We start from the raw sequence: 141,516 nt of genomic DNA on the forward strand, positions 1-141,516 counted from the left end.
CACCAAGGAAGTCTCTGCAGAGGAAAGCAACAAACCACCTCTGCTTCTGGCTTGCCTTGAAAGTCCCTTGCTGGGGTCACCAGAAATCGGGAGTGACTTGACCACCCTCCACACGGGACAGGCGCAGAGACTGCGAGTCCTACCCTGCAAGGGTTTGATTCAGGATAAGACACCCCTCCACACTTAGCAGAATCCTACCATCCCATTCACCCTCCCCAGGGTTGAAATGGGGTGAAAACCCACCAGGGCGATGCTCCCCCTCCCCACACCTGCTCCTTGCCCTGTCCAATGGAAATCCTGCCATTTAGCCCCTGAACCTTTCTGCTTTGCTTCAAGCTAAAACTATTAAGGGGAGGGACGGTGGCTCTAGGCTCAGTGGTAGAGCATCTGCTTCATAAGCAGAAGGTCCCAGGTTCAATCTCCAGCTAAAAAGGGTCCAGGCAAGCAGGCGTGGAAAACCTCAGCTTGAGACCCTGAAGAGCCGCTGCCAGTCTGAGAAGACAATACCGGCTTTCATGGACCGAGGGTCTGATTTGGTAGAAGGCAACTTCATATGTTCATATATATGATTGGATATTCAAAGAGAAGGAATGCCCAATTACTTTCAGCAGGGCTTTTGGGAAGGCCGGTGGCTCAGTGGTAGAGCATCTGCTTGGTAAGCAGAAGGTCCCAGGTTCAATCCCCGGCATCTCCAACTCAAAAGGGTCCAGGCAAGTAGGCATGAAAAACCTCAGCTGGAGACCCTGGAGAGCCGCTGCCAGTCTGAGTAGACAATACCGGCTTTGATGGACCGAGGGTCTGATTCAGTAAAAGGCAGCTTCATAGGTTCATATGATCCCGACTCGCTCCTTTGCAAGACTGCGCTGTCTTCCACGGCTCACTATTCAGCGACTTAAATCCGGATCTACCAGCCGCCCCTAGATCCTAATTTACTGGAGGGGGGGGGGCGGTCTTTTTGCAGAGAGCTGATCCCCTCTCTCTTTCCCCCGGCTCGCCCCAGATCATTTCCCTTGAAAGCGATCTGGAAAAGAGAAACGAACCCGCAGCCTGAAAAAAAAGTTTCTGGGGACTCCGGAGCCGCTTGACTTTTGATCGCCTCTCTGCCACGTGACCCGACGCGCCCAGCCAATCAGGAGCCGAGGAGGTGCATATAAAGCCGGCAGAAAGTGGCCGCTGGAAGACCCAGCAGGGAAATTGACACGGGCGGCGAACGGATTGCCTTGCTGGACTTTGGCATCCCGGGAGAACTTGGCTGGACCCCAGCGGGCTTGCAGAAGAGCGCGCGCTGCAGGTAACACGGTTGCTGCGCGTTTTCCAACGCGGGGTTAGCTGGCTTGCACGTGTGCATGCATGAATGCGCGTCTGCTGGCGGGACTGGTATTTTAGGTTGAGGGGAAATACATTTCCACGCTCTGGGTGAGTTCTGCTAAGACGAACTGAATCGAGTTCCCTTGGTTTAAATCAGGGGTGGCCAAACTGTGGCTGGGAAGTCACACGTGGCTCTTTCGCACGTATTGTGTGACTCTCGAGGTATCCACTGCCCCATTGGCTGGCTTGGCTTAGAGAAGGCGTTCGTCTCTTTAAATCACTTTCCCAAGGCAAACCAGCTAGCAGCTTGGAGAGTGCGTTTAAAATTAAAGTTGCTTTCTTTCCACCTCCCCTCCCTCCCTTCCACTGTTTTCCCTTCCTTCTGCCCTTCCGTCCTGTCCTGTCCTGCAGCTCTCAAACATCTGATGTTCATGTCTTGTGCCTGTTCTCAGGCATCTGGTGTTTGTTCTGCGTGGCTCTTATGTTAAGCAAGTTTGGCCACCTCTGGTTTAAATGCTGCCTTATAGTCCCAAATAGAATTCTCTCTCTTTTTCTCTTCTCTCTTCTCTCTCTCTCTCTCTATCTGCAGCTAGTGTTAAGTGCCTCTGAGCGTGTGCAAAATCCCTTTCCTTCATCAGGCTGAGGTTTGGGTTCCTCTGCTGCAGAAAGCAAACTTCAGGTCCCTTTGTGGTGTGCTCGAGCCCCCACTCTGGTAAAAAAAATCGAGCTACATGCTGTTCCCAATTCCTCCAGGTTTTCCCCAGAGGCCTTTGCGCACAGGTGCTATTACACAGTTAAATGTCATCCAGATGTTGTGCCCACACTTTGCACATCTGGTTCTGGAGAAACGACATTTCGTGCTTCCATTTGAACTGTATGCGTTTCAAGGGAAATGCAGTTCTCCTGCACCCCAACAAGCAGTTAATGCCACGCTGAGTATCATACTTGTGCTTTTGCCATAAGCACCCACTGGCCAGTGGCTGTGACGTGGAAACCACACGTTTCACTCTGCTGCTTGAGGACTCAAGTGCAGTTTGCGGTTGCTGTCCCTTCTAAATTTCTGAAATGTACTAATAAAACAGCAAAAGAGACTGGATTTGAGTCCAGTGGCACCTCGCAGACTGACAAGATCCTTTGAATCCAGAATCCTTTATCTGCAGCACCCCTCTTACCTTCTGACTGAATATAAAGCCGAGGGCTCTCGATTCCCGCTTGTCTCTGGGGAAGGGAGCCTGGATTTTTGAATGCTCATTCCCTGAATCTCTTGTCACTCGGTAAGCTGCTGCAGGACTCAAATCCAGCATATCTAGTGCTGCCCTGCACAGCTGCCCTCTGAAACGATCTTTGTTGAGAGACTGAAAGACCGCACCGAGATTCTGTTCGTGTAGCAGCTTTGAGACGCCGCGTACATATCGCTGGCCATTCACTTTAAAAACCTCCCAGAAAAGACGGATCGTTTCTACTGTTCCGTCTCTTCCGTGGGAATGCGTATGAACTGGTACTGTAGCTGGGGGGGGGGGGGGGGAAGCCCGCTTAAGTCAACGGGTTTAGAAGGGCGAAGCAGCATGGTGGAGCCAGGTTTTCCCAGAAGCTAAGCAGGGTTGGTTCTTGGAAGGGAGACTGCCAAGGGAGGCTCTGTAGAGGAAGGCAATGGGCAACCACCTCTGCTTCTCACTTGCCTTGAAAGCCCCTTGCTGGGAGAACCTAAGCAGGGTTAATACTTGGAAGGGAGACCACCAGGAAGGCTCTGCAGAGGAGGTCAATGGCCATCCACCTCTGCTTCTCCTTTGCCTTGAACTCCCCTTCCTGGGAGAAGCTAAGCAGAGTTAGTACTTGGAAGGGAGACCACCAAGGAAGGCTCCGCAGAGGAGGGCAATGGCCAACCACCTCTGCTTCTCACTTGCCTTGAAAGCCTCTTGCTGGGGGAAGCTAAGCAGAGTTAGTACTTGGATGGGAGACCACCAAGGAAGGCTCTGTAGAGGAAGACAATGGCCAACCACCTCTGCTTCTCACCTACCTTGAAAGACCCATGCTGGAGTCGCTGTAAGTTGGAAGCTAAGCAGAGTCAGTACTTGGAAGGGAGACCACCAAGGAAGGCTCTGCAGAGGCAGGCAATGACCAAGCGCCTCTGCTTCTCACTTGCCTTGAAAGACCCTTGCTGGGGGGAAGCTAAGCAGGGTTAGTATTTGGATGGGGGGACCACCAAGGAAGACTCTGTGGAGGAAAGCAATGGCCAACGACCTCTGCTTCTCATTTGCCTTAAAAGCCTCTTTCTAGGAGCAGCTAAGCAGGATTGATACTTGGATGGGAGACCACCAAGGAAGGCTCTGCAGCAGAAGGCAACCACCTCTGCTTCTCCCTTGCCATGAAAGCCCCTTGCTGGGGTCACCATAAGTCAATTGCAACTCAACGGCACTTTACACACTCATTTATTGTGTTTAGAATCGCGCTGTCGTTTCAATTTTTTGCTTGAGAGTTTCTGTACACGGGCATGCACAAATTGTGGAAACTTGATATTCCTAATGCACTGCTTGTACTTTGGAATTACTTTTTTTTTTTTAAGTGGAGAAGAGCTCAGGTGGGTCATGAAGCACTCAGGGCATTGGGAAGCTCCAAAATCCAAGGGGGAAATGTTTGGAGAATGAAAAAGCAGTCTCTCAGCTTAGCCTGCCCCACAGGGTGGTTGTGAGGCTAAAATGAGAAATGATGTAGACCAGGGGTGTCAAACATGCAGTTGGGGGGCTGAATCAGGCCTTTGGAGGGCTCCTATCCGGCCCTCAAGCAACTGGCTGTCATCTGCTTCCTTCTTTCCACATCTTGCTTCCTTCTGCATCACAGCTTGCTTTGCCAGGCTTGCTCAATCGCACAGGAGCTACAGAACAAAACCTCTATTTTCTCCATTGGCTGAGGAGGAGGAATAGCTTGCTTTGCCAGGCACAGCAGAGCTACTGAGCCAAGCCTCTTTTCCTTCTATTGGCTGAGGCTCCCCCCCAAGTCCTTGGGGAAGGAAGGAAAGAGCCAGCGCTTCCTTTGCCCAGTTCCCTGGATCACATGGAAGAAATACAAAGAAAGCACCTTTAAGACCAATGAGTGCTAACGTTTTAAGCATGTTTTAAGTTTTTTAAAAAAAATACGTATTTGTGTTTGTCTGTGTCCTTTATAAAATTTATGTATCTGCTACCTAATCTTAAATAGGTACACACATGGCCTGGCCCAACATGGCTCAGCCCAACCAGACATAGCCTGGCCCAACAAGGTCTCTTTTATGTCAGATCCGGCCCTCAAAACAAATGAGTTTGACACCCCAGTACTACTTTGAGTTCCCATTGGGCAAAGTGCAGTATAAATGTAGTAAATGAACTCAGACTGAGCTCCAAGTTCTTGTTCATCATCTTTCCCGTTTTGTTTTTCTTGCCTTAAGATTCCCTCAAATTTTGCAAGATGGAGGCTGCCATAATAGAAATCCCAGGGATCCTACCGGTCACAGAACTCCTCATTGCTTGCTGTGTTTTCTGCCTGGTTCTGACGATCGCAAAATCTTTCTGGAAACCGGTCACAAAGGGGCTGAAGAGGGTCCCAGGCCCGAGAGGCTACCCTTTGATCGGCAACATCCTGGATCTGGGAAAGAACCCCCATCTGTCCCTGAGCGAGATGAGTCAGAAATACGGGGACGTGATGCAGATCCACCTGGGCACACGGCCGGTCTTAGTGCTGAGTGGGCTGGACACAATCCGGCAAGCGCTGGTGAAGCAGGGCGAGGACTTCATGGGACGCCCCGATCTCTACAGCTTCCAGTTCATCAGCGAGGGCCAGAGCTTAACCTTTGGTCACGATTCCGGGGAAGTCTGGCGAGCCAATCGGAAGCTGGCTCAAAATGCCTTGAAGACCTTCTCTGCTTCCCCCAGCCTGACCTCGTCCTCCTGTCTGCTGGAGGAGCACGTCTCCAATGAAGCCGACTATCTAATCCAGAAATTCCAGGAGCTGATGAAGGAGCAGAAGAGCTTTGACCCGTACCGGTATCTGGTGGTCTCGGTGGCCAACGTCATCTGCGCCATGTGTTTTGGGAAGCGCTATAGCCACGATGACCAAGAGCTTCTCAGCTTCGTCAACATAAATAACGAGTTTGGGGAGGCGGCTGCTTCGGGAAACCCAGCCGACTTCCTCCCGATCCTCCGGTATCTTCCCAACCAGACTATGAAGGCCTTCAAGGATCTCAATAGTCGGTTCTCGACATTTGTGCAGAAAATCGTCAGCGAGCATTATACCAGCTTTGACAAGGTAAACGTGGGAGCCCATTCCATGCAGAAGCACCTGAGAGACCACCTAGATTTGGGGGCGGGGTACACGCTTTCAGGAGTCCAGATCCTCTTTGTCACTCGGAAAAACGTGTTGGTCTCTACGGTGCTACGAGCCTTGAACTGGGCAGTTCTACTGCAGACCAAGATGGCGACTCTTTGAAACCATTCCACTCAGTACTTCAGTTCTGGCATCCCTATCTGGCTCTTCTCTCTGTCAGATTTTAGTTCAGAGATCCCACAATTTGAAGCCACCCCGTGTAGACTGTTAGTCCTCAAGGCTTTTTTTTGTAGCAGAAACTCCTTTGTATATTAGGCCACACACCCCTGATGTTGCCAGTCTTTCAAGAGCTTACAGTAGGCCCTGGAATAAGAGCCCTGTAACTCTTGGAAGACTGGCTACCTCAGGAATGTGTGGCCTAATATGCAAAGGAGTTCCTGCCACAAAAAAGCCCTATTAATCCTTAAAAGAAAAAAAAGGGGTGTTTACCTATTTTTCTCCCTCTTTAAAGAGTTATATTATAGTCTGTCTCCCTTCCCTCTCCAGTCTGACTGGGAAAAGGCATATGGGCATCATTGAACGGAAGGAGATTCTGGAAGATCTGATCATGGCTTCTTCCAGCATCTTGTCTGTTTTTCCACAGAAGGAGTTGGATGGTTTCTTAGAGGCCATAAGAGAACATAAGAGAAGCCATGTTGGATCAGGCCAGTGGCTCATCCAGTCCAGCATTCTGTGTCACAGTGGCCAAAAAAACCCCAGGTGCCATCAGGAGGTCCACCAGTGGGGCCAGGACACTAGAAGACCTCCCACTGTTGCCCTCCCCCCCAAGCACCAAGAATACAGAGCATCTAGACCACCCCCTGTTCTATGTAGAAAATCCAAAGCTTACAGGAGCATCCTTCACAAGTGGCAACCTGGCTTGCAAACGCTGATGAATGTGAGCGCCAGTGTGGTGTAGTGGTTCAGTGTGTTTGATTAGTATCTGGGAGACTCAAGTTCGAATCCCCACTTCTGCCTCGGAAGCTCATTGGATGGCTTTGGTCCAGTCAGATTCTCTCAGCCTCACCCACTTCACAGGATGGTTGTGAAGATAAAACAGAGGGGAGGAGAATAATGTAAGCTGCTTTGGGCTTCCCAATGAGTAGAAAGGCAGAATATAAATCAACCAATCGGGGACAATTTCCCACCCTGGTTCCTTTGTCAAACTGCTCTTAACAAGAAGAAGAGGAAGAAGGAAGATTTATACCCCGCCCTTCTCTCTGAATCAGAGACGCAGAGCAGCTTACAATTTCCTATGTCTTCTCCCCCCACAACAGACACCCTGTGAGGTAGGTGGGGCTGAGAGGGCTCTCACAACGGCTGCCCTTTCAAGGACAACTCCTGCGATAGCTAGGGCTAACCCAAGACCATACCAGCAGATGTAAGTGGAGGAGTGGGGAATCACACCCGGTTCTTCCAGATAAGAGTCTGCACACTTAACCACTACACCAAACTGGCTCTCAAACTGCTAGTGAGTTTAGTCTCTTGTGACACGCATTCACCAAAGCATCCAGGTCAAACGATCCAACCCAGCGTCTTGAACCACTGTTCCTGTCCGGTCTCATGTATTTTAGGAGCACATCCGAGACATCACCGACTCCTTGATCGACCACTGCGAAGATAAGGTGGATGAGAATGCCAACGTCGAGATTTCAGATAAAAAGATTGTCAGTATCGTCGGGGATCTCTTTGGAGCAGGTGAGAGCCCAATAACCAAAAGGCCTCCTCCCCCCCCCCCCGTTGTGATAACTCCTGCAATCAGCAGATTCTAAAGATAAGGATAAAACCAGTTGCAGCTTCTGCTTATATGGGGGTATATTGCGTTGTTTGCCCCAATAAGCTTAGCATTGTCTCTTTGCCTTGACCTGAGCAGCCTCAGCTGGCCGAATCTTGTCAGGTCTGGGAAGCGAAGCAGGGTCAATCCTGTTTAGTATTTGGATGGGAGACCATCAAGGAAGTCCACAGTCGCAGGCCACCACCAGCCACTCCTGAATGTCTTTTGCCTTGAAAACCCTACAGCTAGGGTTGCCGAGTCCAGTTCAAGAAATATCTGGGGACTTTGGGGGTGGAGCCAGGAGACATTGGGGCAGAGCCAGGAACAAGGGTGTGACGAGCATAATTGAACTCCAAAGGGAGTTCTGGCCATCACATTCAAAGGGACAGCACGCCTTTTTAAATGCCTTCCTTCCATAGGAAATAATGAAGGATAGGGACACCTTCTTTTGGGGCTCATAGAATTGGACCCCCTGATCCAATCGTTTTGAAACTTGGGGGGTACTTTGGGGAGAGGCACTAGATACTATACAGAAACTTTGGTGCCTCTACCTCTAAAAACAACCCCCCCAGAGCCCCCGAAACCTACAGATCAATTCCCCATTATACCCTATGAGAATCGATCTCCATAATGAAGTGCTCAGCAGACGTTTCCCTTCCCCCCCCCCTGCACCCCCCCCTCTGAAGGGGGATTGGCCTCTCTACTCTGAAGGGGGATTGGCCTCTCTACTTACAAGTTGCTGCCAACTTCTTCAAAGTAACACAGACACACCATCCCAAGAGGAAGCCTTTCAATTGGAGACTGAAGCCTCCAGAGGTGGAAAGGCACATGGACCTGTGGGGGCCGGGCTTTCACCCCACTCCCTGCCAGCCAGCTGACTGGGGGCGGGAAGGAGCCTGGGAAAGCGGAAGAACCCCCGCTGGGACCTGGGGATTGGCAAGCCTTCCTACAGCAGGAGTGGGGAACCTCCGTCCTGAGGGTTGTATAGGGAAATGCCCTGTTTTTCTGCTTTCCTAAAACGTATCTCTGTGTTGGCTGTTCAGACATATGTAAAACCATCCCACTTTTGAATTCACTTTCCCAAGGACCCCTTTGCTCAAAACTAGGCAGAGCTCCGGAACCTCTAAATTTTATTGTGGTCTTCCTTTTTTAGCCCCCCTCCCCAATACTTGCTTCTGGGCTCCATTGTTCAAACCCCCCTGTGAAAATTTTGCTGATCTCTAGGATTGGACAAACTTTGTAATATTTTCCCCCACAAAAAAAAAATGGGGAAATAACCAAAACGTATCAAGCAGACAGATGGAAATCTTCCTCATGCCACTGTGGCCACATAGGAGAAAGTCATTTTAAAAGTATGAGGGAAGCATGGTTTCCTCTACGCTGAGTTAGCGTGAGCTTGCTCATAGATTTTTTTTTAGTCTCCAGCTCACGTATTTTTGTCTTAGCTCAGCAAGGATGACCCCAGAACACAATAATTTAAGCAGGAGCTCACAACTTGAATGCCAGTAGAATTTCTGCTCGCAAGACTGCAGTTTAGGGGGAACACTGGATGGAAGTAAGGTTTTATTATGACAATTCTAATTCAAGAAGCACTTTAAGGTAGCTGATAGAATTTAGTCCACCTTCCGGTGATGTCAGGGGGTGTGTGGCATACGCAAATTAGAGGTGCTAATGGGTTCTGGCAGCTCTTTTTCTACAAAATGACCCCTGCTCAAAACACTGAATACTTTCTGGAGAGCCAGTTTGGTGTAGTGGTTAAGTGTGCGGACTCTTATCAGGGAGAACTGGGTTTGATTCCCCACTCCTCCACTTGCACCTGCTGGAATGGGTCAGCCAGAGCTCTGGCAGAGGTTGTCCTTGAAAGGGCAGCTGCTGGGAGAGCCCTCTCCAGCCCCACCCACCTCATAGGGTGTCTGTTGTGGGGGAGGAAGGGAAAGGAGATTGTGAGCCACTCTGAGACTCTTCGGAGTGGAGGGCGGGATATAAATCCAATATCTTCATCTACCTCACAGGGTGTCTGTTGTGGGGGAGGAAGGGAAAGGAGATTGTGAGCCGCTCTGAGACTCTTCGGAGTGGAGGGCGGGATATAAATCCAATATCTTCATCTACCTCACAGGGTGTCTGTTGTGGGGGGGGCGAAGGTAAAGGAGATTGTGAGCCACTCTGAGACCCTTCGGAGTGGAGGGCGGGATATAAATCCAATATCTTCTTCTTCATCTTCTTCTTTGACTTTCAGTGCTTCTTAACGGTCTTGGATTGCTGGCTTTTGAACATTTTTATTTTTTCCGGATTAGGGTAGTAAACGAAGCTTAGTGCAAATTTTCAGAGAGGGAATGCGTTAACGTTTCACCCTTCTTGGCATCTTGTTGTTAATTGATCTGTTTGTTCTTTCCTCCTAGGTTTTGATACAGTCACCACTGCTTTGTCATGGTCCCTCTTGTATCTGGTGACCTACCCGGAAATCCAGAAGAAGATCCAGGAGGAGATAGGTAATTCAAGACCCTCAACTCAGAATCTGAAACCCACTTAATTTAAATAACATGCAGAAGAGTTGGTGTGCTGTAGAGGTTACAGCAGGGGGTCCCCAATCTTTTGCAGCCTAAGGGCTCCTTTGGAATTTTATGGGGAGGGTGGGAATCAGCACCTCAAAATGGCTGCTGCAGGAGACGGTGTAACCTAAAATGGCTGCCACAGGAGGCAGAAACACGATATCTCCCTCCTCCCTTTGCAAAAGAATTGCAAGAGGAGAAAGAAGAGAGAATAAAAAGAACGAAAGTTTGACTGCACAATGAAGAAGATATTGGATTTATATCCCGCCCTCCACTCCGAAGAGTCTCAGAGTGGCTCACAATCTCCTTTATCTTCCTCCCCCACAACAGACACCCTCTGTGAGGTCGGTGGGGCCGAGAGAGCTCTTACAGCAGCTGCTCTTTCAAGGACAACTCTTGCGAGAGCTATTGCTAACCCAAGCCATCCCAGCAGCTGCAAGTGGAGGAGTGGGGAATCAAACCCCGTTCTCCCAGATACTACACCATCCAACTGGCATCCCAGCAATGACGGCCACTTCATTTGGGGCCAATACTGTTGGCATCTTAGGGCAACTTAGGCTGCCCACGATAATTACGCCCCAAGTGCTTATACCATCCACGCCGTCTTAAATGATTGACTTAATGTATTGGTTTAATTGTTTTAACTATTTAGATGTTTTATTGTTGGTTTCAACGTTTTGGCTTGTCGGAATCCACCCTGAGCCCTTCATGGGAAAGGGCGGGCTATAAATGTACAAAATAAATAAATAAAATAAGAGTCCTCACACTTAACCACTACACCAAACTGGTGCTCATGGACCCACATGAGCCTTGGTCAGTTCCGCATGGCCTGCAAGACCACCCTCTTTAAATTGGCATTTAGCTGAACTATAAGTGCACAACAAAGAAACATCAAAATGGTCCAGTTTAGAGATTCGCCATCAATACCAACTAACAGACATAGCGTCAAATGATAATATTATTGTTAGATTTAATTTAATTTAATTTAATGCGATTAGATTAGTAACGACTTTTAATTAATGTATTAACTGGTTTTAAGGCTAATTTAATCTTTCATTAATGTACTGTTATTTCCTGTTGTTAGCCGCCCTGAGCCTGCTTTGGCGGGGGAGGGCGGGATACAAATAAAATTTTACTTTACTTACTTACTTTACATACTGACTAAGGAAAGTCTGTGTAACTACTAGTTCTCTTGATTCTGGAGTGGCTACTGCTGCTATTGCAGCAATAGAGATGCCTTTCGTTTGAATGAGCGTAGCCAAGGGTGGAATTCTTGCACCCCTGAGTGTAGCCAATAACAATCTTTCCTTTACACTAGCCCCACCCACTTTCTGAAAACCTTGATATTGGAGAGCCCTAGCTTAGAATATCAGACTAGGATCTGGGAGATCCTGGGTTCGAATCTCCCACTCTGCAATGGAAGCTCATTGGATGTCCTTGGGTCAGTAACAAGTCTAACCTTCACAAAAACTCTCAACTTAAAATGGAGGTGAGGGAAACGATGGGTCCCTATTAAAGGAGAAAGGTAGGGTATAAATGCTTTAAAAACAAAACAAAACTGAAGGCATATTTCCTCAATCTCTTTCCTCTCTCCTGTCCTGCAGACCAGACGATCGGCAGAGAAAGGAAGCCCCGGTTGTCTGACCGTTCCGTGCTGCCTTACACGGATGCCTTTCTTCTGGAAACGTTCAGACATTCCTCTTTCTTGCCTTTCACAATCCCTCATTGGTAAGATTTGTACACGACTGGACTTCCTGTATGACAGAGAGGTCTGCCAAAAACCGGGGCGGGAGGTTCTATCCCTTTAACGGAGGCTAACTGGAAAGGTACAACTTCCATTCCGTCCCGAGGAACAGGTTTCCTCAGGAGGTGGTGGCCAGTGTTCCCTCTGAGCTGAGTTAGCGTGAGCTAGCTCGCAGTTTTTTAGCCTCCAGCTCACCCATTTTTGTCTCAACTCAGGAAGGGTGGCCCCCAGAGCAAACGAATTGATGGAGTAGCCAAATCGCTCACTCACAACTTTAATGCCAGTTGCTCACAGAATAGAATTTTGGCTCACAAGACTCCACAGCTTAGAGCAGGAGTGGCCAGCAGTGTTCCCTCTAGGCTGAGTGAGTGTGAGCTAGCTCACAGATTTTAAGCCTCCAGCTCACACATTTTTTGTCTTAGCTCAGGAAGGATGACCCCGGAGCACAATATTTTATTCAGCAGCTCACAACTTTAATGCCAGTAGCTCACAGAGTAGAATTTTTGCTCACAAGACTCTGCAGCTTAGAGGGAACATTGGTGGCAGGACTTGCTTAACGTAAGAGCCACCTAGAATAAATGTCAGATGGTTGAGAGCCACAAGACATGAACCTCAGACGTTTGAGAGCCGCAAGGAAGGAAGGAAAACAGATGGGGGAGGGAGAGGGGAAAGAAAGGAATTTTAACTTTAAAAGCGTTCTCCAAGCTGTTGGCTGGCTTGGCTTGGAGAAGGGATTTAAAAGAGAGAGATGCCTCCTTCTCCAAGCCTGCCAACGACATGGTGGGAACTCCAAGAGCCACACAATATGTGTGAAAGAGCCACGCATGGCTCCCAAGCCTCAATTTGACCACCCCTGGCTTAGAGGGTGCATTGGTGGTGGTGCTCCTTTGGAGGTTTTTTTAAAACAGAGGCTTGATGGTCATCTGATGGCCATCTTGATCACGTGAACTTAGGGAAAGGTATTTGTGAATTTCCTGCACTGGGCAGGGGGTTGGACTAGATGACCCTGGAAATCCCTTCCAGTTCTATGATTCCATTATTCTGTTCTGTGCCATCAAATGCTTTCCCTACTCATTTCCACACAATGTGTCTGTGTTAAAGGAACTGGACATCTCCCCACCCCCGCTCTAGGTTATGGTTGCCAAGTCCAATTCAAGAAATATCTGGGGACTTTGGGGGCGGAGCCAGGAGATAGTGGGGTGGATCCAGAAGCAAGGTTGCGACAAGCACAATTAAACTCCAAAGGGAGTTCTGGTCATCACATTTAAAGGGACCGCACACCTTTTAAATGCCTTCCCTCCACTGGAAATAATGAAGGATAGGGACACCATTTTGGGGGGCTCATAGAATCGGACCCCCTGGTCCAATCCTTTTGAAACTTGGACAGTCTTTTGAGGAGAGGCAGTGGATGCTATGCTGCAAATTTGGTGACTCTACCTCAAAAAACAGCCCCCCCCCGAGCTCCAGATACCTGCAGATCAATTCTTCATTATTCACTATGAGAATCGGCCTCCATAGGGAATAATGGAGTGCCCAGCAGTCATTTCCCCTGCCCCCCCCCAGCGTTCTGATGACCCTGAAGTAGGGGAGGCCCCTCCAAACTGGGGGATCCCCTGACCCCACCTGGAGATTGGCAACCCTGTACTCTAGGTTGTTGGCAATCCTAAATTGATATTTTAGGCTTCAGTGTTCTAACACCCGAGTCCCCCTGCCCCCAAGTCTGATAGCTCATACTATTCCATAAAACAGCTTGACACTTACTAGTGGTTTATCCTTGCGTAAATCACATTGCTTGTTTTTCCTTGTAGCACCACTCGGGAAACGGCTCTGGGTGGCTTCTACATCCCCAAAGACACCTGCGTGTTTGTCAACCAATGGCAGGTCAACCACGACGCGTAAGTACTTCGGAACCCTCTTTGAAATTCTGCTGAAAGAACACTTCCTGGACTTTGGGGCTATAGCCATTAGCGTTGCCAGTCTCTAGGTAGTGGCTGGCGATCTCCTGGAATTACAACTGGTCTCCAGGTAAAAGATCAGTCCCCCTGGAGAAAATGGCTGCTATGGAAAGTGCACTCCATGTCATTATACGCCACTGAGGTCTCTCCTTAAAGCAGGGGTGGCCAAACTTGCTTCATGTAAGAGCCACGTAGAAAAAAAAAAGTCAGATGTTTGGGAGCCACAAGACATGAACAAATATTACATACATGTCTTTATTAAAACTCTTAACGCTTTCTTTGCACAGAAAGATAAAATACTTATGTGTGCACTTTACTACCTGACCGTGCTAGAAGGAGACTTTTTAAGAAGCTGGGAATAACAGTCCCCATAAGACCAGGATAGGGAATAGTTAGGGAATTATTTTTTGGCACCTGTGCGAGAAGGAAAAATACGGTACCATATAATTCACTGACCACCGTTTGCATCATTATTCATCTCTCTTTGCCTCGATACCAAGGTTAGTACATACAGCTCCTACAAAAGCTGTAAAACTAAGGGGGAACCCTGCGCCACCCTCTTTAATTCCATCTCTCCTTCCAGTGGCTCTCTTGCGCTCTCTTTCCCTGCTCTAGGTCTCCAAGTGACCTCTGTGGTGGAGGAAATAGGCAGGCTTCCCCTCCTTCCCCACTTCACACACAGAAGAAATAGTTGCCTATCTACGGGTCAACGCTCCGAGGCTGACTGAGGTCCCAATGCTAAGCATGTTTACTTGAGAGTAAGCCTGCATTATGTTCCTCCTCAACCTCCAGGAGCCAAGCAGTATGTGTGAAAGAGCCACATGTGGCTCCCAAGCCATAGTTTGGCCACCCCCGCCCTAAACTTATGTCATTATGCCACACTCCCCTCCCCTCTCTGGGCTCTGCCCCCCAAACCTCCAAGAATCTTGCAATCCAGAGGTGGCAGCCTTAGTAGTTCCCCCCACAGGAGGCCTGACACATGCAGCTGCTGGGTGACCCTGGATCCGTCACTGTTCTCTCAGAGCTCTCTCAGCCCCACCTACCACACAGGCAGTGTTCCCTCTAAGCTGAGTTAGTGTGAGCCAGCTCACAGCTTTTTAGCCTTCACTTTTTTAGCCCAGGAAAAACAGCCCCAGAGCGAACCAATTTATGCAGGGGCTCCCAATTTTAACGCCAGTAACTCATGGAGTAGAATTTTTACTCACAAGACTCCACAGCTTGGAGGGAGCATTGCTCACAGGGTGTCCGTTGCGGGGAGAGGAAGGGAAGGAGATTGTAAGCTGCTTTGAGTGAAGGGCGGGATATAAATCGAAACCTCCTCCTCCTCCTTGCAAGTTCTGCCAAGTTTGCTAGTTTTGCCAAAACTCTATCCTTTTTGGCATCCAAGATCTGATGCCAACTTAATCTTACATAACGTTAGTCCAGATAGTTTTGCAGAACCCTATACTTCTTGGATTCAAGATCTGAGATCAACCTAATCTTACATAAGGTGAGTTTTGTTCAGCTTACCGGCCAGCCTAAAGCATAACACCCTTATGCAATCTAAAACAATAAAATAATAGGAACCTAATACAAATCCTCTCCTCGGCCAGGTGGATTGCAGAAGTCTTCATAAAGGCCATCCTCAGTTTCTGGGTTTGAATAGCAATTTTGGCCACCTGGGATGTATTAAATGCAGTCCTCAAAGCGAAAAGTGAATCTTATCTGTATTAGAACAAAATAGGAGTCCAGTTGCACCTTTAAGACCAACTTAATTTTATTCAGAACGTAAGCTTTTGTGTGCTCTCTAAGCACGCTTCATCAGGCGAGGCATCCGGTACAGTGAGCAAAGCCACACGTAACTGGTAGTCAGTGGCTCAGAGTGCAAACTGGTACAAATTTAAGATCCAATGACAGTACAGTAAAATTATCTAGGGGAGGGATGGTGGCTCAGTGGTAGAGCATCTGCTTGGGAAGCAGAAGGTCCCAGGTTCAATCCCCGGCATCTCCAACTAAAAAGCGTCCAGGCAAGTAGGAGTGAAAAACCTCAGCTTGAGAACCTGCAGAGCCGCTGCCAGTCTGAGTAGACAATACTGACTTTGATGGACCAAGAGTCTGATTCAGTATAAGGCAGCTTCATATGTTCATATCTGGTAGGGAGGGGTTTAGAATGCAAAATGGTACAAATGAAAGAGTCAATGACAGAATAGTTGAATTTTTAATTTGAATCTCTCATTTGTACCATTTTGCATTCTAAACCACTCCCTACCAGATCATTTTACTGTACTGTCATTGGATCTTAAATTTGTACCAGTTTGCATTCTGAGCCACTGACTACCAGCTACGTGTGGCTTTGCTCACTGTGCCGGATTCCTCGCCTGATGAAGCGTGCTTAGGGAGCACACGAAAACTTACGTTCTGAATAAAACTAAGTTGGGTCTTAAAGGTGCACCTTGACTCCTATTTTGTTCTACTACTTCAGACCAACACGGCTGAGTACTTAGACTTATCTGTATTAGTAACTGCCCCGATCAGTATGAATCTGCCAAGGAGTTTCTTCCTTTTGCGGGCTGGAAACAGGGCAACATCAGCAGCAAGCCATCTGGTGATCTCTAAGGCTGGTGGGGGTGGAAAAATAGGGTTGCCGCACCCAGGTCCCTGCAGGCTCCTTGGTGCAGCTGTGCACCAGCTGGCCGGGAGGGGAGACCTCTCCCCTAAACAGGGACATTGCCACATTATGTCCCCAATGTGATGACATCACCTGGAAGTGACATCACGTCAGGGATGTTGCACAGAGGACACTCTGGCTTTGGGGCAAACTCCATGGTTTAAGCTTAGTTTAACCATAGAGTTGCCCCAAAAGATAAGAACATAAGAGAAGCCATGTTAGATCAGGCCAATAGCCCATCCAGTCCAACACTCTGTGTCACACAGTGGCAAAATGTGTGTGTGTGTGTGTGTGTGTATATATATATATATATATATATATATATATATATATATATATATACACACACACACACACACACACACACTGTGGCTAATAGCCACTGATGGACCTCTGCTCCATATTTTTATCTAAACCCCTCTTGAAGGTGGCTATGCTTGTGGCCGCCACCACCTCCTGTGGCAGTGAATTCCACATGTTAATCACCCTTTGGGTGAAGAAGGACTTCCTTTTATCCATTTTAACCTGTCTGCTCAGCAATTTCATCGAATGCCCACGATTTCTTGTATTGTGAGAAAGGGAGAAAAGTACCTCTTTCTCTACTTTCTCCATCCCATGCATTATCTTGTAAACCTCTATCATGTCACCCCTCAGTCGACGTTTCTCCAAGCTAAAGAGCCCCAAGCGTTTCAACCTTTCTTCATAGGGAAAGTGTTCCAGCCCTTTAATCATTCTAGTTGCCCTTTTCTGGACTTTCTCCAATGCTATAATATCCTTTTGAGGTGCGGCGACCAGAACTGCACACAGTACTCCAAATGAGACCGCACCATCGATTTATACAGGGGCACGATGAGTGTTCCCCTGCACAACCCCCAGGTGGGGGCAGGGGATCCCCCGATTTGGAGGCCCTCCCCCTGCTTCAGGGTCATCAGAAAGTGGGAGCGGGGGAGGGAAATGTCTGCTGGGCACTCCATTATTCCCTATGAAGATCAATTCCCACAGGGTATAATGGAGAATTGATCAGCGGGTATCTGGGGCTCTAGGGAGGCTGTTTCTTGAGGTAGAGGCACTAAATTTTCAGCATAGCATCCGGTGCCTCTCCCCAAAATACCCTCCACGTTTCAAAAGGATTGGACCAGGGGGTCCGATTCTGTGAACTTCCAAAAAAGGTGCCACTGTCCTTCATTATTTCCAATGGAGGGAAGGAATTTAAAAGGGGTGTGGTCCCTTTCAATGTGATGGCCAGACACGATGACTTATCTTCTGGGTGATGCCATTGTGTTGGGGGTGTTGCCCACAACATTCCTGCCCACCCCCTGGAAGGCCCTCATCGGGCTTTTTTTTTTAGCACGAGCTCCTTTGCATATTAGGCCACACACCCCTGGTGTAGCCAATCCTCCTGGAGCTTACAGTGGGCCCTGTACTGAGAGCCTTGTAAGCTCTTAGAGGATTGGCCACATCAGGGGTGTGTGGCCTAATATGCGAAGGAGCCCCTGCTAGAATTCTATCTCTGGACCCTGTACTAAGAGCCCTGTAAGCTCTTGGAGGATTGGCTGCATCAGGGAGGGGGTGGCCTAATATGCGAAGGAGCCCCTGCTAGAATTCTATCCCTGGACCCTGTACTAAGAGCCCTGTAAGCTCTTGGAGGATCGGCTCCATCAGGGGTGTGTGGCCTAATATGCAAAGGAGCGCCTGCTAGAATTCTATCTCTGGACCCTGTACTAAGAGCCCTGTAAGCTCTAGGAGGATTGGCTCCATCAGGGGTGCGTGGCCTAATATGCAAAGGAGCCCCTGCTAGAATTCTATCCCTGGACCCTGTACTAAGAGCCCTGTAAGCTCTTGGAGGGTTGGCTCCATCAGGGGTGCGTGGCCTAATATGCAAAGGAGCCCCTGCTAGAATTCTATCTCTGGACCCTGTACTAAGAGCCCTGTAAGCTCTAGGAGGATTGGCTCCATCAGGGGTGCGTGGCCTAATATGCAAAGGAGCCCCTGCTAGAATTCTATCCCTGGACCCTGTACTAAGAGCCCTGTAAGCTCTTGGAGGGTTGGCTCCATCAGGGGTGCGTGGCCTAATATGCAAAGGAGCCCCTGCTAGAATTCTATCTCTGGGCCCTGTAAGCTCTAGGAGGATTGGCTCCATCAGGGGTGCGTGGCCTAATATGCAAAGGAGCCCCTGATAGAATTCTATCTCTGGACCCTGTACTAAGAGCCCTGTAAGCTCTTGGAGGGTTGGCTCCATCAGGGGTGTGTGACCTAATATGCAAAGGAGCTCCTGCTAGAATTCTATCCCTGGACCCTGTACTAAGAGCCCTGTAAGCTCTTGGACGATTGGCTCCATCAGGGGTGTGTGGCCTAATATGCAAAGGAGTTCCTGCTACAAAAATAAGCCCTGCACCTGTCAAAGTAGCCATTTTCTCCAGAAGAACTGAACACTGTTGCCTGGAGACTAGTTCTAATCCCAGGAGATCTTCAGTATCCAAGTGGAGGTTGGCCACCTTTGGTCAGGAGGACATCTTGGCCTAGTCTTGCAGGTCTGGAGCATCTGTTTTTTTCTTTGTTTTCTTAGGAAACTTTGGAAGGATCCTTCTTCTTTCCAGCCCGAACGTTTCCTGTCGGCCAACGGGGCTGGAATAAATCGAGTGGAGAGCGAGAAGGTCCTGTCTTTCGGTTTGGGGAAGAGAAGATGCATCGGGGAGTCCATCGGCAAAGGGGAGGTCTTCCTTTTCTTGACCACCCTGCTCCAGAAACTAGAATTCAGTTTGTGCCAGGGACAGACAGCGGACACCACCCCACTGTATGGACTCACGATGAAAAACAAGAAGTGTGACCATTTCCAGGTCAGGCAGAGGTTCTAAAGAGCGAGAGATTGAAGTGAACAAGAGATTGAAGTTTAGGAATATTTCTTCCCGTCCGTCTCTCCCTGATTTAAAGTTTGCCCAGGAGTGGGCCTATCTTCCAGGCTGAAACTATGGACTGACATTAAGCTAAATGCAGATAGGACATTGTTCCTCAGTAGAGGAAAATAGGTGGTCATCCGTGCCATGTCTAACCAGCAGAAGGTCTACGCTTCTGGCCACGCTGTTGGGCATTGTCTTGCGTTTCTGATATGTTCAGATGGTATCATTGTGAGGGCGAAACTGAAAGGGCTGAAAAGAGCGTTCCAAGGAGACGAGAACCGCCACAGTCACTGCAGAAGCAGAACACTTCAGAACCGTTGATATGTGCAAATGTGGCCAATCAAACAGGATCGGGGGCGGGTCTTGTGAAAGGCTATCAATGTGAATTTTTAAAACAACACTGCGGGGATTGTAATGCTGGTGTAATGGAACAAAAATGGAGTCCTGTGGAGCTTTTAAGACCAACAAAGTTTCCTTCACGGTATAAGCATTCATGGGCAAGCACACTTCCTCAGACACCATCTAATGGTTAGAGCAGTGGAAGAGGGCCAAGGAGATTCGAATTCAGCTCCCTGCTCAGCCGCTACGGTTGCCAAACCCCAGGAAGGGGCAAGGGATCCCCCGGTTTGGAGGCCCTCCCCCCCGCTTTAGGCTCATCAGAAAGGGAGGGGGAGGGAAATGTCTGCTGGGCACTCCATTATTCCCTATGGACACTGATTCCCATAGGGGACTGATTCCCATATAGGGAATAATGGAGAATTGATCTGGGAGTATCTGGGGCTCTGGGAGGGCTATTTTTTGGGTTAGAGGACTAAATTTTCAGCATAGCATCCGGTTCCTCTCCTCAAAAGACCCTCCAAGTTTCAAAAAGATTGGACCAGGGGGTCCAATTCTATAAACCCCCAAAGAAGGTGCCCCTATCCTTCATTATTTCCAATGGAGGGAAAGAGCATGTAAAAGGTGTGCAGTCCCTTTAAATATGATGGCCAGAACTCCCTTTGGAGTTCAATTACGCTTGCCACAACCTTGCTCCTGGCTCCACCCCCCAAAGTCTCCTGGCTCCACCCCCAAAGTCCCCAGGTATTTCTTGGACTTGGCAACCCTATCAGCCACCAACCTCACTGTGTGGGCTGGGAGAGAATGTGCTCTATCCAAACCTATGTACCTCCTGAGCGCGAGAGCAACGAAAGGCAAGTGGGAAATCGCTCTTTGTTTCTTGCCTGCACATGCTACTCAGATAAGCCGTGTTGCATTATGAGCCTTGTGCACTCTGCCAGCCCACCGAATAATCCTTCAGTATCTAGCCAATTGTTCTTTTTGTCTGTACTAAGCTGATGGAGCTCTTAACAGTAGCAACTTCCTGCCAGATCTGGGAATAGATGGAAGCTCTCGCGTGTAGATTTTAGGGAGCTGGACATGGAACTTTTGGGGATGGGGGAAGATATTGCTTCACTTCCTTTTCTGTTGGGATGGGGAACACCTGGGATTCTTCCTTTCCTTTTTGTGTACCAAGTACTGCATCTAATAGAGCCACTGCCAGAACAATGTTGGATGAACTTATGTAGTGTCATGTGCAAGATAATGTTAACGATGTATGTTGGGCAAGAGGATGAGAGGCTATGGAGGAGCCGTGCTTCCTTCAGGATGCAGAAGGTTCTAGAGCAGTGTTTTCCTCTAGCTAGCTCACAGTTTTTTCTAGCTAGCTCACGGCTGGAAAATCATCTGGAAGTAGCTGTAGATAGCTGCAGTCACCAGGAATCCACAAGTGGATAAAGAGTGGCAGGAAGGGGAGGGACGGTGGCTCTGTGGTAGAGCATCTGCTTGGGAAGCAGAAGGTCCCAGGTTCAATCCCTGGCATCTCCAAAAACGGGTCCAGGCAAATAGGTGTGAAAAACCTCAGCTTGAGACCCTGGAGAGCCGCTGCCAGTCTGAGAAGACAATACTGACTTGATGGACCAAGGGTCTGATTCAGTATAAGGCAGCTTCATATGTTCATATGAAGCAGCTTTTAAAAAATAACACCTGCAGACTTCCAAGGGAAGGATGTGGTAAAATGGTAAGAAAGATCGTATCAACCTTAGTCGCTCCAGGTTCACGGCTGCTTGCCACAAGGTCGAAGGGGACCACACAGAACGTTTTTATCGTTCGTTAGTTCAGCTTTTCTGAGCTGGCATCTGAATGGCTGGAAGAAAGACTACAGAAGGAAGGTCCCCTCTTGGTTTGTGCATATGCTACTTTACACATGTATCGTGCTTCTGTATATCACTGCCATCTGATATCGTGGGAGACATATTAAAACGTTTATATGAGAAGTTTACAACGCTGCCGTCTGAGTTTCTACCAGAGGATACAGAATGGGACAGGTGCTTTCTCCCTTATTTTTACAGGATTTAAAGGATTCTTAGATTTGGCACAGGTACAGAGGGGGCCTGTCTCTTAAAGAATATAGCTGATGCAAAATTTTGATGTGACGTCCCATTATTTAATCAGACAGACTAACATGGCTACCCATCTGGATCTATCTGTAGCAGTAGAAAAGAGCAACGGTAGCACCGTGAAGACTAACAAAATTTGTGGCCACGTATGAGCTTTTGTGGAGGAGTCCCGTAGCGTAGCGTGGTAAAGCTGCAGTACTTCAATCCAAGCTCTGCTCACAACCTGAGTTCAATCCCGGCAGAAGCTGGTTCAGGTAGCCGGCTCAAGGTTGACTCAGCCTTCCATCCTTTCAAGGTCGGTAAAATGAGTACCCAGCTTGCTGGGGGTAAAGGGTAGATGACTGGGGAAGGCAGTGGCAAACCACCTCATAAAAAAGTCTGCCATGATGTGACATCACCTCATGGGTCAGTAACCACTCGGTGCTTGCACAGGGGACTACCTTTACTTTTTACGAGCTTCTGTGAGTCACTGCTCACGGCTTCAGATACAAGCACCTGTATCAAAGTCTGAAAAAAGTGAGTAATGACTCACAAAAACAGTGCCACAAATTTTGTTAAGTCTTTAAGGTGCTTCTGAACTCTTGTTTTGTTTTGTGAGAGCCAATTTGGTGTAGTGGTTAAATGCGCAGACTCTTATCTGGGAGAACCGGGTTTGATTCCTCGCTCCTCCACTTGCAGCCGCTGGAATGGCCTTGGGTCAGCCATAGCTCTGGCAGAGGTTGTCCTTGAAAGGGCAGCTGCTGTGAGAGCCCTCTCAGCCCCACCCACCTCACAGGGTGTCTGTTGTGGGGGGAGAAGATATTGGAGATTGTAAGCCGCTCTGATTCAGAGAGAAGGGTGGGGTAGAAATCTGCAGTTGTCAGTTTGGTGTAGAGCCAGTTTGGTGTAGTGGTTAAGTGTGCGGACTCTTATCTGGGAGAACCGGGTTTGATTCCCCACTCCTCCACTTGCACCTGCTGGAATGGCCTTGGGTCAGCCATAGCTCTGGCAGAGGTTGTCCTTGAAAGGGCAGCTGCTGTGAGAGCCCTCTCAGACACCCTGTGAGATGGGTGGGGCTGGGTGTCTGTTGTGGGGGAGGATGGGAAAGGAGACTGTAAGCCGCTCTGAGACTCTTCAGAGTGGAGGGCGGGATATAAATCCAATATCTTCATCTACCTCACAGGGTGTCTGTTGTGGGGGAGGAAGGGAAAGGAGATTGTGAGCCGCTCTGAGACTCTTCGGAGTGGAGGGCGGGATATAAATCCAATATCTTCATCTACCTCACAGGGTGTCTGTTGTGGGGGAGGAAGGGAAAGGAGATTGTGAGCCGCTCTGAGACTCTTCGGAGTGGAGGGCGGGATATAAATCCAATATCTTCATCTACCTCACAGGGTGTCTGTTGTGGGGGAGGAAGGGAAAGGAGATTGTGAGCCGCTCTGAGACTCTTCGGAGTGGAGGGCGGGATATAAATCCAATATCTTCATCTACCTCACAGGGTGTCTGTTGTGGGGGAGGAAGGGAAAGGAGATTGTGAGCCGCTCTGAGACTCTTCGGAGTGGAAGGCGGGATATAAATCCAATATCTTCTTCTACCTCACAGGGTGTCTGTTGTGGGGGAGGAAGATAAAGGAGATTGTGAGCCGCTGTGAGACTCTTCGGAGTGGAGGGCGGGATATAAATCCAATATCTTCATCTACCTCACAGGGTGTCTGTTGTGGAGGGGGGAAGGGAAAGGAGATTGTGAGCCGCTCTGAGACTCTTCGGACTGGAAGGCGGGATATAAATCCAATATCTTCATCTACCTCACAGGATGTCTGTTGTGGAGGGGGGAAGGTAAAGGAGATTGTGAGCCGCTCTGAGACTCTTCGGAGTGGGGGGCGGGATATAAATCCCATATCTTCATCTACCTCACAGGGTGTCTGTTGTGGGGGAGGAAGGGAAAGGAGATTGTGAGCCGCTCTGAGACTCTTCGGAGTGGGGGGCGGGATATAAATCCAATATCTTCATCTACCTCACAGGGTGTCTGTTGTGGAGGGGGGAAGGTAAAGGAGATTGTGAGCCGCTCTGAGACTCTTCGGAGTGGAGGGCGGGATATAAATCCAATATCTTCATCTTCTTCTTCTTGTCGTCTTCTTTGTGTTTTGTAATATATTTCATCACTTCATCCAGGGCTTTTTTTGAGCAGGAATGCACAGGAACCCAGTTCCAGCTGACGGCATCAGGACATGTGGCCTAATATGCAAATGCGTCCCTACTGGGTTTTTTCTACAAAAAGCCCTGTGCAAAATACTGGTGATGTCAGGGGATATGGCCTAGTATACAAATGAGTTCCTGCTGGGCTTTTTCTATCAAAAACATCCTGACGTCATCTAACCAAATATGGGTGATGAAAGTTTGACTTTGCACATTTTGAGAAAAAAGGTTCCCTTGAAGGTAGGCAAGAACATGACATTACACTTAGGTCAGCCACAGGTTACTTGGTGGCTTCTTTTCCAGTCCCCATTTCTGAGTTGGTTCTTTTAGTTGCCAAAATGGAGGTAACCAGGGGTCATTTTGTAGAAAAATAGATGGTGGAGCTCATCCAGGGATTGTTATGCAGCTGCACATACTATTCAATGGACAAGGAGGTGGAACTCTCAGAAGGAGGAGGAGGAACTCTCAGAAAGGTTCAAGAGCTGCACTCCTGTGAGCTCCCACTGAATCCGAGGCCTGGAGGTAATAACCAGGGATGGAATTCTAGCAGGAGCTCCTTTGCATATTAGGCCACACACCCCTGATGGAGCCAACCCGCCAAGATAGGCCACACACCCCTGATGTAGCCAATCCTCCAAGAGCTTTCAAGGCTCTTTTTTGTAAGCTTTTGGAGGATTGGCTTCATCACAGGGGTTTGGCCATATATGCAAAGGAGCTCCTGCTAGAATTCCACCCCTGATTACAACTGATCTCCAGGGAACAGAGAGTAGCTCACCTGGAGAAAATAGCCACTTTGGAAAGTAGGAAAGGAAAGGTCCCCTGTGCAAGCACCAGTCGTTTCCGACTCTGGGGTGACGCTGCTTTCACAACGTTTTCACAACAGACTTTTTACGGGGTGGTTTGCCATTGCCTTCCCCAGTCATCTCCACTTTCCCCCCAGCAAGCTGGGTACTCATTTTACCGACCTCAGAAGGATGGAAGGCTGAGTCAACCTTGAGCCGGCTACCTGAAAACCCAGCTTCCACCAGGGATCGAACTCAGGTCGTGAGCAGAGCTTAGGAAAGTAGACTCTGTGGCATTATCCCCACTGAAGTCTGTCCCCTCCTCAAACCATGCCCTCTTCAGGCTCCATCCCCCCCCCCCAAAAAAAATCTCCAGGTATTTGTATTTCCCAACTTGGGTCTGGCAACCCTATATTCCGGGAGTGGCCAATGGTAGCTCTCCAGATGTTTTTGCCTACAACTCCCATCAGCCCCAGCCATTGGCCATGCTGGCCCGGGGCTGATGGGAGTTGTAGGCAAAAACATCTGGAGAGCTACCATTGGCCACCCCTGCTATATTCCCATCCCAGTAGCAACCCTCTCATTACAGGATAATAAAGACATCATTGCTATAGACAATGAAGGATGTTGAACGTTTATTGTATTTACTTCATTGCAAGACTAGTCCCCCTCCCCCCAGGGGTTGTCTTGGGGTTGCCAATCTCCAGATGATGCCTGGAGATCTCCTGTTATAACGACTGATCTCCACACAATCCAGATAAGTTGCCCCGGAGAAAATGGCTGTTTTGGAAGGGTGATTTCTATGGCATTACACCCTGCTGAAGCCCCTCCCCAACCTCAAGGCTTCACTCCTCCAAACTTCCAAGAATTTCCCAACCCCGAATTGGCAATCCTAATTTGCATACAAGTTACGGTTTGGTCCCTCCAAGGCTAATTTTTTAGTTTTCAGCAGGGTAAGCATATGTGAAACCTGTCACTGCAAAACTCAGCAGGAGCCTTGAGTCATTCCAGAAGACTAGCAACATTTTTTTTGAAACCTAATTTACATGAATCTGTTCCTTTGTATGTAATAAGCATAACCTTATGTAGGATAATATTATCATTACTTAAAGTGCTGATTTTAAAAGGATACCCCCAGGATTTGTGCTATTCATTTAACGGCAAAAAGTTAACAAATGGCTGCGATCACACACACTAAAGCAGGGGTGTCAAACATGCAATTTGGGGGCAGAATCAGGCTGGCTGTCATCTGCTTCCTTCTCCCTCTCTCTTGCTTCCTTCGCATCTCAGCTTGCTTTGAAAGACTTGCTCAATTGCACAGCAAAGCTACTGAGCCAAGCCTTTCTTCCTTCTATTGGCTGAGGCTCCCCCCCGCCAGGAGTGCTAATGTTTTAAGCATGTTTTAAGTTTTTTAAAAAATATATATATTTAATTGTGTTTGTCTGTGTTCTCTATAAAATTTATATCTCTGCTACCTAATCTTAAATAAGTACACACACGGCCCAGCCCGCAATGGCTTGGCCCAACCCAACATGGCCCAGCCCCTCAAGGTCTCATTTATGTCAGATCTGGCTCTCATAACAAATGAGTTCATAAAAACATAAGAGAAGCCATGTTAGATCAGGCCAATGGCCCATCCAGTCCAACACTCTGTGTCACACAGCGGCAATTTTTTTTTATATATATATACATACACACTGTGGCTAATAGCCACTGATGGACCTCTGCTCCATATTTTTATCTAAACCCCTCTTGAAGGTGGCTATGCTTGTGGCCACCACCACCTCCTGCGGCAGTGAATTCCACATGTTAATCACCCTTGCACTAAAGAATGCACTTTCAATCCACTTTAAATGCACTTTCCAACTGGATTTTACTGTGTGAACTGGCAAAATCGTTGGAAAGCGGATTGAAAGTGCATTATTTAGTAGTATTTATTTAGTAGCATTATTTAGTCACCACCAATGGTTACCTTTCCAGAGTCTGGGGAACGGTAACTTTATGGGAAGTTAACAAAGTTTGTTTCCAATGGCATCTGTTAAGACTGACCAGCAAAGTTTCATTCAAGGTATGAGCACGCACACTTCCTCAGATGCAATGAAGTGGAATTTACCAGTCTATACATATATGCAGAGGGCGACCGTAAATTAGCATGCAACCTGTATGGACTGGTAGATTCCACTTCACGGTATCTGAGGAAGTGTGCATGCACACAAAAGCTCATAACCTTGAATGAAACTTTGTCAAAACTTGGTTCCGCTGCTTCAGACCAACACGGCTGTGTCCCCTTGGACCTATCTTTTATGGGAGCGTGACGTGAACAAAGTCGTGCAATTGGATTTTGGGGTTGTTGCTTTTTTTTAAACCTGCGCTCCTAAATTAATTGTATTTAAACCGACCATTAAAAGAAATCCGCCTTCCTTGCCCCGCCCGAGCGCTACACTCGGCACAAACCCCTCACATTCTGTCTGCGCATGCGTCGGAAAGGGAGCTGCAAGCTCGAGGAAGAACCGGTCGGCAGATCGCGCCGTGCGCATGCGCAGCTCTTCCTTTTTTTCCCCCTCTCTCCCCCTCCCTTCCCTCTTCCTGAGGAATGTTGAAAGGAAGCGAGAGCAGGAGGAGGAAGACGGGAGCGGAAGTGACGCCCGCTTTGAGGCCACTTCCGGTGGGAAGAGGACTTGAGGGAGGCGGAGAGCCAAGCGAGTGAGTGGCTGCCCCTCCGACCCAGGTCTGGAAGGGGGCGCGGTGGGGGGCCCGAGGAAGACGGGAGGGAGGGTGTCTCCGTAGGGGTGGGGGGCCCGGCTGCTGCTTCGCGCCCCCTTCTCTGGAGGCCGCCGGGCTGAGGGGGGCGTGAGGGGAGCCGCCCCCTCCCCCACTCTGCGATACGCCCCTCCCCCTCCAAGTCGGGAGATTGTGAAAAGTTGCTTTTGTGGCTTTGGTATTGGTGCTATAATAGTATTTGTCCTGGTGGTTCTCTGTGAACTGTAGTAGGATTAGAAGTAATAATAATATTTTAAATATATATATGTTGTTGTGCCCTGGCCTCAGACTGTGCCTAAGAGCCCCGTGGCGCAGAGTGGGAAAGCTGCAGTACTGCAGTCCTAAGCTCTGCTCATGACCTGAGTTCGATCCCCGACGGAAGCTGGGTTTTCAGGTAGCCGGCTCGAGGTTGACTCAGCCTTCCATCCTTCCGAGGTCGGTAAAGTGAGTACCCAGCTTGCTGGGGGGAAAGTGGAGATGACTGGGGAAGGCAATGGCAAACCACCCTGTCAAAAGTCTGCCGTGAAAACGTGAAAGCAACGTCACCCCAGAGTCGGAAACGACTGGTGCTTGCACAGGGGACCTTTCCTTTCCCAGACTGTGCCAGTGTTGGCTTGATTTGGACAAAACTTTTGCTGCTGTTGGTAGGAGTTCCTAATTATTACTTGATCCAGAGGAGTTTGCCGTGTTCGTCTGTTGCTGCGAAATAGTAAAGAGTCCAGTAGCATCTTTTAAGACTTAGCAAGTTTTGTTGTAGCGTATTGTAGTTTTTCAGAAGCTTATGCTGTGATATTGATGATGTTGATGAAATAACCGGGCAGTTCTTGAACACAAGCAAATGACGGAAAAAAAAAATTAGGAGAAAGGAGCTCAAGAATTATGAGGTAAAATGTAATTATGTAAAATGACTGAGAAGAGCTGGGTTCAGATCCCTGCTCTGCCATGAAGCACACTGGGGGGGACCTTATGCTAGTTGTTCTCACCCTAACCCACCCCATAGGGTTGTTGTGGGCAGAATGAGAGTTACCTGCCATTCTCTTAGGTGTACCTGGGTGGTAGGGAAAGGTAAAGTCCCTCACTTGTTCCCCTTCAAAACTGTACAACATCACACTCAAGGAATGCCTTGTGCCTGGGATGTATTAGGGTTACCAACCACCAGGTGAGGCCTGGAGATCTCCTGATGTTGCATTTGGTCTCTAGGTGACCTAAATCAGTTCTTTTGGAGAAAATGACTGCTTTGACTCTATGGCATTATACTCTGCTGAAGTCCTGTCGCTCTCCAAATGCCATTTTCCCCAGGCTCCACCCTCAAAAATTCCCAAATATTTTGCAACCCAGAGCTGGCAGCTCTAGTTGCTATTGGTTTTTAGGTCAAACAATAGGGACTTCAAGCATATGAGAAAGAGCAAGGGTAGACCATCAAAAAATTCACAAAATTTCACAAATCACCAGTGGACGTAACTATTGGAACATAATCCTAGTAAATAGAATCTCTGGTCACAAATCAGAGTAAATACAGATAATAAGAGAATTGGTGGTCGCAATTCAGAAACAAGTAATAATGAAATAGGTATTACAATTCAAAGCACATTCTTCAGTAGTAATTATAAATCCAACAGGCGATTCCTCTGTACTCCTTCATGTAACAGTGTCCAAAAGACATCCAAAAGTCCAAAGAGAAGGCAGAGGATGTCCCAGAGAAATTTCTACAGCTGCTATGTCCTTCCCAGGTAGACAAGACATTTCAAAACAATTCTTCATCAGGTACACAGCTGAAAAATGGAACCTGGCTTCCACGTTACTCGTGTCTCAAATGGCTAAAGATAGCTTTGCCTCTTGAAAGTGCATACTCTGAAGCTCTTGTTGATCTCTGAGGTGCTACTGGACTCGAAGAACTATTTTACTATATCACAACAAGGCTACCCATTGAAACTTTCATGGAAGTCTTGTGGGTTTTTAAAATGCAACTGGACTTATAAATCCAGTCTCCTCCTCCTCTTCCCTTCTTTCTTCTTCACCACCGCTGTGCCTTACGTCTTTTTTTCATACCTGAGAGAACCTGGAACGTTTTAATCCTGCAAACTTAAAAAAAACAAAAAACGACGTCCTACTTCTGATTCTGATTGGCTTTTTTCACGTTCTTAATCATGGTAATGCGCTGCAGGCGCGGAGGTGGCAGGAAAACGTGAAAACTCATTGTTTAAGCATGCCCTCGAAGAAATGGCGTTTTGTCAGCTTTTGCTACTGGAATCATTCAGACGCTTCAGGGCTGTTCGTGTGGGAGAACTGGGTGGCAGAAATATAGAGGTCTAAAGCCAAGCTTGTGGCGTAATGTGAGATTATTACTTTTCATCACCTCTTTGTGTTGCAGTGATCAGGGAAAACATGGCTACCAATTGGCTTGGAAGCATCGTCTCTATCAACTGCGGGGACAGCCTGGGAGTCTACCAGGGAAGAGTATCGGCTGTGGACCAAGTCAGGCAGACAATCTCATTGACACGGCCTTTTCACAATGGGGTCAAGTGTTTGGTGCCAGAGGTCACCTTCAGGTAAGCTTCTGCCAGCTATGACAAACGACTAAAACAGTATGAACCATCTCAGAAAATATACAGAGACATACAAGTTACTATCAGTAAATTCATGCAATTCACAGTTTTCCATTTCCAGGAAGTGGACAGGTGCCAAGTATAGGCAAATACATCATTTTCCTTCTTATTTTTTCCTTCTGGAGCATTTTAGTCCAAAATGTGCACCTTCCAAATTGGAATAAAGAAAGACTTGAGCTATCTTTTGAATGAGCTTGGTCCACAGCTTGGAAAACCTTGAAAAGTAAACAAAAAACCTCCCCATTTTGGCGGTCACATACTTCGTGGTCTTTACAATTCTGCTATTGGAATTTGACCCATGAAAGTTGGAAGTGCTTGAGAGAAATAACAAACTGAATATCCCCCCGTCTTTAACAATAACCTGCGAACTGTGTGCATGTGTGTGGGGTTGGCTGGGAAGAAATAACCCTTATTTCCATCTCCTCTAGTTATTTATTTTAAAAGGCCTTCCCTGTTTATCTGTCTGTCCTTTTGTGCCGTTCACTAACAAGGGAAGCAATGTCTCTTGGTTTCTGCCGGTCTGTAAGAAAGAGGAAAGGAGTCGTCTTCCAGTTGCGTGGGTAGTCCAGGGCTTCACGGTTGGAACAGGATTATGGGAGCTGTCTGTTAGATTGCTGTTTGTGGCAGCAGCGTGGAAGCGGGGGGGAGGGAAAACCAGCTTCCTGATAAGAAGTCGACAACTATTTTCTTGCCTTGCTGAAAAGTAGAAGAGAGTCAATCAACAAGTGCGTACCGTCTAGGGACAACTGCATTTTATGAATTTACCTTTTTGCTGTATTGTTTGCATATGATTTAACAGATAGAAAAAGACAACGCGTTAACAGCTCTGGTCGGAAACAAGGATGAAATAACTCTGAGTTTTTTCTCAAAGGGCTTGATTTCCTGTTGAGAGACCAGCGTTAGAAAGGAGCAGGGCTTTTTTTTGTAGCAGGAACTCCTTTGCATATTAGGCCACACACCCCTGATGTAGCCAATCTTCCAAGAGCTTACTGTAAGCTCCAAGAGGATTGGCTACACCAGGGGGTGTGGCCTAATATGCAAAGGAGTTCCTGCTACAAAAAAAAGCCCTGGAAAGGAGCATGTCTTTGAAGTTAGAGAGGTTCACAAAAGCCTGTGTCATTGTCCGGGGCAAAGATCCCCTGACCATTTTGGGCACCTTTGGGCATGCCAGTCTTTGAACATGATTATGGTGGTTACAACCATGGAACAGATGACACAGGAGGTGGGGCCAAATCACTCAGAGTCACGGAGTGAGGTCGTGCATAATTCTGATAGTAACTATTCAAGTGTGTCATGTGGAAGCTCTCTTTAACAGGATGCCAATCAACATATTGTTTAAAAGAATTCCCACGTATACACAAAGCTGGCGTTCAGTCATACGGTGAAGATCCTTGTGTGCTGAAGTGGCAGCCGCTGCTGAAGCCAGTTTTTAAAAATCTGCTCGTGCAACCAGATCGCCAGTGGCCAATCCTAAGCCCACCTGGGCACAAGCTCCACCTGGCCCCGCCCACTTCCTAAAAAACACTTGGCGGGTGCAAGGAAAGGTGCTGGCGGGCACCACCTCGGGGGCCCCCCTGGTCCAGGGGTCGCACATGTGGTTTCTTAGTGGAAACTCAGCTCCAGGAAGCCAAATCCTATGATGTGAAATCAAGCTGTTTGTAGCATTTCTGTTTCTGCAGGGTTCAGATTCATACTGTGCAGGTATGAGGAAGAGCCGCGTAGGCAGCGATGAAATCACATCACGCCTGCCTCGTTGCCTGAAGGGGATTAGGGGTTTTTTTGTTTGTTTAAAGAAGGTGAATGAAAGCTAGTTTTTTTGAGCGTGGGGGATTCTTACCTTGTGAGGGGAAATTAGGAATGCACCGAGAACTGAATCATCCCCAGGCAAGTCCGGCTGTATCACCCTTCTTCAGATCGGGTGTTCTGAAACGCATCAGGATCCGTGTCCCAAAGCCGAACCCTTGTACCGATTGAGAAGCCGTAATCCTCTCAGCTCCTCCGTTGACTCTCCGTTAGCAGTTTCGTTGGCTGAGATATGCCCGGTCAACACATTGAAAACTGGATTTATGCCCCGCTCTATCCCGCAAGTGAGTTCAGGGCAGCTTACAATGGTGAAATCAAACAGTTAAAATAATATCACAAAAACAAGCGTTACAAAACCAGGAACAGCACAATAATCTTACAGACACAGGTGGCAAAACTGCTCAACAGCATAAGAACATAAGAGAAGCCCTGTTGGATCAGGCCAGTGGCTCATCCAGTCCAACACTCTGTGTCACATAAGGACATAACTGAAGCATGTTAGATCAGGCCAATAGTCCCTCCAGTCCAACACTCTTGAGTCACATAAGAACATAAGAGAAGCCATGTTGGATCAGGTCCATGGCCTATCCAGTCCAACACTCTGTATCACATAAGAACATAAGAGAAACCATGCTGGGTCAGGCCAATGGCCCCTCCAGTCCAACACTCTGTGTCACATAAGAACATAAGAGAAGCCATGTTGGATCAGGCCAATGGCCCATCCAGTCCAACACTCTGTGTTACATAAGAACATAAGAGAAGCCATGTTGGATCAGGCCCATGGCCTATCCAGTCCAACACGCTGTGTCACATAGGAACATAAGAGAAGCCATGTTGGATCAGGCCAATGGCCCATCCAGTGCAACACTCTGTATCACATAAGAACATAAGAGAAGCCATGTTGGATCAGGCCAGTGGCCCCTCCCGTCCAACACTCTGTGTCACATAAGAACATAAAAGAAGCCGTGTGGGATCAGGCCAATGGCTCCTCCAGTCCAACACTCTGTGTCACATAAGAACATAAGAGAAGCCATGTTGGATCAGGCCAATGGCCCATCCAGTCCAACACTCTGTGTCACACAGTGGCCTATATATAGCCTGTACACACACACACACAGTGGCTAATACCCACTGATGGACCTCTGTTCCATATTTTTATCCAATCCCCTCTTGAAGCTGGCTATGCTTGTAGCTGCTACCACCTCTTGTTGCAGTGAATTCCACATGTTAATCACCCTTTGGGTTGAAGAAGGACTTCCTTTTATCCATTTTAACCCGACTGCTTAGCAATTTCTTTGAATGCCCACAAGTTCTTGTATTGTGAGAAAGGGAGAAAAGTACTTCTCTCTCTACCCTCTCCATCCCATGTATAATCTTGTAAATCTCTATCATGTCACCCCGCAGTCGACGTTTCTCCAAGCTAAAGAGCCCCAAGCGTTTTAACCTTTCTTCATAGGGAAAGTGTTCCAAAACTTTAATCATTCCAGTTGCCCTTTTCTGGACTTTTTCCAATGTTATAATATCCTTTTTGAGGTGCGGTGACCAGAATTGCACACAGTATTCCAAATGAGACCGCACCATCGAGGCTGATGAATAACTGTGGACGCAGTCAGAGCTTGGAACTGCTGCTGGATTTTTATAGAGCTCTAGCTTGTCAACTCTGGGAATAAATTTTCATTTTTCCGTGTCTTACTTTTTTAACACAGTAGTTTAATATTCATCGTCGGTGGTCAACAGCTTTTCTCACACATCTCAGTCATTCTGACAATAGCACTATAAGATGAAATAGTCTCATTAAAGCGCTGTAACATAGGGCAGTATTATTGGCATGCTTTAGGAGGGGGCGGAGAAAGTGGTTTTCCTAACATCTCCTAATGAGCTTATGACAGATGAGAGATTTGAACTGGTGACCTCCTGGGCAGAAGCTTATTTTCTTAGCCACTGTATGGCAGTAATCTTAGAGAAGGGAGTCACTTACATACCGAAAAAACTTCATTCCCGATCTGAAGAACACCTCTATCCCTGCTTTCTCTCCCCACCTCCCCCTTTAAATATTTGAGAAATTTTACTAAGGCAGGGTATGTTTTGATAATTTGTTGTTATTGCTGTCAGGTCACAGCTTAACATCAGATGAGCCCTGCTGGATCAGACCAGTGGTCCTTCTAGTCCAGCATCCTGTCTCACACAGTGACCCCACCCAGTTCCTCTGGAGAGCCAACAACAGGGCAGAGAGGCTGAGGCCTCCCTAAGAACATCAGAAGAGCCCTGCTGGATTAGACCAGATAGTCCATCTAGTCCAGCATCCTGTCTCACACAGTGACCCACCCAGTTCCTCTGGAGGGCCAACAGCAGGGCAGAGAGACTGAGGCCTTCATAAGATTATAAGAAGAGCCCTGCTGGATCAGACCAGTGGTCCTTCTAGTCCAGCATCCTGTCTCACACCGTGGCCAAACAGTTCCTCTGGAGAGCCAACAGGTCATAGAATCTGATACCTTCCTCTGATGGCGCTGGGGTTCAGAAGCTTAGTGTCTCTAAGTGTGGAGGTTCACCTCAGTCACCAAAGCTAGTAGGCATTGATAGACCTTGAATCTGTTTAGTCCCCCTTTAAAACTTTTTATTCCTGTGGCTATTGCTACATTTGTTTATTCCTGTGGCTGTCCCTACATTGTCTGGCAGTGAATTTTACATTTTAGTCACTCTTTGTGTAAAGTAGTATCTCCTTTTGGCTGTCCTGGACCTCCTGCTCATCAGCTTCATTGGAAGCCTTTGAGTTCTAGTATTTTGGGAGAGGGAGGAATGTTTATCTTTGTCAACATAGGGTTTGAGAGCCAGTTTGGTGTCGTGGTTAAGTGTGCGGACTCTTATCTGGTAGAACCGGGGTTGATTCCCCACTCCTCCACTTGCAGCTGCTGGAATGGCTCTGGGTCAGCCATAGCTCTGGCAGAGGTTGTCCTTGAAAGGGCAGCTTCTGGGAGAGCTCTCTCCAGCCCCACCCACCTCACAGGATGTCAGTTGTGGGGAGAGAAGATATAGGAGATTGTAAGCTGCTCTGATTCAGAGAGAATGGCGGGGTATAAATCTGCAGTCTTCTTACCTGGGAGAACCGAGTTTGGTTCCCCACTCCTCCACTTGCAGCTGCTGGAATGGCCTTGGGTCAGCCATAGCTATCACAGGAGTTGTCCTTGAAAGGGCAGCTGCTATGAGAGCCCTCTCAGCCCCACCCCTCGCAGGCTGTCTGTTGTGGGGGGAGAAGATATAGGAGACCGTAAGCCGCTGTGAGTCTCTGATTTAGAGAGAAGTTGTTGTTCAGTCGCACAGTTGTCTCTTCTTCTTCTTCTTCAAGGCAAGAGACATTCAGAGGTGGCTTGCCATTGGCTTCCTTCGTGTCTTGACCCTGGTGTTCCTGAAAGCTCTGCCATCCAAACACTAGCCTGGGCTGACCCTAGCCTTCTGAAATCTGATGAGATTAGGCTATCCAGAGCAGAGCACATTTTGATAACAATACACCAAAATGAGTCCACCCTAGAGAACTAAAGAGCTCCACCCTAAAGAGCCCCGTGGCGCAGAGTGGTCAGCTGCAGTACCGCAGAACAGTCTCTGCTCGCGACCTGAGTTCGAACCCGGCAGAAGCTGGGTTCAGGGAGCCGGTTCGAGGTTGACTCAGCCTTCCATCCTTCCCAGGTCGGTCAAATGAGTCCCCAGCTTGCTGGGGGTAAAGCGTAGATGACTGGGGAAGGCGATGGCAAACCGCCCCGTAAAATGTCTGCCCTGAAAACGCTGTGATGCGATGTCATGCCATGGGTCGGTAGCGACTGGTGCTTTCACAGGGGACTCCTTTTAACTTTTTAAAAGAACTGATCCCTGGTTTCCCTATCTGCACAGCATTTTCATTATGGGTAAGGAAAATATATAGGTTGAACTGGCTGCTCCGTGGAGTCTGCTCGTCTTGTGAAACTTGAAAAACTGGTTCTCGGTTCCCAGCTGTGAATGCGCATTGATTCCTGAAGCCTGGTGTTTCTCTTTTTGTTTTCCTCCCGCTGAGCTTCCCTCTAGGGACCTGCACTGTCAACAGAATGATCCCCAACACAAGTCCTTACCAGTTTTTTCCCTCCCAGGTGTAATTGTTCACTCAATGGCCTTGCGTTCCTATAAACACAGGTAACTTGCCCTGCAGTTCACACCTTGTTTGGCCCTTTTCCTTCGTTCAGGGCAGGTGACATCACTGAGCTGAAGATCCTGGAGATCCCAGGCCCGGGTGATAACGGGCCATGTGGAGACTTTCAGCAGAATGACCTTGGCATGTCCGGGATTGGATTCCATGGAAACGCCAGCCAGAACGGCACTGGGAAACTGCTGAAGAAACCCGGCTCTAACAGCAGCGCCCCCCAGAACATCCCCAGGAGGACAGACGCGAGAAGCCAAGACGTGGCCGTATCCCCCCTGCAGCATCAGTGTTCCAAGAGCTACATGGACCGGCACATGGAGTCCTTGAGTCAGTCGAAAGTCTTCCGCCGGAGGCACAACTCCTGTGAGTACAGTAGCCACACGGGGCTGTCCTTCCTCTTTAGACTGGGCTGTGCTGGCTAACAGGCAGAGTTCTCATAAGCGTGTTGTTACAAAGTCGCCGGAAAGAATTTAACATTTTTACGTCCACGCTGCTGCCTGTTTCTCTCTCTTGGAAGTCTGTAGCTGGGCTTTGGGCACGACCCAGAGCCATTGTGGTGTAGTGGTTCAGTGTGCGGACTCTTACGAAGGCTTACACTCTGAATAAAACTTTGTCGGTCTTAAAAGGTGCTAACTGGACTCCCAACTCTGTTCTGCTGCTTCAGACCAACACAGAGAACCAGTTTGGTGTGGTGGTTAAGTACGCAGACTCTTATCTGGGAGAGCCAGGTTTGATTTCCCCACTCTTCCACTTCCAGCTGCTGGAATGGCCATGGGTCAGCCATAGCTCTCACAGGAGTTGTCCTTGAAAGGGCAGCTGCTGTAAGAGCCCTCTCAGTCCCACCCACCTCACAGGGTGTCTGTTGTGGGGGAGGGAGATAAAGGAGATTGTGAGCCACTCTGAGTTTTGGAGTGGAGGGCAGGATATAAATCCAGTATCATCATTACCTGCTGAAAGTCTTCAGTTCTGTTCCCACCCTCTCCAGTTAAAAGGGCCAGGTAGTAGAGATGGGGAAGTCTTTGACCTGAGACCCTGGGTCAGTGGTGGAGCATCTGCTTGGCATGCAGAAGGTCTCCGGTTCAATCCCCAGCATCTCCAGTTAAAAGGACCTGGCAGTAGGGGATTGTAAATTTAATTTAATTTAATTTGCGATTCATACCTCACCGTATCCCGCAAGTGGGCTCAGGGGGGCTTACAACATTAAAATGTTACAATAACAATAAATGAGGCATATCAAAATTAAGCAATGTCATAAATATAATAAAGGTAAAGGAGGTTCCCTGTGCAAGCACCAGTCATTTTTGACTCTGGGGTGACGTTGCTTTCACAATGTTTTCACGGCAGACTTTTTACGGGGTGGTTTGCCATTGCCTTCCCCAGTCATCTACGCTTTCATTTTACTGACCTCAGAAGGATGGAAGGCTGAGTCAACCTCGAGCCAGTTACCTGAATCCAGCTTCCGCTGGAATCAAACTCAGGTCGTGAGCAGAGGGCTCTGACTTCAGTACTGCAGCTTTACTATTCTGCGCCATGGGGTTCTTCCATAAATATAATACATATAAATTAAATCAAAAAGACCTTGACTTGAGACCCTGGCTCAGTGGTATAAAGCATCTGGTTGTCATGCAGAAAGTTCCAGGTTCAGTCCCTGGCTTCTCTAGTTAAAAGGACCAGGCAGCTGGGCATGCAAAAGACCTCCACTGAGTGGTAGAATGTCTCCTTTGCATGCGGAAGGCCTTAAGTTCAACCCCCAACATCTCCAGCTGAAACCATCAGACAGTAGGTGGTGAAAGATCTCTTCGCTGAGACTCTCTGCCAATCAGACGGTTGCTGATGCGCTCATGGTCTGACTTGATCTAAGGCAGCTTCATGTGTTCCTTCTGGGTAAAGGGGGATCTGGCATATGAAGCTGGTCCTGTTGGTTTTGCAGATGTCCAGAGGTCACCCAGGCAGGTTTGAGGGCGGCTTTTGCCACGTCATCAGCTGGTCCATAAAGGCCCGTTGGCGCTTAACTTTACTGGCAAGAATCCATTCCCAAACATTCTTACCCAGGAATAGTCAAGTCTGCAGTGGCTCAGGTGAGAAATACCAGATAGCAATACTCCTTCTAAGCCAGGGGTGGCCAAACTTGCTTAATGCAAGAGCCACACGGAATAAACATCAGATGTTTGAGAGCCGCAAGACGCGAACGTCAGATGTTGGAAAGCCACAAGACAGGAAGGAAAACAGGCAGGCAGGCAAATAGATAGGTGGGAGGAGATGTGGGCAGAAAGCAGCTTTAAATGCATTCTCCAAGCCACTGGTTGGCTTGGCTTGGAGGAGTGATTTGAAGAGGCAGATACCTTCTCCAAGCTGGCTGATGGGGCAGTGGGAGCTTTGAGAGCCGCACAATATGTGTGAAAGAGCCACATGTGACAGTTTGGCCATCCCTGTTCTAAGCTGCGGAGTCTTGTGAGCAAAATTTTTACTATTTGAGCTACTGGCACGAAAGTTGTAAGCTACTGCATAAATTAGTTTGCTTTGGGGTCATTTTATTCCGAGTGAAGACAAAAACGGGCAAGCCAAAGCCTAAAAAAAGCTCACGCTATCTCAGCTTAGAGGGAACGCTGCCAGATATGTAGCGAAGAGCATAGAGACTAGGAGAAGGGGGCCTAGAGTGTAATCTGCAAGTGACATCACATCCTGCCAAGGCAGGGTTGGGAACACTTAAGCAGACTGAACAGGAAGGGGAAACTAAAATGCACAATTTCTGCTCTTCAAACTGACTGTGTGTTTTTGGAGAGAGTCTGACTAGCCCAGGTCAGCAACAGAGAGGGGATACTTCTTGGTGAGGAATATGCCATCCTTTTGCTAATCTAGTCTGAGGACTTGGGGTTGATTCAGATGGTCCCAGCCCTTGCACGAGCCCTCCCCCCCCCCTTTTTTTTGCATGTATGGAGGATATCGTTGAAATGACCTTAGGGTTGCCAGCTCTGGGTAGGGAAATACTTGAAGGATTGGGGGAATGGAGCTTGAGAAGGGCAGGGTTTGGGGAGGAGAGGAACTTCGTGCCGTAGATGGATCCAAGCGGGCAGAAGACGACGACGACCGCAGATTTATACGCCTCCCTTCTCTCTGAATCAGAGCGGCTTATAATCTCTTTTATCTCCTTCCCCCACAACAGACGCTCTGTGAGGTGGGTGGGGCTGAGAGGACTCTCCTAGCAGCTGCCCTTTCAGGGACAACCTCTGCCAGAGCTATGGCTGTAAGTGGAGGAGTGGGGAATCCAACCCGGCTCTCCCAGATAAGAGTCTGCGTACTTCACCACCGCACCAAACTGGCTCTCTGTGTTGGCCTGAAGCAATAGAACAGAGTTGGGGTCCAGTTAGCACCTTTTAAGACCGACAAAGTTTTTATTCAGAGTGGAAGGCTTCGTATGCATGCACACAGCAATGAAATGGGGTACTGCGAGCGGAGTTACATATAGCTGGTGGGCAGCGGTTAAGAATGCAAAATAGTACCAATTCAGAATCCATGTCAAAATAGTATAATTAACTGAAGGAACAACCAGTTCGGTTTAGATACCGTTCATTGTGTTGGACAACACCAAAGTCAACAGACATGTCAAAATTGAAGAGTGATGGTGCGAGTGGAAAGTTTCAGTTCTGAGAAAATGTTCTCAGCCTTGAGGATCCATATAGCAGTTAACAGAAGATGATGATGATGATGATGATATTGAATTTATATCCTGCCCTGTACTCTGAATCTCAGAGCGGTCACAATCTACTTTACCTCCCCACCACGTCCTGTGAGGTGGGCGGGGCTGAGAGAGCTCTTGCAGCAGCTGCCCTTTCAAGGACAGCTCTGAGAGAGCTATAGCTGACCCAAGGCCATTCTGGCAGCTGCAAGTGGAGGAGTGGGGGAATCAAAACCGGTTCTTCCAGATAAGAGTCTGCGCACTTAACCACAACAGACTGGCCATACCAAACAGACTCTGCATTTACTGCCTGTTTTATTGTCTGATGCAGTGTGCTACCGGACTCCCAACTTTCTTCATGCTATACAACCCACCTTTTCAAAGCAGCCATTTCCCCCAAGTGAACCGATCGCTGTCGCCTGGAGATCAGCGTGAGGTCTCCAGCCACCCCCTGGAGGTTGTCAACCCAAAGTGATCCTGAGATGACAGTTAACTTTTGGAATGTCGAGGAGCCCAAGGAGAAGGCGGGGACGAAATGTCCTTGCGTGTTCTTCAGAGCATCGCCCTGCATTGAGCGAGCCGGAGCTGACCTTCCGGTGCCCCTGCGGTGTGCGTGCGAAGGCAGGGGCAGAGATAACCACTTATCTTTTCTTTCTTTCTTTCACGCTGGGGCGAAAGGAATCCATAAACAAACAGCGGCGGCCGAGGCCGCACAACAATGGCTTGCGTGCAGGGCTGGCGCTGGGCACTTCCACGCAAGGGCTGGCAGCGCGGGCTTTGAAAGGAGGTTTTTTTCAGGAAGGCCCGCCAGGGTGGTTTCACGCGCCGGCGGCTGAATAAGCCTGGAAGCCCTTGTTTACCTTCTTCCAAGGGAGGATCCCCTGGCAGGCTGCCCAGAGAGGGAGGGAGGGAGAGCAGCCGCTCAGAGACCTCTGACTTTGGGATGAAGCATATTCTTTATTTTCTTTATTTATACCCTGCGTTATTTTCCCCCCCACGGGGAACCGAAGCTGGCTTGAAACGTTTGCCTCTCCTCCGTTTCGTCCTCACGACGACCCTGCAGGGTAGGGTAGGTTGAGGGTGTACGAGTGGCCCAATGCGATCCCTGCAGAATTCCGTAGCAGAGTGGGGATTTGAACCTGCGTCTCTCAAATCCTCGTCTTGGCACTTTTCACCCTCTACACAGGGGTGTCAAACATGCAACCCAGTGGCCAAATCAGGCTCTTGGAGGGCTCCTATCAGGCCCCCGAGCGACTGGCTGTCATCTGCTTCCTTCTCCTTCTCTCTTGCTTCCTTCTGCATGCTTTGCCAGGCTTGCTCAATTGCACTGCAGCTACAGAAAAAAAAATCCTCTATTTTCTCCATTGGTTAGGGCTCCTCTCTTGGGGAGGAAGGGGGTGAAGGAGAGCTGGCTTTGCCAGGCTTTCTCAGTCCCACAGCAGAGCCACTGAGCCAAGCCTCTCTCCTTTCTATTGGCTGAGACTCCTCCCCCTCCTGGTCCCCTGGGGAAGGAAGGAAAGAGCCAGAGCTTCCTTTGCTCAGTTCTCTGGATCGCATGGGAAATTTAAGACCAACAAGTGCTAATCTTTTCAGCATATTTTATTTTAAGTTTTTTAAAAACCTTTAATTGTGTTTGTTTGTGTCTTTTATAAAGCTTATATCTCTGCTACCTGGCATTACATTTTATGACACACACAGCCTGGTCTGACAAGGTTTCATTTAGATCAGATCTGGCCCTCATAACAATTGAGTTCGACACCCCTGCTCTACACTTTACTAGCTTTAAAGCATGAATTCTTAACCTGGGGTGCATGGATTACAGGGGATCCATGAATTTGGGGTCTGTGAACTCAAATTGGGGGGTGGGATTACATATTTTTTTTCACTAACCTCTAACTGAAATTTAGCATATATTTCAATGACGATCAGAGGCAAGAATCATAGTGTTGGCAGGGACCTCCAGGGTCATTTAGTCCAACCCCCTGCGCAATGCAGGAACTTCACAAATACCTCTCCTTAAGTTCACAGGATCTTCCTCGCTGTCAGATGGCCATCTAGCCTCTGTTTAAAAACCTCCAAGGAAGGAGAGCCCACCACCTCCCGAGGAAGCCTGTTCCACTGAGGAACCACTCTAACAGTCAGGAAGTTCTTCCTGATGTTGAGCCGGAAACTCTTCTGATTTAATTTCAAACCATTGGTTGTGGTCTGACCTGGGGCCACAGAGAACAATCTTGCACCATCCTCTGTACGACAGCCCTTCATGTACTTGAAGATGATGATATATTGCCTCTTCGCTGCCTCCTCTCCCAGGCTAAACATACCAGTAGCATTAGCAGTATCTGCGTCTTTGTCGCCACTGGAAATCACAGCTATTTTCAAATCACGTTATGGATGTTGAAAAGGTTTAGAAATATCACTTGTCTCTACTTTGAAATTACGGTAGTTAATTAGATCCACCACTAGATCACATGTGGCTGTGGAGCCAGTAGGCTTCACCAGATGGCCAAAGGGGTCCATGGCACAGGAAGGGTTAAAGAACCCTTGCTTTAGAGACAGCCGATTGACAGACCCTCAATGGCGAGGAAAAAGAAAGGTCCCCTGTGCAAGCACCAGTCGTTTCCGACTCCGGGGTGACGTTGCTTTCACAACGTTTTCACGGCAGACTTTTTACGGGGTGGTTTGCCATTGCCTTCCCCGGTCATCTGCGCTTTCCCCCCAGCATGCTGGGGGCTCCTTTTACCGACCTCGGAAGGATGGAAGGCTGAGTCAACCTCGAGCCGGCTACCTGAAAACCCAGCTTCTGCTGGGGATCGTACTCAGGTCGTGAGCAGAGGTTAGGACGACAGTATTGCAGCTTTAACGCTCTGTGCCACCCCGTAAAAAAAAGGCTGCTGTGAAAATGTCCTGATGCTACATCACCCCAGAGTCGGAAATGACTGGTGCTTGCGCAGGGGGCTACCTTTACATTTTTTTTTTAAAGGGGTTTCTGGGGTCCTGCCCTTTTGTGCTCCGGAGAAACTAACACAGCTGTTCATCTTGCTCTATTTCCACAGGAAATCTGTGTTTACATTCTATGAACCCTGGGTGGATCCTGCCCTAGTTTCCTCGGTATCTTGTTTGGCTCCATAGCCGTCGCCAATTTATGGTCGAGAAGGTTCTGATCTTGAGAATAAAACATCTTGTCTCTGTTCTTAAACCTGAGAAGCTTTCTCTCTTCCTCCCCCCCTCCCCCTTGTATTAAGTTTTGACGCTTCATTTTAGAAAGCGCCTCTGGCCCCTCTTAATGTGTTTTTCGTATCAAACCCTTTCTGAGGCCTGGCGGTGCTTTTGAGGACACCCCCCTCTCCCCCCCCCTCCCCGATGGGTTTTGGTGTCTGATCTTGACAAGCGATGTCACTTTTGGTTTGCCGCCGCCTTTATAGCTGAGCCAGCAGCCGAATCAGCAGGATTTGGAAGCTGGCAAGCCGTCGGGGTGGATTAAAACAGCCGACCTCCACAGTGTGTTCGCTTTGGAGGGGCCCGATGCTGGCGTGGGCTCAGGTTGTCTGTTGGGAGCTTGGGGAGGGAGCATTCAAGCTATTTTCCTCCTGCTCCTATGACAGTTTTTTCTGTTCTGTCAGCAATTAGGTGCCAAGCATGTTTGGCCGCAGCTGCCCTTTACAGTGGATGCTAAGTAGATGCTTTTATTACATCCCCCATATATATATTTAGGTAGACCTGTGGTCTTCTACTCTGCATGTTTGTAGAAAAGTCTGGAAGTGTCCAAAGAGTTCAGCCAGAGCTGAAGAATAGGGCAGGTTATATATTTCAGGGGTGGCCAAGGGTAGCTCTCCAGATGTTTTTTTTTTGCCTACAACTCCCATCAGCCCCAGCCATTGGCCATGCTGGCTGGGGCTGATGGGAGTTGTAGGCAAAAAAAACATCTGGAGAGCTACCCTTGGCCGCCCCTGATATATTAGTTAGGATCCTTGACTCGGAAGAGCTACAACTGGGAGAGCTGGGGAAAGAAGTGGCGACGGGGTTGTAAATGACCTGTCTGGTCAATTGGGGAAAGGGGCCGGGTCTCAGTGGCGGAGCATGCAGAAGGTCCCAGGTTCAAACCCCGACATAACTCACTGAAAATGTCAAGACAGTGTGTGATTGCAATAAAAAAGGCCAGCGCCGTGCTGGGAATTATTAGGAAGGGAATTGAAAACAAATCAGCCAGTATCATAATGCCTCTGTATAAATCGATGGTATGGCCGCGTTGGGAGTACTGTGTACAATTCTGGTCACCGCACCTCAAAAAAGATATTATAGCATTGGAAAAAGTGCAGAAAAGGGCAACTAGAATGATTGAAGGGTTGGAACACTTTCCCGATGAAGAAATGTTAAAACGCTTGGGGCTCTTTAGCGTGGAGAAACGTCGACTGAGGGCTGGCATGATAGAGGTTTACAAGGTTATGCATGGTTAGAGAAGGTAGAGAAAGAAGTACTTTTCTCCCTTTCTCACAATATGAGAACTCGTGGGCATTCAATGAAATTGCTGAGCAGTCGGGTTAAACAGATAAAAGGAAGTCCTTCTTCACCCAAAGGGTGATTAACACACGGAATTCACTGCCACAGGAGGTGGCAGCGGCTACAGGCATAGCCAGCTTCAAGAGGATATTGGATAAGCAAATGGAGCAGAGGTCCATCAGTGGCTAATTAGCCACAGCGTATTGTTGGAACACTCTGGGGCAGTGATGCTCTGTATTCTGGGTGTTTTCTGGGGGGGGGGGGCACAATGGGAGGACTTCTAGTGTCCCAGCCCCACCGGTGGATCTCCTGATGGCACTTGGAGGTTTTTTTGGCCACGGTGTGACACAGAGTGTTGGACTGGATGGTTCATTGGCCTGATCCAACGTGGCTTCTCTTATGTTCTTATGTGACACAGAGTGTTGGACTGGAGGGGCCACTGGCCTGATCCAACATGGCTTCTCTTATGTTCTTATGTGACACAGAGTGTTGGACTGGAGGGGCCATTGGCCTGATCCAACATGGCTTCTCTTATGTTCTTCTGTGACACAGAGTGTTGGACTGGAGGGGCCATTGGCCTGATCCAACATGGCTTCTCTTATGTTCTTATGTGACACAGAGTGTTGGACTGGAGGGGCCATTGGCCTGATCCAACATGGCTTCTTCTCTTATGTTCTTAAAAATACCAGGCAGCGGGTGATGTGAAAGACCTCAGCCTGAGACCCTGAAGAACCACTGCCAATCCGGATAGATGGTACTGACTTTGATATACCAGTGGTCTGATTCAGTATAAGGCAGCTTCATGTGTCGACATGTCACCAGTTGCATTTCAGATGAACGCACCACGGCACATGTGCCTTTTGTTTAGTATCGTTTTCTCCTGTTGACATAAGGATGGGGGGTGTCCCTCAGTTACTCTATAATCTGCGTTTGCTCTTAAAATAAGAACGGGAGCTTCCTGGATAAGATCTGCACTGTGAACGGGGCAGAACCTCACCCAAGGAATAGATGTCCTCTCGGCAGAAATGGTTTATGTTGAAATTTCTTTGGCTCCACGTGCTTCTTATTTTGGCTTGTTAGGACTTGTGTGCCCGAGCTGTGAAATAACCTATCCACCGCCCTGCTAGGTTGCTGTCCCAGTAGAAGCTTAAGTTGGTTGAAAGGGGAGGGGCCGTGGCTCAGCAGTAGAGCAGCTGCTTTGCGTGCAGAAGGTCCCAGGTTCAATCCCCGGCATCTCCAGTTAAAAGGTCCGGACAGCAGGAGATGTGAAAGACCCTGGAGAGCCGCTTCCAGTCTGCGTAGACATTACTGACCTCGATCGACCAATAGTCTGCTTCAGTTTAAAAGCCGGTTTGGTGTAGTATTTAAGTGTGCAGACTCTCTTCCTTGGAAGAACCGAGTTTGATTCCCCGCTCCTCCACATGCGCCTACTGATGTGAACTTGAGTGAGTCACGAGTTCTCACAGAGCTGTTCCACTCAAGAGCAGTTTCTGTCAGAGCTCTCTCAGCTCCACCTCTGTCACAAGGGAAGGGGAAGGGGATTGTAAGCTGCTCTGAGACTCCTTGGGTGATAAGAAGAAGATATTGGATTTATATCCCGCCCTCCACTCCGAAGAGTCTCAGAGCGGCTCACAATCTCCTTTATCTTCCTCCCCCACAACAGACACCCTGTGAGGTGGGTGGGGCTGGAGAGGGCTCTCGCAGCAGCTGCCCTTTCAAGGACAACCTCTGCCAGAGCTATGGCTGACCCAAGGCCATGCTAGCAGGTGCAAGTGGAGGAGTGGGGAATCAAAGCCGGTTCTCCCAGATAAGAGTCCGCACACTTAACCACCACACCAAAAGGGTGGGGTATAAATCCAGTCTCCTCCTCTTCTTTTTCTCTCTTTTTTCTTCATGTGTGTTTAGGGGCAGGGCCGTTGCTCAGCGGCAGAGCCTCTGCTTGCCACGCAGAAGGTCCCAGCTTCAGTCTCCAGCACCTCCAGTTAAAAGGGGCAGCAGTAATAAGGGATGTGAAAGACCTTTATCTGCCTGAAACTCTGGAGAGCTGCTTCCAGTAGACATTCCTGACCTCAGTGGATCAGTGGTTTGATTCAGTATAAGGCAGCTTTTGTGGATTCATGAAATGAGACTTGAGTTGGGTCAGGGGTCTGCGTTGCAACCTTAAGTGGTATCAGTGGCCTGAAGCTGGGCTAGGTGGTGTTAATTAGTTGGAAGTTGTACCATTGGCTGATCTGTGGCCTCAGGCTGTACTATTGTTGGAGTTCTGGCCGTCTATTTTACGTATTATGTTTGTGAGACATTTTAAATTTGTTGTGTTTAATTGGATATGTTTTGTTGTCATTGCAATGTTTTAATTGTAGGACAGGGCGGGGTTATAAACGGCAAATGAAATTAAATCGCGAAAGAGCATTGCACTAACCTTCGAGTTCTCCTTTCTGCATCTCACTCTCCCCCTTCGCCTTGTCCTTCGATTCAGGGTCCTCCAGCAGCCGTCACCCGAACCAGGCGACCCCGAAGAAGAGCGGGGTGAAGAACGGGCCCATGAAGAACAAGGACGACGAGTGTTTTGGGGACGACATCGAGGAAATCCCGGACACGGATTTTGATTTCGAGGGGAACCTGGCGCTCTTCGATAAGGCAGCCGTGTTCGAGGAGATAGAAACGTACGAGAGGAAAAGCGGGACCCGCTCGAGAGGCACGCCGAATGAGAAGTCCACCCGCTATCGGCACGACGAGAACATCTTGGAATCTGAGCCCATCGTGTACCGAAGGATCACCGTGCCCCAGGCCAGTAAAGAGTTCTGCACTGGTAGGTCCAACTTTTTAATAAATAGAATTAAACGCAACAGCTTTGGGGTACAGTGAGAAGGATGAACGTAAAAACTTAAAGAAGAGCCCTGCTGGATCAGACCACTAGTTCAGCTAGCCCAGCATCCTGCCTCATACAGTAATAATAAATAATTATCATATGCAGAGGTGGAATTCTTGCAGGAGCTCCTTTGCATATTAGGCCACACACCCCTGATGGAGCCAACCTGCCAAGAGCTTACAGGGCTCTTAGTACAGGGTCCTGAGATAGAATTCTAGCAGGGGCTCCTTTGCATATTAGGCCACACACCCCTGATGGAGCCAACCCTCCAAGAGCTTACAGGGCTCTTAGTACAGGGTCCAGGGATAGAATTCTAGCAGGAGCTCCTTTGCATATTAGGCCACACACCCCTGATGGAGCCAATCCTCCAAGAGCTTACAAGGCTCTTTTTTTCGTAAGCTCTTGAAGGATTGTCTACATCAGGGGTGTGTGGCCTAATATTCAAAGGAGCTCCTGCTACACTTCCACCCCTGATCGTATGGCATTGTGTGTGGAATAGCCCAGAGATCCCAAAGAACTATTTGTCTGGCTGCCTCTCTCCCTCCCTGTCTTGTGGCTCTCAGACATCCGATGTTCGTGTCTTGCAGCTCTCAAACGTTCGACGTTTTTTTCTGCGTGTCTCTTGTGTTCAGCAAATTTGGCCTCCCCTGCTGGTAGGGTTTTCAAGGCGAGAGATGTTCAGAGGTGGTTTGCCATTGCCTGCCTCTGTGCAGCAACCCTGGATTCCCTTGGCCTCCCCTCCAAGCACTAAGCAGGGCCAACCCTGCTTCTGAGATCTGATGAGACAGCGCAGCTTACAGCAGAAGGGGGGGGGGGGAGGTGAAAACACTCCCTCCAGCGTTCCTCCCAAGGCCATTCCGGGCTCCTCAGCAGCTGTGAAAGAAATCAAGGCTTGAACTGATCTGTTTTTATTGCCTTTTAATTAGGGAACAATACAACCCGCCCATCCCCTCCGTCTCCCAGCGTCAGCACAACTCAGCCTTCTTCCCCTTTGTGGCTGCCTTGTTGTCATTCTTCAGGTTTGCGCTCTGCCTCCTCCCAATCACTCCCCTCCGCCCCCCCCCCCAGTTTGTTTAGAGCAGTCTGGCTTCGGTAAGCCAGTTAATTGTCTCCGGACGAGACGCTTGGATCCGCTGAGCGGTTGAGGAGTTCAGGAAAGGGAATAGTCGATCAAGATCCGATCGGGTTGACTACTAACCAGCCAGCCAGAGTCATGTGAAAATGTAGTGCCTTGAATCTAAGAGCAGTTGTCCCTCACAGTAAGACTGAATCTAAGAGTAAGTCTGAGTCTTAAGAAGAAGACTGCAGATTTATATCCCACCCTTCTGTCTGAATCAGAGACTGAGAGCGGTTTATCTCCTTTATCTTCTCCCCACACAACAGACACCCTGTGAGGTGGGAGGGGCTGAGTGGGCTCTCACAGTAGCTGCCCTTTCAAGGATAACTCCTGCGAGAGCTACGGCTGACCCAAGGCCATTCCAGCAAGTGCAAGTGAAGGAGTGGGGAATCATACTCAGATCTTCTTCGTGGTCTCTGTGCATTCACACATATGGGTAATCCGCAGGATTGGCCCCGACCTCGGAGAGTTCAAAGCAATCTTGATCGTAGATCTGGCGCGCCTCCCACTTGTCCTGGGAGGAGACAGCTACTGCGCATGCCTGGACAAGGGGGAGGTGCTTAGCCACTCAGTTTCTTCCTTACCGCCGACCGGATCGCACCTTCCTCGTTGATCTCCAACTTCTTCATTGCAATCTCCAACAACTACCTTCTCTTCGCTTCAATTCTTCATCTTCTACTTCTCCTGGTATCGTATAAAAAAAAAAAAAAAAGCCTCCTCTTACTATCTTTCTGGACTTTCCCCCTCCCTCCCCCCCCCCCCTCCCGGGCGGATGGAAGGAAGGGACAAGATAATCTTTAAACGCTGTACCAGCTGCTCCTCAAAAATCCCCTCGTCCGACGGCCACTCTCTTTGCTTGTTCTGCCTTGGAGAGGCACACCGTCCAGACTCCTGCGTGCACTGCAGCCAATTTGGCAAACAGGCCCGCAAGAACCGCGCCGCGAGACTCAAGAGCCACCTCATGGAAACCTCACTCCGACCGGCCATGCCGCGTGGCGGACAACAACAACCCGCGCCATCTTCCCCACACCTCGTGGGAGAGGCGCAGTCGGCAGCTTCCGTGGCACAGACTCCCTGTAAGCCTAAGACCGGCAAGCACTCTAAGAAGTCGGACGACCCCAAAAAGCGTCGCCGCTCCGATTCCGCCCACTCGGACCCGACGGGCAGCACTAGCTCAAAAAAGCATAAGACCCGCCCTCTCGACTCGGCCTCGAACCCGACCACCAAACCGAAGGCCTCGAACCCGACCGCCACTGCCTCCGGATCGATGCCGAAGACTCCGACGTCGAAGTCGACGGCAACACCGTCAATCACTCCGTTGGAAATCATCCGCATCTCATCAAAGTCGCCGTCCATTCCGAATTCCCCACCAGACCAGCTGCTGGATACGCACTCTACCGCATCCGTTAGGACCCACACTCTCGACCCCACTAAATTCGTAGATCTCTCACAGCCGATAGACGCCCACGCGCTCACCAGAGAACCCTCGACCCCGAGAGATCCCCTGACTAGACCTCGATCTCACAGTCGCAAACGCACCAGGTCCCGCAGTCGCCGACACACCAGGTCCCGCAGTCGCCGCCGTACCAGGTCCCGCAGCCGCCGCCGCACCAGGTCCCGCAGTCGCCGCCGCACCAGGTCCCGCAGCCGCCGGCGCTCTCGCAGCCACCGCAGGGGGAGACACTACTATTACTCTCCATCGAGATCTAGGTCTCCATCCCCACGGCACCGAAGACGGCACCGACGATCACCATCCCATGATCGCCATTACCACAGTTACCAAGAGTCTCCGCGCTACCGAGATCGCACACACAGACTCCAAACTGCTTCGATCGAATCGCTTCACCATGACGACCCTACGGACCTCGGCGCCGAACCGAAGCTCCCGTCACCACTAGAATCCCTACACACGGCTCCCAAGACAACACAGCCCGACCTACCTCAAGGAACCGACGACGGATCCGAGGAGGAACTCTCCGACTCCGACCACTCTTCGGGTTCGGACCTACAATCCCCAGACTCCGACATAGCCAAGCCAGCAGACTTATCACCGTCTGAAGGCCCAAGATCCTACCTCGACCTGGTAGCAAACATGGCAAGCTCGCTAAATCTAAAGCTCAATACGGACGCCCCCAGAGTCTCGGACGTCGTTTTTGATCTAGTCCACGCGGATCTTCCATCCAGCTCTTCTCTCCCAATGCTCCCCGTTCTACTAGAAACACTCAAAGAAGCATGGGACAAACCGGCATCGGTACCGCCAACATCCAAGAGGGTTGAAGCGCTGTACAAGATACACGCACCTGATTCCAAGTTCCTGTTCACCCACCCGGCTCCGAACTCGATCATTGTACATTCGTCCTCGAAGTCGAAGCAGACTAGACACCCGGTACCACCAGAACGGGAGGGCAAAAAACTCGACACCATCGGAAGAAAGATTTACGCCCTCACTACAGCCACAACCAAAATCCTCAACTACATGGCATGCTTCTCCGCATACACCCACAACCTGACCACCTCCCTCGCCGCATTGGTACCATCCCTGCCCGAGGCATCCCAAAAGTCAGCCACCACGACCCTGCAGGAGATGGCCAGAGTAACCAAACAGCAAATCAACACTGCCCGTCACGCTGCACAGTGTTCCTCCAGAACCTTGGCCTCAGCCATAGCACTCCGCAGACACGCGTGGCTCAGGTCCTCCTCCCTCCAACCAGACATCAAATACAAAGTTGAAGATTTGCCCTTTGATGGCCTTGGCCTGTTTAGCTCCTCTACAGATGACATCCTCACATCTGTAGACGATGGCAGGAAGAGGGCAAGACGACTGGGAGTCTCCCAACCTCTGACCCAAACCAATCGACAAAGGAACTGGAGGTCCAACCAATACAAAGGGAACAGATCCCCACGACAACAGGAACCATGGAAGCGCAAACCACCGCAGTCCAAGCCTTCCTTTCAACACAGACGCCAAACAACCAAGAAACCTTCAACCACACCCAAACCGTCTCTCTGACCTCCCTGCCCCGAGCCGTCCAGTCTCCCTCCATCAGCCAAACCCATCAACACGACTACAACCATTCTACACTGCCTGGAGGACCATAACATCCGACGCCTGGGTCCTCGCCATCATTCAAAGAGGCTACCTAATAGAGTTTACGTCCACTCCAAAGCACCACCGGTTCCTCACCACACCCCCGTCCGCACCCCTGCAGACGGAAATCGCGTCTCTGCTGGACAAGGGCGCGATAGAACCAGTCCCACCCCAATACCATCGCACCGGCTTCTACTCCCGGTACTTCCTGGTGCCAAAAAAGGACGGAGGACTCCGACCCATTCTCGACCTCCGCAAACTCAACCTACACATAACCTACAAGAAATTCCGTATGGTCACGCTTCAGGCAATCCTCCCGCTCATCCCAGAACGAGCATGGATGGCGTCCATAGACCTCCAGGACGCCTACTTCCACATTACAATCAACCATCATCACAGAAGATTCCTCAGGTTTGCCATAGGGAAGCAGCACTTCCAGTTCTGCTCCCTTCCCTTCGGTCTCTCCACAGCACCAAGGGTCTTCACCAAGTGCATGGCAGTAGTAGCAGCCACATTACGCCAGCAACAGATATCAATCTTCCCGTACATAGACGACTGGCTGATCGTCGCCCATTCCAGGGAGCAACTACAACTGGACGTCTCGACCACCCTCTCCACCCTGGCCACCTTAGGCCTCCTAGTCAACCTCTCAAAATCCAAACTAGTCCCTACCCAAAGGATCCAATTCATAGGAGCAGACATCTCCACGCTCTCACAAACGGCTTTCCTACCTCAGGACAGGGCACTCGCCATAATGTCACTGGCCAACACTATCATCGCCCAGCGTTCCCAAACAGCGCTCACCTTCCAGAGAATGTTAGGCCTCATGGCAGCAACCACAGCAGTTCTGCGGTTTGCGAAGCTGCACATGCGTCCCCTCCAAATGTGGTTCGTAAGAACTTTCCGCCCTCACACACAACATCAATCCACACTGCTCACCCTTCCACTACACATTGTACCATCCCTCAAATGGTGGACCAAGGAACATCACCTCTACAAGGGCATGCCATTCAAGCAGACACCGCCCTCGGTGATTGTAACCACAGATGCCTCCAACTGGGGATGGGGAGCCCACTTGGAAGACCTCACGGTGCAGGGCCAGTGGACAGACTACGAACGCTCTCTCCACATAAACTGCCTGGAGCTCATCGCAGTGCACAAGGCTTTGCGGTCCTTCCTCCCATCGCTAAGGAACCAGCACGTCCAGGTCACCTCCGACAACATCGCCACAGTCTTTTACATCAACAGGCAGGGCGGCACCGCCTCCGTCAGACTCTGCAAGAGAGCCCTAGCCCTGTGGCACTGGAGCATAAGCCAGGGCATCTTCCTCACGGCCGTACACCTACCAGGGGCCGAGAACACCCAGGCAGACGCCCTGAGCCGCCACTCCACCAACAACCACGAGTGGTCTATCAACAGCCGATACATCAGACAGATATTCAGCATCTTCGGACAACCGAAGATAGATGTATTTGCTTCACCGTCAAATGCCCAATGCACCCGCTTCTACATGAGAGGTCCTCCATCCCACCTCTCCAGGGGGGATGCCTTCATACAAACTTGGAAAGGAACACTCCACTACCTCTTTCCGCCCATTCCACTTATCACCAGAGTTCTACAGAAGATTCAGGTAGACCACACAAACTGCATCCTCATAACTCCATGGTGGCCGCGCCAACCCTGGTTTACGACCTTGCTGCTCCTGTCCAACAATACCTTCATCCAGCTCCCTCAAACACGGGATCTCCTCTCTCAACAGGGCGGCAGGGTCCTTCACCACAACCCGGCATCGCTCAAATTAACAGCCTGGAGAATCAGTTTCTAGACTTCCCTCCGGAGGTCCGTCAGGTCCTAGTGAACTCCAGAAAACCATCTACTAGGAAATCCTATCTATTTAAGTGGAAACGCTTCTCACACTATGCCTCACAGCACAACTTCGACCCCAACCTCGCCACTATACCTCAGGTACTAACTTACACCTTAACGCTATCCAGAGCGGGTCTGTCGTATTCTTCCCTGAAGGTACACCTGGCAGCCATCTCTGCCTTCCACCCCCGCATCGATGGCACAACGGTATTCTCTCACCACGCGACCAGAGCTTTCCTCAAGGGCATCATTCGCCTACACCCACCAATCAAACAAGTTCTACCCACCTGGAGCCTGTCCCTAGTCCTGAGCCAACTCATGAAACCACCCTTCGAGCCCATGGCCTCCATCCCACTACACCTGCTGTCATGGAAGACGGCACTACTTACGGCCCTCACCACAGGCAAGAGGGCCAGTGACATCTGCGCATTCAGAGCAGACCCACCGTATACGATATTTCATAACAGTACGGTGGTCCTCCGACCTGACCCGACCTTCCTACCCAAGGTCGTCTCTACCTTTCACCTAGGAAGACAGTCCACTATACCAGCCTTCTTCCAGCACCCCGCGGACGCGGGACAAAGGGCACTCCACAACTTGGATGCACGGAGAGCCCTAGCCTTCTACATAGACAGAACCCGCCAAATCCGTAAAGACCCTAGACTCTTTGTCACCTACGCTACCCATAATAAGGGCAGCAGAATATCTACCCAGAGACTCTCCAAATGGATTGTTGCTGCCATCGAACTCTGTTACCAGCTGGCAAAGCAACCAATCCCTCAACATATACGAGCCCACTCAACCAGAGCCGTGGCTACCTCGTCTGCCTTCATGAAAGGCATCCCTATAGAGGACATATGCGCTGCAGCCGTCTGGTCCTCCACATCTACCTTCGCCTCGCACTACGCTCTCGACGTCCGTGCCCGGCGAGATGCCTCCTTCGGACAAGCAGTGCTACGATCGATCTTCGACTAACCACTGTGAGTACCACTATCATTACGTTACGCTCTAACCCTTCATGTTCTTACAGGTCCAGCACCCACCTCCGAAGAAATGGCTCGCTAATCACCCATATGTGTGAATGCACAGAGACCACGAAGAAGATGGACAGGTTTCTTACCTGTAACTGGTGATCTTCGAGTGGTCATCTGTGCAATCACACAGACCCACCCAGCCTTCCCCGCTGCTGGAAGCTAGTAAGCACAGTTATTTCCACCTATCCGGCGGCGGGAAGAAACTGAGTGGCTAAGCACCTCCCCCTTGTCCAGGCATGCGCAGTAGCTGTCTCCTCCCAGGACAAGTGGGAGGCGCGCCAGATCTACGATCAAGATTGCTTTGAACTCTCCGAGGTCGGGGCCAATCCTGCGGATTACCCATATGTGTGATTGCACAGATGACCACTCGAAGATCACCAGTTACAGGTAAGAAACCTGTCCTTCTCCCAGATAAGAGAGCTCTGGCTGACCCAAGACCATTCCAGCAGCTGCAAGTGGGGGAGTGGGGAATCATACCCAGTTCTCCCAGATAAGAGAACTTTGGCTGACCCAAGGCCATTCCAGCAAGTGCAAGTGGAGGAGTGGGGAATCATACCCAGTTCTCCCAGATAAGAGAGCTCCGGCTGACCCAAGGCCATTCCAGCAAGTGCAAGTGAAGGAGTGGGGAATCATACCCAGTTCTCCCAGATAAGAGAGCTCTGGCTGACCCAAGGCCATTCCAGCAAGTGCAAGTGAAGGAGTGGGGAATCATACCCAGTTCTCCCAGATAAGAGAGCTCTGGCTGACCCAAGGCTATTCCAGCAGCTGCAAGTGGGGGAGTGGGGAATCATACCCAGTTCTCCCAGATAAGAGAACTTTGGCTGACCCAAGGCCATTCCAGCAAGTGCAAGTGGAAGAGTGGGGAATCATACCCAGTTCTCCCAGATAAGAGAGCTCTGGCTGACCCAAGGCCATTCCAGCAGCTGCAAGTGGGGTAGTGGGGAATCATACCCAGTTCTCCCAGATAAGAGAGCTCTGGCTGACCCAAGGCCATTCTAGCAAGTGCAAGTGGGGTAGTGGGGAATCATACCCAGTTCTCCCAGATAAGAGATCTCTGGCTGACCCAAGGTCATTCCAGCAAGTGCAAGTGGAGGAGTGGGGAATCGAACCCGGTTCTCCCACATAAGAATCCGCACACTTAACCACCAGTGTTCCCTCTAAGCTGATTTAGTTTGAGTTAGCACACAGATTTTTAGTCTCCAGCTCACGTTTTTGTCTTTGCTCAGGAAGGATGACCGCAGAGCACACTAATTTATGCAGTAGCTCGCAAGTATAATGCCAGTAGCTCTCAAAGTAGAATTTTTGCTCACAAGACCCTGCAGCTCAGAGGGAACATTGTTACCCACGACACCAAACTGGCTCTCATTAAGTAATCTGTCCCTCGCGGAAGGTATAAATCAGCTGGAGGAAGCATACAAACACGGGACCATTTGAAAAGGATTTAAACCGAATGCCGATCAGGTGGCTTTGAATGTAGATAAAGGTGAGATCGCTTGTCACTTCTGTGTGGAAGCCAGGTCGCATTAAGAGTAATTGCATTGCCTTTAAACAAAGAGATTACTTTCCCAGGGAAAGAAAAAGGGGGGGGAACTCCGAACAGCTGCCGTTAAAGAAGTTAAGGAGCCACAAAAGGTCACATTTGGTATGACGTCCTCGCATGCAAGGGAGCTGAGTGATCGCCTAGCTTTTATTTTAAGCTTCAAGCAACTCTCCCTTGAACTGTGCTGCAGTTGGAGAGCTCCCAGAGGCATGAAGTGTGGGGGGGTATCCTCTGGTGGTGGCGGCGAGGCTATAATCCAATGCTCAGCCGTTGGAGCTGAAACGCATGTCAATCTGGGCACGATCCCGCTCTCCTGGAAGTTCTCTTTCCGCTCACACAGCTCCCATTTACTTTAGTTGGGCTTGCTGTAGAGCAGGGGTGTCAAAATTCATTTGTTACGAGGGCCGAATCTGACATAAATGAGATCTTGTCAGGCCGGGCCATTCACGTCATAAAATGTAATGCCAGCTAGCTAAGGTAAAAACTTTATAAAGGGCACAGACAAAGTTTTTTTTTAAATAAAACATGATTAGAACATCAGCAGTCATTGGTCTTAAAAGTGCTTTGTTTGTGTCTTTCCCTTGCGATCCAGGGAACTGGGCAAAGGAAGCTCTGGCTCTTTCCTTCCTTCTCCAGGGGACCAGGAGGGGGAGGAGCCTCAGCCAATAGTCAGGAGAGTGGCTTGGCTCAGTAGCTCTGCTGTGGGACTGAGAAAGCCTGGCAAAGCCAGCTCTCCTTCACCCCCTTCCTCCTCAAGAGAGGAGCCTCAGCCAATGGAGGAAAAAGAGAGGTTTTGCTCTGTAGGAGGGGGAGGAGCCTCAGCCAATAGAAAGAAGAGAGGCTTGGCTCAGTAGCTCTGCTGTGCGATTGAGAGAGCCTGGCAAAGCAAGCTATCCGCGCCCCCTTTCTCCCCAAGGGAGGAGCCTCAGGAAATGTGGAAAACTGAGGCTTTGCTCTGTAGGTCCTGTGCAATTGAGCAAGCCTGGCGCAAAGCAAGCTATGATGCAGAAGGAAGCAAGAGAGAGGAAGAAAGAAGCAGATGACAGCCACTTGCTCGGGAGCCTGTTGGATGCCCTCCGAGGGCCTGATTTGGCCCCTGGACGGCATGCTTAACACCCCTGCTCTAGAGAGCTTCTCGCTCTTGAGGTCCTTTTCTTTTTTTTGTTCTAAGCCTGTGAGCGGAACGTAGCGGGGGGTGGGGGGGGTTGCAGGACCACATGGGTCCAGCAGCAGGGCTTCTTGGTTGCTGAACCGGTGGGAGGCAGGAGAAGAATACCAGGGAAAGCATCTGAGCCAGAGGTCAGGAGCGGCTTGATTAGGAGCCCTGGTGCACAGAGATTACAGCAGATCTTGGCCGGCTTGATGTTTTTCTTGGCTCTTCTAGCCTGCCTTTGGTCTGTTTTCTTTCTGGCCTTTGTGTGCAGGACGAGGCACGTCTCGCTCTTAATACTCTTCCAAGTGTAACAGAAGGAGCCCCGTGGCGCAGAGCGGTAAAGCTGCAGTCCTAAGCTCCGCTCACAACCTGAGTTCGATCCCGGCGGAAGCTGGGTTTTCAGGTAGCCGGCTCAAGGTCGACTCAGCCTTCCATCCTTCTGAGGTCGGTAAAACGAGTCCCCAGCTTGCTGGGGGTAAAAAGGTAAAGGCACCGAATCGTCACCGGCCCATGGGGTGATGTCACATGGGGACGTTTTCTTTGCAGAGTTAGATCAGCGGCTCCCAACCTTTTTGGCATCAGGGACCAGTTTTGTGGAAGACAATTTTTCCACGGACCGGGGGGTGGTATGCTGGGCTTTTGGCCACCCCAGGCTGCCCTTCCTCCCTATCCCTGCCCCCCCCCCCCAATGAGGGTCTTTACATGAAAGGTAGAGAAAAGTCACTGCCAGAGTGCCCCTTCTGCCCGCCCAGGACCCAGGCGGATGAAAGAGGTGGTGCTTTGGAGCAAGGTCGCATTGCCTCTTCCCTCAGCCCGAATCCCAGGCAGGCGAAAGGGGGCAGTGAGGCTGTTCTGCCTCGTTCCAGCGAAAGGGGCGGGCGGGGCTGCTCTCCCTCACTCCGCGGCCAGGTTGCTGAGTGGCCATAGACCGGTACCAGTCCGCGGCCCCGGGGTTGGGGACTCCTGACGTAGATGACTGGGGAAGGCAACGGCAAGCCGCCCCGTAAAAAGCCTGCCAAGAAAACGTCACGATGTGACGTCACCCCCATGGGCCGGTGACGATTCGGTGCCTTTACCTTTTTAAGTGCACCGGCCTGAATCCGGGTGATTTTATTGGCAACGCAAGTCAGTTTGTTGTGATAATGTTTTTGACCAAAGCACCCTTGGGCTAGAATGGCATTCGCCCAGGGTGAGGGGAAAGTCTCTTGGGATTCTCCGTTGTGCTTCCTGCCCCCTCCCCCAAGCAGATTCTGCCCTGACTGGGAGAGGCCAGGCTGGCCCAGTCTTGTCAGATTGCAGAAACTGAGCAGGGCCAGCCCTGGATGAGAGGACCAGTAAGGAAAGTCAGCGTAGCTACGCAGAGGCAGGCAATCGCAAACTACTTCTGACGTGTCTCTTGGGTGGTCTTTGGATGGAAATCGTGGGTGGCTGTGTAGGGGAAAGTGATGGCAAATCGCTTTTGGTTGTCTCTTGCCCTGACCTGGCTGGCCCCGGCCTGTCAGATCTCAGAAGCTGAGCAGGGTTGGCCTTGATCTGTGCTTGGATGGGAGACCTGCAAGGAAGTCCTAGGTTGCTACGCAGAGGCAAGCACCAGCCAACGACCTCTGTTCCCCTCTTGCCCTGACCTGGCTGGCCGATCTTGTCAGATCTCAGAAGCTGATCAGGGTTGGCCGTGATCTGTGCTTGGATGGGAGACCAGCAAGGAAGTCCTAGGTTGCTATGCAGAGGCAAGCACCAGCCAACGACCTCTGTTCCCCTCTTGCCCTGACCTGGCTGGCCGATCTTGTCAGATCTCAGAAGCTGATCAGGGTTGGCCTTGATCTGTGCTTGGATGGGAGACCAGCAAGGAAGTCCTGGGTTGCTACGCAGAGGCAAACAATGGCAAATCACTTCTGTTCCCCTCTTGCCCTGACCTGGCTGGCCCAGGCTGGCCTGATCTTGCCGTATCTTGGAAACTGCGCAGGGTTGGCCCTCATTAGTAATTGGAACAGCAAGGAAGTCCTGGGTTTCTATGCAGAGGCAGGCAATGGGCGGATCACCTCTGTTAGTCTCTCATCTTGAAAACCCTGCAGATTCACTCTAAAGTCTTCTGGGATTTGAACGTGCACATATGTATGGGTACTTCTCAGCCAGTATTGGTGTAGTGGTTAAGTATGCGGCCTCTTATCTGGGAGAACCAGGTTCAGCTCCCCACTCCTCCCCTTGCAGCTGCTGGAATGGCCTAGGGTCAGCCAGAGCTCTGGCAGAGGTTGTCCTTGAAAGGGCAGCTGCCGTAAGAGGCTTCTCAGCCCCACCCACCTCACAGGGTGTCTGTTGTGGGGGAGGAAGGGAAAGGAGGTAGCCGCTCCGAGTCTTGTGATTCAGAGAGAAGGGCGGGGTATAGATCTGCAGTCGTCTTCTTCTTGCAGTGTTTTCCAGAGCTGAGCCCTGTTCTCCTACCTCGATAGGTGCCAACTCGGTTAGAGGCTTCCGCAAAGCTCACTCTGAGGCTTGGATTATTTCCTGTCGATACTTCCCAGGAACCTGCAGGCCGTCCCGAGTTCCCCAGACAAAAGAAAGGCGAGACCCGCCAACGAGATAAATTTTCCAGAGCATAAAAAGCGGTAGAAAACAGGCTGCGTCTGGCAAAAATCCCGACTGGGGCAGGGTGTCGCTCCTTTAAGTCGCGGTTGCAAGACAGCAAAATGCATTTGGGTCGGCAGGGAACGAGGCTGCGCACTTCTCCAGCCCGGCATCTGAATTCCCTTCCAGCTTTTCAATCCCGGGAGCTTGGCTCCGAGGGAAGCTCAGAGCGGGAGTGCGGCAACGGCTGACCCTTGCGTGACTCTGGAAGGGAAGGCGTGCCATGAATGCTGCGTGACAGGTTCATCAGAAGGCGGGCTCCTTGCGACTTTGAACGTTCAGGGTCCCCCCCCCTCCCCTCCCCCTCCCCCTCGAGCTTCTGCTATCAAGTGTCTTTGAAGCCAGTTTCGAGAACAACTTAAGCATTAACCTGGGCGATGCGTGCAATAAAACTGATTAAGGGAAGGCGATTATCGTAATTGGCTGTTAACATGCAAGGTCAAGTGTATAAGCGATTCACCTCTCCCACGCTCGTCGTGGGTCCTTTTTACAGCCGGGGAGGGGTGTCTTCAGCCAGCTCTTCACGCTCTGCGACCCTTCCTAGTGGCTCTCTGTTCCCTTTTCGATTCGACTAGCCACTTTCCCCTTAGGCTCAATCCTCACTCGCGCTCTTAGCGCAGTCACGCTGACCTGACCGCGCTCACTCTGAAAGCCGTGTGATCTTCTGCAAGGGTAGCTTACACCAGGGGCGGCCAAACTTGCTTAACTGAAGAGCCACGTAGAATAAACATCAGATGTCTGAGAGCCGCGAGATACGACTATCAAATGTTTGAGAGCCGCAAGACAAAGAGGGAGGAAAATAAATAGGAAGGAGGAGGGCTGGAGAGGTGGAAAGCAAGCAGCTTTAACTTTAAATGCGTTCTCCATGCTGCCAGCTAGCTTGGCGCTTGGAAAAGTGATTTAAAGAGACTTCTCCAAACTGGCCAGCAGAGCAGCGGGGGCTTCAAGATCCACACAATATGTGCTGAAGAGCCACAGTTTGGCCACCCCTTACTTACCCCTAACAGTGGGCAGCTACATCCCTGACCCGTGTTCCCTCTAAGCTGAGTTGGCGTGAGCCAGTTCACAGTCCTTTAGCCTCCGGCTCATGGGTTTTTGTCTCCGCTCAGGAAGAAACGATCCCAGAGCAAGCTAATCCATGCAGTGGCTCACAGCTTGAATGCTAGTAGCTCACAAAGCAGAATGTTTGCTCACAAGACTCCACAGCTTAGAGGGAACGTGGGCCCTGACACGGAAAACACAAGTGCTTTACGGACACGGGTGTTTGCAGCTGTGTGAAAGACAAACACCCACGCGTCTAGGGCAGGGGTGGCCGAACTTGCTTCCTGTGAGAGCCACACAGATGTTCAAGAGCTGCAAGACATGAATGTCAGATGTTTGAGAGCCGCAAGGCAGGAAGGAAGGCAGACAGGCAGTAGGCAAATAGATGGGGGAGGGAAAGGTGGAAAGCAAGCAACTTTAACTTTAAATGCATTCTCCAAGCCAGCTGACGGGGGTGGGGGGCTTTGAGAGCCACGCAAGATGTGTGAAAGAGCCACAGTTTGCGGCCACCCCTGATATGAAACAAAATAAAACTTTCTATAAGCATCCTGAAACCAATATGCTTATTGTAGAAATAAAGCTTTTCGATCTGTTTTCTTATTTTCATCTCCTTTGCTGGCCCCGACTCCTCCTTGGCCTGATGGGGTTACTAATAATATAACTCACCAAACATGGTGAATGATCCGTTCTATACATGCACAGTGTAGCGTAGAACTAATAATTCACCGTGTTTGATTCTCTGTGTGAAACATTAAGCCGGTCGACAGTATTTGTGTGCCTTTAAGAGCCTTCAGGGCCATTTGGGTGGCCAAGGAGAAAATGATCCAGTCTGAAAGCGGAATTCTTGTGTGTATGTGTGTGTGTGTGTGTGTGTGTGTGTGTGTATGTGTGTAAAGAGGTGGGGGGGGGGGTTGAAAAAGAAGAAGAATCGGATAGCCTTATTATCTCCTCCCGTTCTGCGTTTCAGATTCCGGGCTGGTTGTTCCCAGCGTCTCCTACGAGCTGCACAAAAAGCTGCTCTCTGTGGCTGAGAAACACGGGCTGACTCTGGAGCGGCGACTGGAAATGACCGGGGTGTGTGCCAGTCAGATGGCTTTGAGTCTGCTTGGGGGACCCAACAGGTAAAAAACAAAACCCTTCTCCGGAAGTGAGCACGCAGCTCCCGTTTACCTGCCCATGGACCTACGAAGGGTGGAGTTGGGAGTCTGCAGCAGGAGATGGTGGAATTGGTGAATATCACCTCCTTTTTGGGTCTGTAGGAGTCCTTCCGTGGATCTAAGCCAGTATGGCAGGGGTCCCCAACATGGCGCTCATGGTCACCGTTGCCACTCAATCCTCAGAGTGCTGGTTTAGTGTAGTGGTTAAGTGCGCAGACTCTTATCTGGGAGAACCGGGTTTGACTCTCCACTCCTCCACTTGCAGCTGCTGGAATGGCCCTGGGTCAGTTTGGTGTAGTGGTGAAGTGCGCAGACTCTTATCCGGGAGAACCGGGTTTGACTCTCCACTCCTCCACTTGCAGCTGCTGGAATGGCCCTGGGTCAGTTTGGTGTAGTGGTGAAGTGCGCAGACTCTTATCTGGGAGAACCGGGTTTGATTCCCCACTCCTCCACTGGCAGCTGCTGGAATGGCCTTGGGTCAGCCAGAGCTCTCGCAGAGTTGTCCTTGAAAGGGCAGCTGCTGTGAGAGCCCTCTCAGCCCCACCTACCTCACAGGGTGTCTGTTGTGGGAGCGGGGAGGTAAAGGAGATTGTGAGCCTCTCTGAGATTCAGAGTGAAGGGCGGGATATAAATCTGTGGTCTTCTGGTGGCCCACCAAGTGCTTCTAGAAAGTGGGCTGGAACAGATAAGGCTTTTGTCCATTGACGTTCTTGATGGGAGATCCGAGAGGCTGTGCAGATTTTTTTTTAAATTGCGTAGGCAGCAGCTACCCCCACAGCACAGGGATCTTTGCTGTGTGGTTGTTGGTCAGCTGTGGCAGCCCTTTTGTGGCTCTGTCTCTCCGCATTGTGAATAAGAGATTGGATTTCTACCCCACCCTTCGTTCAGAGTCTCGAAAGGGCTTACAGTTTCCTTTCCCTTCCTCTCCCCGCAACAGACACCCTGTGAGGTCGGTGGGGCTGAGAGAGCTTGGAGAGAACTGCTCTTGGGAGAACAGCTCTGAGAGAACTGACCCAAGGTCACCCAGCTGGCTGCATGTGGAGAAAGAATGAGGAATCAAAGCCTGTTCTCCAAATTAGGGGGAGGCATTTGGCCCAGGTTCAGTCCCCAGCATCTCCAGTTAAAAGGGCCAGGTAGGAAGCGATGGGAAAGACCTTGGAGAGCCGCTGTTAGTCTGAATAGACAGCATTGACTTTGATGGTCTGATTCGGTATAAGGCGGCTTCGTGCGTTCACATGAACAGCCTTGATCAAGTCTTCCAAACCGCAGTCCATAGCTTCCTTGATGGAGTCCCTCCATCTCAACAAGAAGGGTCTTCCAGGGCATTTTTTTGTAGCAGAAACTCCTTTGCATATTAAGCCACGCCCCCCTGATGTAGTCAGTCCTCCAAGAGCTCACAGGGCTCTTAACACAGAGCCTACTGTAAACTCCAGGAGGATTAGCTACCTCAGGGGTATGTGTCCTAATATGCAAAGGAGTTCCTGCTATGAAAAATCTTTCCTCTTTTCGCGCCGCCTTTCACTTTCCCTAGCGTCCCTGTCTTTTCCAACGAGTTTTGTCTTCTTGCAGTATGACCAGTTGAACTACCAGAACCAATGGGTTGAAATTAAATCAAAAGAGTTTCCGACTCAGCATCAGGAAGAACTTCCTGACCGTTAGAGCGGTTCCTCAGTGGAACAGGCTTCCTCGGGAGGTGGTGGACTCTCCTTGCTTGGAGGTTTTTCAACAGAGGCTAGATGGCCATCTGACAGCAATGAAGATCCTGTGAATTTAGGGGGAGGTATTTGTGAGTTTCCTGCATTGTGCAGGGGGTTGGACTAGATGGCTCTGGAGGTCCCTTCCAATTCTATGATTCTACTTTTGGTTATATGGAGACAATTTTGGAGAGTTGGATTTATTTAAAATATACCTCCCACTGTCTCACAATGGCTCAAGGTGTCTATTAGCATGGCTTTAAAAAAAAACCCCACCTTTTTGCTAAATGGAAGGTAAAGCAGGCTTCAGAGGGTTTTCCCAGAGAACTCACCTTACCACTCTGAACCCGTTGCCCTCGGGATACTTACGGCCCTCTTGTTTTACGCGGGGGCCCTTGCCGTGAGCTGCGAACCGCAGACTTTGGCATCTCTGCCTCAAGTGCCTTTATCATCAGCTTCATTGCCCCGAGAAGGGCCTGTTTACATTCCTGCACGCCAGAGGAATGCATCGGCACGGTCTGACCGAGGAATTTCACCTGGCAGCGACGCTGCCGGGTGAAATCAAACGCAGGAGGAGGAACCGAATGTTCCGTAGATGCAAAGATCGAGGCGCCCTGAGCGCTAGATTCTCTGGTTCATTTCAGATGGCGTGGCTGACTGTAATTAACCAGCGTTGACGGGAAATGTCCTGTCTCCGTGCCAAGCAGCAGCCAACATACGGCCCCCCGTAGGGTTTTCGAAGCGAGAGACGAGCCGGGGTGGTTTGTCGTCGGTGGCCGAAGCATTGCAATCCTGGCCCCAATGGTGACCCCCGTCTCTGGGCCAGTGAGTCAACCAAACTGCCCCGGTCATTTTGGCAAGCGACTTTTGAGACACTAGATCTCCATGCCCCTCTAAGCCATGGGTGTCTTGAAGAGTGACAGCAGGGTCCACACAACATGGTGCCCGTCAACGCCTGCCACGGAGTCTTCTTAGGAAATAGGTGGGGCCAGCAGAGCTTCTGATCAGCCATTAGCGATCCTCCAGAAAATGCGTATAATACTGTGTACAATTCTGGTCCCCGCACCTCAGAAAAGGATATTCTAGCATTGGGAAAAGCACAGAAAACGGCGACTAGAATGATTAGAGGGTTGGAACACTTTCCCTATGAATGAAGAAAGGTTAAAACGCTTGGGGCTCTTTAGCCTGGAGAAACGTCAATTGCAGGGTGGCATGATGGAGGTTTACAAGATTATGCACGGGATGGAGAAAGTAGAGAAAGAAGTCATTTTTTTCCCTTTCTCACAATACAAGAACTCGTGGGCATTCAATGAAATTGCTGAGCAGTCGGGTTAAAACGGATAAAAGGAAGTCCTTCTTCACCCAAAGGGTGATTAACGTGTGGAATTCACTGCCACAGGAGGTGGGGGCGGCTACAAGCATAGCCAGCTTTAAGAGGGGATTGGATAAAAATATGAAACAGAGGTCCATCAGTGGCTATTAGCCACAGTGTGTGTGTATATATATGTGTGTGTGTGTGTGTACGTACACACACACATATATTTGCCACTGTGTGACACAGAGTGTTGGACTGGATGGGCCGTTGGCCTGATCCAACATGGCTTCTCTTATGTTCTTATGTTTTTAAACAATATATGTGTGTTAAAAAGGATTGCATTAAACAGAGCCTTTGTCTGATGTGCTGAAGGGCTATGAATAGAGTGAAACGTAGCTTCACTCCCTGACGTGTTGTGGTTGGTTTCACCTCTTGCAGCAGCCATTTTGCGGTCACACCTCCGCCCGCCCCCCCATCATATTTCTAAAGGTGCCTTCAGGCTCAAAAAGGTTGGGGTCTCTGAGTTACAGCAATGTATGCTGTGAGCCGCCCTGAGCCTGCCCTGGCGGGGAGGGCGGGATACAAATAAAAAGTATTATTATTATTATTATTAATTGCAGAAGTTGTCTTTGAACCAGGTTTGCATGCCAGCCTTTTGGCTTTTTTTTTTTTTTTTTAAGTTCCCCGTTCGAGTAGGGTAAGTTCTTATTCAGGTCGTAAGCATAGACAACCGAAATGGCGCTCTGGGAAGCAGCTGATGACAGCTACTGGAGACCTCTCGTACCTCTCCGTTTTCAGGCTGAACCCGAAGAACATTCACCAGCGCCCCACCGTTGCCTTGCTGTGCGGCCCCCATGTGAAGGGGGCCCAGGGGATCAGCTGCGGCCGGCACCTGTCCAACCACGACGTGCACGTCATCCTCTTCCTCCCCAACTTCGTCAAGATGCTGGAATCGATCACCAACGAACTGACGCTCTTCGGCAAGACTCCAGGGCAGCAGGTGTCCAGCGTCAAAGGTAAAGCTCTGCACTGCGCCAGCCCGTCTCAGAGCATGGCAGTGAAGAACGCCCCTCCCCCCCACCCCCTGGTCTTTTGCGGGGCAGCTTCATGCATGCCTTTAATCAATGAAACGCCAGTGTGGGATTGCCTGCCAATCAAGAAGTTGGTCTAGGCTGGGCTGAAAGGGCTTTTGGGGGAGCGGCTCCATCTAGTGGCGAAAGCCTGGGTGCTTTTTTAACATCCCTGCTTGTCTACTGTAGGACATGCGATCTAAAAGGGGCAGTTTGGGGTCGCCAAAGGATTGAGCCTTGCAGTTCGTATCCTGCCACTCCAAACAGCCCAGTTCAAAACCTTCCTCTTTGAGTCACTTCCATTAAAGGGAAGGCTTCAGATTTAGCCACTCCAAGGCAGGGAACACCTAACTCGCCATAAGTCCCCCAAGAACAGGAGTTCTAAAATACAGACCTTTTTGGGTCCCTGGCTGTAAGTGTGCCGAGGAGACCATGGGGGAGGGGGCTGCGGCTCAGTGGAAGAGCAACTGCTTTGCATGCAGAAGGTCCCAGGTTCGATACTGGGCATCTCCCAGTTAAAAGTGGAAGATGATATTGGATTAATATCCCGCCCTACACTCAGAGTCTCAGAGTGGTCACAATCTCCTTACCTCCCCCCCTCCCCACTACAGACCTTGTGAGGTAGGTGGGGCTGAGAGAGCTCTGACAGCAGCTGCCCTTTCAAGGACAACCTCTGCCAGAGCTATGGCTGACCCAAGGCCATTCCAGCAGGTGCAAGTGGAGGAGTGGGGAATCAAACCCGGTTCTCCCAAATAAGAGTCCTCACACTTAACCGCTACACCAGACTGGCTCTTGGCTAGAAGGTAGTAGATGACGCAAGAGCTGCCGCCGAGCTGGGTAGACGGTGATGGTGGAAAGCGCGTTTAAATCACAGCCGACTGATGACGACCTTGTGGGGTTTTCAAGGCAAGAGACATTAAGAGGTGGCTTGCCCTTGCCTACCTCTGCATAGCGACCTTAGACTTCCTTGACCTCGTTTGGTGTAGTGGTTAAGTGTGTGGACTCTTATCCGGGTTTGATTCCCCACTCCTCCACTTGCAGCTGCTGGAATGGCCTTGAGTCAGCCCTAGCTCTGGCAGAGGTTGTCCTTGAAAGGGCAGCTGCTGTGAGAGCCCTCTCAGCCCCACCCACCTCACAGGGTGTCTGTTGTGGGGGAAGAAGATATAGAAGATGATGATGATACTGGATTTATATCCCGCCCTCCACTCCGAAGAGTCTCAGAGCGGCTCACAATCTCCTTTACCTTCCTCCCCCACAACAGACACCCTGTGAGGTGGGTGGGGCTGGAGAGGGCTCTCACAGCAGCTGCCCTTTCAAGGACAGAGTCTCAGAGCAGCTCACAATCTCCTTTATCTTCCTCCCCCACAACAGACACCCTGTGAGGTGGGTGGGGCTGAGAGGAGTCTCACAGCAGCTGCCTTTTCAAGGACAACCTCTGCCAGAGCTATGGCTGACCCAAGGCCATGCTAGCGGGTGCAAGTGGAGGAGTGGGGAATCAAACCCTGTTCTCCCAGATAAGAGTCTGCACACTTAACCGCTACACCAAACTGGCTCTCCAGGGGTGGCCAACGGCAGCTCTTCAGATGTTTTTTGCCTATAACTCCCATCAGCCCGAGCCAGCATGGCCAATGGCTGGGGCTGATGGGAGTTGTAGGCAAAAAAAATCTGGAGAGCTACCGTTGGCCACCCCTAAGCCGCTCTGAGTCTCTGATTCAGAGCGAAGGGCATGGTATAACTCTGCAGTCATCTTCTTTCCAATATCTGATGAGATCCAGCTTGTCTGGGCCATCCAGTCCAGAGCAGATGAACAGAGGTGGCTTCCCATTGCCTGCCTCTGCTAACCAGGGCTGACCTTGCGTCGCTTCTAATATCTGATGAGATCAGACTAGCCAGGGCCGTCCAGACTAGAAAAGGTGAAAAGAGGTGGTCTGCCATTGCCTGCCTCCACATAGCGACCCCGGACTTCCCTGGTGGTCTCCCATCCGATTACCAACCGGGGCTGACCCTACTTAGCTTCTGAGATCTGATGAGATCGGGCTAGCCTGGGCCATCCAGTTACCTTGACAGTCCAGGTGCCGCGACAGAGCGATGATCGATTGATTATAAGGCAGCTTCGCGCGCCGTTCTTTTCAGGACTTGACGAAGAGCCCGGTCAATCAGCCCTCTCTTTTTTTCCTCCCCCCCCCCCATCTACCAGATCTTCCAGCCACGCCCGTCGACTTGGTGATCAACTGCTTGGATTGCCACGAAAATGCCTTCCTGAGGGACCAGCCCTGGTACAAGGCAGTGGTGGACTGGGCCAACCAGAACCGAGCTCCGGTCCTCAGCCTAGACCCCCCGGTGAGCGAGGCGGAGCAGGGCATCGATGCCAAATGGTCACTGGCCTTGGGCCTCCCCCTGCCGCTGGGCGAGAGGGCCGGGCGGGTGTACCTGTGCGACATCGGCATCCCCCAGAAGGTCTTCCAGGAGGTGGGCATCAACTACCACTCGCCCTTCGGCTGCAAGTTCGTCATCCCCCTCCACTCGACCTAGAGCGGGGCTCGACCTTCTCTTGAAGGATGGGAGGGGGCCCCCCCGATTGCCTCGACCTCCCCCTCGCGAAAGGAATCCATATTGGAACTCTTGACGCCTTAAGGAAGCAAAGAAACCACTCCCCCCCCCCCCCCCCGGGTTTGTTGTTTCCTTCTGGAAGAAACCTGAAGTGTTAAAGAGAACCGGGGAAGGACTGCTGTGTACCGCGGAGTCTTGGACGCACTCGTGCCATTGCCTGAAGGAGCCGCCCCACAGAGCCAATGGGCTAAGGGAGTCGGCAGGGGCGAGGGGGTGCGGAGTGGATTGTTTCCATTCGTACACAAAAGCGCCCTTGCCCGGTTGGGTACCAGAGGGTGGGATTCCTGTTTCGTTTCCCCCTTTGTAGTGAGAGCGGTTTCTCGGGTGCCGTCCCCCTCTCATCCGACCACGTGGGAACTCCGGCACTCCTCCTGCTGTGTCCCCCCACCCCACCCCCCTTCTCGTGCAGCTAAAGCCCAACTCTCAGTTCACACCTGAAGCTATATTGGGAACCCTTGAGTATACTCTGTCTTGAGAGGCAGGGCCCGGTGCCCCTAGTGGCGATTTTGAGGTTGCCAGATCAGCACTTGAGTCATTTGACCCAAAGGCAAGCTATCTAAGCGGCGGCTTCCCTTTTTATGAGGCTTTGTTTCTTTTTTGTGGTTCTTTTTTTTTTTTGCTGGGTGAGCGAGTGGCTCAAAGGACAGAAGGGAGCCGGCGAAACGGTGCTTGTGCTTGTGTCGGCCACACACAAGCGGCCGTCCTCCCGCCTTGCTGCAGAAATCCACAATTGCTGGTGGTTTTTCTTTCCCCCCACCCCTCCCCCTTCGTCGAGGTTCCGGGAACAAATCTGTAGCAACAGAGGAGGGCTCTTTTTCAGCCTCCCCAGGGCTCAGGAGTCACCAGAAGATCCGTGCACGCGGCAGCGGCGTCTCGTTCCCGCGTCGACGCCGTCTCGATCGGGCACGCGAGGGCACAGTGTTGTGGAAGAGGGCGCTCTCTGCCCTCCGACGGGCTCTTTATTTCTTGTCGAGAAGCCTAGCCCACGGAGCCACTTCTGTCCCCCCGCATGTGCCGTTGTACCGATCTAACCCGGCTCCCTCGCACTTGGAGCATGAGTTCTGTATAAGCACTGCAGGCGAATCGTGCATCACTGCCGTCTCCTCTCTCCACTCGGGGAATGAACCCCACCCCCCTCGGTGGTGGCGACTTCCTGTCCCCTCAAAGCACTGCCGGCACGCTGCTTTGTGACGTGGCCCCGCCCTCTCTAGACTTCGGGGATACAAAAGCCTTGTGAAGTGACCGAGCTTGAACGCCTCCTGCCGGCTTTTGAGCAGTCAACCGCGCTTCAACCCCCTCCTGTCTGTGTGTCTCAAGGTGCCATACTGAAGCTCGTTCGCCCAGCCACGACTGTGATTAAAACATACAGTAAAAGCAGTGGACTTTTTGGTTACGTGTTTTCCTTAGGCTTGTGGGGAAGGTTTTTCACCTGCTGGCCTTGCCTTAAGGGGGAGGCGAAAAACAGGTTTAGAACGAAACGCCTTTAAAATGCGGTTTCTTGATTTCCTTTCCTTCCCTGAGCACTGTATTAGTTTCTATAGCAAAATATTGTCGACAGGAATCAAGCAACTAGAGAAAGAAGACGACTGCAGATTTATACCCCGCCCTTCTGTCTGAATCAGAGAGGCTCACAATCTCCTATATCTGATCCCCCCACAACAGACACCCCGTGAGGTGGGTGGGGCTGAGAGGGCTCTCACAGCAGCTGCCCCTTCAAGGACAGAGACTCAGAGCAGCTCACAATCTCCTATATCTGCTCCCCCCACAACAGACACACCGTGAGGTGGGTGGGGCTGAGAGGGCTCTCACAGCAGCTGCCCTTTCAAGGACAGCTCTGTGAGAGCTCTGGCTGACCCAAGGCCATGTCAGCAGCTGCAAGTGGAGGAGTGGGGAATCGAACCCGGTTCTCCCAGACGAGAGTCCGCACACTTAACCACCACACCAAACTGGCAGTTATTGGCAGTATTCTAAAGAAAATATATATTGACCAGCAGCTATATTTGGATGGGGGGGCCACAGGGCAGGGAGCTAGTTGCATTGGGCCACAGTCAGGGGTGCCTGTGTAAATTTAGAATGCATAACCGTTTTAAGGGAAACCCCGTTTTTTGAAACTGACGCTCTCCCTGCATCTTGGACCTTTAAGCTGCCTTTCTCTGCAGCCTTTCTATAGCAGCCCAGGGATAATATTAGACAATCACTAACCTTCAGAGACCCAAGTTTTACGAAAGTGTTGGAAGACAAATCTGCCCGCGCCAACCGGTGCCCCTGGAGCAGCGGCCTTCTTTGTTGTGCCCGTATATATCTGAAAGCCTAGCTGGTTCAACTGAGCGTGAGGGATTCAGCTAGAGGTCTAAACTGCACACTGGGGAGAATCATGGCAGTCTATTGAAGTCTTCATGAAATGAGAAGTTTTAAGCACAGCAGCTGCTGTCAGTCTGTACAGGGTGATGCCCCGTAGGCTAATAAAGCGAGGTCTTCTGCACGTGGGATTCTTTACAGTAAGGATGGCCCAGCAATGGAGTCGGCTGCCCCCTCACTGGCAGTCTTCCGGCAATAAAGCCCTGCCCATGTCGGACTTGTGCCGGATTCTATGAGATGGTGTAGGACCAAAGAACAGGAGAGCCGCCTCTTGGTTAACACAGTAAGGGAAAAAATAACAGAAGGATGGATCTCTTCTGAGTACCACTGAGACCTTGTGAGTATACACAATTTCTTCCTGCCCAGTAACGCCTCGAATTCAGAAATCCTTGCAGAAGTCGTTCAGAGGATTAGTGCCTCTGAAATGGGACCTTCCTCACATTTACATGATTCTGAGCCAGTTTGGTGTAGTGGTTAAGTGCATGGACTCTCATCTGGGAGAACCAGGTTTGATTCCCCACTCCTCCACTTGCAGCTGCTGGGATGGCCTTGGGTCAGCCAGAGCTCTGGCAGAGGTTGTCCTTGAAAGGGCAGCTGCTGTGAGAGCCCTCTCAGCCCCACCCACCTCGCAGGGTGTCTGTAGTGGGGAGGGGGGGAGGTAAAGGAGATTGTGACCGCTCTGAGTGTCTGTTGTGGGGGGAGAAGATACAGGAGATTGTAAGCTGCTCCGAGTCTCTGATTCAGAGAGAAGGGCGGGGTACAAATCTGCAATTCTTCTATAATCCCTTCCATTTTCTATATATCCAATAGTGATATATGTGGACCCCACCTGTAGATACTTAAAGCTGCCCACTGGAGCTGTGTCAACACTGGACAGACTTCTCTGCAAACTCAAGAGAACTTTCCAGGTTTGCAGACAAATCTGAATATTTTTTTTTTAACCCCAACAGTTTAAATTCCTATCCAAATTTTAGAAGCGTCTGCGTACAGACGATGCGCTTTACACTAGTTTGCAGCTTTCGCCACAGGGACTTGCTGGGGGTGGGGGCGAGTCTCAGTACACCACTCTAAGAGCTATGCTCTTGCTCCGTTTACAAGGGAAATGCACACACACTGAAAGCAAATACGTCCTCCATTGTATGCTCCGATTAAAAGGCGGTCAGCAGCTTCTCAGAAATCATTTCTTCCAACAAAGAGAAGCCGATCGCCTTTCAAACCTCACCAGACTTCATTTTCCAAAACGCCGGATTCAACGCTAGAAATGACGTTACATTTCCCACACTCCGCTGCTTTTCGTTTTAAAGTAGAGCGAGCTGATTTGAACACGGTTCTGTCCGCTGGAGTCAGACAGAAAGGTTTTGAGAATCTTTTTTTCGAGTCAGGATTACGACGGTTTCCTCAAAAACGTGAGCTGGTCAACTGCCGTTCCGAACAGAGGCAAAGCGGGCCAGACCATACTCTTTGAGAATGGCATTAGGAAGACGGCGGCTTCCCTGTGCCAGCAACGGCTTCACGCTTTCCCTTTGTGGGACCTGCCCATCCCAGCAACTGCTCCGGAAAGGTTACGAAGGTCCCCCACGTTTTTAAAAAGCCTTCGCCGAGTGGTTTAGTGCTCATCCCTCACCCCTCAAATTCTGGAACACAGCAGGAAGATACTTTGGGTGGGGGTGGGGGGGAGGTTCATCTCCCTATGAAGCCTTGAGCTGCTTCCAGCATAACTGCATTCCCAAGAGTAACCACAGGTGGCATGCAAAGGGATTAGAGATTGGTTTTGTTTGGGGAGGAACGGTGGCTCAGTGGTAGAGCATCTGCTTGGTAAGCAGAAGGTCCCAGGTTCAATCCCTGGCATCTCCCAACTCAAAAGGGACCAGGCAAGTAGGCATAAAAAACCTCAGCTGGAGACCCTGGAGAGCTGCTGCCAGTCTGAGTAGACAATACCGTCTTTGATGGACCCAAGAGGGTCTGATTCAGTAGAAGGCAGCTTATGTTCATACATACCCTGCCCTTCACTTGGACTGAGTGGCTTACAATCCCCTTCCTCTCCCCACAACAGGCACCCTGTGAGGTAGATCTGATTCCCCACTCCTCCTCATGCACCCACTGATGTGACCTTGGGTCAGCCACAGTTCTCTCAAGGCAGTTCTGCTCAAGAGCAGTTTCTGTCAGAGCTCTCTCAGCCCCACCTACCTCACAGGGTGTCTGTTGCAGGAAGGGGAAGGAGGTTGTAAACTGTTCAGAAACTCCTTTGGCTAGAGAAGGGCGGGGCAAAAATCCAATCTCCTCCTCTTCTAGATGGGGTAAGAGAGCTCCAACAGAAACTGCTCATGAGGGAACAGCTCTGAGTTATGACTGACCCAAGGTCACTCCAGCAGTAGAATGGGGAATCAAACCTGGTTCTCCCAGATAAAGATTCAGTGCACTTAACCATTACACCCAACTGCCCCCCCATATATATTTTAATCCCTAAATATTTTTGTGCAAACTTGGGGGGGGGGGGGCGATCTCCCAAATCTGAAGAAAAGCCGCCTTTCTCTCAGTGCACACCCTATGCACAGATTTAGGTATCCACAGGTCTGCCCGCTCTTCAGACCTGACTTCCCACTTTCTATATCCGAATGCTGACTTCCTTGCACAAAAAATGGAAAGGGACTGACCGGCACGCGGCCAAGGCAAGAAACTACTTTGTAAACTCCCAATGCAGGTTTGTGGCAAGATACAAAACCACTGTTTTTATTGTTAAACCAAAAAAAAATAAAATCAGTAGAGCTGGGAGCAAAAATAGCTAAACACAATCATACAAGTAAATTATCAAACAATATGAAACACTTTATTTTTTAACTTTACAACATATAAATATGAGACAAATCTGTGCTTTTCAGGAGCTGTCTCTCCCCCCTCCCGCGACCAGGGTCCGTCCGACGCTGCGGCGACATCTCCAACCGTTGCACTGCACAAGGGTCTCTGACGCAACGGGCGGGCCAATCTCGCGCTATGTACATCTGCCCGCTGGAAGCTCCGCCTTGGCCCGTCTGTCATCTGCTCAGGTCCCGGCTTGAATCCCGGCAGCTCAGGCGCCTCTCCTCGGGGGACAGGCCGGCAAAGAACGGGTGGAGCAGAGCTTCGGCAAACGTGACCCGCTGGGCGGGGTCGAACGCTAACATCTGCCTCATCAGGTTGAAGAGCTGCATGTGCTCTTGGGAGTCGTGCAGCATGTACGTCTGGGAAGGGGGAAGAGAAGTCAGGTGAGAGCCGGAATGAGGAAAGAGAAAAGCGAACAGGAGGATCCTAGAGTCGGATTAAGAAGATACTGGATTTATATCGCAGCCCTTCACTCTGGATCTCAAGAGCGGCTCACAATCTCCTTTCCCTTCCTCCCCCACAACAGACACCCCGTGAGGTGGGTGGGGCTGAGAGAGCTCTCCCAGAAGCTGCCCTTTCAAGGACAACTCTCGTGAGAGCTATGGCTGACCCAAGGCCATGCCAGCAGGTACAAGTGGAGGCGTGGGGAATCAAACCCAGTTCTCCCAGGTAAGAGTCCACGCACTCAACCACTACACCAAACTGGCTCTCACATTCCAAGAGTGGCTGCTAGCCCAAGGGGTCTCCAACGCGGTGCACGTGGGCACTCAAAGACCCCTTTCCTGACCCCCACAAAGTGTTTTGAGAAAATGGGTGTGGCTGTGCCCTTTTGACTGGCCTCTGGAGACCTGACACATCATGCAGACCGAAATAACATTTCTGCAGCAATTAGCATCACAGTGTCGGTTTTACTGTCTCTCTCTCCCTTCCTAGTGCATTTTCAATTACTCCTCTAACTACCCTGCATCTGGGCTTGCTCTTTGAGTGTTCCTGCCTCCTGCAGTGGCTATTCTGTGGCTGTGCCCATCCCAGTCTCTCTCAGGATTCCAGAGGTGCTCCCAGGATCAAAAGGCTGGGGACCCTGTGCTGAGCAGGAGGGTCGCCTGTGCAGGCACACAGCAGGCTCACCTGCCCAGAATCCATCACAAGGTGGAGCATCATGAGGTCGGAACACCCTTATTTTGAACCCGCTTGTTATTCTTGAACCTTCGGCAACGCCACTGTTTCGACTCACCTGCAGTGGTTTACAGTTCTCCTGGACGTATCGCCCGTCGGAAGTGTTCTCATCCCACACCAAACTTCCCTTGTGAAAGTACTTTTGCTTCCTGGGTGGGAAGAGACAGGAGAGGTTCAAGAACACTGCTGCAACCAGTCTCTGAGGCTTAAAAGAACTAGGAGCTTTTCCCACCTTCCCTCTTGAGGACTTCTCTAGAGGTCTGTAACACAGCCAGCCTCAAAAAACATACGGAATCTGCATACTGGGAATACAAGTTTGCTCTCAGTGCAGAGGGCCTGGTAGAAGTCAGCTAGATTTGGCCACCTCAAAGACCTCTCTGAATCTGTCTTCCTGGAGAAAATCGTTTCGCTCATGCTTATGGAGCAGGGGTGTCAAACTTATTTGTTACGAGGGCCAAATCTGCCATAAATGAGAACTTGTAGGGTCAGTCCATGTGTTTCATAAAATATGCCAAGTAGCAGAGAGATTAACTTTATAAAGGACACAGACAAACACAATAGAAACTTTTTTTAAAAAACCCTTAAAACATTATTCAAACATCAGCAGTCACTGGTCTTAAAGATGCTTTCTTTGCATCTCTCCCATATATCTCTCAAGGCAGAGATGCAGGGAACTGGGCAAAGGAAGCTCTGGCTCTTTCCTTCCTTTCCCAGGAAACCAGGAGGAGCCTCAGCCAAAAGAAGGAAGAGAGGCTTGGCTCAGTAGCTCTGCTGTGCAATTGAGAGAGCCTGGCAAAACAAGCTCTTCCTCTCCCCTTCCTTCCCAAGAGAGGAGCCTCAGCCAATGGAGGCTTTGCTCTGTGGCTCCTGTGCGATTGAGCAAGCCTGGCAAAGTAAGCTGTGATGCAGAAGGAAGTGAGAGTGAGGGAGAAGGAAGCAGATGACAGCCAGCTGCCCGGGGGCCACATGTTTGACACCCATGTTAGAGAAAACAAGAGCTAGCATTCTCCCCAAGTCTCTCGTATTCCACCAGGCCTGCTTCAAGGGCTTAACCCTATTTTGGGGGAGGTTCTATCTAAGTCAGTCTCTTCTCTTGCAGGAGGTCTTTGTTCAACAAAACCAACAGGTTCACCTTGTTTTGCGGATCATGTGCTGTGGGATCGGACCCAGGATCTTCTCCATCATCACCAGATGCTCTCTGTTCTCATGGGTCTGCAAATTGAAACAAAATATAACACACACGTCGGTCTCTGCCCAATACATCTCCCCTTTTGTATTGAAAAAACATCTCTTGGTTGCCTTTCTCCCCTGGTGGAACAAGGCAGCTTGCCATATAAATCAAGCGATTAAAAAAAAACAACAGAAACTATATACATGAGACAATAACATGAAAAAAGGCCCCCAGTTAAAAACTCCAATTACAACTGCCAACAAATAAAAAAATTTACAACAGCCGACAATTTAAAAAAAAATGAATGCAATCGTAATTAAAACTGTTCCCAACTGCTTTCTGAAGACTGACAGCGAGGGGGTCGATTTCCCTCCTTTGCCCCAAGTCAGCCAAGACAGAGATGTTTATTTCTAGCAGCTCTTCGCTATTGAAAGAACATCACAATGCCGGTATGGGATACACACAAACACACTGGCCTAGCATGTCTAATTCCCAGCCCAGCCAAGTCCAACTGCTCTATGAGGAAAGGCTGAAGAATGCAGAACTTTTCAGTTGAGAAGAGAGATGACCGGGAAACAGAAAATTTAACAGAATTATGCCTGGGATGGAGAGTTGACAAAAAGAATTTTTTCCCTCCCTCTCCCAAAACACTAGAATTCGAGAGAATCCAACGAAGCTGATGAGCAGGAGGTTCAGGACGGACAAAAGGAAATACTATTTTACACAGGAAAGGTCCCCTGTGCAAGTGCCAGTTGTTTCCGACTCTGGGGGGACGTTGTTTTCACGGCAGACTTTTTACGGGGTGGTTTGCCATTGCCTTCCCCAGTCCTCTACGCTTTCCCCCAGCAAGCTGGGGACTCATTTCACTGACCTCGGAAGGATGGAAGGCTGAGTCAACCTGCAGCCGGCTACCTGAACCCAGCTTCCGCCAGGATCGAACTCGGGTTGCGAGCAGAGAGTTCAGATTACAGTGCTGCAGAACTGCTGCTTTACCACTCTGCGCCACGGAGCCGCTTATATTTTACACAGAGAGCGATTCAAATGTGGAATTCGCTGCCAAAGGATGTAGTGATTGGCCACGGGAAGAAAGCTTGAACAGGGGGCTGGATAGAATCATGAAGGGAGAGGTCTATCAATGGCTACTACTAGCCCAGGTGACTAAGGAGAACCTCCACCTTCAGAGGCTTTGGCTTCCTGGGTGGGAATCCCTACGCCTTGGAATCCCAGCGAAACTGAATCGAGGGAAGGTCTCAGCCTCTCTGCCCTGCTGTTGGGCCTCCAGAGGAACAGGATTTGGTCTGATTTAGCAGGGCTCTTCTTATGCCCTTGTGCTCTTAACTTCCTGCCAAGCAACTGACAGCCTGAACCCTGCCCCGTACTGGATCATTGCATCTCTTTTTCCATTTCTCCCCAGACCGCCAAGATCAGTCACTAACCGTGGATAAGCACTTAGAAATGCTCACTGAGTCGCTTGAGGGGAAGGTGAAATAAATGTTCAGTGTTCCCTCTGAGCTGAGTTAGCGTGAGCTCGCTTGCTGTTTTTGTAGCCCCTGGCTCACACTTTTTTGCCTTAGCTCAGGAAAAATGGCTCCAGAAGAAGACAATGACATTGGATTTATATTCTGCCCTCCACTCAAGAGTCTCAGAGCGGCTCACAATCTCCTTTACCTTCCTCCCCCACAACAGACACCCTGTGAGGTGGGTGGGGCTGAGAGGACTCTCCCATAAGCTGCCCTGTCAAGGACAACTCCTGCCAGAGCTCTGGCTGACCCAAGGCCATTCCAGCAGGTGCAAGTGGAAGAGTGGGGAATCAAACTCAGTTCTCCCAGGTAAGAGTCCACGCACTTAACCACGACACCAAACAGAGCAAACTAATTGATGCGGCAGCTCACAACTTTAATAACCAGCAGCTCATGAAGTAGAATTTTAGCTCACAAGACTCCACAGCTTAGAGGAAGGATTGCTGGGCACATCTGGGATTAATTCCAAAGGACACGTACCTGGAAGAGCGTGAACCCCCGGTAGTACTCAAAGAGGATGCAGCCAATGCTCCACACGTCACAGGGCTGTGCCCAGCCAAGCTCTGCAAAGAGGAACACACGATGCGGAAGGAACGTCAGAAACTTCTTTAGATGCCCCCTCCCCTTTCCCCAACACACACACACACAAGAAATTTCCTCCTTTGTGCTTCCTTTTCTCTATCTGCAAGGCTGGATCGCCTACAGGGGGAAAACCAGTTTGACTAGCAAGACAGGAAGTGCCCCCTTCTGCGGCACGCTCGAGGATCAAAGAGCACCGAGGCCAAACCCGAACGGCACTGCCTTTGGTGGCAGCTGGAGAGCCTGATGTGTTCCTGCTGAGGGCACGCTGTGCTGTCCCGCCCAACCCCCTCAGCGAGGCTCCCGTGTTCCAGGAAGGGGCAGCGGCCGAAGGGCGAGAACTTTCCCCGGGTTCTGATAAACCGCTCAATCCCGGTCCCACAACAAACGATGGGGAGCTATGTTTCGGGGATGAAGGGGTGAACTGGGCGCGTGCGTGTAAAGCACCTTGAAGTCACAGGTGACGTACGGCAACCTTGTAGGGCAGGAATGTCAAAGTCATTTGTCCTGAGCTCAAGCTAGCCTGGGCCATCCAATGGCTCCACTGTGCTTTTCATTTAGGACTATCCCCTCCCTGAAGTCCAGTTTTCTTTTATTTATTTAGGTTCATTTATATACACATTCGGCTGGGCCTTCGGACTCTGCACTGGCTTCCAGTGATGTACCGAGTTTGGTACAAGGTGCTGATCATTACCTTTAAAGCCCTATATGGCCTGGGACCTGCCTACCTGAAGGACCGTCTCTCCCCACACGTTCCCCAGAGAGTACTGAGATCAGGAACCCAAAATTTTCTCGCTATCCCTGGGCCAAAAGAAGCCCGCCTAAAATCCACCAGGGACAGGGCCTTCTCTGTTATGGCCCCTACATGGTGGAATCAGCTGCCGGAGGAGGTGAGGGCCCTGCGGGACCTTGTTCAGTTCCGCAGGGCCTGCAAGACAACCCTCTTCCGGCTAGCCTACACCTAGCTGAGATGAGAAACTAAATGTAGCTTGCCAGACTTCTGTTATACATATTTCTGTAATGTTCAATGGTTTTAAGGTTTTAACAGTTTTAATTGTTTATATATTTAATTTTTTTAAAAAAATTTTTGTTAAACTAATTGTTGGGAGCCGCCCTGAGCCACTTGTGGGAAGGGCGGGATATAAATAATAAATAAATAAATTCCGCCCTATCCCAAGCGAGCTCAGTTTAAAGACGAATTCTACATGCCGGGGGGGTGGTGGTGGTGTTTCATCAGTGCTTGTGCCATTTTGCACGCCGTCTTGGAAAGTGTCCCCCCCGCCCTCCAATTTGACCCTCGGCTATACCCGTATCCTCAATAAGGCCTGCAAGGAAAAGCCAACTCACCCAAGATCACCTCCGGCGGGCGATAATGCCGGGTCGCCACGATGGTGGTGTGATGCTCGTGATCAAAGGTGGCGCTCCCAAAATCTGCAACTCGGATGCCTGTGTTCCTGATCAACCTCTCTTCGCAGTTCTGCAACACATAAGCCTGCGAGTGAGCTTCCGAAGATGGGAAGCTCTGATCCCACGGGTGACTTCTGAACGTTAAGCCGGAGACTGAAAGCAAACGCTGAGCGCGTCAAACGGGCCGCGCAGTCGCGGAAGGCAGGTAAGACGTGTCGAGAGAGGAAAGACAGCAGTGGGAAGAAGACAAACGCAAGCGATCGCGCGCGCGCGAGACCCACCTTTTTCTCGTTGTACAAGGTGTCAAAATCGGAGTTTACAAACAAGATGTTTTCAGGCTTGAGGTCAGTGTGAGTCAACTGGTTGTCATGCAGAACTACAAGAGAGACAGAGAAAGGGTTTTGGAGGCTCTTGCAATTGTGCTGTATGTTTAAGGCTCCTTGCGCCGGCGTTAACAGTGACCAAGAGACAAGATTCTCTCTGGATGGGCTGCGGGGGTTTAAATGAAGCTGTTGAAAACGCAAACTTCCTACATGCTTTGAAATTATGGTTCAGAACATCAGAGAAGCCATGGCCCATCCAGTCCAACGCTCAAGTGTCACACAGTGGCCAAAACCCAGGGGATATCAGGTTCACCAGCAGGGCCAGAACTGCTGCCCACACCCCCCACCCCTGCCCCAAGAATACAGAGCATCACTGCCCCAGACATAAAAGGGGTCCGACCAATGGCCGGTCCAGCCCAACACACTGTATCACATAGTGTCCAAAACCCAGGATCCATCAGGAGGTCTATCAGCAGGGCCAAAACTCCAGAAGCCTTCCCACTGTTGCCCCCCAAGCACCAATACAGAGCATCACTGCCCCAGACAGAGTGTTCCATCTAGTGGCTCCAGATGTTTCTCCAATCCCCTCTTGAAGCTGTCTATGCTTGTAGCCTCCACCTGGGACCTTGTGGCTCTTCCACAGAACCATTCTTTTAATTTCTTCCCACTTGATAGTTTCAAGAACATGAGAGAAGCCATGTTGGATCAGGCCAATGGCCCATCCAGTCCAACACTCTGTCACACAGTGGCCAAATAAACAAAGGGGCCATCATGAAGTCCATCAGTGGGGCCAGGACACTAGAAGCCCTCCCACTGTGCCCCCCCCCCTCAGCACCAAGAATACAGAGCATCACTGCCCCATACAGAGGGTTCCATCCATGCGCTGTGGCTAATAGCCACTGATGAACCTCTGCTCCAGATGCTGATCCAATCCCCTCTTGAAGCTGTCTATGCCTGCTGCCACCACCACCTCCTGTGGCAGTGAATTCCACGTGTTAATCACCCTTTGGGTGAAGAAGTACTCCCTATTATGCGTTCTAACCCGACTACTCAGCAATTTCATGGAGTGCCCACGAGTTCTTGTATTGTGAGAAAGGGAGAAAAGGACTTCTTTCTCTACCTTCTCTATCCCATGTATAATCTTGTAAACTTCTATCCCATCACCCCGCAGTTGACATTTCTTTCCGGGGATTGTATCAGCCATATTCCAAATTTGTTATTCTCCTCTGACCTAGCTTTAATTCTTCTTAGCACTAACATTCTCAGGTGATGTCAAGCTCTAGCAGGCTTCTCCGCCATGCTGATTTTGAAGCCCCTTGAATCGCATCACCAGAAATATTCTAGCCAGCTTGCTGGAATGGGGGATGTAATTTTTAATTGGAGGGGGGGGGAGGCACGGTGCATTAAAGGAGGGAAAGTTCTGGGTGGAGGACTTACTACTAGGAGCACATCTACTCCTCCCAGAGGTGACACAAAACCCAGGTGCACAACAATAGCAACACCAAAATTAAAGCAGTTCTGAGTCTCGTCAAAGTCTTGATACCCGCCTCACCCCTTATAGTATTCCAAGCAGTGTTCCCTCTAGGCTGAGTGAGCGTGAGTCAGCTCACAGATTTTTAGCCCCCAGCGCACACATTTTTGCCTTAGCTCAGGAAGGATGACCCCGGAGCACACTAATTGATGCAGGAGCTCACCACTTTTAATGCCGGTAGCTCCCAAAGTAGATTTTTTGCTCGCGAGATTCTGCAGCTTCGAGGGGACATAGATTGCGAGTCGTTTTTAACCACAAACTTCATGAAAGTTCCTAAAGGTTGTGACTTCCACCAAACAGTCTGAGACTTTCCCAGTTTAGAAAAGAGATGCCTAAAGCGGGGGACGGACATGGGAGGGGTTTATAAAATCATGCACGGGGTGGACAAAGGGCAATTTTCCTCCCTCTCCCAAAATATTAGAACTCAAGGGCGTCCAATGAAGCTGATGGGCAGGAGACGCAGGACAGACAGAACGGAATCCGACCTCACACATGTGTTGTGAGCCACCCTGAGCCACTTCGGTGGGAAGGGTGGGATATAAATAAACTTGAACTTGATTACAACGTGGAATTTGCTGACAGGTGAAGATGTGGCCACAGGAACGAACAGCTTTAAAGGGGATCAGACAGATTTGTGTAGCATAAGCCTCTCAGTAGCTACTGGCCATGGTGGCTGAAGGGAAACCTTGGCATTCAGCGGCACTAATCCCACAGCCAGGAGCAGTGTTCCCGCTAAGCTGAGTTAGCTCACAGATTTTTAGCCTCCGGCTCACACATTTTTGTCTTTGCTCAGGAAGGATGACCCCCAGAGAGCATGATAACTTATGCAGTTGCTCACAACTTTAATGCCAGCAGCTCACAAAGAATTTTTGCTCACGAAACTCGGAAGCTTAGAGGGAACATTGGCCAATAGAGGAAGGCCTTGGCCTCTATGCTCTGTTGCTGGCCACGGTGCAGGATGGAATGCTGGACTAGATGGACCACTGGTCTGATCCAGCAGGGCTCTTCTGATGTTCTTAGGAAGGCCTCTGCCTCTCTACCCAGCCGTTGACCTTCCAGAGTAGCTGGTTGGTCACTGTGTGAGACAGGACTAGATAGACTATTGGTCTGATCCAGCAGGGCTCTTTTGATGCTCTTGTGAAGGTCTTGGCCTCTATATCCTGTTGTTCATGGTACGCAGAGGAATTGATTGGCCACTGTGTGAGATAGGATGCCAGACTAGATGGACCACTGGTCTGATCCAGCAGGGCTCTTCTGATGTTCTTATGAACACCTCCTCTTCTATGTCCTGCTGTTGGGCCTCCAGAGGAACTCGTTAACCACTGTGTGGACTGGATGGGCAACTAGTCTGATCCAGCAGGACTCTTCTTGTGTTCTTACGACACCAACACCAATATCCCTTGTGCCTGTTAAGCGCCACTGCAAGGGGTTCCAGAGTGAGGAGGATTTCAAATGCAGCTGTGGCAGAAGTGAAGAAATGGACTGTGGCTAAGGATGGGGGACCTGAACCTTTTGAGCCTGGGAATTCTGCCATAGAGTATTGGGCGCAGCCGCAAAATGGCTGCCACAGGTGGCAGAGCCACAGAGATAGAGGAAGCCCAGGTGCAAAGGAGAAGAGAGGTAATTAAACTACAGAGGGAAGGGGGGCTGAAAGAGCACAAAACAAACAATATGGAGGTAGCTGCCAGAAAAAACATTATTTTAACCCACACAGCTGATTGGATCTTCATGGCCAATCAGACACTTTCCCAGGTAACAGCCCACCAGGCCCCATCTACTTTCTAAAAACGCTTGACGGTCTCCAAAAAAGGTGTCAGGGATACGCTGTAGCTACGAGCACCACGTTGGGGACCCCCGAGCTAAAAAGAGAGTAGAGCAGTTTAAATAGAGAACGTGGAATGCTCACATTTTAGGGCATGGCAGAGCTGGTAGGCCATGTGTCGGATCTGCAGGAGAGGGTAGGGCTGGAAGTTGTTCTCCTTCAGGAACTCAAACGTGTTCTTGCCCAAGAGTTCAAAGGCGATGCACATGTGGCCGTGGAAGTTAAACCAGTCCGACATCAGGACACACAAGCTGGACCGGAGGAGGAGAAAAAAAAAGGCGGAGGGGCTGAGAAGCTGGGGATGGAGCTAAGCGAGCCTCGGAGGGCCAGCTGGGTCTCGTCCCAAATTACAACCCACGTGTGGAAGCTGTTAAGAGCCTCCTCCTGCCCAGGAACGACAGGAGAGCATTCCCACTGCAAGTGTGACTTCCAGCCGTATGAACTGGTGTGGGGGGAAATTAAACTTTACTGAACTGTACAGAACTCCCCTGGAGAAGCCCCCGTGTTAGAGGGGGGGTCTTCTTCCTTCTTGTGATGGAACAACAGGACAGGCCTCCAAGCCCCTACCTACATGCAAGCGTGTCTGCACCCCTATTCCAACAGCTATAGACAGGGGTACTTGGAACGCTACGCCACAATGTTTCAGCCCCCGACTGCCTCTGGCAATGGCCCTTCGTCAACGGCTTCTTGTTTCAGCATGTTTGAGTGGAGGAAAAACTTCAAGGATGGACAAGCCCTGGGAGATTCCTCAGTGGTGTGGAACAGGCCAAACACGCCCCCCCCCTCCCAAAAAATCCCCCCGGTCTGATACGAACACTGATCCCAGTGGTGAGACTTACTGCTTGTTCTCCTTGTCTTTCTCCTTAATTTTCTTTAGGACATTGATTTCTAGCCGGGCCGCCTCGCGGTATTTGCCCACGTTTCGGATGATTTTCAAAGCGACCAGAGACTTGGCTCTGCAGGAAGGGGGCAGGGGAGGAAGGAGTAGCAGAAAGACACGAACGAAGTCAGCGGCAACCATCGGGGCGGGGGGGAGAAGACAGCCGCCAGGACGTCCGAGCCCTCACACTCCCGGTGAGACAAATCTCGAAGCAAGAACTTTTATCAGAACATTCGCTCGACCTATATGGCTCCTATTTGCGACCAATTCCCGGGGAGAGAGATTTTAGCTTTTATTTAGATAGCATCTTAGCGGATAGGAACCAGGAAAATTACTACGAAGGCTGCAACGTTTGCTGTACAAGCCATTAGATCTCCGTAAACAACTAATGGATAAAAACATTTAAACGGCTATGAAATATTTTCATTTATGTTTTATAACGAGAAATGGAAACTTTCCCAGGTAACCGCCCACCTGGCCCCACCTACTTTCTAAAAACACTTGACGCTCTCCAAAAAAGGGCCCCCTGCAGCTATGAGCACCATGCTGGGGACCCCTGAGCTGAAATTTTTATGTATATTATTTTGTACTGTGCCCAAGTTCAATTGCATACCTTGGGGTTTTTTTGTTTTTTTAACGCCACTTGTTACCTTATTTTCTTTCTTTGTGGATAGGTCTCTGACCGTATTAAACTAAACGGACTAGGAAGCAAGAACTTCCTTTCAGGCCCCTAAATTTATCTTCAAATAGATCAGTGCTTAGAATATATACTTAAATACTTTAATTCTTTTAGCAAAGAATGACTCGTCCTGTTTTTCTTTGTCTGTCTACAAAGAGAAAGTCGCACTGTTTTGTAGCTTCCAGCCCTTTCAGTTGTTTTTATTAATGCTACACAAAGTGGTGCTCTAGCGCAGCGGTCCCCAACCTTTCCAGGGACCGGTTTTGTGGAAGACAATTTTTCCATGGACTGGGGCGGGGGCAATGGTTTCAGGATGATACAACTGTGCACTTTATTTCCATTAGTTTGGTGTGGTGGTGAAGTATGTGGACTCTTATCTGGAAGAACGGGGTTTGATTCCCCACTCCTCCACTTCCAGCTGCTGGAATGGCCTTGGGTCAGCCATAGCTCTTGTGAGAATTGTCCTCGAAAGGGCAGCTGCTGGGAGAGCCCTTTCAGCCCCACCCACCTCACAGGGTGTCTGTTGTGGGAGAGGAAGGTAAAGGAGATTGTCAGCTGCTCTGAGACTCTGAAATTCAGAGTGGAGGGCAGGATATAAATCCAATGTTGTCTTCTTGTTATTATTACTACATTGTAATAGATAATGAAATAATGATACAACTCAGCCCAGTTGCTAACAGGCCATGGACCGGTACTGGTCCATGGCCTGGGGGTTGGGGACCCCTGATCTAGCGGGAGGGTAGGAAGAAGATGTGGCTTGCCTCAGCATCTACATAAGAACATCAGAGAAGCCATGTTGGATCAGGCCAGTGGCCCCTCCCATCCAACACTCTGTGTCACACAATGGCCAAAATACACACACACACACTGTGGCTAATAGCCACTGATGGACCTCTGCTCCATATTTTTATCTAACCCCCTCTTGAAGCTGGCTATGCTTGTGGCCACCACCACCTCCTGTGGCAGTGAATTCCACATGTTAATCACCCTTTGGGTGAAGGACTTCCTTTTATCCTTTAACCTGACTGCTTAGCAGAGTGAATTTTTACGGAACCCCCTTCCTTCCCCCGCCCCTTTCTCTTGAAATTTCTCTTTGATCAAAATGGAACAGATGAGAGACTAAATTCCTAAAAGGAAAAGAAAGGATTGCTGGGTTGCAGGGAGAAAACTGAGTCAAGAGGAAATAAGAGAATTTCTCTTCATAGCCCTACTCTAAGCAAACAGCATTCCCTTTTCTAGGCAGAAAGGAGGAAGATGCGCTTCTCACTGTTGGAAGAAGATAAGAAGATACTGGATTTTTATATCCTGCCCTTCACTCTTGAATCTCAGAGCAGCTCACAATCTCCTTTTACCTTCCTCCCCACAACAGACACCCTGTGAGGTGGGTGGGGCTGAGAGAGCTCTTACAGCAGCTGCCCTTTCAAGGACAACTCCTACGAGAGCTCTGGCTGACCCAAGGCCATTCCAGCTGCTGCAAGCGGAGGAGTTGGGAATCTAACCCGGTTCTCCCAGGTAAGAGTCCGCGCACTTGACCACCACACCGAACTGGCTCCAAATAGGACAGCACCAGCATCCTGACGGGCTGAGAGGAACCACCTGAGCTATAAGATTGCTTTCTTCCTCCCCCAAAAGTTTTAGACCAGCGTTTCCCAACTTGAAGGCCGGAACCCAAAAGTGGGTTATGAATCCTCTGAAAATGGGTCACTGGCCAGTCCTCCCTAACGGCCGCCCCGTCCTTTCCACTGTCGCCTTTCGCATTCCTGGAAAGTAAAATGTGATCCCGGAAACAGTTGTTTCCATGTCACACCTTAGTGGCCCTGCGTATGCACGTTAATCAAGTGAGACGCGTCTTGAATATAATATTTTTTCTAAATGAAAAAAAAACAGGGATACAAAAGGGAAAAGGGACTGGGGGGATAAAATTCATTCAAGTTTACAGGTATCGCGAATAGCTGTATACAATAGAGGAAGTCCATTATATTCATAACAAGCGTTTCTCATGGATAAAAACTTACACTGGGTGTATTCCAAGAAAATCCATGTTGTGCAACTGTGAACATACGAAGCTGTCTTCTACTGAATCATACCCTCTTGGGTCCATCAAAGTCAGTCTTGTCTACTCAGACTGGCAGCGGCTCTCCAGGGTCTCAAGCTGAGGTTTTTCAAGCCGACTTGCCTGGACCCTTTTTAGTTGGAGATGCTGGGGATTGAACCTGGGATCATCTGCTTACCAAGCGGATGCTCTGCCACTGAGCCAGATCAAGAACTTCCACATCCCCCCTGCCTGGTCCCTTTTAACTGAGGATTCCAGGGATTGAACCTGGGACCTTCTGCATGCCAAGCGGATGCTCTACCGCTGAGCCAGATCAAGAACTTCCACATCCCCTCCTGCCTGGTCCCTTTTAACTGAGGATTCCAGGGATTGAACTTGGGCCTTCTGCATGCCAAGCAGATGATCTACCACTAAGCCACCGTCCTCCCCTAAATTGTAATTTACTCCATCATTCAGTATTGCACTTTGAGTGAAACGTGTCTTGATGGTTTACTAGAGTGAGTTTCTTAGACTCTTAGGGAGGGTTTGGGGGAGGGGGAGTCAATGGAGAGGATGGCCAGAGGCTGGACGGTCACCTCCCTAGGCAAAGGTCGTGTCGGCCACAATGCCACTAGCTTGGGGTCCCCAATGGGGGCAGATGTGCCCTTTGTGTGATGTTAGTTTCTCAAAAACATCTGGTTAGCCACTGCAGAGAATGGAATCCTGAGCTAGATGATGAAGAACATATTGGATTTATATCCCGCCCTATACTCTGAATCTCAGAGCGGCTCACAATCTTCTTTACCTCCCCCCCACACACATAAAAGACACCCTGTGAGGTGGGTGGGGCTGAGAGAGCTCTCCCAGAAGCTGCCCTTTCAAGGACAACTCTTGCGAGAGCTATGGCTAACCCAAGGCCATTCCAGCAGCTGCAAGTGGAGGAGTGGGGAATCAAACCCAGTTCTCCCAGATAAGAGTCCGTGCACTTAACCACTACGCCAAACTGGATGGGTGCCAAAGGTTTGCCTAGGCTGCTAAAGAAACCCTTGGGCCAGCCCTGGATGGGTCACTGTAGCAGGAGGAGATTGGATTTATACCCCACCATTCACCACTCGAAGGAGCCTCAGAGCGGCTTATGCTGTCCTTTCCCTTTCCCTCCTCTCACAACAGACACCTTGAGAGATAGGTGGGGCTGAGAGAGCTCTCCAGAGAGAACCAGTCTGTTATAGTGGTTTAAGTGTGCAGACTCTTATCTGGGAGAACCAGGTTTGATTCCCCACTCCTCCGCTTGCAGCTGCTGGAACGGCCTTGGGTCAGCCATAGCTCTGGCAGAGGTTGTCCTTGAAAGGGCAGCTGCTGTGAGAGTCCTCTCAGCCCCACCCACCTCACAGGGTGTCTGTTGTGGGGGGAGGAAGATAAAGGAGATTGTGAGCCGCTCTGAGACTCTGAGATTTGGAGTGGAGGGCGGGATATAAATTCAATGTCTTCTTCTTCCAAGAACTGCTCTTGAGCAAAACAGCTTTGACAGAACTTGTGGCTGACCCAAGGTCACATCAGCAGGTGCAGGTGGATGTGCCAAGTCAATTTGGGTTTGTGGGTCACCTTGCTGAAAAGCCCCCCCCTGCCCCCCGGGAACCGCTTTTTGGACTAAGCCGCTCAAATGCATCCTTGGGACTGCAATCCTCTTTCAGTCTAACATCCGATCCCCAAAGCCCCCGGTTTTCTTGCAAGGCACAAGAGAGACGGCAGAGGGCCTACCTGGCGTGGTCCACGCACTCCACGACTTTCCCAAACGTCCCCTCGCCCAGGCTCCCGACAATTTCATCTAGGAGAAAAAACAGAAACTCATGTGAGCTCCGGGGACGCGTCGGGAGCGTGGGTCCTGAAATTTCACAGCAATAATACAAGTTCGAGAAAATAGGCTCTCTCAAATGCTATACGCTTTCTTTCTTTTTTTTTAAACACACAAGTGGCTACTTCCTGTTTCAGGCAATATATTTTTTTTAAACTGGTCAGTCCATTTTATAAACGATAAAAGCCAAAAAAAAAAAAAATACAACAACGCTAGAGACCCCTCCCGTAACACTGAGAGCGATCTGGTCTAACATGGGGGGATAGAAAGTAGAGAGGTAAAGTTTTACGAAAGGTGGCTGTACATCGCTCTTGGAGCCAATCGCCGATGCTGCAAACCAGGTGACCTTCCTTGTCATCTTCCACGCTCCTGCTGCGCTTACTGCTCTGTTGGCTTCTCTGCACACACCGCCCCCCGAAACGCCATCCGACCAATCGCACACAGCGGGCCGTTTCCGATTGGCAGAATTGAGTTGTTCGTTCAGAGGCGGAGAAGACGACGATGCGTCCGGTGGTTGGTTGGATTTTCCAGATCCCAGCATTTCATAAGGCACACAGCATATATAACGATAGGGATATTGCAAGGGACACGTCAAGACACAAAACCGACTTCAAAACAAAAGTTTTTTTCTTTTTTTTTTCTTTGCTTTTTTTTGTTTTTTAAAAGACAGGTACGCAAAAGAAAACTCTGAATAAGCTACGGGAGGGCGGACGCGGCGGCGACGGCGCAGCGGTTGAGCGCTGCACGGTTCTCAAGCGGGGATAGCGGCCACTAGGATGCTCCGGGGGCCGGGTACCCCTCCCACCGACACACCGCCGGCCCCCTCTCGACTGCCGAGGGAGGAGAAAAGAGCCTGCAGTGCGGCAAAGAGGACTCCAGGACAGTAGCTTCTCCACCAGCGACGATGACTGTGGGGAACCCCCCCCTCATAAATAGCGCGTCAAGTTTGGCCGGCAGAACCCTCCGGAACAAAAGCTCCCCTCCCTACGGGACTCCGTCCTATGCGCTGAGCCAGCGGAACTGGACTGGAGCCGTTTGCTTTCTGTTTCGGGCAGAAATAAAGCTGAGAGGAACTGCGACAGCCACAGCCGAACTTGGGACAAATCTGGGGGTGTCACGGGCTGACTCGGGACCCTGCCATCAAGCCTCAGGAAACCTTTGGGCTCATAGCTTCTGCTCTCAGAGAAAGAAAGACCTGGCGTATCGACCCTGCAACCCTACTGGCTTCTACTGAGGAGGAGAAGAGGGAGAAGAACCAAATGCCACTGAGCAGTTCTGAAAGGTTTCTACCTGGGATGAAGATTTCACAGATTTCCTCCCACCCCACCCCAATAACATCCTCCGCAGTGTGAGCTCTCTAGGCTAAGATGCAAGAGACCAGTTACAGGCTCCGTGCCTGTATCCCGTGCCCTTCTGTTCCCAGCTACCGCAGGACAGAACTGCACAGAAATCCTATGGGGGGAGGGTTTGAAAAATCAGGGGAAAGTGGAGAGAACAGTTCAGAGATCCTTAAAAGAAGATTTACAGCATAGAAAGACTTTAAAAAGGTCCTCCCCAAACAAACCCCACACCTTTTTAGCATCGCACGCGCATAACCATGGGACAGGTTTCCCCCAAAGGGGGTCGTGTTTACGGGAGCAGCAATTACGTCAAACTTTGAGATGTAAGTAAACCTGACCGGGAAATGGAGGAAATAGACAGATACTGCTCTAAGCCTCTGTGTTTGTTCTGGACCACCGAGGCATGTGTCAACACCACAACCAATCAAAAATGGCAGGCTAAGCCCAGTTTGAGTGTCCACAATTTCCAGTATTTGGGACGCAACTCAGAAGGAGAAATGGAGTCATATACGGGCCTCTCTGGTCCTGACATGTCTTGCTCCCTGCAGACATGGGACTTGGGGATTACACTTCAGCTAACTGCTTATAAATCACAGTCCAAGTCAGCAACGATACCTTTAAAAAAATGCTAAGATGCCAGAGATGTAGATAGAAAGCGTGAGTTAATATTTCAATGCAGGGTGTGATCTTAGCCTGCAGGCCTGGGCCTTTTATGACCCAACCAGAGACGACCCACCAATCTGCATTACAACTTCTTTGGGGTGCTCTTCCTGCCCCCAGCTCAGGAGTTAACAAAGCTCCTACTGGGCTGTTTATACGAGGGCGTTTTGGTTTGGGGTGGGTCACAGCATGTGCAGGTTTGTGATGCTTCGTCAGCAGCCAGAAAGCAGCTGATCTTATCCCAGTGAAAGGGAAAAGAACCCCTTCTCTACAAGCTGTACGAAAGGAGAGCTAGCGTGCCATGTTCCCTCTAAGCTGTGGAGTTTTGTGAGCAACAATTGTACTTTGTGACCTCCTAGCATTAAAGTTGTGAGCTACTTGCAGGAATTAGCTCGCTCTGGGACCGTTTCTTCCTGAGCTCAGACAAAAAAGTGTGAGCAAGAGGCTAAAAAACCTGTGAGCTAGCTCACGCTCACTCAGCTTAGAGGGAACACTGCTACTTAACGCATCTGAGGTAGCTCGACTTGGAGGAAGCTGGAAGGAATTCCCCCACCACCCTGGCCCAGAGCAGCCCCTGCACCTCCCCGCCCCGAACAGAACCATCCAGAAGGGGTGGGCCAACGGTAGCTCTCCAGATTTTTTTTTTGCCTACAACTCCCATCAGCCCCAGCCATTGGCCATGCTGGCTGGGGGTGATGGGAGTTGTAGGCAAAAAAAAAAAAAAATCTCGAGAGCTACCGTTGGCCGCCCCTGCCACCCAGCATCACAATATGCATTTAAAAAGCAGACTACCGCCTAAGCAAACCTGCGTATGCTAAACAAATGGCACAATCGTTCTAAGCTACACATCCGCCGACCCCTGGATCGCATGGACGCAAGGCCTAATTGGCTGGACTGGGTTTCCTTCCCAAATTCACCTCCAGAAACACACCCGAGAAAGGGAAATCGAGAACTGAGACCAGCTAAACGCAACCAGAGCAAGGAAATGGAACTCTACGACTGTACCGGGGAGAAAGACAGGGATTAGAGGTACTCACCCAGAGTTAACTCAAAGCTGTGAAAAAGCTAAAAGCCGGTTAAGTCCCTGACCAATCCTGAACTCGTTTTGGATGCTACTCACCGAGGAGGTACTGCTACAAGACCTGGTCCTGCGTTTCCGGCAGCGGTGCTGACGCTTCCGTGTCCGGTGGCGCTCTCGGTCGCGGGATCTCCGGCGGTGGCGTGAGCGGTGGGAAGAGTAATAGTCCTCTCCGAAAGACGTGCTCCGTTCTTCAAACCTGTAGACCTCGCCTTCCATTCCGTCTCGGTATCGTCTCTGATGGGGCATTCTGTCCTGGCTGAATCAAACAGAGAAGCCAGATTACAAAACTCGTGTCTGTGTACGTGGTGGGGGGGGGGGGGGGAGAGGAAGAGAGTAGGGACACACGTCTCATACAGAACCAGACCCTTGGTCCATCAAAGTCACCCTTGTCTCCTCTAACTGGCGGTGGCTTTCTCAGACAGAGCTCTTTCCTATTACCTACTATTGGATCCTCTTAACTGGAGATTGAACCCCGGACCTTCTGCGTGCAAAGCAGATGCACTACATCTCAGCCAGGATCTCAGGTCATACAAAAAGAGATGGCCATGCGGAAAAGTGAAAAAAAAAAGGGGGGGGGGGGAAGGAAATGGTATAAAAGTAACAACTGTTGACACAAGTCTTGGCTCGCTACTCTATATTTCGAAACAAACCGTTTATTATCAATATTGACAACAACAAAAAAAACCCCACTACACGCTAGATGCCAGATTTTAACGATACTGGCGAAATTACAATAGAGGGTTGATGTTACAGCAGCAGCAGCAATGGATTGCCTGGGTCACTCTCCATTTCATTCACCTTCCTCAGGCTGCAGCACGCTTGGCACAGAGACAGGTTTGAATCTGACAAAGGGCAACCCCTGATGGAAGACTGTTGATAAGAACAGAAGAGAAGCCAAGTTGGATCAGGCCAGTGGCCCATCCGGTCCAACACTCTGTGTCACACAGTGGCCATAAGAGCATAAGAGAAGCCATATTGGGTCAGGCCAGTGGCCCATCCAGTCCAACACTCTGTGTCACATAAGAACATAAGAGAAGCCATGTTGGATCAGGCCAGTGGCCCATCCAGTCCAACACTCTGTGTCACACAGTGGCCAAAAAACCCAGGTGCTATCAGGAGGTTCATCAGTGGGGCCAGGGCACTAGAAGCCCTCCCACTTTGCCCCCCACCTCGGCACCCAGAATCCAGAGCATCACTGCCCCAGACACAGAGTTCCAACAATACACTGTGGCTAATAGCCACTGATGGACCTCTGCTCCATATGCTTATCCAATCCCCTCTTGAAGCCGGCTATGCTTCAGCTCTGAGGCTGCAACTGTCTACACAACCACTGCAAAAGCTGGGGAGTGTCTAAATATAAATTTGAAGGAAACGCTGGGCATTCCATTACTGAATTCAAGGCTTTACCTCGTGCACTGCATGCAGCCTGAAGAAGGTGAATGAAATGTTGCTGTAACATCAACCCTCTGTTGCAATTCTGCCAATGTTGTCAAAATCTGCCATCTAGGGTGTCGTGGCTTTTTGTTAATAATGCTGATAATAAAATTGTTTGTTGCAAAATACAGAGCGGCAAGCCAACAGTTGTTACTTTTATAGGGATTTTTCCTCTTTTTGTTACAGGATCTCAGGCCAAGCTTCTCCCATCACCGACTGGCCTTTTAACCTGGAGATGCCAGGGACCTTCTGCGTGCCAATGCAGATTCTCTGCCACTGAGCCAGGGTCTCAAGTCAAGGTGTTTCCTATCACCAGCAACTGATCCGCTTTAACTGCAGCCACAGATTGAACGGGAAACCTTCTGTAACGCAAAGCCCATGTCTGACTGCTGAGCTGCAGCCCCTGGGAAGAGACAGGCTACGCTGGCCTGAGAAGACAAGGGTGGCGCGATGTATAAACCGTGGCTAGCTCACCCTCTCACTGCAGAGCAAGGCAGGGGACCGCTGGAGTAGCTAAAACCGCACACTTCTGCGAACTGCAATTGTGGGGGAGGGCAGCTCCAGGCTCCTGGAACTGGCATAAGGAGTAGGTCAGACTGAACCGTCGATGCTGGGCTCAACTGCACACTCAGCAAGCACCGCCGCGACCCCCTACTATCACCCACCGCAAGAAAAGGGACAAATGGGTGGAAGGAGGCTCTGTGGAGCTTGCAGAGTGGACTTGACAGGCCAGCACATTTTGCCTTGTTTCTTCCAGCCTCGTCTTGGCCAATAGCAGCCGGTTAACCTGGCCCAGTGAGGCCAGGCCTGGTGGATAGTTGGTTTTTAGGCAGGAGAGCAGAAGACAAGCCTGCCACACACAGTCCTTTCTTCTCAGTAAGCCCAGACGTCTGGTAGTAGAAAGATGGACAACTGCATGTGCACAGAACGAAAACTCAGTAGTACATGCATGTACACTTGGTGTAGTGGTTAAGTGCGTGGACTCTTATCTGGGAGAACCGGGTTTGATTCCCCACTCCTCTGCTTGCACCTGATGGCATGGCCTTGGGTCAGCCAGAGCTCTGGCAGAGGTTGTCCTTGAAAAAGCAGTTTCTGTCAAAGCTCTCAGCCCCACCCACCTTGCAGGGTGTCTGTTGTGGGGGTTGAAGGTAAAGGAGACTGTAAGCCGCTCTGAGTCTCTGAGATTCAGAGAGAACGGCGAGGTATAAATCCAAAACCTTCTGAAAATTCCTGGGCCAAGAGAGGCCAAGCTAAAAACAACAAGGGAGCAGGCCTTTTTGATAATAGCTCCCCAATGGTGGAACCAGCTACCAGGGAGGTGCGGGCCCTGCGGGATCTTAACCAGTTCCGTAGGGCTTGTAAAACCGCCCTCTTCCAACTGGCCTTTCAATGATATCAAGCCATCTTTATATATGTACTGAAACTGTAGCGCCATTCATTTATACTGGTTTTAAATTACTTATCTAATTCAAATTTACGAATTTGTCTTTAACTGTATTTTATTGTATTAATTGTATTTTCTTGTTTTATCATGGTATACGTACCATGTCTTGTAAGCCGCCCTGAGCCTGCCTTGGCGGGGAGGGCGGGATATAAAAAAAAACTTATTATTATTATGTCATCATCACCTTCAAATGGGCCCATGTAGGCTTCTGTTCAAAAGGTGGCAACTGGGCATTTGCAGGAGTTTCTATTTCATAAGAAACAACCTCTTTGGGAGGGGGTGTGTGTGGGTGCTTGTGTGGCAGCTTGACCTTTTCCTATCTGTCATTTCTAGGCAGCGCTTTGAAGCCACAGAGAGTTCCATAATTCATGCGTTCTTGCAGCCCTGCGGAAACAGGGACTACCTCATCAGCAAGCATGGCGTCAAGGGTTGGATGCCGGCCAAAGCCTGCAGCGGGCCAGACGGAGCGGGCCCCGCTCCCTGCTGGAGTCGCTGAGCTGGGCTGGTTATTCCCCATCGGACAGCAGTGGGGATAAAAGGCTGCAAGAGAATCCGATATACGTAGGGGTGCACACTGAGAGGGAAAACGATCTTGGGGTCGTAGTGGATAGTTCAATGAAAGCGCCAGCCCAGTGCTTTGCGGTGGTAAAGAAAAGGCAAACTCTCTGTAGGAGATTATCACGAGAGAGATGGAGAATAAAACAGCAAATACTGTAACGCCCCTGTATAGATCCATGGTGCAGCCTCATATGGAATAGTGTCTGCTTTGCATGCAGAGAGTCCCAGGTTCAATCCTCTGGGATCTCCAATTGAAACGATTAGGCAGGAGGTGATGGGAAAGACCTCCCTCCGCCTGAGACGCTGAAGAGCTGCTGCCAGTCTCAGCATACAACACTGACTGTGATAGCAGCTTTGTTTAGGGAGGGCTCTGACTCCGTGGTAGAATGTGCAGAAGGTCTCGGGTTTAATTCCCAGCACTTCTAGCTAAAGGGACCAGGTAGAAGGCGACGGGAAAACCTCCGCCTGATACCTCGGAGAGCCGCTGCCAGCTCAGGTGGACGATACTGTGATGAACACAGGGCCTGGTTCCGTATTCAGCGGCTTCATGCGGTCACCCTGTGCTCAAAGGCCCATAAACTCTACGTCTGGCCCTCCTCGGGAGGCAAGATAACCACCATTCAGCAATCTCTGCAGCTAAGCCAGGATCTCAACTGAGAAATCTCTTGTTACGCTCCTCTAAACTTTTTTTTTAAATTATTTCGTTTTAGTAAAATGTAAGTATTAAATTATGTACTGCTACCTCCCCCCCTCCCCATCTTTAACATGAACGAGGACAAATGCTTCTAGCCCAAAGCAGCAGCTCCTTCAAGAGACGCCCAGCGCCTTTCTAGCAGCCCTCTCTTTATCCCTGCTTGTGCCCTGGAAGCTCGCTGGGTGACCTTTGGCCAGTTGTGGTCTTTCAGCCTTACCTACCTCACAGGGTTGTTGTGTGGATAAAATGGAGGAGAGGAGAAGGACGCAAGCTGGGCTGGATCCCCACTGGGGAGAAAGGGGGGGATATAAATAAATTAAACAAATAAACAAACAAAACACCTCCAGGCTGCTGGATTGAGGACTCCAATTGGGTGCATTCTCTTCCTTAGCCAACTTCAGCCCAGTTCTTATTTCTCACCTGCTGCTAAACCATCATCCGGTCACAACGTTGAATCGCTGGCTGACCTCTGAGATCCCTTCTTCAGTTTCGTCTGTTCCTGCGCCAGCTTGCCCACCCGACCCCCAGGGGGAACAAGCCAGCCTAGTGAAATCCAATGCCGACTTGCAATCCTGCCAGGCCAGGAAACTTTTACAGCTGAGACTAGCCCCGCTTCGCTTCTCGGAGCGCTGGTTTATTTCGGGAGGAAGCGTGCTGCCAAGGGGATACGGCTGCACCTGCAGGGACGGCTAATCTCCCTTTGCTTCGGAAGCAACATACTCCTGATTACTCCTGGCCACAATCGAGTGGAGGTGGCTATCTTACTGTGCTTGGCTTTCTTTTGGGGCATGTGGCTAGCACCAATCCTTGACGAACCACCAGTAATAATATTTATTAAAGCATTTACATCCCACTGTGTCACAGTTCAAGGCGTTGAGGGGCCTCGCCATATATTTTCTTGGGGCCTAGGTTCCTCTGTTCTATGGAACGGGAAGAAGGAAGACCGTAGATTTATACCCTGCCCTTCTCTCTGAATCAGAGGCTCCGAATGGTTTACAATCTCCTTTATCTTCTTCCCCCACAGTAGACACCCTGTGAGGTGGGTGGGGCTGAGAGAGCTCTCCCAGAAGCTGCCCTTTCAAGGACAGCTCTGCCAGAGCTATTGTTGTAATGCATGTTGGCAGGGTATACGCTGTGCTGCTTTGCCTGCTCTCTCTTTTGTTTGTAACACGTGAAGTAGTCGCTCTACTCTGGTTAGGGAGGTTCACGTCTGGTATCCAACGACATGATATCTCCTAGCAGAGACTCTCTTGGCGCCTGTTCGCATGCAATGGGGGGGGGGGGGGGCTGAGTGAGAAACTGTTCCTGTTGCTTTGCACTGGCTTTTTGCTCTGAATTCTGGCAGGCTGGTAACGGCCCTGGAGAGGGTATACAGATCTGGCGCCCCAAGGTATAGCCAGATCGGACACAGAGTCACACCTGCTGTAATGTGTCTATCCATAAACCTTTTTCTGAGCCACAGCAGGAGGCCTGATTATTGAGGACTACCCAGGAGCTGACACAAGGCACCTTACGGTATGTTAAAAACCATCTTCAGTTAAGACCACAATAAAATAAGCAAACCTCCAACCCCCCACCACAAAAAAGAAGGAACCTGCCAATTTAGACTCCCCCAAAAGCAAATGGGCAGGCCTTGTAGTGCCTCCTGAAGATCTCCAAGAAGAAGAAAAAGAAGAGTTGGGTTTATACCCCGTTCTTCACTCGGGAGTCTCAGAGCGGCTTACAATCTTCTTCCCTCCTCTCCCCACAACACCTGTAAGGTAGGTGGGGCTGAGAGAGCTCTCACGAGAACTGCTCTTGAGAGAACTATTGGTCACACAGTTGGCTTCAAGTGGAGGAGCTGGGAACCAAACCCAGTTCTCCAGATTACTGGAGCCACAATGGAAAAGACCTGAGCTCTGGTCAAAGAGACACAAGCCCTTTCCAGCCCCACGTCTAAGTCTAACGAACAGAAAGCATCCCAGCAGACGTAAATGGCCTTAACACCAAGGCCTGTTCCCCAAACAAAAACTCAGCTCACCTCCTGGAACGTGACCTCCGCGAAAAGTCCCGGCGACTGGGATAGCGCGGCCTCCCTTCGTGGTGCTCTCTGCTGCGAGACCGCCTCCTCTTCCATCTGTGGTTCGTGTAGGGATCCTGCTCCGGGGAGCGGTAGCGCTTACAGTGATGCATCTAGGGATGCAAAGGAAGCACCGATGTTAAACGCTGGGATGCTCCCGCTGGCGAAACGGGCCCATCCTAAAGAAGTGCTCCGGCAATCCTGGCCGACACCATATGCCTGCCTTTACCACACAGCAAGTGCACCTCGCTGCGCTCTGTGTGCCAGGCAGTCATGTGCAAGGAAATTCAGGCCTCAGGAATATCCATGTCTCAATGCCAGCAAAAGGGCCTTTGTGACATAAGTGTTGCATCCTTCAAGACCAACCATGTTAAAGGCACAGTGCCAGTTGTAATGATACTTTTTTTAGACCAGACGTCACTCAAACATTGCAACTGAAAAAACACAGGGACAGACGTGCCCTTTGGATTACCATACCACGGTCAGAAATAAAGGTTTCGTTTCTCAGCACTAATCCCATATTAGCATCTGTACCGATGCAAAGCGCTTTTAGGACCGCGGGCAACACCGGAGTTCGCTACTGCAGCTGATCCACTCACCAAAAACGCAAGCGTGACGACCAACGGCAACGCAGGGGGATAAATACGTACTCTTAAAGTTGCTTACTTAAGAGCAAGCTTCTCTGAATTAAACCCAACTTGCATGCAAATGAGCTTGCTCAAAACTGGGCTGTACCTGTTCCTTTTTTTTGGGGGGGGGGGGGAGCTTTTAGTGTGTGCCTGGAAGTCATGGTTGGCAACCCCTACTGCGGCTTGGACATTCAGAGAGGTGGCTTGCTCTTGCCTGCCTCTGTGTCAAGCTGTACCTATTTCTTAAAGGACTGGGAACTCTGGACAAGACAGATGGCATCATAGGCAACAGCCTGGTTTGATCTGGCCACAGCACACAACTTCTGGAAGACCAGGTAACCAGACATTTAATAGTCAAAAAAGAAATCTCTGCCACCTGGGAACTTTTACAACGTCTCTACAGAACAATTCTATCTTGGTTTTCAGTAAACCTAATTTTGAAAGTAATTTTAACCAGCACATTATGCACGCTTGGCACACTGTAAAGGCACACACCACACTACTCTCCTTTAAGGGAAACTCCTCCGGACGTATTATAGAACAGTAACGTCTTCATTCCAGGATGTGGCATTCTAGGGACAAAGGGCATCTCCCAGTTTTTGGAACTACTGAAATTCCCCTGGCAGGAACATGGATTCATAATTACACTATCCTTGTGGATTATAATCATTTCCACTGCAACCATCATCTTGCATGGATTCATGCTGCAGCCATTTCAAACACAATGGGCTATATCCTCCTAGCCCAGTTCAGCAGAGCTGGTCCCCTTCCCTTGGCTGAAGAAGACTTCCCTCCCCCTAAGTGGCTCTTTCCACAGGAAAAGTCTACTTAAGTTGGAGGAAAGCTTCCAAGTTACTGAATGGAGTGGCAGGATGCAGGCTGTTGACGGACAACTCTGCAGAGTTTGGACCGCCTATATCAGGGGTGGCCAAACTTGCTTAATGTAAGAGAGACACAGAATAAACGTCAGATGTTGGGAGAGCCGCAAGATATGAATATCAGATGTTGGAGAGCCGCAAGGCAGTAAGGCAGGCAAATAAATGGGGGAGGGAGAGGTGGAAAGAAAGCAACTAACTTTAAATGCATTCTCCAAGCCACCGACTGGCTTGCCTTGGAGAAGTGATTTAAAGAGACAAATGTCTTCTCCAAATCAGCCAACGGGGCAGTGAGGGTTTCAAGAGCCCCACAATATACGTCCAAGAGCCACAGTTTGGCCACCCCTGTCCTATAGCATGGGTCCCCAGCATTGTGCCCATGACCACCAGGCTGCCTGCTGACCCATTCATTACCTGGTGCCTGCTTTTAGAAATGTGGGTGGGGCCAATTGGGGCTTCTGCCCTGCAGGGCTTCTGATTGGCTGTACTGATTAAAAGGCCTCCTGTTACAGAAAGCTTCTGCCTGAAATGGATCCTGTTAAGAGATATATACGACCTCGCTCCCTGACATTTTGTGGTTGGCTCTGCCTCCTAGGGCAGCCATTTTGTGACAGTGCCCACCACCCTGTGCCAGAATTCCAATAAGCTCAATAACTTCGGGGAGCCCTGCCCCCTTACCAGAACTAATCAATGCCGGGTCCAAAAACCTTCTTAAAAATTATTGTCTGTTCTCTGCTTATGTTAGAATGCCTAACATAAACATCACTCTTACGGTTAACATAACTTCTACGGTTTGACAAAATCTTTAAGCATCCAGAAGCAGAGGTTTAGTGTAGGGGCATGTAAAGATTTATTTCTAAAGAAGAACTCAGGAAGAGTTGGCTTGTTTTTTAAAGGGGGTAACTTCAAGGCTGTAATTTAGGTGTGGGAGAGGGCCGAATTTCCCACGTGGTTCTCATGACATCCCTGTAAAAGACCTGGCTGAGCCACCAGTAAAGAGACATCTTAATTGGTACAGATGGGGGAAAACTGTTCCTCGTGAAATGGCAAGGCTATGTTTAGCCACCGACTGCAGCTCCTGTTGGCGGACGGAGCTGCTAAAAGCCAAGTGACTTGGAAATCTAACGTCTCTCCCGATTTATAAAAGCGCATTTGTGCACATTCAGCGACCCGAGCGAGAGCAAATAACGCTGGATGAGAATGTCCAAGCGACAACCCGAAATGCAATCGAGACACCCGGGGAATAATTCTGTCTTCCCTTTCCCTGCCTCTCTCCAGCTGCCCGACTGACTCTTTTTTGTCAAGCTGATGCAGTTAACCTTTTAATAATGCGTCAGAGCCGCCCAAGTTGTTCTTTTGTTGACACAACACACACATTTGCCACAACTGCAGTCGGAGGTGTTTGTGCATTGTTTTAAAATTAGAGACGTTTCTAAATAGCTTACTGATCCAGGCTTTTTGTGAGTGTACTCCTAAAAAGCACCATTCTGCGCCTCTTCCTCTGCCTTTTATTATATTTTAATATTTGATCACTGTGGTTTACGGTTTAAGCAAAAGTAACTGCTTTGGCCTGGGGGGCAGGGGGGAATCCAGAAGAGGCACTGAAACACCAAGGTTAATAGAGCTTCATAAGGCTCCCGTTTCATGAAAACAACATAAATGTTTAAATGTTATTTTTAGTATAGAAGTACAACCACACACTGCAGCGATCTGGGTCACTAATTTCCATGATAGGAAGGGAAGGCAGCATGGCATAACCCGATCTCATCAGATCTCAAAAGCTCAGCAGCACAGTCAGTACTTGGAAGGGAGCCCATCAAGGAAGGCTCTGCAGAGGAAGGCAATGGCCAACCACCTCTGCTTCTCCCTTGCCGTAAAAGCCCCTTGCTGGGAGAAGCTAAGCAGGGTTGGTACTTGGATGGGAGACCACCAAGGAAGGCTCTGCAGAGGAAGGCAATGGCCAACCACCTCTACTTCTCCCTTGCCGTAAAAGCCCTTTGCTGGGAGAAGCTAAGCAGGGTTGGTAATTGGATGGGAGACCACCAAGGAAGGCTCTGTAAAGGAAGGCAATGGCCAACCACCTCTGCTTCTCCCTTGCCGTAAAAGCTAAGCAGGATTGGTACTTGGATGGGAGACCACCAAGGAACGCTCTGCAGAGGAAGGCCAACCACTTCTGCTTCTTCTTTGTCATGAAAGTCCCTTGCTGGGAGAAGCTAAGCAGGATCAGTACTTGGATGGGAGACCACCAAGGAAGGCTCTGCAGAGGAAGGCAATGGGCAACCACCTCTACTTCTCCCTTGCCGTAAAAGCCCCTTGCTGTGAGAAGCTAAGCAGAGTTGGGACTTGGATAGGAGACCACCAAGGAAGGCTCTGCAGAGGAAGGCAATGGCCAACCACCTCTGCTTCTCACCTGCCTCGAAAGATCCTTGCTGGAGTTGCCACAACTCAGCTGTGACTTGATGGCATGTCACAAACACCCACATCCCTCCGTGTTAAAAAGCCCTCTGCATTCCAGAGGAAGCCTGGGTCAAAGTGATCCCGTAGCGCAGAAACAAAGAGGTATTAAAATTATATCTGCCAATAATATTACAACAGAAATATTAAATTGTTCATTTTCTACTAAAAAGTAGGCTGCAAAGTTGATGGCACTTTCCACCACCAGTTCACCTGATGGGACTTGTAATGCAAACGCCAACTAGCAAGTCCTGTCAGGTGAGCTGGTGGTGGGAAGTGCCATCATCTTGCAGCTTACTTATGACAAGTCTGTAGGGTTTTCAAGGCAAGGGACATTCAGAGTTGGTTTGCTGTTGCCTACCTCTGTGTAGCGACCCTGGACTTCCTCAGTGATCTCCCATCCAAGTACTAAACAAAGCCAATCCTGCTTAGCTTCTGAGATCTGATGAGATTGGGTTAGTTTGGTGTAGAGCAGGGGTCCTCAAACTTTTTAAATAGGGGGCCAGTTCACTGTCCCTCAGACTGTTGGAGGGCCGGACTGCCGTTACTGTACAAGGCCGCGGGCCGTCAGTTCTCCGTCTTCTGCATCTCTCTCCCTTCCCCACACCACACACCCCGGCCTGGGAACTCACCTCACCTCGGTATCACCTCACACTCTGTCTCCGCCGCCTCAGCCCAGTGCCGGAAGTGTGCGTTGCTAACGCGAGTTTAGGTCGAACATCACTTCCGGTCTGATTTTGCCATAATCCGGCGGGCCGCATAAACGTCCTCAGCGGGCCGCATCTGGCCCGCAGGCCGTAGTTTGAGGACCCCTGGTGTAGAGGTTAAGTGTGCGGACTCTTATCTGGGAGAACCGGGTTTGATTCCCCGCTCCTCCACTTGCAGCTTCTGGGATGGCCTTGGGTCAGCCAGAGCTTGCGCAGGAGTTGTCCTTGAAAGGGCAGCTTCTAGGAGAGCTCTCTCAACCCTACCTACTTCACAGCGTTCTGTTGTAGGGGGGCAGGGGGGAGGGAAGGTAAAGGAAACTGTGACCCCTCTGAGATTCAGAGTATAGGGCAAGATATAAATCCAATATGAACATATGAAGCTGCCTTATACTGAATCAGACCCTCGGTCCATCAAAGTCGGTATTGTCTACTCAGACTGGCAGCGGCTCAAGCTAAGGTTTTCCACACCTATTTGCCTGGACCCTTTTAGTTGGAGATGCTGGGGATTGAACCTGGGAACTTCTGCTTTCCAAGCAGATGCTCTACCACTGAGCCACCGTCCCTCCCCAAATATCATCATCTTCTAGCAGGGTCAGGTGCAGTGTTCCCTCTACGGTGAGTTAGTGTGAGCTAGCTCACAGATTTTTAGCCTCCAGCTCACTCATTTGGGTCTTAGCTCAGAAAGCATGACCCCAGAGCACTCTAATTTATGCAGGAGCTCTAATGCCAGTAGCGCATAAAGTAGAATTTTTGCTCACAAGACTCTGCAGCTTAGAGGGTCAAGGGCAGTGTTTCCTCTAAGCTGAGCTAGGATGAGCCAGCTCACATTTTTTTAGCCTCTGGCTCACAGATGTTTGCCTTAGCTCAGAAAGGATGACCCCTGATTGATGCAGTCGCTCACAACTTTAATGCCAATAGCTCACAAAGTAGAAGTTCTGCTCACAAGACTCCACAGCTTTGAGGGAACATTGGTCAGGAGAATTATACCTTTTAATTTCCCATTTCTGCTCACAGCAAATTCCTTTGGTCCCAATTTCTTGTTCATGCATCACCACCTCCTTTCTGGTAACATTCTCTTGCAAGACCCAAAGATAAATGAGTGCTGCAAGGCCAACATCCTCATTATTACGACTACAGTGTCAACATAAAACAGCTATTGTGCTACCAAATGTTCCCAAGAGAGATCACGACGTACCTTTGAAACTCAGCTCAAAACTCCCCAGAGATGCAACCAGCAAGTCAATCCCAAAAGTCTAAGGCCCTCTCTTCTTAAACACTGCAACAATATAAAACAGTCACGTATTTCAGACAGGGGAGATTTAGACTCTCCCTAGCTGAATGAGAAATACCTTTCGCCCATTTACTTCAGAGTCTAAAGCAGGGGTGGCCAGCCTTGCTTAACGTGAGAGCCCACAGAATAAGCACCAGATGTCTGAGAGCCGCAAGGCAGGGAAGGAGGGAGGAAGGAAGATGGGGCTGAGGGAGAGGTGAAAAGAAAGCAACTTTAGCTTTAAATAATTTAATCAGAAAATCTCCTTCTCCAAGCCAACCAATGGGGGAGTGGGGGCTTCAAGAGCCACACAGAAAGTGCGCAAGAGCCACATGTGGCTCCTGAGCCGTAGTTTGGCCACCCCTGTTCTAAAGGAATCAACACTCCCTATGTGACATCCTCAAATAAAAGAAAAGATGGCCTGCTTGAGCATCAGTCATCCTGCCTTTCAGTTTTTTCTCTTGTAGCCCCCACCATTTTTAATCCGAAACATACTGAATACATTTTTTAAAACCTCTAGCAGTTTTTAAAGAAGCAAATGTACCATTTTTAAAGAGCCGAAAAGCACAAAAAACCTCCGGGTGCCCCAAAAGTAACTGAAAGAGAAGCCGCCTCCAATGAAATCAGGTTCTTGTTGCTGGGTGACTTCCAACAAGAATGCAATCCCCGTCCTCCAAAGAGCTGGGCGGAGAGCTGTCTCTGGATTCAACAGCAGGGCGTTCTTGCCTCACTCATCCCAGTGCCCCACTCACAACAAGCCCACTGGTAAAACCAGTTATCCCACAGGCACGGAAGAGGTCAGGATGGTTTGACTGTCCTTTTCTTTTGGTTTTCAAATACAGGTGTCTCGCCCTGCATCCAGTTTTTAAATGGCCATGATTCACGAATACAGTAGTGGAGTCTGCCTCAAAGAACAAGTTCCATTTGGCCGAATGGCAGCCCAAAAAAACAATTCCCTCCGATAACCCAATCATCCACCTCCCTGTATGAATAAGCAGTTCAATAGCATCGGCCTCAAGGATCTGCTAATCCAATTCTCCTCTACGCTGAGAACTGAAAATTAAGCATACTGGAAATTGGGAGGAAGTGCGTGTATGCATAGACAGGACTCAAATTATTTTTGGACCAGCTTTTAAGTGCCTGACTGACCTGTGTTGAAAGACAAAGGAATGTTGATGCACCTGTAAGAACTTACTAAGATCCTCCCAAATGGGTCATCAGTGCAGACCGCAAAGGTCACAATAACAGCTGGACAAGAAGACAACAACCTTTGTATCTCCAGGGTGTTCCTAGAAAGGGTAGCAACTCAAAAAATTTAACAGTGTCCCCCTTCTTGGCAGTCAAAGGTTTTCATATCTGCTGGCTTCGGGTGAGGATCTCAAGGATCGGGTGGGACCTTAAAGCTTTAAAAAACATTTTAAATATATTTCTAAAGAAGAAGATGTCGACATTGGATTTATATTCTGCCCTCCACTCAAGAGTCTCAGAGCGGCTCACAATCTCCTTGATCTTTCTCCCCCACAAGACACCCTGTGAGGTGGGTGGGCCTGAGCATGGCCAGTGGCTGGGGCTGATGGGAGTTGTAGGCAAAAACATCTGGAGAGCTACCGCTGGCCATCCCTGCCCTACTGGATAAGACCAGTGGTCCATCTAGTCCAGCATCCTTCCTCTTGAGGGCCACCGATAAGGCTTAGAGTCCATGGTCTCCCCCAACATTGCTTCTTAGCCTTGCTATTCAAAGGTTTAGTGCCTCTAAATGAGGAGATTACCCCCAGTCACCATGGCTAGTAGCCACTGATGGACCTATCCTCCATGCATCTGTTTGTTCGGGTTTTTTTTTTTTAAAAAAGGAAATGAAACTAATAACCCTTTATTCATCTAACAAGCCTGTTTCAGACGTCACCCAGCTTTAACAGACCACTGAAATAAACCAACGACGACTGCCACGCAGCCAAATGGGAGGGATGCAGACTTCTTTCTCTCCTGTCTCACAAGCCGTCTCTCCTATTCCCACTTTATCAAAGGTCAATCGACTCGCGATATGCTGAAACACACCTATGCAGGCCCAGAGGAACAACATCTGGGCAGTTTTCGCCAACCTCCCAAAATAACCTTGCAGAACTTGAAACCTGCAACTGGTATCAGGATGGGGCCCAAACTGATTAAAAATGCTTTGAAATTACAACAACTGGGTCTTATAAAGACTCAGGGGGAGGGGCGGGTGTTCAAAGGAGAACTTACCTTTTTCGAGCTTAATTCTCAATTCTAGAAATCTGTCTGGGCTATTCTACTGCCAACGAAAAATAGGAGCTGATAAGGAATGACAGAAAACCGGCATTTCAGAGAGAACAATCCCTCTCTTTGACATGCTACCTTTCTATATTGAGATAACAACTGAACGGGAGTAGACGCAGCCAAGGCCCAGTCATAAACATTCTATCCAAAACCCCCACTGTAGGCATGCGTAAATTTGTACGTGATCATGCAGTCAAGCAAGCCACGAAGCACAAGCCGATACGGGCTCTACTTCCTCTGCACATTCTGTCCTACCAAAAGGAAAAAGGATTCACGTCCAACCAGAAGCCCCTTGACCAGCTAACACACATCTATCTTCCTTTGTGACATACTAGTTGTCTCTATATGGAAAGATTCCCTCCCACCCCTTTTCTGGTAGAAAGCAGCACCCAGTCACACAACCCCGTCTATGATCAGCCCTGCTCCACTGCAGTCTGCCTGAAGTGTTATGTAAACCTTGAAATATGCTTAAAGAAGATTGCCGAAGAAAGCAGTCATGAATGCAAACGCAAACTTCCGCACGATGTAGCCCAGACACTGAAATATATCAAGACAGGTAGCCATGTTCGTCTGTCTGTAGCCAAACCAGTAGGGTTGCCATCTCTGGGGTGGGAAATACCTAGAGATTTGGCGGGGGGGGGGAGGATGGGGGGGGGAGAAGGGAACTGATCAGGCTATGATGTAATGGAGTTCACTCTCCAAAGCAGCTCTTTTCTGCAAGGGAACTGATCTCTATTGACAGCTGTAATGGTAGGTCTTCAGGCCCCACCTGGAGGTTGGCAACCCTATGAATTAGGCCTGTGCAAGCAGTAGGAACATCTGAAACTGTCTCATATGGATACATTCAGAACAAAGAGTCATTTAAGACGAACAAAGTTTTATTAGTGTGGAAGCATACTGCTTCAGGTATGGTGAAACAAAATTTCCTCACCAGTTATTGGGGAGGGCGGGGGGGGGGGGAGGTTTAGCACCACTAAGAATTAAGATGCATAAGTGCTGTCGTTCAGTGACTCTTTGCGACCCCTTGGACAAAGTATGGTAATTTACTGCCATTCACAGCGTTTACCAACCAACTGAATCCAATCTCAGGTATAATCACTCAGTAATTATGCATCTTTTGTTACTCTTCTTTTTTTGGACAGTAAATTAGCATACAAATACAACAGTTAACAGATGTGAGAACGATGCATTTGGTTAAAAAAGATAAAGGTAGTCCCCTGTGCAAGCACCAGTGTTTCCGACTCTGGGGTGAAGTTGCTTTCGCAATGTTTTCACGGCAGACTTTTTACGGGGTGGTTTGCCATTGCCTTCCCCAGGCATCTACACCTTCCCCCCAGAAAGCTGGGGACTCATTTGATGGAAGGCTGAGTCAACCTTGAGCCGGCTACCTGAACCCAGCTCCCGCCAGGATTGAACTCAGGTAGTGAGCAGAGTTCAGGACTGCAGCACTGCATCTTTACCACTCTGCACCACGGGGCTCTTATACATTTGGTTAGAAGAAGATTTTGGATTTATATCCCGCCCTATACTCTGAATCTCAGAGTCTCAGAGCGGTCACAATCTCCTCTACCTCCCCCCCCACACACACAAACACCCTGTGAGGTAGGTGGGGCTGAGAGTGCTTTTACAGCAGCTGCCCTTTCAAGGACAGCTTCTATGAAAGCTATGGCTGACCCAAGGCCACCTCAGCAGGTGCAAGTGGAGGAGTGGGGAATCAAACCCGGTTCTCCCAGATAAAAGTCCGCACACTTAACCACACCACCAAACTGGCTCTCATGTTAGACATGTTAAATAACAGCAAATTGGCATACACATCAAAACCTTACCTGCATATTTATTGTTCAATTATTTATGCATCTTGACTCTCATGAGCTCTTCCTGGCAACTAAACCTCCCTACTGATATGTAATACTTCAGGAAATCTGCTACAATAGATCCAAAGGAGTGTGCAGGTATATATACATGCTAAGTATCTCAGTTCTCACATACCCCAAACAGAACTTTACTGGTCTTGAAAGGTCCACCGGACTCAAACTCAGTTCTCACATCTGTTTAACTCTTGTATTTGTATGCTAATTTACATCCATTCATAGATTTTACCAGCCATCTTAATCTGACTTCAGATACAATTGTCCAGTACTTAAAACTCTGCCCAGGCCTTCCTGCCAACTAACCCCCCACCCCCATTTTGTCCTATATGTCAGGCGTGGCTAACAGTAGCTCTCCAGATTTTTTTTGCCTACAACTCCCATCAGCCCCAGCCAACATGGCCAATGGCTGGGGATGATGGGAGTTGTAGGCAAAAAACATCTGGAGCGCTACCGTTGGCCACCCCCGCTATATGTAATGGTCAAGAAAATTCTGTTTACTGTATCTGAAAAAGTGTGCTTGCATACAGAAGCTTATATTTTGAATAAAACTTTGTAGGTCTTAAAGGTGCCACTGAATCAAACTTTGCTTTGTCTCACATCGAGTTTGACTACCCAGTCCAGAATTGCCTATTTGGATTGTCAAAAAGAGGCCTTTTCTCCAAGGTGCAGAAAGATCTTTCCCTTACACCGCTGTCTTCAGAAATTTCTGAAGCAAGACCCACCTCATTATTCTGGGACCCACTGGCAAAACAACTCCATATCACTCTCCAACTCACTAACAATAAATGCAGAAACCTTACATAATTTAAACACGCATCAGCTTATATATTGCCATGTCATTTAGTAGCAATTAACATAGAGATCAAAAGCCACACAATACTTTATTTAGATGGCTTCTGAAACGAACCAACATGGCTACGTACTCAGAAACAGCGTTCCCTGTAAGCTGAGTTAGTGTGAGCTAGCTCACGGTTTTTTAGCCTCCAGCTCACACATTTTTGTCTTTGCTCAGGAAAAATGACCCCAGAGCAAACGAATTGATGCAGCAGCTCACAAAGTAGAATTTTGGCTCAGAAGAGTACACAGCTTAAAGGGAACATTGCTCAGAAGGGTCTTTTTTTTAAAAAGCAATATGCAGTATTTCACAGCCATTTTGCAAACAAAGCAAAAACCAGAGGGATACATTGGTCAGAATGCTGGACTAAGATCTAGGAGACCTGGGCTCAATTCTCCACTGCGTACTGGAAGTTACTTTGCGCCAGCCGCAAACTGTTGGATCTGGGAGATACATGTTCCAATCTCCACCTACATGGCTTTGTGCCCCCACTGAGGAAAGAGGCGGGTTATCAACGAAGCAGATCAACAAGCATAAGCCTATCCCAACCTCCCAGAACACCCTGCTCTCCCCCTCCTTCCCAACTTGATTTGTCCAAATGAGAATCGCATTTAACGGGGGGGGGGGGGGGGAGAGACTAGGGTTGCCAAGTCCAATTCAAGAAATATCTGGGACTTTTGTGGTGGAGCCAGGAGCAAGAGAGTAACAAGCATAACTGAACTCCAAAGAGAGTTCCGCTCATCACTTTTAAAGGGATCGTGCACCTTTTAAATGCCTTTCTTCCACTGGAAATAACAGAGGATAGGGGCACCAACTTCTGGGGCTCATAGAATTGCATCCCCTGGTCCAATCTTTTTGAAACTTGGGGGTTGTTTTGAGGAGAGGCACTGAATACTATGCAGCAAATATGATGCCTCTACCTCAAAAAACAGCCTCCCCAGATTCCCATATCCCCACAAATTCCCCATTATACACTTCGGGAATCAGTCTCCATAGGGAGTGCCCAGGAGACATTTCCTCCCCGCCCTGCTTTCTGATAACCTTGAAGCCGGGGGGAGCGCCTCCAAACCGTGGGATCACCTGCCCCCGCCTGGGGATTGGCAACCCTAGGCCCGACCCACGCATTTTCAGGATCATTACCCCTAACTGCCTCCTAGGCCGAGATCCTTCCGCCGCAGGAGACCCAGGCTCGAACCCACGAGCCTCCGGGCCTTTGCTGGCCCTTCAGAGAGAAAGAAAAGGGGCCAACGCGTCGCTTGCAGGATGCGAGGAGGGGGGAAAAAAAGGGCAGAGTCGGAGCACCTATCGCGAGATCCTCACCCACGCGAGAACAAGGAAAGCGCTGAGACAAGAAACGAAATACCGCGATATCTACCGCCCGCTCGCGGTCGCCACTTCGCAGCCAGAGGAGAGGGCGGGGCTTGCTGAGGGGGCGGGGCCAAGGCCTGCTTCCCTGAAAGGAAAATAGCCCCGCCTCCTCCCCCCCCCCCCAATCTCGGCCTCCCGATTCTCCTCACCGACGCGGCCTAGGCGGCGCTTCGGGCACAGCACATTTGGGGCCTTCCCTACTCCCTCCTCAGCCCCGAACCGGTTCGAACGGCCCCTCACCGCGCTGCCTTCGACGCCGACCGAAGGAGAGCGGAGGTTTCCGGCGCCCTCCCGATCTTCTTTTCCTCCTTCGTCGTAACGAGCCTGTGCGCAGGCGCACTCCGACCGCCCCTAGGCGCCCAGAAGGGGAGCGAGAGTGCGCGTCGCGCGGGCAAGAGCAGCTCGCGCTCCCCTCCCTGACGCCGACGCCTGTGGCCGTTCTATCCGCCCCACTCTGTCGTGCTGGAGGACTGCGGCAAAGAACTGGCGACCGCGGCCAAAGAGGGTGGAGTCTCAATGGTGCGCCGCAAAAACTTCCGGTTCCTGATTGTATGCGCGTGAGGGGGGGGGGGAATAAGTAAAAACATTGAAAGGGTGGGGGAGAAGGCTATCGTTTGAAAAGACACAGGAATCAAATATATTGGTATAATCTTAAAATTTATTGTTGGATAATCCCGTATATATTTTTAAAATGTATCTTTTTTTTGCTTTTTTTAATGCATATTTTTAAAAATAGAAATATTTTTTTGCAAAAGTTTTAAATGTTTGTGTAAGGCTGTCCCATCTGGGCTTGCGTAGGAAGTCCAGAGAGTTAGTAATGGCAGATGAACAATGCCTTTCTGCTATCTGCAAAGGACAAAACAGGTTGGTCTGTCTGCCTGCACGGGAAAAAGATAAGCAGACACAGCACACAAGCCTGAACCTTTTTTTAAAAAAGCATTCAGAAAGCAGCTAGAACGCATTTCGTTCTCTTTGCACAAACACTCTTGGCTGCATTTAGATGCTATTGTGGCAAAACGCAGCCGTCTTTCATGTTCATAACATGTTCTTCCCTTCGTCCTTGAATGGGGAGGAAGATTTGCCCTGTCAACTTACTTTTGAGCTCTCAAAATGTGAGCAGGTGCCCAGCTATGGGAAATTCCTGACGATTTTGGGGTTGGAGGGCGGGGTTTGGGGAGCAGTGTTCCCTCTAAGCTGCAAAGGCTTGTGAGCAAACATTCTCCTTTGTGAGCTGCTGGATTAAAGTTGTGAGCTACAGAATAAATTATTGTGCTTTGGGGTCATCCTTCCTGAGCGAAGGCAAAAATGTGTGAGCTGGAGGCTAAAAAACCGTGAGCTAGCTCACGCCGACTCAGCTTAGAGGGAACACTGGGGATGACCTTAATGGGGTACAATGCCATAAACTCCCCTTCCCAAAGTGGAGGTTTTCTCCGCGGGACCTGATTTCTGCCTCCTGTTATGCGGGGGAGGGGGTGTCTCCAGCCACAGCCAGGAGATTGGCAGCCTACTCCACCTGCTCTTTCTTGCCCTCCTAAACCTAACCGATGCATCTGAGTTGCCTCTCCTCTGTGCAGCAGTGAGATTAAACCTTCTAGGCAACATTCCTGTGGGTTTGTGTTTATTTTAAAAAGGAAATTTAAGGTTGACGTGCTGTCACATCAGAAATCTTCCTGGAAGAGGCTGCCCTGTGAAGGTAACATGTGTGTACTTGCTCACTTAAAGCAGTGGTCTGTGGTATGAGATTTCAAGGTTTTATGCATGGGTAAATATTTCTGTGGGAAAAGTATGCATGCCCACGAAAGCAGACACCCCAAATTAAATTTTGTTGGTCCTAAAGATGCTTCTGGGCTCAGTTTTTTTTACTGTTCCCTCAGACCAGGGATGGCCAAACTTGCTTCACGTAAGAGCTACATAGAATAAACATCAGATGTTTGAGAGTTGCAAGGCATGAACATCAGATGTTGGAAGGAAGGAAGACAAATAGATTATGGGAGGGAGAGATGGAAAGAAAGCAACTTTAATTATAAATGCATTCTGCAAACTGGCTTGGCTTCGTAGAAGTCATTTAAAAAGACCAGTGCCTTCTCCAAGCCAGCAAATGGGGCGGTGGAGGCTTTGAGAGCCACACAATATGTGTGAAAGAGCCACATGTGGCTTCTGAGCCTCAGTTTGGCCACCCCTGCTTCAGACCAACACAGCTCCCCACCTTAATTTAAACATTTCTGTGTAATGTTGGAAGGTATGCAGCTCTCCAGGGCTTGCGTTGACACTCCTTTCTGTTCTCTCCTGGCTTGACAGCTCCTTTGTTTCACAATGGCCAATCTGGGTAGAGGCAGGAACTTGGAGGCTTGTTACGGACTCGGTTTCCATAGTAGCTGCTGCTCTGCGTTTCTTGGCATGGGGGGGAGCGTTGGCACAGACGACAGGCAACTGGACACATTTGGGAACCCCAGGCACGGTGCAGGGTGTCAGGAGGTAAGTCCAGATGAAAGAGAGAGCTCTGTTTGCCATCCTGAAGGGGCTTTCCCTGTGCACGGTGCTTGGCTCACTTGCTCGATACATCTGAGAATGATCTATCTATTTTTATCCCCCCCTTTCCTTGAGAGTATTTACAGCTTGTGAGAGCCAGTTTGGTGTAGTGGTTAAGTGTGTGGGATTTACCTGGGATTTGATTTCCCACTCCTCCACATGCAACCACTGGAGTAACCTTGGGTCTCTCTCTCAGAGCTGTTCCTGTCAAGAGCAGTTTCTGTCAGAGCTCTCTCAGCCCCATCTACCTCACAGCAGGGTGTCTGTTGTGGGAAGGGAAGGGAAAGAAGATTGTAAACTGCTCTGAGACTCCTTAGGGTAGTGAAGGGCAGGGTATAAATCCAATCTCTTCTTCTTCTTCTCTCCCCATTTTATCCTCAAAATAACCTAGCCACAGGGTATTGATGGAACTCTCTGTCTGAGACAGTGAAGCTCTGTATTCTTAGTGCTTTGAGGGGGACAACAGTGTGAGGGCTTCTAGTGTCCCGATCCCACTAATGGACCTCCTGATGGCAACTGGGTTTTTTTGGTTACTGTGTGACTCAGAGGTTTGGATTGGATGGGCCATTGGCCTGATCCAACATGGCTTCTCTTATGCTCTTGTGTCTGGGGTAGTGATGTTCTGTATTCTTAGTGCTTGGGGGGCAACTGTGGGAGGGCTTCTGGAGTTCTGGTCCCAGTGCTGAACCTCCTGAGGGCCCCTGGGTTTTTGCCACCGTGTGACACAGGGTGTTGGACTGGATGGGCTATTGGCCTGATCCAACATGGCTTCTCTTATGTTCTTATGTGACATAGACTGTTGGACTGGATGGGCCATTGGCCTGATCCAACATGGCTTCTCTTATGTTCTTATGTGACACAAAGTGCTGGACTGGAAGGGCCATTGGCCTGATCCAACATGGCTTCTCTTATGTTCTTATGTGACACGGAGTGTTGGACTGGATGGGCCATTGGCCTGATCCAACATGGCTTCTCTTATGTTCTTATGTGACACGGAGTGTTGGACGGGAGGGGCCACTGGCCTGATCCAACATGGCTTCTCTTATGTTCTTATGTGACACAGAGTGTTGGACGAGAGGGGCCACTGGCCTGATCCAACATGGCTTCTCTGATGTCCTTATGTGACACAGAGTGTTGGACTGGAAGGGCCATTGGCCTGATCCAACATGGCTTCTCTTATGTTCTTATGTGGCACGGACTGGAAGGGCCACTGGCCTGATCCAACATGGCTTCTCTTATGTTCTTATGTGACACAGAGTGCTGGACTGGAAGGGCCATTGGCCTGATCCAACATGGCTTCTCTTATGTTCTTATGTGACACGGAGTGTTGGACTGGAAGGGCCATTGGCCTGATCCAACATGGCTTCTCTTATGTTCTTATGTGACACAGAGTGTTGGACGAGAGGGGCCACTGGCCTGATCCAACATGGCTTCTCTTATGTTCTTATGTGACACAGAGTGTTGGACGGGAGGGGCCACTGGCCTGATCCAACATGGCTTCTCTGATGTCCTTATGTGACACAGAGTGTTGGACTGGAAGGGCTATTGGCCTGATCCAACATGGCTTCTCTTATGTTCTTATGTGGCACAGAGTGTTGGACTGGAAGGGCCACTGGCCTGATCCAACATGGCTTCTCTTATGTTCTTATGTGAGACAGAGTGTTGGACTGGAAGGGCCATTGGCCTGATCCGACATGGCTTCTCTGATGTTCTTATGTGACACAGAGTGTTGGACTGGATGGGCCACTGGCCTGATCCGACATGGCTTCTTTTATGTTCTTATGTGACACAGAGTGTTGGACTGGAAGGGCCACTGGCCTGATCCAACATGGCTTCTCTTATGTTCTTATGTGACACAGAGTGTTGGACTGGAAGGGCCATTGGCCTGATCCAACATGGCTTCTCTTATGTTCTTATGTGACACAGAGTGTTGGACTGGAAGGGCCATTGGCCTGATCCGACATGGCTTCTCTGATGTTCTTATGTGACACAGAGTGTTGGACTGGAAGGGCCACTGGCCTGATCCGACATGGCTTCTCTGATGTTCTTATGTGACACAGAGTGTTGGACTGGAAGGGCCACTGGCCTGATCCAACATGGCTTCTCTTATGTTCTTATGTGACACAGAGTGTTGGACTGGAAGGGCCATTGGCCTGATCCAACATGGCTTCTCTTATGTTCTTATGTGGCACAGAGTGTTGGACTGGAAGGGCCATTGGCCTGATCCGACATGGCTTCTCTGATGTTCTTATGTGACACAGACTGTTGGACTGGATGGGCCACTGGCCTGATCCGACATGGCTTCTCTTATGTTCTTATGTGACACAGAGTGTTGGACTGGAAGGGCCACTGGCCCGATCCAACATGGCTTCTCTTATGTTCTTATGTGACACAGAGTGTTGGACTGGAAGGGCCACTGGCCTGATCCAACATGGCTTCTCTTATGTTCTTATGTGACACAGAGTGTTGGACTGGAAGGGCCACTGGCCTGATCCAACATGGCTTCTCTTATGTTCTTATGTGACACAGAGTGTTGGACTGGAAGGGCCACTGGCCTGATCCAACATGGCTTCTCTTATGTGGCACAGAGTGTTGGACTGGAAGGGCCATTGGCCTGATCCAACATGGCTTCTCTTATGTTCTTATGTGACACAGAGTGTTGGACTGGAAGGGCCATTGGCCTGATCCAACATGGCTTCTCTTATGTTCTTATGTGACACGGAGTGTTGGACTGGAAGGGCCACTGGCCTGATCCAACATGGCTTCTCTTATGTTCTTATGTGACACAGAGTGTTGGACTGGAAGGGCCATTGGCCTGATCCGACATGGCTTCTCTTATGTTCTTATGTGGCACAGAGTGTTGGACTGGAAGGGCCATTGGCCTGATCCAACATGGCTTCTCTTATGTTCTTATGTGACACAGAGTGTTGGACTGGAGGGGCCACTGGCCTTATCCAACGTGGCTGCTCTTATGTTTTTATGTTCTAACTGTCTGTAATGCTTCACGCTTCTCATGAAGTGGGCCGTGCCTCCAAAAACGTCTGCTTTGATACCGATGTCAGTCTCTGAGGCAGAGGTCCCCAGCTTTTTTGAGCCTGCGGACACATTGGTTATTCTGACACAGCCTGGTGGGGCCTAGGCTTGCCAATCCCCAGGTCCCAGCGGGGGTTCTCCCACTTTCCCAGGCTCCTTCCCACTCCCAGTCAGCTGGCTGGCGGGGGGAAGCCCCGCCCCCACAACCCCCAGGTGCCTTTCCACCTCCGGAGGCTTCAGACTCCACTGGAAAGGCTTCCTCTTGGGACGGTGCATCTGCGTCTTTAAGGCTAAAGGGGGCAAGGGAGCAGGCAGAAGAACATGGCTGTGAAAGCAGCCCAGACAATCCCTTGGTCGCACAATCTTTGCAGAGGTCGTTTGCGGCCCAGACCATCCCTTGGTCGCACAATCTTTGCAGAGGTTGGTTGCTCTGTGTTACTTTGAAGAAGGTGGAAGTTCAGCAGCTTGTGAGTAGAGATGCCAATCCCCAGGTGGGAACAGGCCCTCCCCCGCTTCAGAGTCGTCAGAAATGGGGGGGGGGGGAATGTCTGCTGGGCCCTTCATTATTCCCTATGGAGATCCATTTCCATAGGGAATAATGGAGAATTGATCTGAGGGTATCTGGGGCTCTGGAGGGGCTGTTTTTTGAAGTAGAGGCACCTAGTTTTTAGCATAGCATCTAATGACTCTCCTCAAAATGCGCTCCAAGTTTCAAATAGATTGAAACAGGGGATCCAATTCTATGAGCCCCCAAAGAAGGTGCCCCGTCCATTATTTCTAATGTAATGAAGGCATTTAAAAGGTGTGCAGTTCCTTTATATGTGATGGCCAGAACTCCCTTTGGAGTTCAGTTGTGCTTGTCACAACTTTGCTTATGGCTCCACCCCCAATGTCTCCTGGCTCCGCCCCAAAGTCCTCATAGTTCTTGAATTGGACTTGGCAACCCGAGGTTGCCAGGTCCCCTTGCTCGCTGCGAGGGAGGGTGTTGGGGGGCATTCTGGGGGCAGGCCAGCTGGCTGTTGGTGGATCAGAGCCCCCAAAAGCAGGGGAAACCCCACTGGGACCTGGGGGCTGGCAGCCCTAGTGGGAACAGCACCAAAATGGAATCAGTTGCAAAATGATTGCTGCAGATTAACTTCAGTAATGCAGTGTCGATGGTGCTGCGATAGCAGCTGCTGCCAAAGCTACGTATATATATATATTTAAAAAAAAAAATCTCCACCGCCACTCAAATCTCTAATAGCCAATCCAGAGCCTTATTGGGCAAAAGCCTCATGCGGCCCCTCCCCCTTCCTAAAAAGACTTGGCAAACACCAGAAAGAAGTGTTGGCAGGGGCACACTGTCACCTCCTGCAGGTTCTTCTCCGTGAAACGACTCAAGCAGGTTCAAGAATCAGTTTATTAGGATAATCGACATGACAGGCTAGACGAGCATTGCTAAAACTGGCTTTGGCGGGCAAAGCCCCTCTACATATACCTTGAGGAGAACCATTAGACCACTCAAGCATTAGGCGCCAAAAAGCATTCCCTCCCCCCAGTATTCAGTCCCAGCAGTCCCTTTGAATGCAGGTGCAAGCTGATCTCTGTGAACCAGACTCCCTGGCCTTGAAGTGTCCGTCACAGGGCGATAGTGGATACGTGATGGTTGCTTACAATCAGGGGTGGAATTCTAGCAGGAGCTCCTTTTGCCTATTAGGCCACACCCCCCTGATGTAGCCAGTGCTCCAAGAGCTTACTCCTATTTTGTTCTAAGGCTCTTTTTTGTAAGCTCTTGGAGGAATGGCTACACCATGAGGGTGTGGCCTAATATGCAAAGGAGCTCCTGCTAGGATTCCACCCCTGGTTACAATGCAGAACGCAGCAGATAGCAGGCATAGCTGAGACTGGGAGGTGACTACAGGGTGAGAGAGAGGTCCAAAGCAAAACAGTTCAAAGTGTAAAGGTTGCAGAATACACCATGGCAAGAGCATGACACCCGCGGGTTTCGTGTTGGGGACCCCTGCTTTAAAGTGTAGTTCTGCCTGTAGCACCTCCTTCTAGGAACCTTTATGGAGATCTGCTCTCTTTCTTTTGTCCTTTGCTGATTCATCCTGCAGATCTGCCTGGATTCTCCCGGTCTCCTTAACCGTGAACCTGAATCTGAAAGGCTTCCAGTTTTGGCAGCTGTAATAAAAGCCCACGCCGTCGGCAAGAGAGGACAGGATTGGCTTCTGATTCTCCATAAATGTTACTCCAGAGGAAGAATGGCGATACGGGATTGCCTTCAATGCTCAGCCACAGCAGCTGGTGCTTGCGGTGCGGTCCAGGAACCGAGTCCCCAGGTCTGTCCAGAAGAAGTTCTACAAGAAACCATCAGTCCTTTGCTTCTACTGCCCTTGGGTGGGGAAGCACGGACAACTTGCGATCTCCAGCTAAGGTAAGAGAGCACAGTCTCCTCTTCTAGTTTGATTTCTTTCTCGTGGGCTCAGCGGTGCTTACAGCTGGCGGTAAAACCGTATGGTTGGAAAGTGGAAAGCGCCACTGCAAATTGCAGGTTTTGCAAGCTGCTTTGGATTCTTGCAGCCACAAAACCCCGCTAGTAGAAAATTAGCACGTCAAGGAAATGAAGGTTCTAACCAGGGGTGGAATTCTAGCAGGAGCTCCTTTGTCTATTAGGCCACACCCACCCCTGATGTAGCCAATCCTCCAAGAGTTTAACAAGGCTCTTTTTTGTAAGCTCTTGGGAGGATTGGCTACATCAGGGGTGGGTGTGGCCTAATATGCAAAGGAGCTCCTGCTAGAATTCCACCCCTGGTTCTAACGGTTAGTTTCCTACTTGCAAGGAGCTCCTCTGTTTGTTTAATGCACGCCACTTGCCCATGTTCTAAACTAGATGGGCTTTGTGCGTATTACAGATTAGCACAGGGGTCCCTCCCCAACCTGGTGCCCTTTGATGACAAATTTGGTAGCACAGCTCAGATCCAACCAGGAGGGAGTGATAACCCAACTGCGCGCAGGGGGCGTTGTGTGTTAATAAGGTGCCAAGAGTGATGAATTGAGGGAAGAGGTGAATATCAGAGAAAGGGATAACAGGGAGGGGAGAGATTCATGCGGGCAGCTGAGTTGATCTGAAGTAGAAGAACGAAGTTTGGACCCAGCGGCAGCTTTAAGACCAACCAAGTTGAATTCTGGGTATCAGCTTTTATGTGCAGGCACACACTGAAACAGACTTCCTCAAGCCTTAAATCAAGAAGAAGAAGATGATGATATTGGATTTATATCCCGCCCTCCACTCCGAAGAGTCTCAGAGCGGCTCACAATCTCCTTTTCCTTCCTTCCCCACAACAGACACCCTGTGAGGTGGGTGGGGCTGGAGGGTTCTCACAGCAGCTGCCCTTTCAAGGACAACCTCTGCCAGAGCTATGGCTGACCCAAGGCCATCCCAGCAGGTGCAAGCGGAGGAGTGGGGAATCAAACCCGGTTCTCCCAGATAAGAGTCCGCACACTTAACCACTACAACAAACTGGCTCTTGGGGGTGTCGAACATGCAGTTTGGGGGCCGAATCAGGCCCCCAAACAACTGGCTGTCATCTGCTTCCTTCTCCCTCTCTCTTGCTTCCTTCTGCATCTCAGCTTGCTTTGAAAGACTTGCTCAATCACACAGCAGAGCTACTGAGCCAAGCCTTTCTTCCTTCTTTTGGCTGAGGCTCCCCCCCCCAAAAAAGTCCCCTGGGTAAGGAAGGAAAGAGCCAGAGCTTCCTTTGCCCAGTTCCCTGGATCCCATGGGAAAAATACAAAGAAAGCATCTTTAAGACCAGTGAGTGCTGACATTTTAAGCATGTTTTAAGTTTTTAAAAATATATATTTGTATTTGTCCGTGTTCTTTATAAAATATATATCTCTGCTACCTAATCTTAAATAGGTACACACTTGGCCCAGCCCGACGTGGCTTGGCACAAGCTGACATGGCCCGGCCCAACAAGGTCTCATTTACATCAGATCTGTCCCTCATAACAAATGAGTTTGACACCCCTGCCTTAGATATAGGTAGAGAGGGGGTGAGGGTTTAATTGCCGGGAAGGCAGGGATTGGATTCTAGCAGAGGCTCTTTTGCATATTAGGCCACACACCCCTGATGTAGCCAATCCTCCAAGAGCTTACAAAAAAGAGCCTTGCAAGCTCTTGGAGGGTTGGCTCCATCAGGGGTGTGTGGCCTAATATGCAAAGGAGCCCCTGCTAGAATTCTATCTCTGGACCCTGTACTAAGAGCCCTGTCAGCTCTTGGAGGATTGGCTACATCAGGGATGTGTGGCCTAATATGCAAAGGAGCTCTTGCTAGAATTCCACCCCTGCAGGAAGGGCTAGTTAAAGTCAAGATGAGAGATAAGTATAGTTAAGATTGGATTAAAGCAGCTGGTAAGACCTGAGAATACAAGCAAACCAGCCTACAAATAAAAGAGTGAGCAAACAGATGTGAGAACTAAGTTTTGAGTTTGGATGCACCTTTTAAGACCAACAAAGTTTAATTCTGGGGATAAGCTTTTGTGTGCAGACACACTTCTTCAGATACACTGAAACAGACTTCTTCAAGCCTTACATAGAGGTGCGGGGGGTAGTTGCCAGGAGGGGGTAATTAGAGTCAAGATGCATAAGTAACTAAGAGATAAGTATAATTAAGATTGGATTAAAGCGGTTGGTAAGATCTGTAAATAGCAGCAAATTGGTACACAAATAAAAGAGTTAACAAAACAGTTGTGAGAACGAAGTTTGAATCCGGATACACCTTGAAGACCAACGCTGTTTAATTCTGGGTATAAGCTGTTGTGTGCCCTGCACACTTTCGAAAAGATCTGTTTGTTTGTTGTTTTTCTCCTATCATCCAGGAGGCGGCCAATGGGACATACGCATCTCCGGAGCGCAGAGACTTGAGAAGACCAGGGAGAGAACTGAACAGGAAATCCTTCAGCCCCGCACACCCTCACAGAGACAGGCCCACTACCATGCAGCAAAGGAGTGGCATGTAGGTTTGGTTTCCAACAGGCTACTTCAGTCCAGCGGGCAGAATGATTTCATTACGTATTTCAGGGGCTGAGGGTTTGAGACGTCAGTCTCGGTGTAGGCTTTTCTTTATAGAATATATATATTTTTAAAAGGGGAAAAGGAAATAGAGATACAGAAAAAAGGGGAAGGGGTTCACGGTCATCAAAGACTATTTAAAAATACAAATGATGTATAACATGTGGAATATATATTGAAAAATATGTCAGATATATTCATTTCCATACACCCTATTTACTTAAAAGACCCTGTTAGAGCTGATGATTCCAGAATTAAGTTTTAATCTTACTGTGATATTGTGTTACTTAAATGGTTTTAGAGTATTATCTTAAACCATCGTTACAAAAACATACATTTCAGGAAGCCATATTTACAAAATATGCATGTGTAAAATACTAGTTATTCTAATATTATTGACCAACATAAAGACCTCTGATGAAAACAGTAGACTGGGGTGGCCAAACTTGTTATTCTCTGTGGCTCTGTAAGAGCCACAGAGAATAACTGTCAGATGTTTGAGAGTCACAAGACATGAATGTTGAATGAAGGAAGGAAGGAAGGAAGGAAGGAAGGAAGGAAGGAAAATAGATGGGGAGGGAGAGGTAGAAAGAAAGCAACTTTAAATGCATTCTCCAAGCCACCGGCTAGTTTGGTTGGAGAGGTGATTAAAAGAGACAAATGCCTTCTCCAAACCAGCTCTCTACCCGTTGGGGAGAGACAAAAGTATAAATGAAGTAAATTAAATAACAGTGGAGGCTTCGAGAGCCGCACAATACGCGTGAAAGAGCCGCAGTTTGTCCGCCCCTGCAGTAGACAGTATTTTAGTTGCACGTTGCAACTTGGGACCAGATAATGATTCTTTACATCCTCTCTCTTCAACCTTTATTTAAGTCAACGTAATAGGGTTCCCATTTCCCATGGGTCTTTTATTTATATAGCTCATTTGTTTTGCCGTTGACCCCCTTATTCTTTTTCAGAGGTTTAAGTGCTAATGCGGAGTCCTCTGAGGGAAATTCCCGCTCGGCCATCGCTCAGCGGCCTTCTCTGTCTCGCCTCTCAAGCTGCGACTTGGGTGTGTTGGGTCCCGTGCAGCCATTGGCCAGAAGATGGCAGAGTGTCTCAGAACAGGACCTCAGCACCTGTTTATTGGAGAGAGTGCAGAAAGAGGCCGAACTGGCAGCCTTCCTGAAGGAAGCTGACCGTACCCCGAGAGAAGAAATCAAGGAGCTCCAGAAGCTGGAGGTGGACTTGAACGTGATGAAGTTTGAGCTGCTGTCCCTTAAGCAGAGGGTAATGAGGAACCTACTATTAATCACATTGCTTTTAAATTGGCAGTTCTCAGACTGTGGGCCCCATTTCTCTTGCAAGGGGGGCGGTCATGTGGCCAAAAGGGAGGGAGAAGAGAGTGAGATGGGAGAGGAGGCTGGTGATAAATTGGGGGGGGGGTGTTGTTACCAGAGCTAGAAAAAGCCCAGAAGGAACTCATCTGCATATTAGGCCACACCCCTTGATGTCACCATTGTTTCACATGGGGCTTTTTTGTAGAAAAAGACCAACAGGAAATCATGGGCATATTAGGCCACACCCCCTGACACTAAGCCAGCTGGAACTGTGTTCCTGTGTGTTCCTGCTCAAAAAAAGCCCTGGTTGTTACTGTGTAACATGCAGAAGAGTTCTGAATTATTTTGTAGGCTTACTTATTTATTTTGTAGACTTATATTCCACCTTTTCCCATAACCGGGCTCAAAGCGGTTACAATTACAGCCTGTTGCTCAGTCCTGCCCTTTGGAAAACCTAAGCATGAAAAATATATATATATATATAAACTCAATCCCTGTTAAGTCCTAGGGAAGGGCTGTGGTTCAGTGGAAAAACCTTCGCTTTGCATGCAGAAGGTCCCAGGTTCGATCCCTAGCATCTCCAATCAAAAAGACCAGGCAGTAGGTGATGGGAAAGACCTTGACCTGTGACCACGGCCCTCCAGAATAGGGTCAATTCCTGCTTTGGAGTCTGCAGTCTCCTCTCTAATTTGGCGTCTTTTCTTCGAGCAGATGGAGAGCTCCTTCGCTGTTCTGGAGAAGGAAAAGACGTGGCTGGAGAGGTTGTCTTCCGGAGAAAGGAAGCGGAAATGGAAGCGGAAAGAGAAGTGAGTAGAGCCCTTGGCATTGGGCCGAAAGAATTCGAGAAAGGGCTAATCTGGATGGTGGAGGAGAATTCACACCTTGCAAATTAAGACAATCCAGTTGGATGGTGTTCTCAAGGAAGCTGGTGGGGTGACCCTTTTGGAAGTCCAGGTTGGAAGGGAGTGATTATGCCTAAGGGTAGAGGAGACAAAGAAGACGAAGACAACATTGGATTTTTACCCCACCTTTCACTACCCAAAGGAGTATCAGAGCGGCTTACGATCTCCTTTCCCTTCCCCTCCCCACAACAGACACCCTGTGAGGTAGGTGGGGCTGAGAGAGCTCTGAGGGAACTTGTGACTGGCCCAAGGCCACTCCAGCAGCTGCAAGTGGAGGAGTGGGGAATCAAATCCGGTTCTCCCAGATTAGAGTCAGCACACTTAACCACCACACCAAACTGGCTCTCTAATGCTTAGCGTAGAACTAGGATCTGGAAAAATCCTCGCTTTACCCTGGATGCTTGCTGGGTATCCTCAGGTCAATTACATATTCTCAGACCGGCCTACCTCTCAGAGCTGTCGTGAGGATAAGATGGAAGAGAGGAGAACAACGTAGGCCTCTTTGGATTCCCGTTGGGGAGAGACAAAAGTATAAATCAGAGGTGGTCAAAATGTGGCCCGGGAGCCATGTGTGGCTCTTTCACACATATGGTGTGGCTCTTGAGGTCCCCACAGCCCTGGTGGGCAGCTTGGAGAAGGCATTTGTCTCTTTAAATCACTTCTCCAGCTGGCAGCTTGGAGAATACATTTAAAGTTAAAGCTGCTTTCTTTTCACCTCTTCCTCTCCCCATCTGTTTGCCTCCCTCCCTCCCTCCCTCCCTCCCTTCCTTCCTCCCTCCCTTCCTTCCTTCCTTCCTTCCTTCCTTCCTTCCTTCCTTCCTTCCTTCCTTCCTTCCTTCCTTCCTTCCTTCCTTCCTTCCTTCCTTCCTTCCTTCCTTCCTCCCTCCCTCCCTCCCTCCCTCCCTCCCTCCCTCCCTCCCAGTTTAGTGTAGTGATTAAGTGTACAGACTCTTATCTGGGAGAACCGGGTTTGATTCCCCGTTCCTCCACTTGCAGTTGCTGGAATGGTCCTGGGCCAGCCAAAGCTGCAAATCTTCTCCCTCCCTCCCTTCCAGTTTGGTGTAGTGGTGAAGTGTACGGACTCTTATCTGGGAGAACCGGGTTTGATTCCCCGTTCCTCCATTTGCAGCTGCTGGAATGGCCCTGGGTCAGCCAAAGCTATCGCAGGAGTTGTCCTTGAAAGGGCAGCTGCTGTGAGAGTCCTCTTAGCCCCACCCATTCACACAGTGTCTGTTGTGTGGGGAGAAGATATAGGAGATTGTAAGCCACTCTGAGTCTCTGATTCAGAGAAAAAGGTGGGGTATAAATTTGCAAGTAAAACAGAAGGGCTAAAAAAAAAAGTAGCTTAACAGGGATGGCCAAGAGTAGCTCTCCAGATGTTTCTTTTTGCCTACAACTCCCATCAGCCGCAGCCAGCATGGCCAATGGCTGGAGCTGTTGGGAGTTGTAGGCAAAAAACATCTGGAGAGCTACCGGTGGCCACCCCTGGCTTAAAATATCTTAAAAGTATTTAAAACTACTTCGCGTTTATCAGAGTCATGAATACAGCCGTCTGCAGCCAATGGCTGGAACTGGAACGGCACCAGGTATCTCGCTCTCAAACGTCTGACATTCGTGTCTTGTGGCTCTCAAACATCTGATGTTTATTCTATGTGGCTCTTACGTTAAGCGAGATTGGCCGCCCCTGGCATAAATGAAGTAACAGTGGCTAGAATAAAGATAGCAGCTGCCTGATTGCCTTTAGACCCCGCCCCCCCCCGCATCCTCCAGCCCCTGAAGCCACCACACCAAGTCAAAAAGATCATTTTGAGTGGGGAAAGGGCAGCTGGAAGTCTACAGAACCTCCTGACGTCTGCTCCAAGGAGCTTGCTCCCAGGAAAGCCGTGCAAGGATTCCACTGTGGACGTAGCTGATGCAGCAGAAGGTTGGGAAGTCAAGCCCTTTTATAATCAAATTAAATCAAGAGTTTGGTTTCCTTGTAATTTTTATACTTAAAGAACTAAATCACATCCATAAGAGTTTTAGAATTAAATCAAAAGAATTTTTGGAGGAAGAACTTCCTGATAGTTAGATCCAGGGCTTTTTTTGTAGGAGGAACTCCTTTGCAAATTTGGCCACACATCCCCTGACGAAGCCAATCCTTCTGGAGTTGACAGTAGGCCCTGTACGAAGAGCCCTGGAAGCTCCTGAAGGATTGGCTGCATCAGGGGGTGTGGCCTAATAGGCAAAGGAGCCCCTGCTGGAATTCTATCTCTGGACCCTGTACTGAGAGCCCTGGAAGCTCCTGGAGGATTGGCTGCATCAGGGGGTGTGGCCTAATAGGCAAAGGAGGCCCTGCTAGAATTCTATCTCTGGACCCTGTACTGAGAGCCCTGGAAGCTCCTGGAGGATTGGCTCCATCAGGGGGTGTGGCCTAATAGGCAAAGGAGCTTTCCTGCTACCAAAAAGCCCTGGTTTGATCAGTTCCACAGTGAAACAGGCTTCCTTGGGAGGTAGCAGGCTCTCCTCCTTTTGAAACAGAGGCTAGATGGTCACCTGACAGCAAGACTGATTCGGTGAACTTAGACCATGAGAAGGAGGGCAGGATGGGTTGCCTCAGTGCTTAGTTCTCCTGGCCCTTTCTTCCACACCCAGGGAATTGCTGGTTGTCACTTTGGGGTCAGGAAGCAATTTTGGCCAGGGATCCTGGAAGGGTTTATTTGTCATTTTCTGGGCATGCAGCAGGGGTCACTGGGGATGTGTGGGGGGGAAATATTTGTGAATTCTCTGCATTGTGCCGGAGATTAGACTAGATGACCCTGGAGGTCCCTTCCCATTCTATGATTCTAATCAAATGCATATTTCAGTTAATGTGACTCTTTCATTGTATGTCCATAAGAACATAAGAGAAGCCATGTTGGATCAGGCCAGTGGCCCATCCAGTCCAACACTCTGTGTCACACAGTGGCCAAAAAAATTATATACACACACACACACACACACACACACATATATATATACACACTGCGGCTAATAGCCACTGATGGACCTCTGCTCCATATTTTTATCCAATCCCCTCTTGAAGCTGGCTATGCTTGTAGCCGCCACCACCTCCTGTGGCAGTGAATTCCACATGTTAATCACCCTTTGGGTGAAGAAGGACTTCCTTCTATCTGTTGTAACACGACTGCTCAGCAATTTCATCGAATGCCCACAAGTTCTTGTATTGTGAGAAAGGGAGAAAAGTACTTCTTTCTCTGCTTTCTCCATCCCATGCATTATCTTGTAAACCTCTATCATGTCACCCCGCAGTCGATGTTTCTCCAAGCTAAAGAGCCCCAAGCGTTTTAACCTTTCTTCATAGGGAAAGTGTTCCAACCCTTTAATCATTGTAGTTGCCCTTTTCTGCACTTTTTCCAATGCCATAATATCCTTTTTGAGGTGCGGCGACCAGAACTGCACACAGTATTCCAAATGAGACGGCACCATGGATTTATACAGGGACATTATGATACTGGCTGATTTGTTTTCAATTCCCTTCCTAATAATTCCCAGCATGGCGTTGGCCTTTTTTATTGCAATCGCACACTGTCTTGACGTTTTCAGTGAGTTTTCCATGAAAGGAAATTTAGTTTTAACTGTTTCTTGGTGGGGATAAGGGAAGAGCCCCTGTTTGACTGGACGTGCATCATGTTTAGGATTTTCTCTTTGAAACTGGAGCTGCTGAAGGCCAAATCATATTCAGGAAGAAGGAGAAGCGGGTGGTTAGCCCAGGACTCCAGCCAAAATGAAGTTATGGTAAGGAAGGCTGTGTTTAAATTACACTGGTGACTGGGAAAACAAGCGTACAGAAAGAGGCTGCATATTTAATATGATTCTGCGGGAAAGCTGTAGCACTTCGCTTTCTGAGATTTTCACCTGTTAATTTGAAAAAAAATGCAAGTTTCTAGTCCTCATAGTAGTAAAGAGATGTCTCCAATTGGGAGGCAAGCCAGGATGGGAGAGCCGAAATAGGTTTCCAGAGGTTATGGGTGGCATCAGTGCCTATATGGTCCTTGCCCTTCCCCTCGATTAATGCAAAACCAAGAATAAATTATGCTGGATAAGAGAAACTATGCAGATTTGCCTGCCTAGTCTTTACAAGGCCCCGGAACACTTCTTGATGTGAAATTTGAGTTGACTGAGCGAAGAGTTTTCCTTTTAAGCACAGAGTTACTGTGCATATTCTGCCCACTTGCTTCTCTGATGAGTTGGAATGCTTGTGAACATTCCATGTTGGCACTGCGTTCCAGCTCAGCCGATCTGTGTGAAATGTTTCCTAGCCCCCAGTGTGATACAGTGGAACTGAAGATAGATGAAGCGATGTATTGCTTTGAAAACTGGAGTTGCTGAAGGCCAAATTGTATTCACCCAAAAGGAGATACAGCTGACCAGCACTGGCCTGTTTTTTCTGATTGATTTCCCTGCCCTCTTGAATTCTAGGGAAAGAAGGACGTAAGCCAAGATAGGCCAGCTCTTCGAGAAAAGCAGGCTGAGGCTGGCATACAAGCCTTAGAGGAAGAGCAGGTTCTGCAGATGGCACCTGACCAGACTGCAGAAGCCAATCAGAGAGGAACCAGTTCATCACAGGCCAATCAGGCATTGCATCAGGGAATGGGCCGGCTCCAAGCTACTTACACGGTGTGTATACATAGAGTGGATTTTCTTGGCGTGGGTAAAAATCGGGTAGAATTCTAGCAGGAATTCCTTTGCATATTAGGCCACATACCCCTGATGTAGCCAATCCTCCAAGAGCTTTCAAAAGAAAGCCTTGTAAGCTCTTGGAGGATTGGCTACATCAGGGGGGCGTGGCCTAATGTGCAAAGGAGCTCCTGCTAGAATTCTATCTCTGGACCCTGTACTAAGAGCCCTGTAAGTTCTTGGAGGGTTGGCTCCATCAGGGGTGTGTGACCTAATGTGCAAAGCAGCCCCTGCTAGAATTCTATTTCTGGACCCTGTACTAAGAGCCCTGTAAGCTCTTGGAGGATTGGCTACATCAGGGGGGCGTGGCCTAATGTGCAAAGGAGCTCCTGCTAGAATTCGATGACAATTATAATTCAAGAAGCATTTTAAGGTAGATGTTGAGCTGATATAATTTAGTATACTTTCCAGTGATGTCATGGGTGTGTGGCGTATGCAAATGTTGTGATAATGAGCTCTGGCACCTCTTCTTCTATAAAGTGACCCTGGTAAAGCCCATCCATGCTTGTTTTGATTGATTGTGTTTGGAGCTCAGAATCTGGATTCCCTCTCATCCCCAAATTTCAGAGTGGGAGCTTACACCTTTTGGAGTGGGGTGGGTCAGGTTCAGAAGAAGCCAGAGCTCTCGTACCTATAATATCTTGTGCAGAAGAGCTGCATTTGCCCAAATCCTGACTTCTTTTAAAGGTGCAGGAGCCCTTGTTTGCCCTCACTTGCTGTCAGTCACACCTTATTTACCTTGTTTGCCCTCACTTGCCATTAGTCACCCCTTATTTACCTCATTCACCCTCACTTGCTGTTAGTCGCCCATTATTTACGTCATTCGCCCTCACTTGCCGTTAGTCGCCCCTTATTTACCTCATTCGCCCTCACTTGCCGTTAGTCACCACTTATTTACCTCATTCGCCCTCACTTGCCGTTAGTCGCCCCTTATTTACCTCATTCGCCTTCACTTGCCGTTAGTCGCCCCTTATTTACCTCATTCGCCTTCACTTGCTGTTAGTCGCCCCTTATTTACCTCATTCGCCCTCACTTGCCGTTAGTTGCCCCTTATTTACCTCATTTGCCCTCACTTGCTTTTAGTCACCCCTTATTTACCTCTGTTCATCCCTGTGCTGGTCTTGAATAGGTGCCGGGGATTGAATCCTGCATGCAGAGCAGAGGCTCTTCTGCTGAACCGCAGCCCTCTGAGGTGGTCCCTCTGGATCTGAAGAAGGAAGAAGAGTCCTATGGCCAGGTGGCGGCCCTCCACACAGGCCTTGTAGGTTCCAAGTCCCAGGTCAGCCAGGAAGACCCGGAGAAGGTTCTCCTAAAACACAAACTGAAATCAGCCAGGCAGGTGATTTTCAGTGGTGGGAATAGACTCATTAGTCGGGGTGGGGGCAGGGGTGTCTGAAGAAGTACTCTCCTCTTTTGTATGCTGAGCAGGGCTTTTTTGTAGCAGGAGCTCCTTTGCATATTAGGCCACACCCCTATGATGTAGCCAGTCCCCCAAGAGCTTGCAGGGCTCTTCTTACAGGGCCTACTGCAAGCTCTTGGAGGACTGGTTACATCAGGGGTGTGTGGCCTAATATGCAAAGGAGCTCCTGCTACAAAAGAAACAGCCCTGCTGCTGTGCAGGGTGCTGTCTCAAATCGGGCATTTCAGTTAGGTTTGCAAAGTCCTTTTGGAGCGGGAGACAGCACGTTTTGGACGGGTAGATCAGGCACACACAAAAAAAGCAAAGTTCCTGAGCAGAAGAGCTTTCGAAAAACTTAAGCAGCACTAAAATGAACATGGCCCTGCTCTGGATGGCCCCAGCTAACCCAGTCCCATCAGATCTTGGAAGCTAAGCAGAGTTGGTCCTGGAGGGGGGCCACCAAGGAATACTAAGGTCGCTACAAAGACAGTGGCTCAGTGGTAGAGCATCTGCTTGGGAAGCAGAAGGTCCCAGGTTCAATCCCCGGCACCTCCACCTAAAAAGGGTCCAGGCCAGGGGTGGCCAAACTGTGGCTCGGGGGCCACATGTGACTCTTTCACACATGTTGTGTTGCTCTCGAAGCCCCCACCACCCCATTAGCCATCTTGGAGAAGGCATTTCTCTCTCTAAATCACTTCGCTAAGCAAGCCGGTGGCTTAGAGAATGCATTTAAAGTTAAAGTTACTTTCTTTCCACCTCTCCCTCCCTGTCTTGTGGCTCTCAAACATTTATTCTACGTGGCTCTTACATGAAGCAGGTTTTGTGTGAAAAACCTCAGCTTGAGACCTTGGAGAGCTGCTGCCAGTCTGAGTAGACAATACCAACTTTGATGGACCAAGGGTCTGATTCAGTATAAGGCAGCTTCATATGTTCAATGGCAGACCACCTCTGAATGTCTCTTGCCTTCCAAAAGCCACTAAGGGTCACTGTCAGTTGGCCGCGACTCAGCGGCGCTTTCCACCATCACAAGGAACGCAGCATCCTTTCTTGTTTGACTAGACCCAACACAAATGATCCTGGTGATTTAGGGCTGTCAGGTCCCCCTTGGCCACCGGCAGGGAATGGGGGTGGGGGGTAAGAACATAAAAACATAAGAGAAGCCATGTTGGATAAGGCCAATGGCCCATCCAGTCCAACACTCTGTGTCACATAAGAACATAAGAGAAGCCCTGTTGGATCAGGCCAATGGCCCATCCAGTCCAACACTCTGCGTCACATAAGAACATAAGAGAAGCCATGTTGGATCAGGCCAGTGGCCCCTCCAGTCCAACACTCTGTGTCACATAAGAACATAAGAGAAGCCATGTTGGATCAGGCCAGTGGCCCATCCAGTCCAACACTCTGTGTCACATAAGAACATAAGAGAAGCCATGTTGGATCAGGCCAATGGCCCATCCAGTCCAACACTCTGTGTCACATAAGAACATAAGAGAAGCCATGTTGGATCAGGCCAATGGCCCATCCAGTCCAACACTCTGCGTCACATAAGAACATAAGAGAAGCCATGTTGGATCAGGCCAATGGCCCCTCCAGTCCAACACTCTGTGTCACATAAGAACATAAGAGAAGCCATGTTGGATCAGGCCAATGGCCCATCCAGTCCAACACTCTGCGTCACATAAGAACATAAGAGAAGCCATGTTGGATCAGGCCAGTGGCCCCTCCAGTCCAACACTCTGCGTCACATAAGAACATAAGAGAAGCCATGTTGGATCAGGCCAGTGGCCCCTCCAGTCCAACACTCTGTGTCACATAAGAACATAAGAGAAGCCATGTTGGATCAGGCCAGTGGCCCCTCCAGTCCAACACTCTGTGTCACATAAGAACATAAGAGAAGCCATGTTGGATCTGGCCAGTGGCCCCTCCAGTCCAACACTCTGTGTCACATAAGAACATCAGAGAAGCCCTGTTGGATCAGGCCAGTGGCCCCTCCAGTCCAACACTCTGTGTCACATAAGAACATAAGAGAAGCCCTGTTGGATCAGGCCAGTGGCCCCTCCAGTCCAACACTCTGTGTCACATAAGAACATAAGAGAAGCCATGTTGGATCAGGCCAGTGGCCCCTCCAGTCCAACACTCTGTGTCACATAAGAACATAAGAGAAGCCATGTTGGATCAGGCCAATGGCCCCTCCAGTCCAACACTCTGTGTCACATAAGAACATAAGAGAAGCCATGTTGGATCGGGCCAATGGCCCATCCAGTCCAACACTCTGTGTCACATAAGAACATAAGAGAAGCCATGTTGGATCGGGCCAGTGGCCCCTCCAGTCCAACACTCTGTGTCACATAAGAACATAAGAGAAGCCATGTTGGATCAGGCCAGTGGCCCCTCCAGTCCAACACTCTGTGTCACATAAGAACATAAGAGAAGCCATGTTGGATCAGGCCAGTGGCCCCTCCAGTCCAACACTCTGTGTCACATAAGAGAAGCCATGTTGGATCTGGCCAGTGGCCCCTCCAGTCCAACACTCTGTCACATAAGAACATAAGAGAAGCCATGTTGGATCAGGCCAATGGCCCATCCAGTCCAACACTCCGTGTCACATAAGAACATAAGAGAAGCCATGTTGGATCAGGCCAATGGCCCATCCAGTCCAACACTCTGTGTCACATAAGAACATAAGAGAAGCCATGTTGGATCAGGCCAATGGCCCATCCAGTCCAACACTCTGTGTCACATAAGAACATAAGAGAAGCCATGTTGGATCAGGCCAATGGCCCATCCAGTCCAACACTCTGTGTCACACAGTGGCCAAAAAACCAGGTGCCATCAGGAGGTCCACCAGTGGGTCCAGGACACTAGAAGCCCTTCCACTGCTGCCCTCCAAGCACCAAGAATACAGATTATCACTGCCCTAGACAGAGAGTTCCAACAATACGCTGTGGCTAATAGCCACTGATGGACCTCTGCTCCATATTTTTATCCAATCCCCTCTTGAAGCTGGCTATGCTTGTAGCCGCCACCACCTCCTGCGGCAGTGAATTCCACGTGTTAATCACCCTTTGGGCGAAGAAGGACTTCCTTTTATCCGTTCTAACCCGACTGCTCAGCAATTTCATTGAGTGCCGACGAGTTCTTGTCTTTTGAGAAAGGGAGAAAAGTACTTTTCTCTACCTTCTCTGGGTAGGGTTGCCAGATCCAGGTTGGAAAACCTCTGGAGGTTTGGGGGCGGAGCCTGGGGAGGGGAGGGACCTCGGTGGGGTACGATGCCGCAGAGACCACCCTCCAAAGCATCCCTTTTCTCCAGGGGAACTGACCTCTGTAGTCTGGAGATGAGCTGTCATTCCAGGGGATCCCCAGATCCCACCCGGAGGGCTGGCATCCCAATCATAGACAATGCCATAGACTCCACCCTCCAAAGCAGTCATTTCCCCTGAGAGAGCAGAGTTCTGTAGTCTGGATCCCCTGGCCCCACGTGGAGGGTGGCCATCCCGAATTAATTTTATTTTTCTTTTACTTCATTTGGCCTTGCTCCTCCGTGAGGACTGAAGGTGGCTTGCGTGGTCCTCTTCTCTCGTCTATTCTCACGACAGCCCTGTGAGGTAGGTTCGGCGGAGAGGGTGTGACTGCGCCAAGGTTACCCAGGGAGCATCCGTGCCCGAGTATGGATTTGAACGTGGGGTCTCCCGGATCGTACTACCGACACCCTGACCCCGTCACGTCAGGAAAGGAATTCCGGAAAGCGAATATTGCCATCTGTGAATTTAGCAAAAGGGATGTCTCCAGCTCACAAAAAAGGAAGTGTGTGGAAAAAATTATTGAAGATACCAATTGGGAATGCGCTGATCAGAAAGGAGAAGAAAACTTCCATCATGTGACACTCGGGGCTTTATTTTTTTAAGCAGGAGCTCCTTTCCATATTAGGCCACCCATCCCTGGGTGGCCAGCATTCCTGCTGGAGCTTACAGGGAGAGCCAGTATGGTGTAGGGGTTAAGTGTGCGGATTCTTATCTGGGAGAGCCGCGTTTGATTCCCCACTCCTCCACTTGCACCTGCTAGCATGGCCTTGGGTCAGCCATAGCTCTCGCAGGAGTTGTCCTTGAAATGGCGGCTTCTGGGAGAGCTCTCTCAGCGCCACCATCTCCCAGGGTGTCTGAGACTCTTGAGTGCAGGGTGGAATATAAATCCAATGTCGTCTTCTTCTTACAGGGCCTGCTGTCAGCTCTTGGAGGATTGGCTACATCGGGGGGGGTGTGGCCTGATATGCAAAAGAGCCCCTGCTACAAAAAAAGCCCTGGTGTCACTGATGCCTTTAATAAAGGTTTAATAAAGGTTCAGGTGAGGGAGCCGTGCGGGTCTGAAGGAGGGGTGGCCAAACTGCGCCTCGAGATCCACATGCGGCTCTTTCGCCATATCGCATGGCAGGGGTGGCCGACGGTAGCTCTCCAGGTGTTTTTTTTTTTGCCTACAACTCCCATCAGCCCCAGTCAGCATGGCCAATGGCTGGGGCTGATGGGAGTTGTAGGCAAAAAACATCTGGAGAGCTACCGTTGGCCACCCCTGTTGTCTGGTTCTTGTAGCCCTCACTTGCCCCCTCAGCCAGCTTGGAGAAGGCATGGCTCTCTTGAAATCCCTTCTCCATGCCAAGCCAGCCAACGGTTGGAGAATGCATGTTTGGTGTAGTGGTTAAGTGTGCAGACTCTTATCTGGGAGAACCGGGTTTGATTCCCCACTCCTCCACTTGCACCTGCTAGCATGGCCTTGGGTCAGCCATAGCTCTGGCAGAGGTTGTCCTTGAAAGGGCAGCTGCTGTGAGAGCCCTCTCCAGCCCCACCCACCTCACAGGGTGTCTGTTGTGGGGGAGGAAGGTAAAGGAGATTTTGGGCTGCTCTGAGACTCTCCTTGAAAGGGCTGCTGCTGTGAGAGCTCTCTCAGCCCCACCCACCTCACAGGGTGTCTGTTGTGGGAGAGGAAGATAAAGGAGATTATGAGCCACTCTGCGACTCTTCGGAGTGGAGAGCGGGATATAAATCCAATATCTTCATCTACCTCACAGGGTGTCTGTTGTGGGGGAGGAAGGGAAAGGAGATTATGAGCCACTCTGCGACTCTTCGGAGTGGAGAGCAGGATATAAATCCAATATCTTCATCTACCTCACAGGGTGTCTGTTGTGGGGGAGGAAGGGAAAGGAGATTGTGAGCCGCTCTGAGACTCTTCGGAGTGGAGGGCGGGATATAAATCCAATATCTTCATCTACCTCACAGGGTGTCTGTTGTGGGGGAGGAAGGGAAAGGAGATTGTGAGCCGCTCTGAGACTCTTCGGAGTGGAGGGCGGGATATAAATCCAATATCTTCATCTACCTCACAGGGTGTCTGTTGTGGGGGAGGAAGGGAAAGGAGATTGTGAGCCGCTCTGCGACTCTTCGGAGTGGAGGGCGGGATATAAATCCAATATCTTCATCTACCTCACAGGGGGTCTGTTGGGGGGGGGGAGGAAGGGAAAGGAGATTTTGAGCCGCTCTGCGACTCTTCGGAGTGGAGGGCGGGATATAAATCCAATATCTTCATCTACCTCACAGGGGGTCTGTTGGGGGGGGGGGAGGAAGGTAAAGGAGATTGTGAGCCGCTCTGAGACTCTTCGGAGTGGAGGGCGGGATATAAATCCAATATCTCCATCTACCTCACAGGGTGTCTGTTGTGGGGGAGGAAGGGAAAGGAGATTGTGAGCCGCTCTGCGACTCTTCGGAGTGGAGGGCGGGATATAAATCCAATATCTTCTTCTTCTTCAAGTAAAGTTGCTTTCTTTCCACCTCTCTTTCCCTCCCACCATCTATTTTCCTTCCTTTCCTCCTTCCTTGCAGCTCTCAAACATATGATGTTCACGACTCGCAGCTCTCAAACATCTGACGTTTGTTCTGTGTGGCTCTTACATTAAACAAGTTTGGCCACCCCCTTCTTATCCCTTGAATAAAACTATGTTGGTCTTAAAGGTGCTGCTGGACCCAAACTTTGTCCTTTAAAAAAAGAGTAATGGAAAGAATGAGAACCAAATGTACGGGGGGGGGGGGCGGGGCGGTGAGGAATCTCCTGCAGGGTTATGCCAAGCTGAGTTCCGATTAGCCTCCATTTTAGATATGGTATGACCCGACCTTCATGTTTCATTGAGCCAGAATAAATTTGACTTTGGGGCGTGTGAAAAGAACCTAATCGGCTCCCTGCTTCGGGGGACACAAATGATAATTTGCCTACCGTATTAGATAACCTTATCGGAAATAGTTTCCATTCTTTTATCAGCGTTCGCCACCCGCCGAGGGCCGATTCGCAGGGCAAATGGCTTGTGCGTCGCTGCCAGGTTTCTCCTTTGCCCGTGTCGAGCAGATCTGTGACCTGTTCCCTACGGAGGTCGCACAGCACTTCTCAGGGAAACTGGCCCTGGCGAGAGGAACGGGAGAACCCCAGACACAGCACAGTCTTTTTGCAGGATCCCCACTCAGTATAGTGAAGGGGTGGCCAAGCTATCGCTCAGGAGCCACATTTGGCTCTTTCACGCATATTGTGTGGCTCTCGAAGCCCCCGCTTGTCAGGAGTTATCCTCGCTGTGTTCCTCTTGCCATGCTTTTATGATGTAACCGTTTTGCCTGAGTGCGTTTTTGCTTAGCTTATCCCACTCCCTGCTCATCCCCCTCCTTGCTTGTTTTGAGAGCTGAATAGTCAAGCTGTCTCTGGAGTCTCCAAGGTCAGACGCTGGGGAAGCATAGATTAGACACCTGGACTCTAACGCTGGGAGTCTCCAAGGTCAGATGCTGGGGAAGCATAGATTAGACACCTGGACTCTAATGCTGGGAGTGGGGGAAGAGACCCCGCCGAATTCCTGGTTCCTGCTTGCTTTTGCCGCACTTATGCTTGAAATGTAACGGTGGGGCGAGGGGTTAAAAGGAGAGTCCCTGGGCTAAGATGTCAGTCTTAGCAAAGATACTGTACTGCCTTATGATGCTTATGGAATAAACCGCTGAACTATTGGACAGTGTTACTCCTTGACTCGAGGTCTTGACACCACTGCCCTGTCGGCCAGCTTGAAAAAAGCCTTTCTCTCTTTAAATGTAACGGTAGGGCAAGGGGTTAAAAGGAGAGTCCCTGGGCTAAGACGTCGGTCTTAGCAAAGATACTGTACTGCCTTATGATGCTTATGGAATAAACCGCTGAACTATTGGACAGTGTTATTCCTTGACTCGAGGTCTTGACACCACTGCCCTGTCGGCCAGCTTGAAAAAAGCCTTTCTCTCTTTAAATTGCTTCTCCAGGCCAGCTGGCAACTTGGAGAATGCATTTAAAGTTAAAGTTGATTTCTTTCCACCACTCCCTCCTCCCTACCTATTTTCCTCCCTTCTTTCCTTCCTGTCTTGTGGCTCTCAGACATCCGACATTCAAGTCCTGCGGCTCTCAAACATCTGATGTTTATTCTATGTGGCTCTTACGTTAAGCAAGTTTGGCCACTGCTGGCTTAGTGGGTGACTTTGGGTCCTGTCACACAGTCTCAGCCTAACCTATCTCCCAGGGTTGTTGTGAGGGTCAAATGAAGGAAGGAGAATAATGTTGTAAGCTACTTTGAGCCCCCCGTTGGGGGGAAAAGCAGACTTGAAACAAAGTCTGTCAAAATGAACTCCCAAGGAAGGGCCGGTCCAAAGTATTACAACAACAATAGAGAAAACAGCGAGTCAGCACATTCCCAACACTCTTGGATCTGTTTTACTTAATCACTGGCCAGATCAATTGGACACAAAGTCAGAAGCAGAGTTAGAATCGTTACTATTGTTAGCAGGAAAAAGAATGTTAGTGCAAAATTGGAAGACTTCCAACCGAAAAGATGGTTTTCGAAAGTTTGGGATGTTGCAGTTATGGATAAAATAGCTTTGAACGGTGTTCCTTCTAAGCTCCGTGAATGTGAACTAGCGCACAGTTTTTTTAGTCTCCAGCTCGCACATTTTGCCTTAGCTCAGGATAAACAACCCCAGAGCAAACTAATCTATGCAGTAACTCATGACTTTAATGCCAGTTGCTCACAAAGTGGAATTTTTGCTCACAAGACTTCACAGCTCAGAGGGAACGTTGGCAGGCAGAATAATAATTTTGTTGAGTTTTTTCTTAAAAAAATTATATACAACTGAGTGTCTTCCAAAATAAGACTCCACAGCTCAGAGGGAACGTTGGCAGGCAGAATAATAATTTTGTTGAGTTTTTTCTTAAAAAAATTATATACAACTGAGCGTTCTTCCAAAATAAGTTCTCTTCCAAACAAATATAAAGAGCTTTTGTTCTATTAATGGTGAACGGTATTCCCTGCGATATCTGTGTAGACATCTGACTTTGTTACAAATTTGTTTCTGTTTTGTTATTAAAAAAAAGGAAAAGCGATAAACTTTTAAGTTTTAAAAAGTGAACTCCCAACTGCTGCCTCTTCCACCCACCTTCCCCGTCTGCCGCGCTCAAAAAACAGAGCTACGGGTGCCAATTCCAGCACGGCAGATTCCTGGAGTCCATGACAGTTCTGGTGGTGGACTCTCTTCTCCTTGACCTCACCAACTCACTATGACCTTGAGAAAATCTCCCCATGCAGGCAAACAGGGAACTTTCCTTGGAAGTGGCCGAAAGCCGCCAGAGCCTAGAAGCCTCCATGGACCGCCTGCATCGCTCAGAGGCCGAAAAGAAGAAGCTGGAGACCCACATCCAGGCTCTGGAGAAAGAATGTGCCCAGCTGCTGGGGGAGAGGGAAGCGAGGATCCCAGAGGGACAGCTGGACGGGCCAAGCCAGGACGAGGAGCTTAACGCTCTGCAGGCAACCTGTGAAAATCTCAGGCACGTTGCACTTGAGCCTGTGTGATGCACCCAAAGTCACCCTCGAAGTGGGGATTCGAATCCAGGTTGCCCGGTTTCCTAGTCCACCCCTCTCTCCGCTACGCCACACTGACAGTGAAGGATTCCGGGCCGGGGTGTGGGGTTGGGCAGCCACGTTTGTGACTGGAGCAGGAAGGATAATCAGGAGTCTCATGGCAGCTGTGGAGAGCCAGTGGAAGAGCAGCTGTGGAGAGCCAGATGTTTGAGAGCCGCAAGATAGATGGGAGGGAGGAAGGAAGGAAGGAAAATAGATGGGGAGGGAGGGAGAGGTGGAAAGGAAGCAACTTTAACTTTAAATGCATTCTCCAACACACCAGCATACTCGGCTTGGAAAAGCAATTTAAAGAGAGAAATGCCTTTTCCAAGCCAGCCAATGGGATGGTGGGGACTTTGAGAGCCACACAATATGTGCGAAAGAACCACGTGTAGCTCCCGAGCTGCAGTTGGCCACCCCTGTACTGGACTCTTGGACCAATTTTGCACTACAGCTTTAACCCTGGTTTAACTCTGTCCCCAAGCTGACATTCTACACTAGAATCGGAGAAACCAACTTTTATGACTCTATGATTCTATGATTTTAGTGTAGAACGATCAGCTTGAGGACAGAGTTAAACCAGGATTAAAAGTCTAGGGCAAAATTGGTCTTTTGCTCTTTTCCACTGCCACAGACAGACTAAGACGGCTCCCCATCTTGGGACAGGTTAGTCATCCATTCTAGGACTCGTCCACCGTAGCATCCTACGTATATCCTTTTCCTTGTCCCTCCAGGGGGTCTCAGTCCCTCCTGCAAAGAGAGAAGGACCTCTTGGAGACCCGTTGCCTGGAGCTCGAAGCTGCTCTGCGGGGCCAGCGGGAGGAAACGGAGAGGCACCTGGCCGAGCAGAAGCAGGAATCCCAGTACTGGCAGGACAGGTGGGAGCAGGCAGCCGCAGCCCTGAAGTCCAAGGAGGAGGAGCTGGAGGAAGCACACCTGCAGAGCCCAGCCTCTTCTGGTCAGGTGGGTGGAATTCAGGAAACCCCCCCCATGCTCCCTGCTTCTAGGGCTGCCCTTTTTCTGGCCTGGAAGCACCTCCGTGGAAAAATCTTTCATCAACAGAAGTCCTGGTTGCTGCTACAGGACCAGAATCGGGGGGGGGGGAAGGTGGCAGGTTTGAGGGCATTTTTGCTCACTGGAAGCGAGACAAAACTCCCTTTTTTGTCCTGGAATAGATCCACCGTGTATCAACCAGTCTCCATTCTGTTTTTTTCCCACCCTGGGCAGCTGGAAACTCCTCTGCTTCTCCAGCTAGAAGCTTGCAAACAAGCACTGGAGCTGGAACGGAACCGCAGTCAGGCATCGTATGACTGCGTCCAGCATCAGGAGTCTGGCAGCCAAACCGACGCTGTTCCTACAAGTGAGGTCTGTGTGGTGGGAAAGACACATCCCAGGGCTTTTGCAAGGCCAGCTTGCCTCCGGAAGCCTTGCTGAAGCTATAACCAGATCTGAACCTCCCCGCTGATAGGTTGGCCCACCTGGTCTCCCCGCTGATAGGTTGGCCCACTTGGCTTCCCTGCTGATAGGCTGGCCTGCTTGGTCTCCTCCTGATAGGTTGGCTCGCCTGGCCTTCCCACAGATAGGCTGGCCCATTTGGCTTCTCCGCTAATGGGTCAGTCCACTTCGCCTCCCCCGCTGATGGGTTAGTCTGCTTAGCCTCCTTGCCCTCCTAACAAATTTTCCCTCTTGGCCTCTCTGCTGATGGGTATCTGTGTCGACCGTAACTGTTTTTTTCACTCTAAAACCTTAGACTGCCCTACAAGAAGCAGACACAGAAGTAGCCTTGGTCCAAGAGGAGCTACAAAAGGTCTGGGACATGCTGAAGACTCGTGATACTGAACTGGAAGGGAAGCTTCTGGAACTGGAATTGGCCAAGAACCAGGTAGAGCAGGGGTGTCCGACTCATGAAGGCCGGATCTGACATAAATGAGGCCTTGCCGGGCCGAGCCATGTGTGGCATAAAATGTAATGCCAGGTAGCGGAGATATAAACTTTATGAAGGACACAGACAAACACAATTAAAGATTTTTTTAAAAAAAGTTTTTAAATAAAACATGCTTAAAAGATAGTTGTTGTAGATTTTCCGGGCTGTGTGGCTGTGGTCTTGGTATTGTGAGACCTGACATTTCGCCAGCAACTGTGACTGGCATCCTCAGAGCTATAACCCAGAAAACCAGAGTTATCTCTGGGTCAAAGTGAAAAGAAAATGGCAGGCAGGTAATTTATATCCACTCAGGAAGGTGGGGTAGGACTGAGTCATTATTTTGTAGGAGCTTTGCAGACTGTGACATGCTATTGGAGGAGCTTTCCTGAGGAGGTTCTCACAGCCCGGGAAGCTCCTACAAAATAATGACTCAGCCCTACCCCACCTTCCTGAGTGAACTGATGGACCTCGTGATGGTGCTTGGTATTTTTTGGCCTCTGTGTGACACAGAATGTTGGATTGGATGGGCCACTGGCCTGATCTAAAATGGCTTCTCTTATGTTCTCTTTGCAGTATGCAGAATGTAGCTCGGAGAAACAGCACTTAGATCGACTCGTCGCCTCTCTGGAAGAGCAGCTGGCAGAGAAGTAAGCAAACTCAAGAGGGGGGGGGCCGTTGCAGGAGGGGTGGGTAGCACAAAGTGTGGACCTTGGGCAGGAAACACCCCCCCGCAAAAGGAGTATTTAAGTCTGTTCATTATTACTATGGCAGAAGCTTTCCCAGACACGAGTGAACACCATCAGGCCAGGGTGGACTGAGATGCTGAAATAGCCCCGGAGAAAAGTGAGCTCAGGGTTTAGGGTTTGCCCTTCTCTTCCTCTGACACTGCTGCTGCTCAGGTGGGACACTGCTACAGGGTCCCAGTACTTCCTCTAAGCAATGCAGTCTTGTGAGCAAAAATTCTGCTTTGTGAGCTACTGGCATTAAAGTTGTGAGCTGCTGCATAAATTAGTTGACTCCTCTGGGGCCATTTTTCCTGAGCTAAGACAAAAATGTATGAGCTGGAGGCTAAAAATCTGCGAGCTAGCTCGCACTAACTCAGCTAAGAGGGAACACTGCAGGGGACCGCTTGGCTTGAACCCAACCAGAGGTAGCACAAAAGGAGTCGGTTGCCGAACTGACCCTGGTTATCCATGTTGCCAGCTAGATCTGAGTCAAGCTGACCCTGCAGCGCTCTCAGCACCTCTGCGGCTCGCTCATGGGCACCAGCAGCCCAGTAAGGATTTAACTTCCCCGCAGCCAGCCAGTCTTCCGACACATGTTGGCACAGACCTCACCTCTGTGCAACTCAGGGTGTGGAAGGAGAATGTGACATTCATTTTGAGGAAGAGATGTGCAGGGGTTGATTGACCCTTAATGCTATAGGGCAGAGGTGTCAAACTTGTTTGGTACAAGAACTGATAAAAGGAAGTCCTTCTTCAGCCAAAGGGTGATTAGCACATGGAATCCACAGCCACGGGAGGTGGTGGCGGCTGCAAGCATAGCCAGCTTCGAGAAGGGATTGGATAAACACCTGGAGCAGAGGTCCATCAGTGGCTATTAGCCACAGCTTATTCTTGGAACTCTCTGTCTGGGGCAAGTGATGTTCTGTATTCTGGGTG

General features: G+C 49.7%; 4 protein-coding genes across 8 annotated transcripts in view; 3 read left to right on the forward strand and 1 right to left on the reverse strand.

The window, feature by feature from the left end:
* The first annotated feature begins 4,749 nt into the window (after positions 1-4,749).
* LOC132587844 (cytochrome P450 1A4-like) lies at positions 4,750-19,170 on the forward strand. Its single transcript, XM_060260230.1, has 6 exons — positions 4,750-5,586; positions 7,218-7,341; positions 9,817-9,906; positions 11,571-11,694; positions 13,519-13,605; positions 18,879-19,170. Exons 1-6 carry the CDS (start codon positions 4,750-4,752, stop codon positions 19,165-19,167), a joined length of 1,551 nt encoding a protein of 516 aa, XP_060116213.1. The 3' UTR covers positions 19,168-19,170.
* An 8,042-nt stretch (positions 19,171-27,212) lies between these two features.
* On the forward strand, positions 27,213-69,657 carry EDC3 (enhancer of mRNA decapping 3). 2 transcript variants are annotated; one of them, XM_060260162.1, is made up of 7 exons: positions 27,213-27,300; positions 29,729-29,906; positions 35,975-36,294; positions 46,581-46,913; positions 61,402-61,555; positions 65,399-65,616; positions 67,868-69,657. In XM_060260162.1, coding segments are annotated over exons 1-7 (1,539 nt in total). In that variant the 5' UTR covers positions 27,213-27,299; the 3' UTR covers positions 68,203-69,657. The 2 variants fall into 2 exon arrangements, with proteins under 2 accessions (XP_060116145.1, XP_060116146.1); XM_060260163.1 differs by having other exon boundaries at positions 27,230-27,325.
* Positions 69,658-73,443: 3,786 nt separating this feature from the next.
* On the reverse strand, positions 73,444-110,445 carry CLK3 (CDC like kinase 3). Of its 4 annotated transcripts, none has more exons than XM_060259839.1 (14): positions 110,284-110,413; positions 97,701-97,852; positions 95,902-95,967; positions 91,590-91,806; positions 88,774-88,867; positions 88,376-88,442; positions 83,866-83,982; positions 83,111-83,277; positions 79,632-79,726; positions 79,291-79,420; positions 77,845-77,927; positions 75,806-75,885; positions 74,732-74,822; positions 73,444-73,856 (listed from the first exon to the last, which is right to left on the reverse strand). In XM_060259839.1, the coding sequence occupies exons 2-14, from the start codon at positions 97,850-97,852 to the stop codon at positions 73,671-73,673; spliced, it is 1,545 nt and encodes a 514-aa protein (XP_060115822.1). In that variant the 5' UTR covers positions 110,284-110,413; the 3' UTR covers positions 73,444-73,670. The 4 variants fall into 4 exon arrangements, with proteins under 4 accessions (XP_060115822.1, XP_060115821.1, XP_060115824.1 ...); XM_060259838.1 differs by having other exon boundaries at positions 79,291-79,435; XM_060259841.1 differs by lacking the exon at positions 95,902-95,967 and having other exon boundaries at positions 110,284-110,445.
* A 29,956-nt stretch (positions 110,446-140,401) lies between these two features.
* Positions 140,402-141,516, forward strand: part of LOC132587671 (uncharacterized) — a 17,770-nt gene continuing 16,655 nt past the window's right edge. Inside the window, exon 1 of the mRNA XM_060259988.1 lies at positions 140,402-140,502. Coding sequence (XP_060115971.1) covers positions 140,402-140,502 — 101 coding nt within the window. The remainder of the gene's footprint in view (positions 140,503-141,516) is intronic.

This window comes from Heteronotia binoei, chromosome 19 (genome assembly GCF_032191835.1).
Source record: "Heteronotia binoei isolate CCM8104 ecotype False Entrance Well chromosome 19, APGP_CSIRO_Hbin_v1, whole genome shotgun sequence".
Classification (NCBI taxonomy): domain Eukaryota; kingdom Metazoa; phylum Chordata; class Lepidosauria; order Squamata; family Gekkonidae; genus Heteronotia; species Heteronotia binoei.

Coding starts and splice junctions, on each gene's coding strand:
- LOC132587844 (XM_060260230.1), top strand. CDS start 4,750: ATGGAGGCTGCCATAATAGAAATCCCAGGGATCCTACCGGTCACAGAA. Junction 9,907..11,570: donor GAAGATCCAGGAGGAGATAG/GTAATTCAAGAC, acceptor CCTGTCCTGCAG/ACCAGACGATCGGCAGAGAA. Junction 11,695..13,518: donor CCTTTCACAATCCCTCATTG/GTAAGATTTGTA, acceptor TTTTCCTTGTAG/CACCACTCGGGAAACGGCTC.
- EDC3 (XM_060260162.1), top strand. Junction 46,914..61,401: donor CAGTAAAGAGTTCTGCACTG/GTAGGTCCAACT, acceptor TCTGCGTTTCAG/ATTCCGGGCTGGTTGTTCCC. Junction 65,617..67,867: donor GCAGGTGTCCAGCGTCAAAG/GTAAAGCTCTGC, acceptor CCCATCTACCAG/ATCTTCCAGCCACGCCCGTC.
- CLK3 (XM_060259838.1), bottom strand. CDS start 97,852: ATGCATCACTGTAAGCGCTACCGCTCCCCGGAGCAGGATCCCTACACG. Junction 83,278..83,865: donor AAAGACAAGGAGAACAAGCA/GTAAGTCTCACC, acceptor CCTCCGGTCCAG/CTTGTGTGTCCTGATGTCGG. Junction 74,823..75,805: donor CACATGATCCGCAAAACAAG/GTGAACCTGTTG, acceptor CTTCCCACCCAG/GAAGCAAAAGTACTTTCACA.